The following is a 121,896-nucleotide window of genomic DNA, read 5'->3' as shown; positions in this document are numbered from 1 at the left end:
CTTTGTGAGATGACTTCTCTGAAAGCTTAACAGGTGATGCCTGGGTTTCTTGCGACATCTAGCGATAGGAAAGGCTTTTGGTTCGAGTTTGACATTTGACAGGTTGTTTAATTATTTTTGCAATATTGGTATTTGATTATAGTTATACACAATCTGTTACCAAAAATAATGATTCGTCTACCCTTCCTTTCGGCTTTTAGTGGAGATATTTAATTGTTTTCCTAAAGTATGGTGGCCGAGGAGCTTCGTCGATTTTTAATTGAATGACAGGGATTGTCTTCGCGCTTCTGACGTCACTAAGATAAAGTAAGGCAGTAGAAAGACCGTTCGGAAAAACGTATTTGTCTCCAAAAGTTGGTATTCTTGCAACCCCTCGTTTTCTACGTCCAAAGCCTCCCGCTCCCCGATTCGGTTAGCCCAGACGGCTAGTTCGAATGAAATGCCGTCCTCTTGTTGGGAATCTCCGCTGAGGGTTCGCCTACCCGGCTAATAACACGGCGTTTGCTTTAGCATTAGCCATCGGCTCACCGTTGTTGACATTTCTCCGACATGAGCTGTCGCCGTTTACTTTACTTTTTGCCCAAAAGACGTTTAATGCAACGCGACCATGCAGACCGAGAGGAGCAACTGTAGGCCGGTGGAAAATCGTGAGTAGCTAGCAAACTGACCGCTTTTTTCGCATTAAAATAAAAAATAAAAAACATAATAAGAGGACATTCGGTTATGGTACGTGGTCTGGTTTAACTTGTTTTGTGTGCTAATTGTATAAACGTAGGCCCAGGTTGGACGATGAAGAAACTTTTGTTTACTTTCTAAGGTAGCAAGCTAACTGCTAACGTCAAGCGCGCTCGTGTGGAAGTAAACCAAAACAAAAAGTTGTGTCGGGTATGTAAAATTTAGAAATGTCAGCTGTGAGCCGTCACAGGAAGTTTGAATGATTAGTCCTGTCATGTCAGGAACTTGAAATGGTAGCGTGTTAAAATGGACCGACAGATATAACAATTTAACGATTAAATCCCTCTAGTTGCTTTTATTTCGGCACCAGAATCAGAAAAAAAGTTACTACATGTACGTATATGAAAACCTGCCCTCAAACGTTGACTTGAAGCCAGCTGACAGAGGCTTCAGCTTACCCGTGACCCTTGAGTGTAAGCGTTGACAAAACAATCTATGTATTTATATGTATACTTTTCCAATATTCCCTAACTTAACTTGACATGAATAAATGTCCACCCCATTGCAACGCCAATCGTCTCCACAGTCATGTGTTCACCTATCTACTAATAACCGCTCATTTTGTCTCATTAAAGGCTTCTCCATCACGACAACAATATGATTGACAACGGTGAACCCTCTGTACACTTTCATCCTTAAGGATAAGGCCATGTCAGACGTCACGTCTTCAGGTTCTGTATGGACAAGGGCTTGCGCTGATGACATGAACTTTGAAGCGTCCGAGGACGGCCTCAGCAACTGCGCCTCTGTCGCCCCCGGCGACCACCCAACGACCAGCAATGACGGCATGTCCGACTTCTCCAATAGTGACATTTCACTCCACGAAGTTTGTGTCACCACCAATTTTGAGGAGACCATGACCACTGAGGTCCAGCAAGCCTATAGGATCTTCTCTGGTTTCCTTTTGGACAAGCACAAGGGACTTACCAGCCTGTTCCTCAACGCCGTGGGGCATCAGGAGGCCCAGTGTGGCGTCGGTGGTGTGTGCGCTCCGGGTCAGGCGAGGCTCAAACAGTCCATGTGCCTGCGGAGGATGGAGGAGAAGTTTGACAGCCTGGAGTATCAGAGCATAACGGAGTTTGTGGCTGACTTCAGGCTGATGTTGGAAAACTGCTACCGTTACCATGGCGTGGATCATTGGCTTTCCAAACAGGCTCAAAAGATGGAGATTATGTTAGAGCAGAAGCTTACACTACTGTCCAGGTACATAAATAATTCACTACATTCTCGGTGATTAACAACTCAAGATGATACATAGAAAGGTCAGTATTGTAATTTCTAGTGGAGGGAGTTAACAACTAGCTTCAAATAGTTTAAATTGTACCTTTTTTTTGTGGTGTTTGATTGAATAATTTTACTGAATTAATGCCAGGATTGAAAAGTTACATTCTTAAACCACCCAACCGACGTCGTGGTTCAAAAGAATACAGTAAAGTCTCGTTATATCGATCTCGGATATATCGATAGTCCCGGTTATATTGATACTATTTCTATGCACGCACGGAGAAAATTACATGCAAACAGGGTCGGATATATCGATAGTCCCGGTTATATCGATATTTTTTCGGACTCTCTTGAATAACGAGACTTTACTGTAATTGTCAACGTATCCGTTGATTATTTAAATGTTGTGACTAGTTGTCTAAATGTGATCTCCCTTGTCTCCATTTGTCCAATAAGGACTCTTCGTGAGAAGACCACGTTGGCCGTGACATCCAAGGGGCGCTTTGGCATCGAAGAGGAGCGAGCTCCTGGAGGAACCTCCACCAGGAGACGATTGTCAGCTCGAAGCTTGGCGCCGATCACTGTTAGCGGGCATGAGTCGGTCATGATTCAAGCCCTCAGGATGGAAGAGCAACAGAGGGCAAAGGAGGAAAAGAGGTTCGACACACTTCAGCACTACTTAACTTTTTTTTTTAACTCATTCGCTGCCATTCCCGAATTTATTCAGGAATTGAAAAGTGTGACGTGGAGCGCCATTACTGAATTTCTTTGGGTTTTGTTTTTTATTGCAGAGTGCAGGTCAGACCTCTGGCAATGTTTTTTCCCTTCCACAGCATTTGCCTTTTGTCCATATTAGTGGTTTGTTACAGCTTCAGCTGTTGTTCAAGCTCTATATAAATCAATATGTATGAACTGAATTGTATTTTGTACAGCCGCCCCCATTTCAAGCTCTGATAACTCCAGAACCATATAACTTAGCAATTAACTCTTAGTTTTCCGATTAGCGAAGAGAGTCTAAAGTTTCTAACGCTGTATTATATGCTTATGTCGTCCTAAAACTCAATATTCTGTGTATTTTGAGTGAAAATGACAAAAACCCTGGCACTGGAGTGGACACATTTTTGCACATCATTTGGCAGTGAATGAGTTAATCCGATATGCAAGTCAATTTTTTAAAATGCCTCTGATGTGAAATCATGAGTTTTATGCCTTAAGACTATTTTGGGGATAAAAGCTCTCATTTATTTGAGTTATTCCGGGTTGAGTGAACGCTGGCGTATGTGTCTGCCGCTGCTCACCCACAGAAAAACTCATCCTGTGACTGTAAAAGTGACCTTGAGAGCTTTGAAAGGCGCTTACAAATGAAATTGATTATTATTATTATTATTATTATTATTATTATTATTATTATTATTATTATTTATTCACCCCTTTTTCACTGTACTGGGCTACAAAACAATGCGAAACGTTATTGACATAATAAAGTGATGCATTTATTTTTGGAGTAATTCTTGGTACCTTTTGCCATCTAGTGGAAGAGTTTTTACAAGTTCTGCCTGTCGCTACATACTGTAAAAATCAATCAATAATAATAATAATAATAATAATAATATATTTAATTTCTAAACGCCTTTCAAAACTCTCGAGAACATTTTACAGTCACTGGATTTTTTTTGTACCGTGAGCAGCGGCAGCCATTCGCACCAGCGTTCACTCTACTTGGAAAGGTTATGAAAGGAAGAGGAAAGGAAAGAAAGAAGTAGAAAAACAAAATACACGAGCTGCTGGAAAGCCAGCCACTCTCGCGGCGCGATTAACGATGAGACTCAATGTGTAGTACCTAAATATTTTTTTGGGGGATAATGTCCCGTGGCACTGCAGGTGGTAACTTGCATGTATTTCTTTTTTTTAATGTACGTAGAAGTCAACTAGAGATTTCATATATTTTTTCCAGGCAACGTGAACTGGAGAAAAGAGAAGCGGAAGAAATGTCAGCTAAGGCGGTGGAAGAGTGGGAGCACACTTTGCTTTCGCAGGCATCCCCCAAAACCGTCGACCTCCTGTGGGAGCTCCCCGCCATCGGCCATTTTCTCTGCCTGGCCCAGACGGTGCTCAACCTCCCAGAAATCGTCTTCTTCGAGCTGGAGCGCTGCCTGCTGATGCCCCGATGCAGCAGTCTCCTCTCCAAAATAATGTCATCCCTCCTCTCTCCGTTACAGCGGCGGGCTAACTTGCAACGCCGCCCGGCTCTGCCGTACCGCCGCTGGGAGGCGGAGCTGAGGCTGCGCGTCAAAGCCTGGTACCGCAGCGTCGGGGGTGCCCGTGATCAACCAGCTCGGGTTGAGCAACTTGGACTTTGTCATCAGTTTTTCTCCATCATGGGCGAAACGAGTCCATTGGAGGAGAATCCGTTTCACTTGCTGCCTTTCTACCAGCGAGTGTGGCTTCTTAAGGGTTTGTGTGACCATGTGTACGAGACGCAGAAGAACGTTCAGGATGCTGTGCTGGCCCAGCCCATTCACGAATGCCGGGAGTCAATTTTGGGATACGACAGCAAGGACAACGCCTACATACATTTCCCACATTTCTGCGGGGCGGACTTGAGGATCTACTGCCAAAGCCCCAGCACACCGCCTGTTTTTCCTTTCCCTTCGGCTTTGGTGAGACGGACTTATCTACATGCTGAAGATTCTGACATCCCGAAACACGGGAAGGGGGGTGTTGAAAGCGCAATGAACACTGACATATCTGTGGGTTTGGAGAAGACACTGAAGTATTTTATAAAGGAAAATGGGGACGGACGGGAACATGAAGAATTAGTCAAATTTAAGCCCAAGAGGACAAAAGAAGAGTCAGGGTCATCGGACGGAGACTCCAGTGATGAGTTCAACCGACGTCGTCGCACTAGCCATTTTGTCTCACAAAAAAACACAAAATCAGAAACTGTAAAACCGGTCGATCGATCCGCAACACTCGAAGATAGCCTCTCTTTAGGTTCTGCACGTCCTGTAAAAGAAGATACTCAAAATCCTTGTCTGAATGTAGGGGAACACACCTACACGGGTAGGTCACCAGCTCGCTCTGCGCACGCCACATGTTCACCAAGCAAAGCCTCGGGAATCAAAATGGTGGAAGGAAGCATGAGGACTGGACACCCCCAAATAACCCCCTGTTGGAAATGTCGCAAAACTGTCAAATCGTTACAACGAGGCTGCAGATGCCGGAGCCGCTCCAGCGATGAAGAAGATGTCGATGGCAGAATGTGGTTTAAATTGGAGAAATGCAAGAAAAAGCGAGGAAGGAGGCGGCAGGTGGAAAACGTTGAGGAAGCTGAATCGGCATTACAGGGAGTTACCACAACCATTCAGCGGAAGGATAAAAGGAAAAAAATGATAAAAGGTGAGAACACGATTGTTGTTTAGTTTCTTCGGTTTCATTAAAACCAATGTGGATATTTTTTTTTTTATCAAATGCTTGCTTAGTGTACAAAACCACTGGTACCACAATTCAGTTTCTATTCGCGCCATATCAAAGAATCTGCAGTTTTTTGCCGTAATCATCCGATTTTACTTTTTCAGGAAAAAAGGTTGAATCTGCAAAGAAAATCAACACGCCTTCCGTTGAATCATCATTTAAGGTCGTTCCACACAAGGACTTTTACTGACTGTTACTACTTTACTTTACTACTGATTGTTACTACTTTAGAGGATCAACTGCACTGACATTCATATGGCTGTTATTACAGACGGTCCCCTACTTCCGAACATTCGAGTTACAAACAATGATACAATTGAACATTTTTTGTAGTAACATATGTAGTATTGGATTGGATTTGCCTTTATTAGTCTCTCAGTGGACAAATTTACATTTCACAGCAGCAATATTCTCTCCAGTTGTACACATACATATCTTTATAGAGCATATATTTTATTCAATGTTTATTTTTCAGTACAAACCAATACAGGTTACTTATCCAAACAAGCTTTAAACATACTTATATAACCTTAAAACGTAATGTACTTATATGAACTTTAAACTAGTTTTCTAGCTGGCTACCTAGCTAGCTATCTATTTGCTATATATTAGCTATCTAACTAGCGAGCTAGCTAGCTATCTAACTGGCTAGCTAGCTATTTGCTATCTAACTAGCAAGTTAGCTATACATTGGTTACCTATTAGCTAGCAAGCTAAGTTTCTATCTATAAGTTATTCCGGGTTGAGTGAACGCCGGCGCGCGTGGCTGCCGCTGCTCACCCACAGAAAAAATTATCCTGTGACTGTAAAGTGACCTTGAGTTTTGAAAGGCGCTGAGAAACTAAATGTATTATTATTATTATTATTATTATTATTATATTATTATTATTATTATTATTACATACAAAATATACTGAAGCAACTTACAAACAAATTCAATTTACGAACGACCATTCGGTATCTCGTTTGTAAATTGGGGAGCGTCTGTATTTCTTTCTTTCTTTCTTTCTTTCTTTCTTTCTTTCTTTCTTTCTTTCTTTCTTTCATTCTTTCTTTCTTTCTTTCTTTCTTTCTTTCTTTCTTTCTTTCTTTCTTTATTTATTTATTTTGTCTACTCCTCTTTCCTAATCTTTCCCCGCAGTTGGTTTGCACCAGTCTGCAAGAGTTGCGAGAGCTTATCAGCAAAATAGAGGACGAGCTGGACGATCTGCAGAGTGCAAAAAATAAATTGGTAGTCGACCGAATCCTCTGTTCATGTTTGCTGTGAGGAAAATGATCATATGGATCCAGACATTTATTATAATTTTTGTTTTTTCGCCGTTCGACCGGCAGGATCGATGGTATTTAAGAAAAGAAGCCGTGACAGAACTCCACGGCACTCTAATCAGACTACTGAATGAGCTATCACCCTGGGAACCAAAACTGGTGAAGGCCTACCAAAGAAACCGGTACACTGTAATGAATGGCGTATTACTCAGACGTACAGGTTTGCCTCGAATAAGCAACAAATATCTTATTCCGCATTTTCTTTACCTCCAGGCTCCGACTGAAGAAGGAGTTTGACGATTTCACGAAGCATCCAGAATACAACAACTTTGTACGAGAGGAATGCGCCTCATCATCCTCATCGTCATCTGAGGATGCAGATACTACGCTATTGGATCACCAAATGAAATCCGAAGATGAATTGGAACACGTCATTATTCCAAGAGGTCTTTGGACTGATGGTAATGTCGATATCACTGGAGTTTGGATCTTGAAAATGAACAATCGGAATACAGTAAATATTCTCTCATCAGGAATCTCGTTTGCGGTACCAAAATTTTCCATAACAGAATTTCCTTATGTGAGAATTTACGATAGTGCTTGTGCGGTATGAACGTGTAAATAAATGTGTGGTGTTATGCATGTGCTGTATAATAATAATAATAATACTTTTAGAAACATAAATACCTAATTGACAACAGATTATTTTCTAACAGACAGTGTTTTTTAGGTGTTCAATTCCCTGACATGTTTCGGCGTATACTTCCACCTTCGTCAGAGTGAACTTAACACAACTATGTAAATACCTAATAACTACATAATACAACTGCTACCCTCCACTAAACAACGCACAATTTCGAAAGCAAGCTTATTTGGATAACATGGGGATTTTCCGTCCTACTGTGCATCATCCTCTGCGCAGGTAGCCGTGCAGCTACGTCACCAACTGGTGAAAAATGGCAGAATTTTTTTTTCCGTATATCGAGCATGAAATTACACCATTTTGCAGGAATTTTAATTCTGTGTTCCGGATATCAGAATTTCCGTTGTAGGGAATCCGTTTTTGCTATCATTTCGTGTTGAAAAAAATAATAGATATTTTTGCTTTTTTTCCGGATAAAGGAATTTCCGTTTGGCAGAATTCCGTTGTTGGGAATACTTACTGTATTTAAATAAACCATATTTGTAATTATCTTTTTGATCACTTCCTTTAATTTCTTCATTTATTTCAGCAAGCACCAGGGACTTTGCGACTGAATCTGTCGGCGAGAGCTCACCAACTGTTGTAATCGCCAACCACCAGAAAAAACATCCAGAAACTGTTGATCTACTGTCAAGAGGTCAGGCTGATGGCAATTCAGCTATATTTTCCTCGGACGCTGGTGCTAAGTCAAAATGTGAAATGATTCAGTCCAACTGGGCTGCGGGAAAGACATCCACAATTCAAATTATTAACCCGTCTCCTGGATTACCCAAAGGCTACACGCCCATTCCGACCCTCCTTGCTAAAAGCGTAGGTAACAAAGTGACCTTAATCAAACGACCTTTTGATTACTCAGACGTTGACAATGGCGATAGAAAAAATGAGGGGTGTTCAAGCTCCCCGCCTACGTCTACCGCCACGAGCGCACAAGCGCAAACGACTCAACCCATATCACAAAACAACGCACCGGAAACAGAAGGCCAAGGCGCAATTGGACAGAAGGGAATGGTCAAAGTGGCATCAGTTCTTCTTACAACGGATCGGGTAAAAGGAAGCCAGATTTCAATGCCAAGTCCTCTTCACGATCAATCTGTTGTGAAAACGGAAAGCAATTCAGCGCAGAATATTCCACAGGGAGTGGTGATTGCACCTTCCAAGGAAGTCATTCACCAGTCCAAGGAGCAACCGTCAACGGGACTGACGTTCATATCCACAAATGTGCCTGGCTTTACTATTCCCGACTCTATTCGGCAAGCAACTCCTCAGAAGGGCGCTCAGGCGGTAAAAACTCCTTTTTCTTCCCTGCCTTCCCAAAAACACGTCCTCGGGTTCCAGGTGACAAAACCAAGCACTTTGCAGAACACTCATCCAAATCCTTCATCCGTCATATCGACCTCCATTTTGGCTTCTTCTGTACCGCCGACTGTTCCGGAACATAAACAGGAACTGAAGACAGTCTGCATACGTGACTCGCAATCCATCCTCGTCACCACGAGAGGGGGCAACACGGGCATTGTTAAAGTGCAAACTTCGTCTGCCCACAATGCACGTGATGGTTTATCCGCCAGTCCCGTCATCACCATTTCACCTCAGTTTAAAGCTTTCCTTGTGTCCAAAAGTGCAGAGGCTTCTTCCATCCCCTGTCAGAAGACTTTGTCTCCCACTCAAAACCAGATTTCTTCAGTATTACAGTCCACTCCCATCGCAAATCTGACACACCCAAAAAGTTTGACTTCACTCACGGCCGTTTCCTCCGCGATGGGATCCCACAAATCCGATCCCTCGACCCTTCCAAGACACATTTCCCTCCCCAGCAGTACCGTTGATGCTCCCGCCAAAGCCGATGTAGTTGGTTTGAAGCGGCCCATCGCAGATGATCAACCCAAAGTTACTAAATTCATCCTGGTTAATCCATCTTCTTCCTGTGGCAGTGTTGTACCTGTTCCAAAAGAGACATCTACAAATCCGACTCCTGATTCAAAAATGGTCAACCGATCCCCAGAAACTGCGTCCAACGCTTTAGTGGGAAGTGCCGAAAATCCGGCATCATCGGGTCAATCTCTGAAAATGGGATTCAAGCCAGTTTTGGACTCAAATACACAGTCCAAGGGAAAGAACATCACCCTTCCAACAGGTGAGTTTCACAAACATAGCGCCCGTTGTTGGAATCTGGACAGTAACAGCTTGTGAATTCTGAAGATGAAAACATCGCAGCAGTCTGTATTCGTTAACCTCAATCTTGTGTCTCTGCAGGTCTTCAGATTCAGTTATCGGGAATGACAACTAAAATCGGACAGATTTCACGTGGTACTTCCAAAATAACGGCAGGATCAATCTCTGAACCGAGACATCTGCAGGCAACCACCACTCAATCGTCTGAAGTGCCAAAGTCCAAAACTCTCACGAGTTGTCTTAGCCAGCTGGTTGCTAATGCGACTCTGACCAGAACCTCTCAACCTCAGTCTTTCACAATCGGCTCCCAACTCGGTTCTTTTATTTCTACGACTGTTCCTCATCCTGCAGTGAGTCTACCCTCCGGTTTCTCAACCGTGACATCAACCGCGCAGTGCGCTCCAAACCAACCCTCACATCCGCTAGCTAGCGAAGCTACCCAAATGATTCCGCCTCTTCAAATAGCTCTCACTAATAACCAAACGCTAATTGCTTCAGCGAACGCCAACAGTTCACAATCCGCTAACAATACCCAGCAGAGGATTGTCATCAACACCTCGAAGCCCCTCGCCGCTGGCACACAGATCCTCTTCAACAACACCTATTTTCTCGTCCCTCCGCAAGGCTTAGGTCCAGGTAACCATGTGCTCATCATCTCCAACCCTCCTCCGCAGAAAATTCCTCTTGCCACCATAAGCAGCATTGGATCAACAACACCTTTGCAAGGAGCGAGCAAGGCCCCTCAAGGGCCAGTATTACCACCTGCGCAAACCGGGTTACCTGGTGTTCCTGTTGTGAATTCACCTTTTACGACGTGCACACCTGCCGTTGGTCCAGTTAACGTCCAGGGATCAGCACAATTACCACCTAACGTAAGTCTCCTACCTGCGTCAGGCTCACAGCTTTGTGCCTCTGCGCTAACCAGCCCACCCCCGTTACTCAATCTTGTAGCCCACTTTTCGCCGGTCATAACCGGTGCCGTTAATATTGGTTCTGCTGAATCTTCCACCACCCACGCAGCCACTTTGCCTCGATTGCTTACCCCTTTATCATCTTTCCCGAGCGCCGTGACCACTTCTAAATCCCTCCCGGGCACAACTACAGACCCTCCATCTGGAATTATAGCACCTTCGATGACGCATCAGGGACTTGGCATCTCCTTGGTGTGTAAACAGGCGCCGTCAGTCATTCATAAAATGTTCACGGGCTCGTTCATTCCAACTATCCAGAACCTTCCCAACTCAACGGTTAGACCGCTAGGAAGCACCAGCACCACGGATGCTTTGGAGAGAACATGCACGGTTCCGTTATCTCCATCCGTCGCTACCTTTCAACCAATCACGCTGCTTAGTACAAAGCAGACCATTGGCTTGACCAATCAGGGAGCGGTCCGGCCCTCCCTGGAAAAATAGGTATGGGTAACAATGTTGCATAAACACCTGCTGATCAGTCTGGGATGGTGCCATTTTGAGCTTGGTCCACCACTCATAGTTCCAGCAGAACATGGTGACACCAAGTCAACCATATAACCAAGACCATGTGTTTGAAAGGGTTCTGTGGTTGTTATTCAAACTGCTACGCAGTTGTTTAAAAAAAGTAGGGTCAGACCTTCTGATTAGACTATCATATACTGTTCGAGACAACGATGGTATTTTTGTTTTCTTATTTGATAACTACTGAGTTTAAAGAACGATCTGTGTTTTTGGACTTCGTGGCCAGTAATGAGGGTATAGGGAAAGTTAAATAGATTTCATCTATTATTGTAAATAGTGCTTTAAAAGCCAGCGTTTATGATGAGGTTCATCTGTACAACCTGTTTTCCACTTTAAATGTTTCATAGAACTTAACACTTGTGCCTCTTCATACGAGTTTGAAAAAAACACTGTTTTACATTGTAGGACATGTAAATAGATCTTTTTGGATTTGTACTACGTTTGAGCCCATGTCAAATGTTTTGCAGTCAATTTGTATTTATTTTCTACCGTATCGGTTTTTGAGCAAATCTTTGCCAGGTTCGTGGAACACACACACGGGCTTCAAAGTGTGAAAATAAACAATGCATCTGTGCACTTTTGGGTTTCTGGAGTTATTTGTTCTACAGACACATTGCGATTTTTTTTTAATCCTTTGAAGGCACATTATACATTGTGTAAATGTTAGATGTACAACATTGATCAACAGATGTTTTCACAGCTGGATTGATGGTGACGTCAGCCAACATGTGCTGTGGTATCCTTTATTCTTCAATGGCCGTTTGTCACTTGTTGTCCTGTCTTTAAGGTGAATAGGGAGGAGGTAGCGGCCCCGATGAGATCTTTTCATAAGCTGGAGGAGCATTCGGCATCTGGAGGAATCAACGTCAAGCGACGTGTGATGTATATAAAATTTATCCCACACATTTATGACAGTAGTTAACTAAACTGCCTGACCCTCACCACCGGTCCTAGGCTGCCAAAATCCGTGAGCACCATCTTGTTGTCGGCGGAAGGTTGTGTCTCTGAGTATTGGACTCCCGTATAAGTCAGCGACCCGGATCTTGGGCTCTGTATGAGGAAAGTGTTAAAAGACGCTCACCGTGATACTTGCACACAGGTACACTTGCACTGTTGTGAAACGTTTAACCTACAAAGGAATATTTAAAGGACAATCGACACCATTTTTTTGTTTCCTAACTGACATCAGAAAAACGTTTTAGAACATCTAAAATACCCAAAACACGCGGGCTGATATTTTTAGTCAAACGCAAAACACCAATAAAAATGTGTTCCAAAACTGCCACAAAATGAGCTCAGAACTGGGCAGATTCAGAAAGTCCCGCCCCCTTGTTCATGACATCACGCCAGGATACTCCTTCACAAACTGCCTTGCTCCAGAATCAAAACAATGGCTTCAGAGAGTTCCGATTCGGAGAAGATGCTTTCTTGTTACTCATCCAGTTATGAATATGATTCAAATAGTTCTGAAGAGGAAAGCATAAATGTTTCCAATTGATTAAAGAAGTCCTTCTGTATCAATTCGCGCTGTCTGGACTCCAATGTAGCGCCCAGAAAATGCACAAGATGGCGCACAAGCTCCGTTGGAAATGGGCTGTCACAACGATTGACCATTGTGTTATTTTTGTAGTTTTCCTTCTAATTTTGCGATCAACATGGTATTTTCAGACAAAAAAAAAGTACTCAAAATGCATTGTGTGTCGCTTTCTCGGTTAGGGGCGTTCCCTCCGTGACGTCACTTATGACATCGTCATCAGCTCGAAAACAAGACTTCCTGAATATTCAGCGCGAGTCTTAAAACGTAAAATATAGCTATATGCCGTAGAATCTTTGTAAAATAGGCTCAGTAGAAGTCATTTGAAGTGATTTTACAAATTATGATCGCAACTTGTCCGGCGGTGTCGGTTGTCCTTTAATGCATCTAATGCAAAACCATTGAAAGCACATAAAACCCACAACTGATATTTGAACTTGACCAATTCAAACAACACATTAAGACCACACAAGGTTTTTGATCATCACAATGAAGGCCTCACCCTGATTTTTTTGTAGCCACCCCTCTTCTTAAAGTACCAGCAGCCCACCAGGAAAAGGGCAGCCAGTATAATGACCAGCAGCACAACACCAACCGCCCTGTACAAAGAATAATAATAATATTGAAATACTGCAATACAGTCAGGATTTCTCAGTCTAGAATAAAGGTATTATTTTAAGATTGGATTGAATTAGCCTTTATTAGTCTCGCCATTTCACAACAGCGAAGTTATGGAACAAAGAGGAAAGGAAGGGAAAAAATAGAAAAACAGTACAGGAGCTGCTGGCGCCATCTTGAGGTCCAAAGAAAAAAAATGAAAAATCATTGAGATATTTGATACATACAGTAAAGTCTCGTTATATCGATATCGGATATATCGATAGTCCCGGTTATATCGATACTATTTCTATGCACGCACGGAGAAAATTACATGCAAACAGGGTCGGATATATCGATAGTCCCGGTTATATCGATATTTTTTCGGACTCCCGAGAATATCGATATAACGAGACTTTACTGTATATTGTTTTGAGTTAATTTTGGACCATCCATCCATTTTTCAATTTCCTTTATCTCCACAAAGGTCACAATTTTTGGGTTAGACCCTGAAACGGTTGCCAGCCAATGGCAAAACACAAAGAGATGAGCAACCATCTACGCTCACACCGTGGGACAATTTACAGTGTTCAATGAGCCTGATATGCATGTTTTGGGAATACGGGAAGAAACTAGAGCACCCGGAGAAACCCCACGTGAGTATGTGGAGAACATACAGGGTCAGTTGTGACCAATTTAATGAAATTGCATTATCGTCCACCACACACCTGATGGTCACTTATGGAACACTAATGTGCTCAGTGGTTGGGAATCACTGAACTACAGCATTTAATAATGTAATAGCGGGATATTATGGGTTTTTTTTGGGGGGGGGTGATGGGGGGTTGCAGACTGAAGCAAAAATTCTTGAGTTACGTCGGACATACTCCTCAGCTCTGATAAATCCGCGTCGGCTGCTGGCAAAATAGATGTTGAAGTCTCCTCGGGGCATCCCGCCTGTGTTGTTGCAACGCATAAAGCTGCCATGACAAAGAAGGACACAAGTCACTTCAGCAAACTCGAGTGATTCACTATATTTTTTTTTAAATGAAAGCAAAGTAACACATAGTCGGGTCAGTTATCCCAATGAAACATACGATGACAGTAATTTTACAGATAAAAATGTAAATATCAGCTAAACTACAGTACAGTGAGACCTCAACTTACAAACTTAATTGGTTCCCAGACAGAGTGTGTAAGGCGAAAAGTGTGTATCTCAAAAAAAAAATTCCCATAGGAAACCATTAAAATGGGAATAATCTGTTCCCGGAGTTCCATAAAATATACTTTTCAACTAAATAAGCCTTAAAACTACACACAACATACCTTATTCTATGTATAATAAATGTGCTATTGTATTGTAATGAAAGAAATACACTGCATTGTATCATAAAGTCACTTTATTTACATTTGTGATGGTCATTTATGGCTTGATGGAATGGCGTTGGAGGTCGAAGGTCAAAGGGAATTGCATGAGGACTGTAATTAAAGAAATAAACTGCTGGAAAATAAAGTTTTATTTACCCTTTTGATGGTCGTTGATGGCTTATGGAAGGAGAGTCACCTTCCATAAGGACTGTTGGTGCTGTTCGGTCGTGTGCTTCCGCCGAAGATCACTCGGCCAGCCGTGGTGGGTGTGTATTATGAAAATAGTGCTTATTATAAGGTTTAATTTTCATAAATTTGACGTTTCTAAGACGAAAAGTTTGTAAGTTAAGGTGTTTGTATGTTGAGGTCTCACTGTACTTGATTTTGTTATTTGCAGTGTGCGTGTGTTTACAACCAGTGAATTGTTTTTCTAATTGTATTCAGTTATAATCATCTAAATTAAGATTTAATAACACTTGAACTGTATCAATCTATGTGGAATGACTGTAGGCATGACATATTAATTTTCACTTTTGAATAGTATGACTGAAATATACACACACACAGATAACTTACTCGTCATGGCTGTCACAGTGAATACACAAACACACACACACGCGAAAAAGGAAAATATCCAAACATCATCTTACCAAATTGGATTATTCACTTAAAGACGAAGCGGTTCTCTTCTTGCCTGGCTTACAAAGTCAGTCTGGCGCCTCGCTGTACCCCTGGTCTTATGCTTGTTTCACCCGTCCACATTCCTTTTACCTCCATGAGAAAGAAAAGGGGGGAATAAGGGCTGTAAAATCCTCATGACGGTCACGGGTTAGAGGCTCATGGATAAAGCCATTGAAGCGGCGTAATCACCATGAACCCCCTGCGGACGTGAATGAAACATGATTATCCACTCGTGAGACTGAGCTGGAGTCAGCTGGTGGCATTTTCTCTTGTTTTTGAGTGTTTTTTTCCCGGTCCTCAAACTTTTCACACCAAATTAGTACCTCAAAAAATAGTTAACCGGTCAAATATTACCCTGATAAACAACATTAAAATAGGCTAACATTAACAATGAGCTTACATTTTTGGGGAAAAAATGTATCAAACCTAAATCAAGTTGAATACATATATTAAATAGTTTAAAAAGTAAGTAATTCTTTCGATTAAATGCCAATGTGCTGAACTGTGTTCAATACAGGTGCCCTGCAATTAAGAAGTGGTGATTCATGTACCACTAGAGGGAGCCATTGTAGCACTAACACAATCATCACCATGTTTGGAAGATTGGATTGAATTCGCCTTTATTCGTCTCGCAGTGGATAATTTTAGATTTCACATTAACAAAGTGATGAAAAGGGTTTCTTCAGCCGTCATCTGTACTTCTTTGAAATATATTATTTATTTATATTTCAAAGATGACAGCTGAAGAAACATTTTCATCGATTGACCACGTCTGTACGACTGAGAGCTTACAGAGACGTAACGTGATGAAAGTAAGAAAAAAACAAAAGGAAGAAGTAGAAAAACAAAATACAGGTCCTGCTGTAGAGGCAGACACTCTCGCGACGCCATCTTGAAGTCAAAACAACAATAACTAAACAATGTGACACAACACAAAAAACCAACAGTCATTGAATTTAGATACTCTCTATTTTTCATCTCCTCGTTAGTATAGTGGTGAGTATCCCCGCCTGTCACGCGGGAGACCGGGGTTCGATTCCCCGACGGGGAGAACAACTTTTGCAAATTTCCCCATTGTGGGATTCTTATTTATTTCTTTTTTTTAGCATCCTCTTTGTTGTATAAAGCAGTTCTAAGTGAAAGAGGAAAGGACCAAAGCGTCCTTTTCACCAGTGGATCAGGGACGTCATGGTGAAATATGCATGTCTGCTACAACCTAAATGTTGAAAGAAATTACATAGCATCCATTGACAAAAAGTGATTGTCACACATCTCCTCTCCCATAGAAATCCGCTTCAATTCTAAGCCGCGACAGTTCCATATACGCATTGGCGCTCTGCGCTGACGCTCCTGACATCACGACTTTCCTGACTACTTCTGTGAGATTTAACTCTTAAAACATGCTTGAAAAAATAATATATTGTGATTATTTGTCGTTTTTTTATTGTTATCATATTTTGGCTTTTTTGACTGATATATTTAATGTTCACTATTTATTAGTACAGTAACGGTGAATTATATTTTCAAACATAGTACAGTACTTAGTGTTTTGAGGGAAACGTTTCCTTTTGTAGAATAAGTCATCATATATTTTCCTCCGAATACCTTGAAAAATAACATTTGCAGAGAAACACTAAACAAATTAAAATTAACTGTATGCTGCCTGTGGAAACATTTTATTATTTTATTTATGTTAGATTTCCATTAAAATAAAGATAAGCAGGTCCACTTTACAGATGCAGTTCTGCTTTTATCCAGTAGGAGCTGCTGCTGAAACGAGGCTTAAATGTAAATAAAATCATTAAAACTGAGACATGGCGAACTCGAAACGATCCAAAACGAAATAGTCAAATGATGAAATAAATGTTTCAATAAGGGGGACATTTACAAAAAAAGACTGGGTCTCGCTGTATTGCTCAGGCTGCACTACAGCGTCTATTCACAGGCGCGATCCCACTACTGAGCGGCACGGGGGCTTTGACCTGCTCCGTTTCCGACCTGGGCCGGTGCACCCCTCCTTAGTCGACCTGGTGGTCCCGAGCTCCCCCGGGAGCACCATATCGATACCGAACTTAGTGCGGACACCCGATCGACATAGTCCGCTGCAGCTCAGAGCTCCTGAGCTCAAACGATCCGCCAGCCTTAGCCTCCCAGTAGCTTGGATTACAGGCGCGCGCCACCGCACCCGGCGAGAACTACTTGTTCTCATTGGAGTTTTGTCCTTTACTAAGATGACGTTGTAGTGACGTAGGTCGGCACCCGGAAGGACTCAACAGCCCCACCGAGTGGCGACTGACGGTATACGTTTGCGACAATCGAACTCTGGATGATTGATAAATGTTCATGCCTGTTAACCGACCGTATTCTTTACGATTTTTGTACGGGAAACGCAAAAAATGTTTCATGTCATTGTGAGATATTTTCGATTCCGTTTTCGTCATTAAATATTAGTAGTCATGTCAATGACAACAAATATCGCTACTTGTAAAGAGCGAAGTCGACCACCGAGAAAACAAGTCCGTGCGAAAAGTCTTGAGAAGAAACAAAAGTTCCGAGAAGTAAAGTTCCGACAAGTGGAATTTGAAAATCAGTTAAATTAAAAAAAAATACCGTGTTTTGTCGCCGTAATATCATTCATATTTTTATAAGCATTATCCATCATAAGAACACAAATTTAAATTCTTTTTTTTTGCTGTGGACAAATTCAAAAAGCCACAATGCTTTCAAAAAAGTACATACTTGATTATTGCTAGAAATATGTTGTAACTTTTTAAAAGTATTCATGTTTACACATATTAGACATGTGTATAGTTTGTTTTCCCAGTAAGTCAGGAAAAAATTGAGCCTTTAGTAAGGTCACAGTGTCTCGCAGGTTGTCAGGTATGAATGTTTTCACTAATGAAAAAAAAAAAAAATTATTAGACCACCATTTTGATTTAGTTTCGTGTTGTTTGGAAATGCTTAGTAAGTTCTATTTGTTTGGTCAAATATGAATATAATTACATTTTAGTTCGCTGACGAAGCCTTTTGGATGAGAAGCGAAACGCCCGACACCTTCAAAGAAGTACAGATGACGGCAACCAGCAAATTTTAGTTCGCTGACGAAGCCTCTTGGATGAGAAACGAAACGTCCGACACCTTCAAAGAAGAACAGATGACGGTTGCATAAACCTTTTCATCGATGGACCATTCCTGTACGACTGAGCGCTTACGCATACATTTTGTCTATTTGTCACAACACACACTTTTACTGTGTTTTTTTGGGGGGTTTCTGGAAAGTCAATTATTGTTATTATTATTATAGTATTACCAACAGTGGCAGTCGAGTGATTAGCTGGTTAGCACGACCACCTCACAGTCCAGAGGTTCAGGATACGATCCGAGCTCCGGCCTCCCTGTGTGGAGTTTGCCTGTTCTCCGGGGCCTGTGTGGGTTTTCTCCGGGTACTCCAGTTTCATCCAACATTTCAAACATGCATGGCACGTAATTGGACCACTGTAAATAGTTCATGTATGTGATTGTGAGTGTGTATGGTTGTTTATCAATGTGTTCCCAGCGAGTGGCTTCTAACGAGCTCATAGTGCACCCCGCCTCCTGCTTAATGACAGCTGCGATTGGGATCACCCCCATGACCCCCCACGACCCCAATGAAGATAATCGGATGCGAAAATGATTGGACAAATTGATGGATATAGACACGTATATTCGCCCACTTGTTTTGACTCGTATGTGAACTTGAATGACTTCTCGTTGAATCCATTAGTCTTCACCCTTCAGGGAGATGTTCGGACGGAGAGGGAGTTCGAGTCTCCTCTCCAGCTGCCATCCTACTGCTACCGCTGCTCCTCCCCCTCCACCACCTTCTTCTCCTCCTCCTCCTCCCCCTCTACCAGCGGCTCCACTTCTTTCTCATCACATCCTGGGATAAATACGGCCAGATATAAATCAATACACATACAAGGAGCTCCATCGTCACCCCGCGGAGGCCCCCTCATCATTTACACCAGGCTTCCCTTCGGATGGTCGGTCTCCCACACGGCCAGATTGGGGAACCTCTCGGACGGTCATTTTGTGCTTTTCTACCCCCTTCAACGCTTCCTCCCTAGCGGTCGGGTCGGGGTTACGTTTCCTCCTGTGGCGAGAGACGCCAGGTTTTGTGTGGAGATGGGGATGCGACGTTGAAGGCCAGCGCCAAGCGAGCGAGGTGAAAACCCCAAGACAGCCACCCTAACCCGGCCGAGAAATACGAGGCTAATCCTGCTAGCTGGTTCCGATCCGGTGCTGTGAGGGATGCAATTTACGACTAGACCTAGCCAGTTAGCCTAGCTCCTATTCCAGTATGTTGCTAGCCGGCTAACCCCCCGAGTTACTTTTTTTCGGGCGCCGCTTGTATTATACGTTTAGGACAACGTTTAAGTCATAACAACTAACTTGTTAAACACTGACAAGCGTCGTTAATGTGAGATAATGTATCGATTGTGTGCTCAGAGCGTCCTCCGGAACAAGCCTTAATGTGACGGCGTAACAAAAGGCAGGAATTGAGACATGGTTTGGTGGATTGGCCATCCTTTCTTGTTTTGTTGTTAGCACGGACATGCTAAGCTAACGCGCGTCACCGAGGGAGGATTCCGTTCACTTTTCATTTATTAAAATAACAGACGAGCGTCACTGCGTAGCTATAAGTTTGTATTTGGAGAAAGGCTTCTCAATGGGGCATCCAGGAGGATGAAAACGCTCGTGATAGCAGCACCTTCTGGGCCAGACTTGTAAGTTACCAAGCAGGCTACCCTGAAAGGCCTCCACACACTGTTATAGTGTAGAAATAGCGCTAATCTTAACAATAACAACACTAATAATACTATTCTCATAATATCAGGTGTTTGTAAATGCGTATCACGATTTTTAGAACACTTCTATCAATATCGAATACATAGTACAGTATGTACATCCTGAATCACATTACACACTGTATTACATTCAGTATCCTTAAGAGACTAGACTTTTTCAATCTGCTTAAGTTTATATTAAGGATAATATTACAAAGTGCGTTTTCTAAAAATGCTTTTGAAAAAAAATGACATAACTTTCTTATTCTCCCCAGCATTCTGGAGATGTGAGGAACAGGACGCCCATTGCTGATATCGAGCAGCATTTTGACCTCATCTTCAGTATGAATGGGGATATGCCTCATGTTCCCATCACTACTCTCGCCGGAATCGCAAGCCTCACGGACCGTAAGTGTGCTTTTGTTTCTTACTAAAGTGCCATTCAATGATGGTCTGTGGTGTTTTTGTCCCACTGTACAGTGAAACCTCGCATGTTAAAAATCAGCATTATCATACCACTTCCTTTGCATCTCCCTCTTACACAGTGTTAAACCAACTTCCACTGCCGTCACCTCTCCCCGCTACCACCGCCAAGAGTCTGCTTTACAATGGACGAATCTCCGAAGAGGTCAGCAGCCTTTTGGTGTGTCGTGACGACAACCTGGTAACTCAGCTGGCTCACGGCCTCAACCAGGTGTCAACAGAACACATGTGAGTATCTGCTGTCGTTGGAGGCGGGCTGGTATTACTGGTTTATGTGGGGGGGGGGGGTATCAAATGTCAAATGGAACCGGGATGAAGCTGCTGTTGTACTTCCAGGGCAGAACACAAACATTCCCTGGTCTGAATTATATCTGGGATTACAGTCGACCACCATACTACTTCCTGTTCATTATTTACAATACAATACAATTCATATTCATTTATATAGCGCTTTAACAACAGCTGAAGCTGTAACAAAGCGCTTAACATGGAGAACTATCATATGCATGAAAAAAAGCAGTCACAAAGATAGTAATGCTTACAGATGTGTTTTTTATTTTTGGAGTGGGGACAAATGGGGCCGTTCAAGTTGTTATCTTCCCCTCTACGATTCAATTGAAAATGTATCTATTTTTAGAAAAAAAATGTTTTTGGGTTTAGAATGTGTGTATATTTTGTTTGACTGTTATGTTCTTTTTGTGTGATTCACAGAGACCTGAAGGACAATTTGGGGAATGATGAGCCCGAGGGTGACATGCCTGTGCTCCTGCAAAGTCTGCTGTCCAGAAATCCCAAAATCTTCCGGGACAAAAGTACGACCTTACAGTTGACAGTTATAAAATGTAGTGCGAAGTGTAACTTTGAATTGTTGTTTGTCTATGCTGGTGATAATAATGGCTGGCAACTTCTCTTGCCAAAGTCTGTGACTTTCATTTTTCTTTTTCTTTCATTTTTGCTATGTAAATTGCTGAAGCATTGGCATCACGAATATATTGTCACCGATTATTTTATCTCCTATTTCCCTTAGGTGTGATCCAGCAACCAGCGGTACAACAGTACAAGATTTCTCCAAACCAGGTACACAGGAGTCCAGCATCAAATTATCAGCAGTCCCCAGTCTCTCAAAGGACGTCTGGGTAAGCTAGCGAGAAAGTAAATATGCAGTGAATATATTATGTCTTTTTTTTTTTCTTCTTCCTAAAATGAGATTTCTTCACTGCACAGATGCTTCAACTCGCCGCAGTCCGGGCCTGGAGCTCGGTTCATATCGCAGCAGCAACATTCAAACAGTCCCATCCCCAGTCCTTATACTCCTCAGAGTCCTGCCGATTACATGCAATACAGTCCGCCCAGTTACTCTCAACACCAGCAGACGCAGCAAGGTGGCTTTTCCTCTTTCCTCGTGAGAGAAAATGGAGCGTATCGGTTATTACTCACCGGAAACGGTATTCACTTTATGTTTCAGTTGGCGGTATTAGTAGGAATCACCACAACAAGGTGTCAGGACAGCTATCGAGTAATGCATCCAATCATCACACGAAACCAGGCTCGGATGGCGACTACGTCACCATCGCGCACAGACTTGGAAATGAGGTACAACAAAAAACTGCACCACACGCTGACATTGAAGCCACCGGTGAATAAAATTACGCAACTTTAATCTTCATAGCGGTGCTTAACTCATTCACTGCCATTTCAAAATGTATTCGGGAATTAAAAAGCATGACGTGGAGCGCCATTCCCGAATTTGTTTGGGTTTCTTTGCTGGGTGCCGATAAAGCACTGGTCAGACCTCTGGTAATTGTTTTCCCTTTTCCACGAGAGTGCAGCATTTATCTTTTGTCCATGTTAGCGCTTTGTTACAGCTTCAGCTGTTGTTAAAGCGCTACATAAATCAATATGTATTGTATTGTGTAATGCTGCCCTCATTTCAAGCTCAGATAACTCCAGACCCATATAACTTAGGAATTAACTCTTTTTCTTCTGATGAAAGAAGAGAGTCTAAGGTTTCTTACGCTGTATTGAATGTTTATGTAGTCCTAAAACTCAATATTCCGTAGGTGCTGCAATTTGAGTGACAATGACAAAAACCCTGGCAATGGAGTGGACGTATTTTTGCACATGCTTAATTTAATTAATTCCAATAAATGTTTTTTGTTTTATAGGAAAATGAGCACTCCATGATGGCTGCCTTGTTTCCGGTCAAGTCACCGCAGTCTGTTTGTTCCCCGGATGAGAGCGAAGACGCTTCGAAATGTACGTCATCCGCAATAGATGAACTACAATGAAACCTTTGACCTCCCAACTGGCTTCCTTCCTCAGCGAATGATTTTATTATTTCATTCTCATCTTTCGAAATTATAAATGAAACGTAAAGTAAAGCGGAAAGTATTATGACTTTTTCTAACTGTCGTTAAAGTGGGAGGAAAAAATGACCTCAATTACGATGCTTGGGAAAAAAAAAATCCAAAATGTACTTTAGAGGTTCCACTGCATCCTTTCACCAAAATATTTATGTGCCGCAGTTCTGTCTGTGTTCGGAATTGTATTAATAATAATAATGCATTTAATTTCAAAGCGGCTTTCAAAACTCTCAAGGTCACTTTACAGTCACAGGATAAGTTTTCTGTGGGTGAGCAGTGGCAGCCACATACGCCAGCGTTCACGCAACCCGGAAGTAAATAGATCGAAAGCTCGCTAACCAGCTCGTAGATAGCTAATAGATAGCTAGCAACCTAGATAGTTATGTAGCTAATAGATAGTTAGCTAATACACTGAATGTATTGTATTGTAACGTATTTCCTGTGTGTCGATAGGGTCCAGACCTCTTCTCATCATGCAGTCACCTCCTTCCGACATCCCTCCTAGCGCAGCTCCCAACATGCTGCTGTCTTCCAACGAGCGAAAAAAGAAGCCGAGGCAAAGGAACAAGGCTGCCGGTGATCACGTGGAGAAAAACGCATTATATGACATCGTCAGCTCTCCAGTGAAAGACTCCGCCAGGCTGACCTTGAAACTATCCAGAGTGAAGACCGTCGACAAAGAAGAGTACGAAGAGCATTCTCCCAGGATTGACGTGGAGCAGCAAACGCGCCTGACGAACAGTAAAAACCCCTTATCGAACTCTAACCGGGATTCGCCTTGCAAGTTTGTTGCCGCGGAGGAGTCACCTAACTGTCAACGGGCGCCGTTCCAACCAAACGAGGCATCTGCTCTCTCAACGGTGGTGCTGCTGGATGACACCGAGGCAGACATCGATGCCATGGCGGAGATTGAGAGCACAGAGCGTGAGTCTGTCAGTGAGAGAGAGCGATGGTCCAAGGAAGTCCAGGATAAAGGTATCAGAATTTCCATCCCAGGAGTGTTTCCCAACTTTTTTTTTGCACAAATTAAGAATCTCACTTACCGTATTTATTCGAGGATAATGCGCACACGTGTATAAAGCGCACGCCTAATTTTCAATTAAAAATCAGTGTAAAATGTTGTTTCACTTTTTCTTGGCTCACACCAAGCATTGTGATAAAAATCATTTAATGACAATGTAAACACTGAATAATAATAATAATCCATTTCATTTATAAGCGCCTTTCAAAACTCTAAAGGTCACTTTATAGTCACAGGATAAGTTTTTCAGTGGGTGAGCAGCGGCAGCCACACGCGCCAGCCTTCACTCAACCTGGAAGTAACTCAAACAGATAGAAAGCCAGCTAGCTAGCTAATAGCTCTCGATGATCCAAAACAAACAATGGGAACCGATTTTTGGACTGATTATGTTCAGGGATGACGAATTTTACTCAAAGGGTGAAATTGACGATCTGTTCCAATGACAATGTAAACACTGAATCGAAACTAGGGATATTGGTAATTGTGCAAAACAGCAATGCTTAACTCACGTTTCAGTGTGGGCGAGGAAAGGATATGAAGCGTAGCTAAATAAATGGTAATCAACAATCATATAATTGAAATGCGAGTGATCCAGGTCTTTCCGAGAATCGAAACGGAAGGGTGAGAATAGCCATGGAAATGCTCCTGATCCTGGAAGGGATAAAGCATTAAATATACAGTAAAGTCTCGTTATATCGATATCAGATATATCGATAGTCCCGGTTATATCGATACTATTTCTATGCACTCACGGAGAAAATTACATGCAAACAGGCTTGGATATATCGATAGTCCCGGTTATATCGATATTTTTTTCGGACTCCCTTGAATATCGATATAACAAGACTTTACTGTATATGAATTTTTTTTCCCAAGCCTCGTTTATAACGCGCACCCAAACTTTGAGTTCTTTTTAGGTTGAAAATTTTGTGCGTTATACTCAAATAAATACGGTAAATTTTGCCAAAGTTTGATGATAGGACCCATTGACAGGTGATATCATAGGACCATTTGTCATTACTTGTGAGACACATAACAAACTACCTTTGACCAACCAGTGGAGAACTTCAAAAAGTTTTATCCAAGGGTCTTCGTTTGATAAAATTCTCTACTGTCTTGTCATTTTACAGACAAACCTCTGAAGAAACGCAAACAAGACTCATACCCTCAGGAACTGGGAGTCGACACAAATGACGCTTTCACCGTACAAGGTGGCAATGCCGGTAACCAGATGACACCCAAGAAGAAGAACGCGGCGAGTAACGGTTCCGGTCGACCCGCTCTGATGGTCAGCATCGATCTACAACAGGCAGGTCGAAGTTTACGGCAGCCCCTTGTGGTGCTGGAGTCCAAGCAAATCTGCGACGAGCCCGTCATGCAATTCCCATCCGAGACGGAAGCAGAGAAAAATGATGTCTGCGAATTGACTGATACCAAACAGCAGGTCGACGACTCTTGGAAGTTCAACTTGGATATCTGTCCAAAGGAGAAGAAAGAAAGCATAAGGGAGTCCAAACACAGACCTGACGTGGGAAAGTCGGACGCCAAGTGCGCAGACTCGCCGAAGCTGAAGCAGAATCGGGATCGGGAGTCTTGCCACAGGGAAGAAATGAATGACAACGGTCACTGTCAACCGGAGACTCTAAAAATCTCGAACAAAACAGAACGGATTGCTTTTTGTCATAACGAAGATAAAACCAGGGAGAAGAAGAAGACGAAAGATCACAACACAGAAAAAGATAGAAGTCGGGAAAAAGACGGGGAGAAAGATCAAGACGTTGATAAAGAAAAACAAAGAGACAAGGATAAGATAAGAGATAAAAACAAAATGTGGCAAAAGGGTACAGACAGGAATAGGGACAGAGACAAAGAGGAGGTAGGAATGGATCGAGTCAAAAATAGGGAAAAGGAGAAGGAGAGAGATGTGGACAGAGTTAAAGATCGAGTTGGCGTTAAGGATCTCACCAAAGATCGAGTTAAAGAAAAATTCAAAGCTAAAGAGAAAAACAGGGAAAAAGTTCGACCTAAGGAGAAAGAGCGTGATAAGGAGCTAGCTACGACTGATGATCGAGTCAAAGAGAAAGAGCGAATTAAAGAACCGGATAAGGAAAAAGATCGATTCAAGGAAAAAGCCCGAGTCAAGGAGCAAGATAGGGAAAAAGATCGATTCAAGGAGAAAGAGCTCGATAAGCAGAAAGATCGATTTAAGGTAAAAGAGCGAAATATGGAGTCGGATCGGGAGAAGGAAAAAGATCGATTCAAGGAGAAAGAGCCGGACCGAGAAAAAGAGCGAAACAAGGAGGCGGAAAAGGAGAAAAACAGATTAAAAGAAAAAGAACGGGATAAGGAGAGAATGGTGGAGAAGGAGCGATATCGAGATAAAACCCGAGAACGAGAAATAATTGAAGGTAAAGAGAAAGCCAAAGAAGAGAAGGCTAAGAAACACAAAACGTCAACGGGTAACGGCAACCAGTCTTTGGATGGGACCTCCCAAACGGAGAAGGATCCCAAAATCCGACAAGATGGCAATAAACACTCCAGTGACTTCAGCGGCCGCGAGAGGACAGAAAAATCCAATTTTCCCACCACGCATCATAAAAAAGACAAAAAAGGCACGGAAGAAAATAACAAGAACAAAATTAGCGAATTTCCATCATACCTGCTAGGAGGAAACTCGGGAGCACTGAAGAACTTTGTGATACCCAAAGTGAAACGAGACTCGGTGGAGAAATTTCCCAGCGTCTCGAGTCATTTGGTTGACGTCTGGAAAGAACCTCGCGTTCTGCTGGAGAGGAGGTCACTGATCGAAACCCTCAGCAGAGGCCCCAAACCCTTTGTGGCCATGCGGCGACTGAGCATTGATGACATACGAAGCATCAAGACAGAACTCAGTGAAACGTCGAGGAAGGGGACTTCTGGCCACAAATCGAGAGGTATGCAAGATCCGGGGATCCATTTGGGCCGCGCCCTTGCGCCATCTACGCATTTTCACAGCCGCTGGCGCAATTTTGTAACTCCACTGCACCAGCACCGGCGAACATCTATTACGATTACCGCATATTGCTTCATGATCTGCGCCACACATGACATACTTCTGTTTATAGCTAAAGAAACACATTTAGTTAAAGGACAACCGACACCATTTTTTTTGTTTCCTAACTGACATCAGAAAAACATTTTATCGCATCTAAAATACGCAAAACACGCAGGTTGATATTTTTAGTCAAATGCAAAATACCAATAAAAATGACTTAAAGTGTCACAAAACTGCCACAAAATCAGCTCGGAACTGGGCAGATTCCGAAAGTCCCGCCCCCTTGTTCGTGACATCACTATTGGTCACACACTGCCTTGCTCCAGAATCAAAACAAAGGTTCTGAAAGTTCAGATTCAGAGAAGATGTTTTCTTGTTACTCATCCAGTTATGAATATGATTCAAATAGTTCTGAAGAGGAAAGCATACATGTTTGCAATCGATTAAAGAAGTCCTTCCGTATCAATTCTAGACATCTGGACTCCAACGTAGCGCCCAGAAAATGCACAAGATGGCGCACAAGCTCAGTTGGAAATGGGCTGATTTGTCCGCTGGGAATTTGTGTAAACTTAGACCTTCGTTATGCGTGTTACAGCAATTTGCTGCGACAGACAACGATTCACCATCGCTTTATTTATGTAGTTTTCCTTCTAATTTCGCGATCAACACTGTGTTTTCAGACGAAAAAAAGTACCCCAAATCCATTGTGTGTCGCTTTGTCGGTCAGGGGCGTTCCCTCCGTGACGTCACTTTGGGCATCGTCATCAACTCGAAAACAAGACTTCCTGAATATTCAGTGTGAGTCTTAAAACATAAACTATAGCTATATGCGGGGGAATCTTCGTAAACTGCGATCAGTAGAAGTCATTTGAAGTGATTTTACAAATTATGGCCGCAACTTGTCCGGAAGTGTCGGTTGTCCTTTAAACAACAATTGAAAACCGTTTTCTTTCAGAGGTTTTAACTTTCGTCGTGATCTGCCCCACACTGACGAAAGAGATCATTGAATATTACATTTCCTCACGGGTGCGTTGCAGTACAGTGATACCTCAGCTTACAAACTTAATTTCCCAGAAAGTGTGTTTAGGGCGAAAACTTCATCTGCCAAACATTTATTTCCCATAAAAAGCCATTAAAATGAGAATAATCCGTTCCCAGGTCCCCATAAAACATAATTTTCTGGTAAATAAGCCTTAAGACTACACAAAAATACATTGTTTTATGTTTAATAAATGTGCTATTGTATTGTAATTAAAGAAATAAACTAGATTGTTATTATGGAATTTTTTTTCTGGGGGGATAAAATCTGCTATTTTTGTTGGGTTGCAACATATTAGCTTTTTTTTGTCCTTACAGACTCATCATTTAGTGCTAAGCGGACGCACAGTATGATCAGTAAAACAAGCAAGTACATTGCTGACTTTGATGATGAAGAGGAGCAGAGAACCGATGATAACGATGACGACAGTGACAACTCTGATAATGAGGGTAATCTTTTTCTTTGCCATATTTGCATATATAGTTTTACGCTATATTTACACTGCTGGGTGTGATGGCCAATTTGTATTTTTTTGTGAAGTCCTTTTTTGTTTTTTTATTGAATTTTAATTTTGTTATTTAATTTATCGACGTTGCAAAAACACACCTTACTAAGTATTTGAAAAAGTTAGAATTTGTCATGCATGAAAAAGAGATAGCTCATAGTGCTTCACATAGTATCAAAGGTTTGAATGTTAGTATGGGTTAAATCACAACACAGCCATATTGCCTGTTCTAAGAGGGTGTGTACACTTATGCAAACACACATTCCCACTTTTTTAATTTTAGTTTTCACATTTTTTTCTTTTGAATTGTACAAGTTATAGACAACATTGACATTGATGGTGAAAAAAAAAAAAGAGTTATGTTGGTCTCGTTTTTAACACATTCACTGCCAGACCATGTGCAAAAGTGTCCACTCCGGTGCCAGGGTTTTTGTCATTTTCACTCAAAACGCTGCACCCACTGAATATTGAGTTTTACGACTGCATAAGCATTCAATTCAGCCATAAAAAACCTCACACTCTTTTCTTTCGTCAGAAAAAAAGAGTTAATTCCTAAGTTATATGGGTGTGGAGTTATCTGTGCTTGAAATGGGGGCGGATGTACAAAATACAATGCTTATTGATTTATATAGCGCTTTAACAACAGCTGAAGCTGTAACAATGCGCTAACATGGACCTTGTGGAAGGGAAAAATGTTGCGAGAGGTCTGACTAGTGCTTTATCTGCATCTCTGCAAGAAAAAAACGAATTTGGGAATGGCGACGAATGAGTTAAAAAGGCAAGATTCAAAGCCATTTATGTTTAAAATAATTTCACAGATTTTAAAGTAACATGGAGCGCAGAAGGTAAAAATGTTAACCTGCGCATTCACTAAAACTCACTGCAGCTCTGCTTACCTTTTAGCTTTGTTGAAGCCTTTTACTCTTGTGTCCAGACTGCAAATGAATGGCAAAATAAATGAAGGAAAAAAAACACAATTTGCAATATCATGTAATTATTTTCTTATTGTTGTATAAAAGACATTTTTTCCCTCTGTTTTAGTGATGAAGAAAAGGCGAAGAAAAGGTCAAGACAAGTCATGGAAGTGCGAGTTTAAAAAAGGACGTCAACGTCAGGACTGGAACTTAGACGAAAGCATCAGTGGTCCACCTCCAAATTTAAGTGATGGTGAGTCACTTGTGAATGCTAAAATATTTTGTTGATTTTGGTTTATTGTTTATGCTAAATGTATTCTTGTGGCTCTTGTTTTATTCAGTGGCCAGAAAATTGAAGAAAAAACATAAAGAGAAAAAGGCGTATGAAAAGATGCGACCTGAGGGTATTTCTTTTTTTTTTTTTTAACAATCTTTACTGGATTTTGTTTGTTATTATTATGATTATTATTGTTCTTTCTTCTTCTTCCTATTATTTTAAGTATTTTTATGGTTTTCAAATCTTATTTTGGGTGGACTCAGAATTCCTAAAAAAAATGTGCGAATCCTGGTTGAAGTAGATTTCCTGGGGGTGGGGAAGATAACCTACAACATTAGTTTGACCAATAGAGATTTAATTAAATAAACTTTTCTTATATACCAGAAAACACAAAAAAAAGGTCTCATGGACCAAACCCAAATTTGGTAGTTTGTGTTTGAGAGGAAAACTTCCATTCATTGCTACTTGCAACTTCGATTACCATTGCTTTTGAATGCTGGGAAAAATGTATATTTACAAATAATATTCTTGTGAGACCGCTTTGGAACATTTATCTCACAGATTTAATGGACACGTCCACCTTCAAGAGATTCGCAGCTAGCGTGGACAACATCTTGGAGAGTCTGGAGGATGTGGACCTTCCTGCCGCAGGTAAACCAACTCTGTTTTATGGTGGACCGTGAAACACTCCTCTAAACATGATTATGCTGTATTAATACTTTAAACTACAAAAAAAATGTATCTCAAAATATAAATTACACTTTTGAGAGTGTATTTAGTCCTAGTTTGACAACATTTTTGAGCCAAAATTGTTGTCGTCATCATTATCTGTCCACCGCTGGGTGACCAAATAAGTTAAAGTGAGCTACTTAAGCATCATTTGGACAAACGACTGTCATGTCGAATAGAAAAGTAGTGCTTTGGCGCCATTTTGTGGCAGTGCTAGACAATTTGAAACCTTGGATGTACAGTAAAGTCTCGTTATATCGATATTTTAGGGAGTCCGAAAAATATCGATATAACCGGGACTATCGATATATCCGACCCTGCGCGCATGTAATTTTCTCCGTGCGTGCAGAGAAATAGTATCGTAATAAGCGGGACTATCAATATAACCGATATCGATATAACGAGACTTTACTGTATATATTTTTAATTTTTGTACTCCCAGATGACGACGGCGATGACGAAATACCGCAGGAGCTGTTACTCGGAAAGCATCAGCTGAGTGAACTCGGCAACGATTCGGCCAAGATTAAAGAAATGGGCATCTTTTATAAGGTAGGTGGAATATGTCTTGAAATGTGTGAAGACAACAATTCATTCAAGACAACATTTTATTCCTGTTTGCAGTTTTCATCTAAGAAATTGGTGAAATTCATGAACATCCTGGAGAAGAACATTCAGGACAGTGTGAAACTCTCCACATTGATGAACCATGTAAGTTGTCAGGCTGATTTTAATTTGTGTCTAATAAACTCTGCAGGGCTGAAAATGTTCCGCCGATCGGCTGATTTACGGCTTTGTCAGACCAAAATGACCAGATAAGACGAAATATGTATTCTCGCTGTTCATTTCCTATCTCGGCTTGTGTTGTCGGACAGCGCAATTTTGATTGGATGATACTGACGCTGGTTGGCGGAAAGCACCATTTTGATTGGATGATCTTGACTTAGGTGCTGTTGATGTCGAAACAGAATAAGCGGACGAGTAAAAAAAAAAATCAGGTTGAATGGACCGAAGAATTCGCCTTTGTGGAGAGAACAGGTTCTAATTTGATAGATTCGAATTTGCAATGAAACAATACCCCCTAAAAAAGTGCTGATTTAAATCATTTCTGTGTATTTGCTATATATTAGCTATCTAACTAGCTTGATAGCTATCGATTAGTTGTCTATCAGCTAGCTCGCTAGCTAACTTTCTATAAAAAGACCCCCCTGGCTCCTCCCACCTCCTAAAAAAGTGCTTATTTAAATCATTTCTGTGTATTTGATATATATTAGCTATCTAGCTTGCGATTAGTTATCTATTAGCTAGCTAGCTAACTTTCTATAAAAAGACCCCCCCTGGCTACTCCCGCCCCCTAAAAAAGTGTTAAGTGGGAGGAGCCAGGGGGGGTTATATTAAGTTAGCTAGCTAGCTAATAGATCACTAATCGATAGCTAGCTAGGTAGTTAGATAGCTAATATAACGTTGCTGCTGTGTTACTTCCGGGTAGAGTGAACGCTGGCGCGAATGGCAGCCGCTGCTCACTCGCACACAAAAAAATTACGTGACTGTAAAGTGTCCTTGAGAGTTTTGAAAGGCGCTTATAAATGAAATGTATTATTATTATTATAATACCATCGATGAAACAGTCGAATGTCAGTGGCACTATGACAAGCCTTATGCTAACGTTAGCATCAATATACTCATGTGACAGGCAGCAGAAAGCAAACGTGCAAGCTAATGAGCAGTGTGCCGGCTAGCTAGCAGTAACCTTGCGTACGTACCCGGCAACTTGACTTGTATTCCGATAGTTTGGCTGCATTTTTACCAATTATGAGGAACAGAAAACCATTCATATCGATGGTGAGTATTATCACAAAGTTATTTTAAATAATACATTCTGCCATTTTGTTGAAAAACATACGTGTAAAGTAAATTCAGTATTCTAAATTGATGTGAATGTGTGAATTGATCTGGTGGTGGTTTGTCTAAATGCGCCCTGCAGTTGGCCAACAACCAATCCGCCGTATGCCCTGCCAAAGAGATAAATTCGAGTGACCTTATTAAATAAAAGAAAATGGATGAATGAATCACATTAACAATATGACTACTGTATTTTGTAACGACTTGTATTGAAGGGTAACGACTCCATGGATGAGGAACGGCTTTGGCGTGACCTCATCTTGGAGCGGGTGACAAAGTCAGCCGATGCCTGTCTGACGGCGCTCAACATCATGACTTCGCCACGCGTGCCCAAAGTGGTTTTCATCGAAGACGTCATCGAGCGGGTTTTACAGTACACTAAATTCCACATGCAGAACTCCTTGTACCCCCAGTACGACCCCACCTACAGGGTGGATTCCCACGGAGGTCAGTGATATCCATCATCGACACCGTGATCAGCCACATGGCTGTTTTTTACCAAAGCAATTAAACTGATTTATTGTGCATTTCCTTCCCCAAGGCGCAGCGCATAATTCCAAAAGCAAGAGAGCCAAAACCTCAAGCCATAAACAAAAAACAGTGCTACAGCTCTATGGTAAAGTCTGTGACATCATCAGCGGTCTTTCCGAGCTGGTGGAGATCCAGCTGCTTACAGACAACACCATCCTGCAGGTGCGATTCTCCATCCATCCATTTTTTTTTTTTTTGGCACTACAAAATTGTCAGCTTCTCAATGTCATCTGATTCCCACCTTTCCCATGTTAGGTGTCCACTCTCGGGATCACGCCATTTTTTGTGGAGAACGTCAATGAACTGCAGTTGTGCGCCATCGCGTTGGTGACTGCGGTAAGTCTTAGTCTAGTTGCGGGTTTTGGGAGGAGCTTAAAAAAATGGTTTAATTCATTCAATGCCATTCCCGAAAATATTTGGGAATTGAAAAGAATGACGTGGAGCGCCATTCCCGAATTTGTTGGGGGGGTGCCGATAAAGCGCTGGTCAGTCCTCTGGCAATGTTTTTTCCCTTCCACAAGGGGGCAGCATTTGCCTTTTGTATATTTCAAGCTCAGATAACTCCAGACTCATATAATTTAGGAATTTACTATTTTTTTTCTGCTTAAAGAAGAGAGTCTAAGGTTTTTTTACGCCGCGTTGAATGTTTATGCAGTCCTAAAACTCAATATTCTATGGGTCCTGCAATTTGAGTGAAAATGACCCTGGCACTGGATTGGACACATTTTTCTAAATCTTCTGGCAGTGAATGAGTTAACATTTGAAAAATTCTTATGCTTGTAACGTACCGTGTCTTTATTACTGTGAAATGCTTTCATAATTAATTTCTCACATTTTTTGAGCACTCCAGACACAAGTTATTTTAAAATACAAGTCATTAAAAAGTGAGACGTAATATATCCTTGAGAGTGTATGTATTATTATTATTATTATTATTATTATTTCTCTTATTTTTATTATATGTATTTTTTTAACTATTATTTTTATTATTATTATTATATCACTTTGGCTGGCGTGCAGGTGTTCTCCCGCTACAGGAAGCACAGGCAGCTCATTCTTGAAGAGATCTTCAACTCAATGGCCAGGCTGCCATCCAATAAACGCAACCTGAGGAACTTCAGGTGCACCACAGAATGAAGAAGACTCGATGGAGTCGTCGGCGCTCCATCTAAATGACTCTTAATGCTTCTTACAGGTTAAACAGCAGCAATCACGGAGATAGCAAGCATATCCAGATGGTCACTGCCTTGGTTCTTCAGCTCATCCAGTGTGTGGTGCAGCTCCCGTCGACAAAGGATGGAGAAGATGAGCACAATAGGAAGGTCGGCAGGAAGAATCATCTGAAATGTTATAAAACGATCTCAAATCGTTTTGTATATTTCCCGCTGTATTTGTGTCTCGCAGGTGGACAAAGATGTTCTCATCACCAATTCCTATGAGACGGCCATGAGGACTGCTCAGAACTTCCTGTCGGTGTTTCTCAAGAAGTGAGTCCATGTCATACAAGTGTAAAAAGAAGTTAGCAACCCTTGCTAAGCATTGATTAGTCTCCGTGTCTAATTCCAACACACTCCATTAACATTTTTACCTGACCACTGGATGTTTTTCTACCAGATGCGGCAGTAAACAGGGAGAGGACGACTATAGACCTCTATTTGAGAACTTTGTCCATGACCTTCTTTCCACTGTCAACAAACCTGAGTGGCCCGCTGCTGAACTGCTGCTCAGTTTGCTCGGTCGACTCTTGGTAAGCGTTGTCATCTCCGCTATTTGTATTATGAAGGTCTTTTTAGGATTTTTGCTCACGGTTGTATAAAATGTGCTACATTAAAAACTTAATAAATTGCTTGACTGTATTTTTCATTTTCACCTCATCCAGGTGCACCAGTTTAGCAACAAGCAGACGGAGATGGCGCTCCGGGTGGCATCGCTGGATTACCTTGGCACCGTCGCTTCTTGCCTGCGGAAAGATACCGTTAATTTCAAGATGGACCAAAAAGCCATTGAGCGCATTCTAAAAGAGGTACTAAATAAACGGAGCTGCATATTTATTTATTTATTGTTTCTTTGTTTATTTATTTTTAATAATAATAATAATTCATTTTATTTATAAGCGCCTTTCAAAACTCAAGGTCACATTACAGTCACAACATACGTTTTTCTGTGGGTGAACAGCGGCAGCCACATGCGCCAGCATTCACTCAACCCGGAAGTAACTTATATAAATAGAAAGGTAATAGATAGCCAACAGCTAGCTAGATAGCTAGATAGCCAGATGACCATATACAGTAAAGTCTCGTTATATCGATATTCAAGGGAGTCCGAAAAAATATCGATATAACCGGGACTATCGATATATCCGACCCTGTTTGCATGTAATTTTCTCCGTGCGTGCATAGAAATAGTATCGATATAACCGGGACTATCGATATATCCGATATCGATATAACGAGACTTTACTGTAGTTAATAGCTAGCCAGCCAGCCAGCTAATAGATAGCTACCTAGATAGCCAGCCAATAGCCAATACATAGCAAATAGATAGCTGCCTATTTCTATGTGTCTGTTATTTATTTTTATGTGTCTATTATTTATGTATTTATTTATTAGGGCTGAAAATTATGAAATCTGCATCCTTAAGTAATTTTTGATATCAAAATTATAAATGCACAAGCGCAATTTATTTGCAGTCCATGCAGTCCAGACAATATCTGCAAGGGAATTTAACATTGGAAAAAGTCAGCCCCCCAGAAAAAAAAATGTTTTTTTAATTTTTAAAAAAGACGGTCGAGTGTCTTAGTATGTTCCATGTAAGCGGCAACTAAACAAGCAAGCAAAAAGGAAAAAAATAATAATAAACTAATCATTCCGGTATTAACTCATTCACTGCCGTTCCCGAATTTATTCGAGAATTGAAAATATGACATGGAGCGCTGTTCCCGAATTTGTTCGGGTTTTGATTTTTCTTGTGTGGGGGGGGTGCCAATAAAGTGCTGGTCAGAGCTCTGGTAATGTTTTTTTGCACAGCCGCCCCCATTTCAAGCTCAGATAACTCCAGACCCATATAACTTAGGAATTAACTCTTTTTTTCCTAATGAAAGAAGAGAGTCTAAGGTTTCTTACACTGCATTGAATGTTTATGTAGTGCTAAAACTCAATATTCTGTAGGTCCTGGAATTTGATTAAAATGACAAAAACCCTGGCACTGGAGTGAACACATTTTTTGGCATTGAATGGCAGTGAACATTGTCTGGCAGTGAATGAGTTACATAGTATTCCTAAGCATTTAAATGTTATCATAATTACTGGGTAAACTTTCATTTTATTCTCATCTTTGTAGTGTCCCGGAAATGATGAGACGCAGCAACTCCAGAGGGCCTTATTGTGCTACATCGAGGAAAGCAGTGAAATTGATCCCGCTCTCGCTGTGAGCATGTGTAATTTCTCCCCCGCCCCCATCCCCATTCAACTTCAACTCAATTAACCAAACACTCATCACTGCCAATGTGCTTCACACACAGTTTGCCAAGAATTTCTACATTGCACAGTGGTACCGGGACATTACGAGCGAAGTGGACAAAGCAATGAAGTTACACGATGACGACGATGACCCGAAAGCTTCATATGCTGCCATCAACGTTGATTCCACTGAGGAAATTGTACAGAGAGCCGAATCCCGGAAAAAGTTTTTGCGCAAGGTTATCCGTAATTCCTACACCAGGTAAAAAAAAAAACTATATTTTTTGTGGTAGCCATCCTAAACAGTATTCCTATCTTAAAACATTCTCCTATTTATTTCAGGATCAGCTCTGACGCGATCGACTACAAGGACTCCTGTCTGATTGTCCGATACTTAGCCTCTATGAGGCCCTTCTCACAGAGTTTTGATATTTATTTATCACAGGTAAAATAAGATAAGAGAAGAATTATTCGCATGAGTAGTATTATTAACAAAAAAAAAGTATCATATTTCATTGTAAACACATCTGTTAAGAGCTACTTACTTAGCATTCGCCTCAAATAAGAATTTGCCATTGTAAATATTGATCCAGTTTAACATTTACAATTGCTAGCTAACTAGCATTTTATTTATTTGTGTTATTCCGGGTTGAGTGAACGATGGCGCGTGTGGCTGCCGCTGCTCACCCACCGAAAAACTGATCCAGTGACTGTAAAGTGACCTTGAGAGTTTTGAAAGGCGCTTACAAATGAAATGTATTATTATTATTATTATTATTATTATTATTATTATTGGCCTGACTTTTCAGACTAGCTAGCTAGGTCTGTCTGTGTAAGCTCTCAGTCATACAGGAGTGGTCCATCGATGTAGCTAATAGCTAGGTAGCCACCTAGCTATTAGCTACACTATACCCTGTATAGGTATGTAGCTAGCTATGTAGCTAGCTAGCTATTAGCTATATAGCTATCTAGCTCGCTCGCTAGCTATCTCGCCAACTATCTATGTACTATCTATTAGCTAGCTCGCTTTCTATCTATTCGAGTTACTTCCGGGTTGAGTAAACACTGGCACGTGTCGCTGCTCGCCCACCGAAAAACTGATCCAGTGACTGTAAAGTCACCTTGAGAGTTTTAACAGGCGCTTAGAAATGAAATGTATTGTTATTATTTTCAAGAAAATATTAAAATTCGGTCCAATTGCCGTTTTGTGTTGTCCACTGTAGCCAAAATTATGTTAGCTTGTCGCTAACTGTTTCTGTCATGTAGATCCTGAGAGTACTTGGTGAGAGCGCCATTGCAGTCAGAACAAAAGCCATGAAATGTCTCTCCGAGGTTGTAGCTGTGGACCCGAGCATTCTAGCAAGGGTAAGACATTCCCATAATCTTGTTTTGCATATTCATCACATCTGACATGTGAACTGACAAATGGTTTCCATTTACTTGTCACTTCAGTCCGACATGCAGCGTGGTGTTCACGGCCGCCTTATGGACAACTCCACCAGTGTCCGTGAGGCCGCCGTGGAGCTCGTCGGACGCTTTGTGCTCAGTCGACCTGAGCTCATCGAGCAGTACTACGACATGCTCATCGAGAGAATATTGGTAATTTGTGTCATTTTTTGTTGTTGTTGTTGTTGTTGTTGTCTTTTTTTAATTTCTGTTTAGAGAGGATATCATTCCGGGATCATACATAAAATTAGCTCTGTTTTTATCTGATGCATATTTAGCTCACCACTTGTTTTTAACAAATCCACAAATACAACCTATGTGTTCCCCAAAAGGACACGGGTATCAGCGTGAGGAAAAGAGTCATCAAGATCTTAAGGGATATTTGTCTAGAGTTGCCCGACTTCCACAAGATCACCGAAATGTGTGTCAAGATGATTCGAAGAGTCAATGATGAGGAAGGCATTAAGGTTTGTTTTGGTTCAAATGTTCCTCCAGGAACTTTATTTTTTTTTAATCCATTTCCATGTGTTTATTTGATCCTGCAGAAACTGGTGAATGAGACCTTCCAGAAAATTTGGTTCACACCGACACCCAGTCACGACAAAGATGCCATGATCAGAAAAATCCTAAACATCACAGATGTGGTGTGTACTTGATTTACCTGAGGAGGTACGATTCTGTATGTACAGTATATGGATAATCTTATACTTTCTTTTCATCCCAGGTGCTTGCGTGTAAAGATTCCGGCTACGATTGGTTTGAGCAGCTCCTCCAAAATGTAATCTTTTAAATTGAATATGAGTATTATTTATATCTATGATTTATGGTTACTTCTTTTTTAAATCGATTGTCCTTTTCTTTTAGCTCCTTAAATCAGAAGAAGCTGCTACGTACAAACCGGCCAAGAAGGCTTGCAGTCAACTGGTGGACAATCTGGTGGAGCACATGGTGAAATATGAGGAATCCATTGCAGGTGAACAGAAACGTTTTGTGTTTGCTTCAAAAAATTAGGAGTCCCCAGCCAATTTCACGTTAACCATAAAAACTAATTTGTATAATTGCGTGCGTTCGCCATGTAGTGGGTCGTAAGTCAAAATGATCGTAAATCGAAATCCATTCAAAATGTTGACTAGAGACTCGGAGGCTGAATCGCAAACTCCCCCCATCTGGTGCCATCACATTGCTGTGCGAGAATGAGATGCTGGCTGGCCAAAATTGTTATACGCGTTGCCGGCCTGCTAGCGTGTTGCGGTGCCAGGCGTAGAATAAAAAAAATAAAATAAAATAGGGTCTGGAGGTTGTGGTCGTAAGTACGGGTGGTCGTAAGTCGAGCCGGTCGTACGTCGGATGTTACCTGTATATGGAAAAAGTTTGAAAATACACCATTCGTTGGAGGTACGCCTTATATTCCGATACTGGCGCCTTATACACTAGAAAATATGGTAAATGTACTATATTTTCTGGTGTATAAGGCGCCTTATAATGTGGTGTGCCTTATATTTGGAAAACCATTCTATATTTATAGATTATATTTGGAAAACTCATTTTTTCATTCATTTCTTTTCTTTCTGGAACGGAATCAGGACAGGCTTTTATTTTGAAAGCTGTGCCATTATTTTCGGGTTGAGTGAACGCTCGCACGTGTGACTGCCATTGCTCACCCACAGAAAAACTTATCCTGTGACTGTAAAGTGACCTTGAGAGTTTTGAAAGGCACTTAGAAATGAAATTGATTATTATTATTATTATTATTATTATTATTATTATTATTATTATTATTATTATTATTATTATTACTAAGGGACTCAGTAAGCTGAAGTAATATTAGTCGCTATTCTCATTGTAAAGAATATGGCTTTGAGTCCTGTATTTTGTCTGTCTACGTGTTGCTGCACCAGTTGTTTTCAAAAATACTTAAAGGGTTTTGTTTTCGCAATCGCAGCATTGATTTTTATTTAGTTAGCACTCGTGAGCCTTGTCTTCACCATATCTGTACTTTGCGCCCGTGCTTTAGACTGCGAGGACAAAGGCATCAACTCCGGTCGCCTAGTAGCTTGCGTCACCACGCTGTACCTGTTCAGCAAGATTCGGCCGCAACTGATGGTGAAACACGCCATGACCATGCAGCCTCACTTGACCGCCAAGTGTAACGTGAGGACATATCACTGCTTATTTATTGTAACACGGCGCCCTCTAGTGGAAAGAATAACAAATGGCTCCCTACTGTTTCAGAATCAGAATGATCTCATCGTGATTTGCAACGTGGCCAAGATCCTGGAACTTGTGGTACCTCTGATGGAGAATCCTAGCGAGAATTTTCTCAACACCATAGAAGAAGACCTCATGAAGCTCATCATCAAACATGGAATGATGGTTTGTCTCATGCGTGGCATTCTCGGTCTGGGGAAAAAGCTGGTCGTTAGTCAATTGTGGTTTGCTTCTAAGGTTGTGCAGCACTGCGTAAGCTGTCTCGGCGCCGTGGTAAACAAGGTCACGCACAACTACAAGTTTGTTTGGGCTTCTTTCAATCGTTTCTATGGTAAGACGATGACCTGTAGCTTTAAAGGACAACCGACGTCTCCGGACAAGTTGTGTCCATAATTTGTAAAATGGCTTCAAATGACTTCTACTGAGCGTATTTTACAAAGACTCCACCGCATATAGCTATATTTTACGTTTTAAGACTTGCGCTGAATATTCAGGAAGTCTTGTTTTTGAGTTGGTAACGAGTCCGTACGTGACGTCACTAAAGGACCGCCCCTGACCGTAAAAAAGACGCATTGTAGCGGTCCTTCCATCACGTCAATGTATTTTGCTGTACTTGTTTGGTCTGGGCACCTCGTGTTGCACCCAAAAGCCGCCAGAAGGCCAGAAGAGGGCGTCCAAGCGCCATATAAGGAATTTATCAGCCTGTGGAAATGGAGGTGGCCACAGGAGGTCGCCATTTTGTGCCTCTAACACATAAACAACTCGATGGTGAACGTTGTGTGTTGCACCAAGACTACTAGTTGACACAAATTCCCAACAGACAAATTAGCCCATTTCCAACGGAATTTGGGCGCCATCTTGTGCATTTTCTGGGACGCTACATTGGAGTCCAGACGCCTCAAAATGACACGGAATAAATTCTTTAATCGATTGCAAACATTTATGCTTTCCTCTTTAGAACTATTTGAATCATATTCATAACTGGATGAGTAACAAGAAAGCATCTTCTCCGAATCTGAAGCCATTGTTTTGATTCTAGAGCAAGGCGAAGACGTCCTGGCGTGATGTCACGAAAAAGAGGGCAGGACCTTCTGAAACTCGTCATTTTGAAGTAGTTTTGGGACACTTTAAGTCATTTTTATTGGTGTTTTGCATTTGACTAAAAATATCAGCCTACGTGCTTTGGGTATTTTAGATGCTATAAAATGTATTTCTGATGTCAGTTAGGAAACAAAAAATGGTGTCGGTTGTCCTTTAAAGTAAATCAAAATGTGGCAACTGCGCTCATTCAGGTGTCATGGCTGCTTTGTTTTTTTTTTAAGATCTTGCTTTGTTATTAAATATACTTGTTGTTTTTCCCATCTTGGTATTGTAGGTGCTTTGGCCAAACTCAAAACCCAGCACCAGGAGGATCCCAACAGTCCCTCCTTGGTGACAAACAAGCCCACGCTGCTGCGTTCGCTGTTCACAGTTGGTGCTTTGTGTCGCCATTTTGATTTTGACCAAGAAGAGTTCAAGGGTGCCAGCAAGGTAGGATTCATTCTTCACCACATGAATTTTTCAGGGTTTGTTTTTGGGCCAACACAAGAGTTTTTTTTATCGTTATTTACTCATTAGATACCCAGTGGTGCACATATAATGATGAGTAACATTTTTACAACAACTATTGTGTGTTCTAGCTCATCATTAAGGACAAAGTCTTGGAGCTTCTTTTGTATTTTACTGCTCACAAAGATGAAGAGGTCCAAATCAAGGCTTTGATTGGTTTAGGTATCATCAGCACAGTTTAACACATTCCTGTCTATTTGTTTTTCCCTGCGTATTCACATAATTTCTATCGTTTGTAGGCTTTCAGTTTATCATGCATCCTGAGTTGATGTTCGTGCAGGATGTGAAGATTCTCTACAACGCCACCCTGTCCGATGAACACAGTCTGGTCGGTCTAAAGATCCAAGTGCTTAAAAACATGCAAACGTATCTGCAAGAGGAGGACTCGCGAATGCAGGAAGCCGACCGTGACTGTGAGTTCAATCCACCCATCGCCGATGTACTGCTTTCCGTTCCGTTGTCTCATCATGTTGACGTCTATCAGAGATGTTTGGTCAGACACTGTGAACAAAGGCTCGAATACGGGAAGATAGTCTTTTACTGCCGGCAGGGGACGTAGCCATTCATGACCGACGCCCAACTTCTGAAGCCCTCTGCCAAGCTATTTATTGAAAGTATATGCAAATTGAAGTGATACATTAGTAAAACATAGTCTTCTCCATTTGAATACCACACTCCTGGACATCCCAACCACCAACAACTATAAAACAACAGAACATAGACATTTTAATTGGTTGTCCTTTCCATGAACTGATTGATTTGTAACCTGGTTTAAGACCTCTTCCCGTGAAGGAGTTTACCAAGTCGTGAATTAGTCCAACGCCAGCTCTTCTACATGAAGATGACAGTTTAACAGGCTGTGTCTGTTCACTCCAGATTCACCCCAGATTTTCTGTGCTTCCATTGTGGGCCTTCTAAGCATGAAACTTTTAAATATGATCACGTTTTTATTTGTTTGATGTTTGACTCAGGGAAGGAAAAGGCTAAACAGGAGGATCTTAAAGAGATGGGGGATATCTCATCGGGTATGAGCAGCTCCATTATTCAGATCTACCTGAAACACGTGCTGGATTCCTTCCTGCACACGCAGTCTCCCGTGCGCCACTTTGCTTTGAGCGTCATCACGCTGACACTCAGTCAGGGGCTAATCCACCCTGTGCAGGTACTCCCTTATTGGTATTATTATCCCTATTATGAATGCGGCTATGATTTTCTATTTTGACCCTATTGACGTGAAAAGAAATCACCATGCGCTTTGACATTCTTACTAAACAATTTTTATTTGTATTTATGTATTTTTTTATTTCTATATAGCTATCTAGCTAGCTTATCGACTTGACTTAATTCAGTCGGGATACATTTTCAGACGTCTGAAATTCACATTATGATAGCTGGCTATCAAGCTAGGTATCTAGCCAGCGATCTATTAGCTATTTAGCTATATAGCTAGCTAGCTATTAGCTATTTAGCTATCTCAATAGCTATCTATTAACTAGCTAGCTAGCTTTTTACCTATTTGAGTTACTTCCGGGTTGAGTGAATGCTAGTGCATGTGGCTGCCGCTGCTCACCCGCAGAAAAATGTATCCTGTGACTGTCAAGTGACCTTGAGTTTTTTGAAAGGCACTTATAAATGACATTTATTTTTATGATTATTATTTAGTGTGTGCCCTACCTGATCGCCATGGGAACCGACCCTGAGCCAACCATGAAGAACAAGGCCGATCAACAACTTGTGGATATTGACAAGAAATATTCAGGCTTCATTCACGTGAGTTGGCTCCATGTAGTTTTTAAGCAATTGGAGTTGGTTAGTCACGCCACTGGCAATGATGCCCGAGTCAATATTCCAGCTCATAAACTCTTAACTGTAAGGCAAATATACAAAGCGTGTGTTCCTTCACTAACGGTGATTGTTTAAATCGACAGATGAAAGCCGTAGCTGGGCTAAAATTGTCCTATCAGATCCAACGGGCCATCGCCGGATCCGCAGTCATCATTCTCCGAGGATTCCGTCAACACGACACCGACGTGGCCATGTGTTCTCATCTCTACACTTTAGTCCGGGGGAACCGGCAACATCGACGAGCTTTCCTTATTTCTCTGCTCAATATGTTTGACGACAGCTCTGTAAGTAGTATAGAGGAATCATGTTTTTTTTTTTATGATACGTGTGGAACACAGGAAGATTGTCTTTTACTGCCGGCAGGGGAGGTAGCTATTCATGACCAGCGTCGAACTTCTGCAGCCCTCTGCAAAGCTATTTATTGAGAGTATATGCTAATTTAAGTGATGCATTCATAAAACATAGTTTTCTTGATTTGAATACCACATCCCTGGACGTCCCAAGCACCTACAACTATAAAACAACAGAACATAGACATTTTAATTGGTTGTCCTTTCCATGAACTGATAGATTTGTAACCAGCCCAATGACCTCTTCCTGTGAAGGAGTTTACCAAGTCGTAAATTAGTCCAAGGCCAGATTTCTTTCCTACATCAAGATGACAGTTGAAAAGGCTGTCTGTTTACCTCAGATTGACCCCAGATTTTTCTGTGCTTCCATTGTGGGCCTTCTAAGTATGAAGCTTTTAATTATGATAACTTCTATTCTTTTTATTCTCTATCAGCTGAATACAAAGTGCTGCTTTGAAACTAAATTAACTTTTTTCATTGAACATATAAACAAAATCCCACATTCAGTCTGCATATTTTGGCCAATGAAAATAAGAACATGTAAAACACTGGTGTCAAAGTCAAGGCACGCGGGCCAAATCCGGCCCGCCACATCATTTTTTTTCGGCCTGCGAAAGCAAATCAAACTTGTTAAATTCCATGATGATTGCTGAAATCTGAGCCAAAATTTCATATTTTTTGGATGTCAACCACAATAAAAGTCATTATTCTTGACTTCAGATTTGAAAACGAGTTATTCATTAATTTGCTGTGTGCTCTATATGTAATATTTGAAAGGATTTAGACATTCTAATAGCTTCCCCAAATTCATAACGGCCCTCGAGAGGAAACCATAACTACAATGTGGCCCGCGGCAAAAAATGACTTTGACACCCCTGATGTAAAATGTTCAAGTTAACCCCCAAAAGCAGCACATGGATTGTTTTTCCAGCATCGGCTAACCCCCACCCCAAAAAAAAAAACACTCCTAATTAATCAAATAATTTTCCAGTGCAATGAATGGATGTTTTCTTTGGCCTCAGAAAACCGAGGTGAACTTGCTTCTGTTTGTGGCGGACAACTTGGCCTGCTTCCCATACCAGACGCAAGATGAGCCTCTTTTCATCATGCACCACGTGGACATCACTCTGTCAGTCTCTGGGAGCAACTTGCTGCAGTCTTTTAAAGAGGTCAGAAGACGTTTGTCCAGTTCAGTGCATAGCCTCTGACTGTAATTCATCAAAAATAAATCAATAAATAAAATACAGTAAAGTCTCGTTATATCGATATCGGATATATCGATAGTCCTGGTTATATCGATACTATTTCTATGCACGCACGGACAAAATTACATGCAAACAGGGTCGGATATATCGATAGTCCCGGTTATATCGATATTTTTTCGGACTCCCTTGAATATCGATATAACGAGACTTTACTGTACATTCAATCTAACAGCCACATATTATGAGATGAAAACAGGATATTTTTACAATATAGCTGTGCAGAAATCACCTTAACGTTTTGTAGGTAAACCGATTAATCCCTATTTTGATCCTTCTATATAGTCATTAAGAAAAGGACCGATTCCACGACCGAAGAAGATCAAAAAGAAGAAGAAAAAGAAGAAGAAGAAGAAGACAAAACCTCGGAAGATCCGTGACAGCTCTGACGACAGTGAAGGAAGCAACAGCCAATCCAGTAGCACCAGTAGCACCAGTAGTAGCAGTAGCAGCAGCAGCAGCAGCAGCAGCAGCGGAGAGGAGGAAAAAGTGCACGGGCAATCTGATTCTGACATGGATGACGAAGATGTGGTGTTGGCCCGGCTCCCCGAGGACCCAAAGCCTTTGCTGGACTTTTCCTTGGCTTCGCAGGGAATTTTATTGCTGCTCATGCTCAAACAACACCTCAAGAATCTGTACGGCTTCTCAGACAGGTAGGCCAGTATTGTAATAACTGTGGTAGGCAGGTTTGTAATGGTTTGATTTAAATAAATTAAATTAAAAAAAATACAAATCCAGATTTAGATTTTACACCCCAAAATTGATTATTTTAGCAAAATCAAAAAAAAAAAGGAATTTCCGTTATGACAGAAGACTTATGACAGTCTAGCTAGCTAGCAAATTAGCTACCTAACTATCTATTTGCTATCTATTAGCTATCTAATAGCTGTCTAGCTGGCTCGCTAGCCATCGTTTAGCTGTCTAGCTATCTAGCTGGCTAGGTAGCTATCTATTAGCGACTTTATCCTGTGACTGTAAAGTGACCTTGAGAGTTTTGAACGGTTCTTATAAATAAAATGTATTATTCTGTATTATTTTTACCTATTTGAGTTATTCAACTATCCAGCTAACTATCTGAGTTATCTATTAGCTATCTAGCTAGCTATCTATTAGCTAGCTAACTAACTTTCTACCTATTTGAGTTATTCAACTATCTAGATTACTATCTATGAGTTATCTATTGGCTAGCCAGTTAGCTTTCTATCTATTTGAGTTACTTCCGGGTTGAGTGAACACTGGCGCGTGTGGCTGCCGCTGCTCACCCACCGAAAAATTTATCCTGTGACTGTAAAGTGACCTTGAGAGTTTTGAAAGGTGCTTATATATTAAATGTATTATTATTATTATTATTATTGTTATAAAAATAACTAAAAATGTTATCTATTTGAGTGACTTCCGGCTTGGGTGAACACTGGCGCGTGTGGCTACCGCTGCTCACCCACAGAAAAACTTTATCCTGTGACTGTAAAGTGACCTTGAGAGTTTTGAAAGGCACTTATAAATGAAATGCATTATTATTATTATTATTATTATTATTATTATTATTATTATTATTATTATTAGTAGTAGTAGTAGTAGTAGTAGTATTATAACTAAAAAAGTTACAAAAAATCAACTCAAATCACTAAAAACATGATGACAATTATTTTTTTATATTAATTTAATTCAAAAAATAGTTATTTGTCAACCACTTAATGTTTTGTTTATGAAAAGCTGAAAATTTTCTTTTTTTAAAATCTGTCAGCAAAATACAGAAATACTCACCAACGGAATCGGCCAAGGTGTACGACAAGACGGTGAACAGGAAATCCAAGGTGCACTTCAACCCCCGCCAAACTCTCGACTTTCTGAAAGTCGGTCTTTCCAGCTCAGACATCAGTCACGAGACCAGAAAGGCTATCGTCAAACAATACTTACACGTAAGAATTTCTTGACGAGAATTCATTCTCTCCTTTGTCATTAAATCTACATTGACAGATTATTCCAGAGGCTAATCCCAAAATAATTTATCTCACCGCATTCTCATCACAGTTCAAAGTACTTATGGAGCACCTGGACCGCGAGGAAGACGAAGAAGAGGGCGAGGCCAGCGCCAACGCCAGAAACAAAGCAATTACCTCACTGCTTCAGGGCACCAAAATCCGAAACCACAATCACAACAATCACACGGCGGCAATCGAGTCCGAGGATGAGGAGAGTGAGGATGAAGACCCCCCACCGGTAAGGAAATATATTTTATATCCTGTATTACCAGATGCCTTATATACTGATACAGTGATACCTCAGCTTATGAACTTAATTGATTCCCAGAAAGTGTGTGTAAAGCGAAAAGTGTGTATCGCAAACATTAATTGCTCATAGGAAACCATTAAAATGATTATAATCCGTTCCCAGGTCCCCATAAAACATACTTTTCTGCTAAATAAGCCTTAAAACTATACAAAATGTACCTTATTTTATGTTTTTTTTAATGTATAATATATGTGCTATTGTATTGTAATTAAAGAAATAAACTGTACAATATAATAAAGTCGTTTTATTTACCTTTGTGATGGTCGTTGATGGCTTGATGGAATGGAGTGGCCAGTTTCATCAGCATTAAACACTTGATGAGGAACGTAGCCTTCTTCTTTCACCATCTTGAGGAATGATCCCTTGTAGGTGCGATAATTTTATCTAGTTCCTCATCAATTGTGTTCTGTTTAGCTGGGTTGATAGCTTTTCGTATCAAGTGTACAGATGGCTTGTGTGGGTTGTTTGTGGAGCCTGATTGATGGGATATTTTAACCTTGCAGCCTACACTCAAATTTGAAACTCTCTCAGTCGTCTGCCTCTCTTTAATGTTTAACCCCCTCCCCCTCACTGCTGCGTTCTTGACCAATCACGTAGCTTGAACCGAAAACTTGGGGCGGGGAATAGAGGACAAAAACAGTCAGCTGCCATTTTGTTGTTAGAACGGGCTCGTTCGCGAACGACGCATCACTCATTGTGGCAGCTCCGTGTGTATCCCGAAAAATAGTTCGTATGCCAAGGTAAAATTTTCATAAATGTAACGTTCGTAAACCGAAGTTCGTAAGCCAAGGGGTTCGTAAACCGAGTTATCACTGTATATTGAAAATATACACAATCACTTCATTGCCTACAAAAAGCCAAACCGCAGTCAACAGCTTCCTTTTTTTCCCCACAGCAGAAGTCCCGACGAGGCGATGACTCGGCGGAGGATTCCGGCCACAAGAACGAGAGCGTGGACGTGACGGACGTGGTCGCCATCTGCTGTCCCAAATACAAAGACAGGCCGCAGATCGCCAGGGTGGTACAGAAGACGAAAAGCGGCTACAGCGTTCACTGGATGTCCGGGTCTTACTCTGGACCCTGGGCCGTAGCCAAGAAACGGGACGGTCGCAAAAAGGTGCCTTGGTTGGACAACATCAAGGAGTCGGATATTATTTATAAGAAAATCTCCTTAACGAGTGGACACAAGCTGACAAACAAAGTGGCACAGACGTTACGAGCGCTATACGCCGCCAAGGACGGGACGAAGCATTAGGCAACACTCTGGAAAACCCACATGGAACCCAGTATGTTACAGAGAACCATTCAAAGCTCTTTCTATTTAAGGACCTAATAGACCAAGTTGAAGATAATAAGACCAGAAGGAAATGTTTCGAAAAAAACATTGGGTGGGAGCTCCTTCGCTGTTGTGCAGCAACCCGATTCATTTTTACTCCCGCTGACTGTATTATAATTGAACTAAAAAAAATGTTTATATCTGAAAATAATTCTGTAAAAAAAAGGAAGGAAAAAAAAGAAAAAAAGAAAGTAAATGTTGGAAATTAGTGTATTGACGTTCTTAATAAAGTGGTTTTTGGACTTAATGTAGCATTGAAGCGGATTTATTCAGCTTGTTTAAAATGAAAGATGGCGAATATAGAACACACTATTTTCACATTATTCAGCATTGTCCTCAATGAACACCTCAAATAAGAGCCGATTTTGCACCTCATAGCTCACTATCCTACAGATGATCATGTATTAAAAACAGTTTCTTACATAAAAATTTAAATCAAAATACAGTATTCGTCCTGTAATTATATTACGTGATTATAGCTCCTCCTTTTCCAATCGCGTTTGGTTATTTGGCCCTCTCGACCGCCGTAGGATTTATTGTATTAAACAGCATAAGTATATTTTTAATAAAACAGTTCGAACGACTACATAACAGTTAAAATCATTTGTAAAACATTAAAAAAGCAAACAATAACAAAAACATTAATTTTCCACACCGGATTTTTTTTTTAACCGGAAGTAAACCTTTGACCTCGACAGTCGCGCATGAGGTTGGCGGGCAGTTTAGTGTTTGTTGCGTTTTTTTAAATCACTTCTCTGTCTTTCTTCACGTTGTTTAAAAAACTAACTGGCGTTTGGGGAATAATTCACCAAATTGGGGAAATCTTCCCTTTCCGGGTAAGACGACGAGCTCAATTATTATGGCGTACATTTACGCTTAAGCAATGCTAGCTTTTAGCCTCCAAGCTACTACTGATTCTAAAAATCCTAGAAATCAGTGAACGACTCATCAACTTGCTCTAGTTTTACGTCACTCACGTAGACTTAAATCTAAACACAAAGTGACGTGTATCAACGCAGTGTGTATTGTTCCATATCCTAGTTTGAACACTTTTATCCTGATAGTTTCGTCGGTCGGTGGTCAGTGAAGTCATGCCGTCCACCGCGGGACCCGGCAGCCCATCCGCTGCTCTTGCCGATGCACTCGACAGCTCGGCCCGGCTTGTCGACCAACACCTGCAGGATGACCGCTGCTTCCCGGACCTGTCGGAGCTCCTCAGTGTGCCCTCACATAGTAAGTCACGGCCAAGTGCAAGCCAGAAACACAAATGTTAATTTCTCCACTGCGAGACTAATAAAGGAAAATCCAATCCAAGGAGTAAAAAGTAGATATATCGCTTGTTCATAACTATTTTGTAAGCCACGTTTTTAATTGGCCGAGGTGCTAATATGTATACACTACTAGCACCAATATGTAGGTGTATGTGACAACATTTTTCAATAATAATTCATCACACATTTTCTAATACCATATTAACGTGCGTTTAAATAGCTTTCAAATGATGTATAGATTATTGTTCTATGACAAATAATAAGGGAATAATGGAATTTTTAATTTTCGAAATATGAGGGGATTTTCTGCCTGTAATTACACAGTTAAAAAATGAACATCTGTGACCGAGTTCTTTATTACAGTTTAAACTATCATAACTTTTTAATTTTAGCAGATCTTACCGACCATTGGAAAGGTTTTGAAATTCTAAACAAGAATAGAAAACACAAGAAAATATTTGAAATATAAATTAGCAAATATCAACGGTCGAATGCAGCCAGATGTTCGTCAGAAATCAAAAATGGCTGTCACTGAATACTAGGAAAGAAAATTGCGAGCTCTAGAAATATATATGCTCATGCTTCTTTTTGCTTGAAACTTGGCAGTTATGAACAAAAACATATATTCTACCGCTTCTATGAGTTATAAAAATACAACTTACTCACCTTTATAAACTGTCGTGTTCGCAAAAAGAGCGTAAACTTCAATCAATTTTTTTCCCCCCGTTTCTCGTTGTCGTATTCGGAAATTTCAAGAACCAGCATGGAGGGAAACGTGTAATACATCATCTTAAGCTGCATAGCTTGGAAAATCCCACGCAAAACGATTACGTACTTCACAAAAATGCAATGATATACGATTGCGAGTACAGAGTGCGCTCGGTTCACTGGACAGAAACAATCCCGGTGGAATATAGGTCACTGTAGCGTACCTACGATATGAATGCACAACTTAATTTACAAGTGAAGTTCAAGAATGGTGGCAGGTCAAACACATACAATCTACATGATACCCATTAAATGTGTATGGATGAATGCGTTTTAATACAATGAATATTGTTGCTTCGTTTTCTCCCAAATGTTAACATGATGTCTGTGCTATTAGATATACCGTCCCTCTCTGGAGTATCCGACATGGACTATCCCCTCCAAGGCCCTGGTTTACTCAGCGTGCCCAACCTTCCAGAGCTTAGCGCAGTACGCAGAGTCCCCCTGCCTCCAGAGCTGGTAGAGCAATTCAGTCGTATCCTTTGATCGATAAATGACAAGTTAATATGCAAAAAAAAAAACTTGGTTTACGAACCCCTTGGCTTAAGAACTTTTCGGTTTACGAACGGTTTATTTATGACAAATTTTACCTTGGCATACGAACTATTTTTCGGGATACACACAGAGCTGCCACAATGAGTGATGTGTCGTTCGCGAACAGAGCTTGAAACAAAAAAAACAAAAGTGAAAAAAAAAACAAGTAAAATGGTGAGAAAATGGATAGAAAACAGTGAAGATGGTGAAAGAAGCCTATGTTCCTCATCAAGTGTTTAATGCTGAGGAAACCCGACACTCCATTACATCAAGCCATTAACGACCATCACAAAGGTAAATAAAATGACTCTATTGTACAGTACAGTTTATTTCTTTAATCATAATACTATATCACATTTATTATGCACAAAATAAGGTATATTTTGTGTAGTTTTAAGGCTTACAAAGTAGAAAATTATGTTTTATGGGGACCTGGGAACGGATTATTTTCATTTTAATGGTTTCCTATGGGAAATTAATTTTTGGAATACACACTTTTCGCCTTACACACTTTGTCTGGGAACCAATTAAGTTCGTAAGCCAAGGTCCCACTGTACTTGGAATAGCAAATAAAAAGTTGCAGATTTTTTTTCTGGTAAATATTTTAATGGAGACATCAGTTTTTCCCCTAAACATAAATTGCAGATATGCAGTTCAACTGCATGATGGGTGTTTTTCCCGAGATTTCTCGAGCATGGCTCACGATCGACAACGACATCTTCTTGTGGAATTATGAAGACGGGTTAGCAAAATCGCTTTAAATCAAGCGACTGAGAGGTACAGTCGCTTTGTGATTATTTGTTCTAATATGCTTCGCAGGGGAGACGTCGCCTATTTCGATGGCCTCATCGAAACCATTTTGGCTGTCGGGTTGGTGAAACCAAAACAAGGTTTGTGTGAATGATAAATGTATCCCTTTTTTCATTGCCGTGACTAATATTTGTGTTTATTTTCCCAGGGATTTTGCAGCCTCACATACATTACCTGCTGGTATTGGCTACATCAGTGGATGTTGTCATCCTGGGACTGAGCTTCCCAAAGGGGAATACTGGTGAGTTTGGACTGGACTGCGTATGTTTTTTTTTTTTTTATCAGGAGCAAAGCTTTTATTTATTTCAAGTCTCCTGTCCGTGGTTATCAGAATCACAGGTGTATTTTTGGGGATATTTTGAGTCACTTCAACTTGAAAATACAGTGATACCTCGGTTTACGAACCCCTTGGCTTATTAACTTTTCGGTTTACGAATGTTACATTTATGAAAATTTTACCTTGGCATACAAACTTTTTTCGGGATACATACAGAGCTGCCTCAATGAGTGATTGTAGTTCGCGAACGAGCCCGTTCTCCAAAAAGAAAATGGCTTCCGACTTTTTTTGTCCTCTATTCCCCACCCCCAGTCTTCGGTTAAAGCCACGTGATTGGTCAAGAACGCAGCAGTGAGGGAGGTGCTTTAAACATGAAAGAGACAGGCAGATGACAGTGAGAGAGTTTCAACTTTGACACTTCAAAGGCAGAGTGTAGACTGCAAGGTTAAAATTCCCATCAATCAGTTTTCACAAATAACCCGCACAAGCCATCTGTACACTTGTTGCAAAAAGCTATCAACCCAGCTAAACAACACAATTGATGAGGAACTAGATACAATTATAACAGAGAAAGCACCTACAAGGGATCATTCCTCAAGATGGTGAAAGAAGAAGGTTACGTTCCTCATCAAGTGTTTCATGCTGAGGAAACCCGCCACTCCATTCCATCAAGCCATCAACGACCATCACAAAGGTAAATAAAACAACTTTATTATATAGTACAGTTTATTTCTTTAATTATAATACCATAGCACATTTATTATACATAAAATAAGGTATATTTTGTGTAGTTTTAAGTCTTAGAAAAGTAGAAAATCATGTTTTATGGGGACCTGGAAACGGATTATTCTCATTTTAATGGTTTCCTATGGGAAATTAATTTTTGGGATACACACTTTTCGCCTTACACACTGTCTGGGAACCAATTAAGTTCGTAAGCGAAGGTATCACCGTATACAATATTTTTTGAAGGGTTTTCAAAAGTCTTGTTCCAACCAGGCTCCACTGTTCTCAGGGTTGAACGACAGCATGTCGGGCGGCTTGCAGCTCCTGCTGGATCCTCTCTTCTCCATCCCCACCGATAACACCTACATCCTCTCGATCACCTCCACCGACCTGGGTCGCATTTTCATGGCGGGCAAGGACGGCTGCCTGTATGAAATCGCCTACCAGGCGGAGGCGGGCTGGCTAAGTCAGCGCTGCCGTAAGATCAACCACTCGAAGAGCTCCCTTTCTTTCCTCGTGCCCTCCGTGCTTCAGTTCTCTTTCTCCGAGGATGGTAAAGAATAAGTGATTCCTATTCCGAGGAAATAAGTTAGATGAGTATTCATGAAACCTTTTTTTTTTTTTTTTTCCTACGTTCCAGACCCAATTGTGCAGATTGCTGTGGATAATTCCCGTAACACACTCTTTACACGCTCTGAGAAAGGAGTTCTGCAGGTATTGGTTTTGCTATTTGTGTTTTTTACTTTAAATGTGAGTGTTAGACATGTTTGTTTGCAGTATTGCGTCTATAGCAGCATTTATTTCTTTTCGAAGTCAAAGTCAGCTTTATTGTCAAATATGCTAATATGTATGACATACAGCACTTCCTTTCATAACTTTGCTGCTATGTTACTTCTGGGTAGAGTGGCTGCCGCTGCTCACCCGCACAAAAAAATCCTGTGATTGTAAAGTGTCATTGAGAGTTTTGAAAGGCGCTTAGAAATTAAATTTATTATTATTATTGGTGTAATTCTACTATGTATATGCGGTGTGTACTGTTATTTACTGACTATAGGTAACATCCGACTTACGACCGAGTTCCGTTCCGAGCAAACGGTCGTAAGTCAAAATGGTCGTAGGTTGAAATCCATTCAAAATGTTGAATCGAGACTGAGTCTAAATGACTCGCAACCCCGTTACTGTTTAGAGAGTTAATGGCGACAACAGAAGAAGCTGTTTAAACATCCGCCGGATTTAGTGCGCATGGATTGGTTGCGCCTGCCTGAGAGGAGTCGCTGGAAAAGGTGGTGGGCAGGGTGCGGAGGGGCCAGTAAGATTTTCCGCGCCCCTGTTTGTATTCTTGCAGTGTGCAAGTCCTCGAGAGTAGGTAGGGCGGTGCCAATTTTTTTTTTTCCGCCGTCCTAACTGTCCGTTGAAGTCTCGGCTTCTTTAGTAGCCTCAGGAAGTACTTCCTCTGTTGGGTCTGTCTCAGGAAGACTGAATTGAATGCCAGAGAACCAGCTGTTGTGTATATGTTATTTGTTTTTGTAAGCGTCCTGAATTAAATTGCTCTTTTCCATCGGGCAGGTGTACGACCTTGGTGCTGACGGACAATGTATGAGTCGCGTGGCCACCATGTCTCAAAACAGCATCGTCACAGCCGCCGGAAACATCGCCAGGTCTCGCCACGATAAATCAGAGTTCATTTTTTTTTTTACTCTTTTCCTGTCTGCTCACGAGAATTGACGTTGTTTTGTAAACCGTTCTTCTACAGGACGATCGATCGATCTGTTTTCAAGCCCATCGTCCAGATCTCCGTGATAAGTAGATCGGAGTCGTCGGACTGCCACTTGCTCGCGGTGACCCATGCAGGTAAAGCGAGGGAGGCAAAACAACATACAGAGATACCTCGGTTTACGAACACCTTAGCTTACGAACTTTTCGGTTTACGAACGTTACATTGTTGAAAATGTTACCTTGGCATACGAACTATTTTTCGGGATACACACAGAGCTGCCACAATGAGTGATGTGTCGTTCGCGAACGAGCCTGTTCTCTGAACAAGAAAATGGCAGCCGGTTTGTTTTGGTCATCTATTCCCTGCCCCCATTCCTCTGTTAAAGCCACGTGATTGGTCAAGAACACAGCAGTGAGGGGGTGTTTACAGACAGAGAGAGTGAAGCCTTTCTCCAAAAAAAAAAAATGGGAGCCAACATTTTTTTTTGTCCTCTATTCCCCGCCCCCAGTCTTTGGTTAAAGCTACGTGATTGGTCAAGAACGCAGCAGTGACGGGAGTTGGTTTAAACATTAAAGAGACGGGCAGATGACAGTGAGAGAGTTTCAACTTTGACACTTCAAAGGCAGAGTGTAGACTGCAAGGTTAAAATTCCCATCAATCAGTTTTCACAAATAACCCGCACAAGCCATCTGTACACTTGATACAAAAAGCTATCAACCCAGCTAAACAGAAAGTGACAAAATGGGTATCAAACTGAAATTTGGACTCGTTTCAACTTTGATAGTTCAAAGGCAGAGTGTCGATTGCAAGGTTAAAATTCCTATCAATCAGGCTCCACAAATAACCCGCACAAGCCATCTGTACACGGTATATTTTGTGTAGTTTTAAGGCTTAGAAAGTAGAAAATTATGTTTGATGGGGACCTGGGATTATTTTCATTTTAATGGTTTCCTATGGGAAATGAATTTTTGGGTTACACACTTTTCGCCTAACACACTCTTTCTGGGAACCAATTACGTTTGTAAGTCAAGGTATCACTGTATCACACAAGGAAAGTGTTTAAACGTCTGGTGTTTTCTCTTCAGGTGTGCGTCTCTACTTCAGCACCACACCGTTCGTACCACCGCAACAACGGCACACTCCAATACGACCCAGCCTGCTCTCGCTGGTTCACGTCCGCCTACCACCGGGCTTCTCCGCATCATCCATGCTACAGAAACCCGCCAAGGTCCACAAGGCGTTGCACAGTCAAGGTAAAGCCCGACCCATATGATGGGCATTTCTTCATCGAGAGTTTGTGATTACGATCGGATGTTCTCCCGCAGGTATTTTGCTGATGGCGGCTTCTGAGACAGAGGACAACGACGTCCTGTGGTGCATCAACCATGACTCTTTTCCTTTCAAGAAGCCGTTGATGGAGACTCAGGTAGGACCAGGGAAGCCTTTTTACACTCAAACCTGATAGTCTAACATAGCAATGAAAGGTTCTCCCTCTGTACGTCAGATATTTTTTTTCATAATAACCACGCAGATCCTTTTCCATGCAGATGATGTCGAATATTGACGGACACACATGGGCTATAAGCGTCATCGACGAGGAAAGACCAGCCAGGATTTGCACTCCCGTGAACAAAGACCTGATCCCGCTCACCGACTCCCCCGTGGTGGTCCTGCAGCACAACACCCCGCCACAGAAATTTGTCCTTCTTTCAGCAAAGGTTGAACGCCTCTTTCCGAATGAGACACTGTCGAAAGATGTTCACTCGGATACTTTGAAGAAAGGATCGAACACGGGAAGATTGTCTTTTACTGCCGGCAGGGGGCGTAGTTTTCATGAAGCCACTTCGTTCGTGTGTGCTTGTCAACCAACACCTGAACTCAGCAACCTCTGCCAAGCATTTTATTGAGAGCACATGCAAATTCAAGTGATAATTTAGTAAAACATTCCCTTCTTGATTTGAATACCACACCCCTGGATGTCCCATGGACACCCTTCCATTTTGTCCCGAGGTACAAGCACCAACATCCAGAAACCAACAGAACGTAGCCATTTTAATGAGTGGCTTATCATTATCATTTGTAACCTGGCTAATGATATCTTATTGTGCCGGAGTATACCAAATACTCCCTTTCGCCCTGGTTTAGATAGATCTCTGACTCACGGATGACAGTTTAACAGGCTGTGTTTGTTCACCTCAAATTGATCCTAGATTCTCTGCTTCAATGTGTATACTGGCCTTGTAGTCACACGTATTCAGCCAACGAAGCATCCAACAGGATTAAACTTTTCAACATGATAACATCAATTCTGTCTATTCCCCATTTGGGAATGCTAACGGAAAGATTTTAACTCTTCTGTAGGGAAGTCACATTTTCCAAAAGCTCCGTCCCGTCGATCAGCTCCGTCACTTACTGGTCAGCTGCGCGGGAGGAGAAAGCGAGGAGATAGAGCGCTTCTTCAAGCTTCACCGGGTAAATTCATTCTTTGGCTATTACACTATCAAATTATGATTACTAATGTTTACCTCTGGTTTGTTCAGGAGGAGCAGGCCTGCGCCACAGCTTTGATTCTGGCTTGTTCCAACGTCGCTTGTGACCGGGAGGTCTCGCAATGGGCCACCAGAGCCTTCTTCAGGTCTGATAACGCTAAAAGACGCATTTCCGTTCTGGCCCGCACCACACAGGCCTCGCTTAGCACCTTTAAATGTATATACAGGTAACATCTGAGTTATGACCGGATTCCGTTCCGACAAAACGGTTGTAAGTCAAACGGTCGTAAGTTGAAATCCATTGAAAATGGCAGACATGACTTTTACACGACAGGATAGTATATAATGTCAATCTGTTGTTTTTAAGCAACATTTTCTATTGAATACTATTATATACCAAACTGTTTACAGTTTATTTTTCAATTTTATAACTTTTAGTGTCATTTTTATCATTTTATATTTTGTGTTATCGATTTTGATTACTGTATAACTACCTGTAATGTATAAATAACTGTTTACTGTACAGTTCCTTTATAAATGTTATACTTACCCTTTAGTGTCGTTTTTATCATTTTATATTTCGTATTATCGATTTTGATTACTGTATAACTGTACCTGTAATGTATACAAAACTGTTTATTGTACAGTTCATTTATAAATGTTATCCACTCCCTCGAATGGGGTCGATTTTCTCTTTGGAGCCATGATTACGTGGCGGCGAACATGCATTCTGCTGACCCAAATACGCATGGCTTCCCACACATGCGCGCTGTTGAAAAATCGCTCTCCCTGCTAATGGTCAGAAAAGGTTGCCCGACACACGCTCTGATTCAGGCGGACGGCGAAGGAAAAAAAGCAGTGTACACTACTACAGTAGTGTTGCAGAGACTGTATCTTCACTGTATAACTACTGTATTGAGTGTAATCACGCAGTAGATTGCTGTGCGAGTGTGTGACGTACTGGCTGGCCAAAATTGTAGTCCGCGTTAACGACTGCTTGCGCGTTGTAGTGCGCGTAGAAGTATAAAAAACAAAGCAGTCGTGGTTGTAAGTATGGGTGGTTGTAACTCGGATGTTACCTGTTTATATCATCAGATATGGGGGAGAAGCACAGATGAGGTTTCCCGCCGCCCTGTCACCACCCAGTAATGTCGGACCCATGATGAGCTCTCCAGCACCTGGTAAACGTTTACTGACGTGCACAGGCAACCAACTGCAGTCATATCATATATTCAAGTGCTGTACGATGTGCCCCATCTATCTACCTAGGCATGTTACCCCCTCCCCTGGCCACGCCCTTTGCTCCACTTCACTCGGGGGTCGCCCCCATTACCCCAATGTCGGTTGGCCCAGAGGTGATATACTCCGGGAAGCACAACGGCATCTGTGTCTACTTTGCTCGCGTCCTTGGGTTAGTGTTCAATGACTGGGGTCCTCGTGGCAAAAAAATGGAGGACTCATCTTTCATTCATTTATTTTCCTCCCCTGCCACTTTCCCAGAAACATTTGGGATGGGAGCCTAGCGGTGGAGAAAACCATCAGCAAAGGAAGCCAAAGCGTCGGTATTGTACGTATCATTTTCTAAACTGCCTTCGGGTCACTTTTAAAGGTGATTTTATATCAAAGTCAAAGTGAGCTTTATTGTCAAATATGCTAATATGCATGACATACAGCACAGATGAAATTAATGTGGCTAAAAAAAGACAGACAATTGACAACAGACAATACATGTTATTTCTGAATGTAAAGTGAGGTAGTGTCGTATACAAAGTGAGGTAGTGATGTATGTAAAGTGAGGTAGTGTCATATGTAAAGTGACATAGTGTAGTAATGCAAAAACAAACAAAAAAAGGTTGAAGGTAGGTCTTGCAGAAAAAAATAGAGTTCAGGATGATAGTACAGCGTGTAGCATGTATTCAGAGTTCAGTGATTGTAGCAGTGGGACGGGGCAGGGGGGGCAGGTCTGGGAGGGAGTTGAGTCTCCTGACTGCCTGGTGGCAGAAACTGTCATATTTATTTTATTGTTTCTTAAAATTAATCACACATCCCAAGAGGCGGTCTAATATTCCATCATCACATGCAATGAATGACGAATTACAGCATTTTTAGTGTTTACTTGTGGTTATACAATACATATTGCAGACTGGAAAAATAATACAGTAAAGTCTCGTTATATCGATATTCAAGGGAGTCCGAAAAAATATCGATATAACCGGGACTATCGATATATATGCATGTAATTTTCTCCGTGCGTGCATAGAAATAGTATCGATATAACCGGGACTATCGATATATCCGATATCGATATAACGAGACTTTACTGTATATGCCCCTCACATGTACATTTTATTGTATATAACGCAAGATAAATATTTTCTCCCATCACTCTGATAATGACAGAGGGTTGTGTCAGGAAGGGCATCCCACGTAAAATCGTGGCCAAAACAAGCATGCGAATCAAACCTCTGAAGATGGAGGACACTGATTCTCTGCGGTGACTCCTGAAGCGATAAACCCAAAGTAAAAGAAAATAAGACTGAGGAGCAATTCTAAGAATAATCACTAACTCTCGACCTTAGTTTCACTTTGTACGCACCTTTTCACCAATAATAAATCTGTTTTTGTAACAGTATGTTCCCTTAAAACATTTCTAATCAACGCTTTTAAAAAAAATCTTCCCCAATAACAACAGTTGGAAAGCAGCGTTCCCTCTTTTGACCTGGAGTCGGTCCTTCTGGAACTTCATAAGTTGAAGGAGTTTTTGGATAAAAACTCCCAGTTCAGTCCATCCTCTCTTAGCGGCGCAGGGTAAGACATGATAGTCAACAATTACTGACATGAACCATAAAGAGAAACTACCAAAAAAAAAACATGTCTTCTAATTGGGATTCCTTTATAGCTTCAGTTCCCCCGGCAACCTTCAGCAAAGACTGCTGGGATTTATGCGTCCGGATGGCGCCAGCTCTCAGCAGGTCCAGCAAGAGATTCAAAGGAAGTATCACAGTGAGTTTTAGGAATGTTATGCTGTCATTTAGCTCTATCACTGCAAAATATATTTAAAAAAATCTTATGACAATTTATAATTCTTGTTTTCAGCCAAGGCTCAGCTGTACGAGAAAGTGTCCCTGCAGAGTATCCAAGCGCTCGTACATCGTTCCTATCAGACGCTGGCTCTCTGGAAGCTTCTTTGCGATCATCAGTTCAGCCTCATCATGTCAGAACTGCCCAAGGTAGCCTTTACAAAAACAGCCCACCTTGTTTTATCCTCTGTTGCTGTCTTAATTTCTCACACGGCCACTTTTTTTTCAGGATTTTCAGGAGCAGATGAAAGGAGCAAGTTTCAAGGATGTGGTGATCCGGGGTAAAGAGCTTTTGGGAGCTCTGGTCACAGCGCTCATCAACGTCTACATCAAAGATAATGCCTCCGTGGACGCCATCAGCAATCATCTGCGGGATGTGTGCCCGCTGCTCTACAGCACAGATGACAGTGTTTGCTCTAAGGTACACGGCAGAGACCGTGGATTGTAAATTTGCTTTGTTTTTTTTTTTTTTTGTATATCACAGGTGTCAAAGTCAAGGCCCGCGGGCCAAATCTGGCCCGCCTTATCATTTTATTCGGCCCTCGAAAGCAAATCAAGCATGTCAATTGGCATGATGCTTGCTACAGTCTCAACCGCAATTCCAAATTGTTGCTTGTAAATGTCAAAGATGTTTGTTGGGACACTGTGAACAAAGGCTCGAACAAAGAAAGATTGTCTTTTACTGCGGGCAGGGGGACGCAGATATTCATGACCGACGTCCAACTTCTGTAGCCGTCTTCCATGCTATTTATTGAGAGTATATGCACATTTAAGTGATACATTCGTAAAACACAGTCTTCTTCATTTGAATACCACGCCCCTGGACGTCCCAAGCACCAACATCCATAAAACAACAGAACAAAGATATTTTAATTGGTTCTCCTTTCCATGAACCAATAGATTTCTAACCTGGCTAATGGGCTCTTCATTTGAAGGAGTTTACCAAATTGTAAATTAGTTCAAGGCCTGATCTCCTACATGAAGATGACAGTTTAACAGGCTGTGTCTGTTCATCTCAGAATGACCCCAGATTTTCTGTGCTTTCATTGTGGGGCCAACTAAGCATATAACAGCATGAAACTTAAATAATGAAACTGGGACTTGTTTTATATGGTTTGAGTTAGTTGTTGGGTGTGATGTAATGGCGACTTCCTCTGGGGTAACACCCCATTTTCTTCTTAACTCCTCTAGTGTAACATTGATGCTGTGATTTTTTTGGTCTATTTCCATATTTTACAAGGCCAAATCCAGCCTTTTAAATCATCAAATAGTCGAACCATCCACATTCTGGAATTTACGTCTGTGTAAGCTCTCAGTCGTACAGGAGTGGTCCATCGATGAGAAGGTTTCTTCAGCCGTCATCTGTACTTTTTTGAAGGTGTCGGACGTTTCGCCTCCTATCCAAGAAGCTTCGTTTAGTTCGCTGACGAAGCCTCTTGGATAGGAGGCGAAACGTCCGATACCTTCAAAAAAGTACAGATGACGGCTGAAGAAACTTTCTCATCGATTCTGGAATTTAAGATCTTTATGTTCTTCCACGAAGGCTAACGAGTTGCTACAGAGCTCCAAGCAGATCCAGAACAAGCTCGATAAGGAGCGAACCCTGAGAGAGTCACTGCGTCTCTACCAGCAGATCAGCCAGCACACCGACCTGCCGCTGGTTTGCTCCCAATACAGACAAGGTAGCTTCGTAAACCACGCCGCTGTTATCAACGTACACTGTATTTAATTGGCACTCTGTCCCCTAGTGCGTTTTTACGAGGGTGTCCTCGAGCTGTGCCTTGCGGCGGCTGATAAGAAGGACCCCCAGAGGCTGGGGCCTCATTTTTACAAAAATGGGGAGCCCGAGGAGGACCATACGGGACAGCTGGCCTTCCAGGAAAGGTAAAAATTGGTCTTTAAATTATTTAATTTTCTTTACCATATTTTCCAGTGTATTAGGTGCACCCAATAGCCTTTATTTTCTTTAAAAGATAACCCTACGCCTTATACGCAGGTGCGCCTTAAATGTGAGTTCATATTGAGCCACAACAGGTCTCGCAATGAGTCTCAACAGCCACTGACTCCATTTTCCCAGAAAAGTAGTGCGTAACCGCACTGTCGTGCCTTACAATGCGGTGTGCCTTAAATATGGAAAACTTTTGTCTATTTATATATTATACAGACACTCCCCAACTTACGAACGAGATAAGGTTCATAAGGTGAATTTGTTCATAAGTTGATTCAGTGCTATATTTTGTATGGGATGTATGTTTATGGCTTATATAATTTGGTTTAAAGTTGATATGTGTGTTTAAGGCTTGTATAAGTATCCTGTATTGGTTTGTACAGAAAAAAAATAAAACATTTAATAAAATACATACTCGATCAAGATATGTACATGTACAACTGGAGAGAATACAACATATGTTACGACAACAATGTACCGTTGTTCGTAACTCAAATGTTTGTAAGTAGGGGAGCGTCTGTATTTGGAAAACTTTTGTCAATCATTGAAGGTGTGCTTTATCATCCCGTGAGCCTTATATGTGGAAATGGTTTGAAAATAATAATAATAATAATAATACATTTCATTTATAAGCAGCTTTCAAAACTCAAGGACACTTTACAGTCACAGGATATTTTTTTTTTGCGGGTGAGCAGCGGCAGCCACACGCGCCAACGTTCACTCAATCCGGAAGTAACATAAAGTAAATTAAAAAAAAAATACAAAATAACAAATAATATGACAACACAAAAACACAGAGAGTCATTCAAATACACCATTAATTGTGAGTGTGCCTTCAACAACAGTGCGCCTTATACACCTGAACATATGGTCGTCCTATTTTTCTTCTCTCTATAAATAATGTATTTTCCCATCCCATACCTGCAGGCTATCATGTTACAAATGTATCACGGACACCATGCAGGAGCTAGTCAACCAAAGCAAAGCAGCCCCTCAATCCCCAAGCGTCCCAAAGCAACCGGGTCCACCCGTGCTCACCTCGGATCCGAACATGCTGAGTAACGAGGAAGCGACGGCCCATGTGAGTGACAAATGCGTGTTTGATTCTATCCATTTTCTGCCATTTTTTTTTGTGAATGAGAACCTCTTTCCCTCTGCAGTTGGAGCAGATCTTCGGTTTGGCTCAGAGATCCCAAGATGAGTTGTTTCACATCGCTCTGTATAACTGGCTCATCCAAGCAGATCTGGCGGACAAGCTGCTCGAGGTACCTTGTGGTTTATTCGGGCTAGAGTACACAGGCAATACTTTCAATATTAGATGATATCTGACTATCTTTTTACCGACATCCAGGTGAGTTCACCCTACCTAGAAGAGCACCTCATGCATATGATCAAACAAGATCAGAGCAAAGTGCACAACATGGACCTGCTGTGGCGCTACTACGAGAAAAACCGCAACTTTGGCAAGGCCGCACACGTTCTAGCCCGCCTGGCCGACATGCACAGGTCCGTGAATCTCTCCTCGGCGACGAGGAATAGGAGAATGTCATCAGTGTACCAAGATAAATGCCTCTCTCATCCCTGCCCACAATACAGCACGGAGATCTCCCTCAAGCAACGTTTAGAGTACTTAGCCCGGGCCATCTTATCTGCGAAGAGCTCCTCTTGCATCTCCGCTCAGGCGGCAGATGGCGAATTCCTCCACGAACTGGAGGAGAAGATGGAGGTACAGTGTTGAGCGTCTTGAATATAAAGTTATAAATTGTGATGTCAGTTCTGTTGCTTTTACATCTTTCCCCAAAAAGATAGAAATAGCTATGTTTGTATACTGGAGTTAAATGAAGTTTATTTACATACATATAAATGAATGAATGAATGAATGAATGAATGAATGAATAAATTGATAAATAAATGGATACATACATACATACATACATACATACATACATACATACATACATACATACATACATACATACATACATACATACATACATACATGCATGCATGCGTACATACATACATGCATGCGTACATGCATGCATACATACATACATACATACATACATACATACATACATACATACATACATACACAAAAACAGATCGATACATACACACATAAATAAATGAATAAACACATTAACAAATGGATACATAAATGAATAAAGGGGTAAAAGCCTGCCCACGCACCTAACGCTGCTCTGCTTTCTTGTCATAGCTGGTGCGCATCCAAGTCCAAATTCAGGAGACGCTCATCCGACAGTATTCTCATCATCCTTCGGTGAAAAATGCCATCTCTCAGTTGGATTCGGATCTCATGGACATCACCAAGGTGACGCGCAACCTTCTTAATTCATTCACAGCCAGACGATGTGCAAATATTTGTCCACTTCAGTGCCAGGGTTTTTGTCATTGTCACTCGAATTGCGGGGGGCGACAGAATATTGAGTTTTAGGACGACATAAACATTCAATGCAATGTAAGAAACCTTAGAAGCTCTTATTTCATCAGAAAAAAAGAGTTAATTCCTAAGTTATATGGGTTTGGAGTTATCTGAGCGTGAAATGGGGGCGGCTGTACAAAATGCAATTGCTGACCCCATGTGGGAAAGGAAAACCATTGGCAGAGTTCTGACCGCAGCCTGATCAGGTCAGAAAAACCCAAACCCGAGCAAATTCGGGAATGGCGTTAATTCATTTTTTTTCAAATGAATGTATTTCCATCTACAACCTCTATAGGTGACAAGCTTCCACTATATCAATGAAAATGAACACAGTTCAGTTGTATTTAACTTTTTTGGGGTCATTTATCATGAATCTGATTTTCTTAGTTGCATTGAACAACATGGCAACTTCTCGACGCACCTTTCTCCATTCATACAGCAGAATAACTTATAATCATCACTGAATTAATTCGTTTTTGTGCCATTTGTGTTTGCTGGCATGCCCTCGTTATTTTTCTCATGTAAAATGTACCACCTAAAAATATCACTTGAGGCAGTGGTAATTATTATGTGTGATGCCACTCCTGCTTGCAGCTATACGGGGAATACGCAGACCTCTTCAAACTGTCCGAGTGCAAGTTGGCCATCATTCACTGCGCGGGACACTCTGATCCCATACTGGTGCATTCGCTTTGGCAGGAAATCATCGAAAAAGGTCATTCATTGTTCTGAAACACACTAAACAAAGTCATATTTTGCTTTCATGGTGTTTTGCTGATGAACTGCCGCCAATTTTGTTTCGCAGAACTGGCCGACACAGTGGCCATGAGTCCTATGGACAGGATGCGATCCCTCAGTTTGAAAATGGTGTCGCTTGGCAGGATATACGCGGGGACACCGCGCTACTTTCCACTAGGTTAGTCGTCATTTCTCATTTTCGTGCACTTGCGGGTCGACGATAAGTACGTTTCTTGTTTTATTCTAGTTGTGATGTTGACGATTTAATTGATAGCGGCATAATTGTCCCTTCTGAGTCGCCAAAGTGTTTATGTCATTACAAGCAGCACGTTCCAACATGTCCTCCCTTTGGAAGTTGAAATGGCGCCCTTTAATGTGGGTTGTATAAATAGCGTTGTGTCACAAGTGTGGGTGTGTGTCAATAGTGTGGATGTAACGTGCGAGGGCGTCACGTGTGTGAAAAGCGTGCTCCAAAATTGCCTGGTGGTTTGATTTTTAACATGCGCAAAGTGCGTTCCCCGTCTATCTATCTGATCCAGAATAGAAGTTATCATTTAAAAGTTTCATGCTTAGAAGGCCCACAACGGAAGCACAGAAAATCTGGGGTCAATCTGAGGTGAACAGACACATCCTGTTAAACCGTCATCTTCATGTAGGAAGGAGTTCTGGCCTTGGACTAATTTACAACTTGGTAAACTCCTTCACAGGAAGAGGTCATTCGTCAGGGTACAAATCTACCAGTTCATGGAAAGGACAACACATTAAAATGTCTAGGTTCTGTTGTTTTATGGTTGTTGGTGCTTGTTATGTCCAGGGACGTGGTATTCAAATCACTTAAAGGACAACCAACACCATTTTTTTGTTTCCTAACTGACATCAGAAAAATGTTTAACAGCATCTAAAATAGCCAAAACACGCAGACTGATGTTTTTAGTCAAATGCAAAACACCAATAAAAATGACTTAAAATGTCTCAAAACTGCCACAAAATGAGCTTGCAACTGGGCAGATTCAAAAAGTCCCGCCCCCTTGTTCGTGACGTCACGCCAGGATACTCCTTCACAAACTACCTTGCTCCAGAATCAAAACAATGGCTTCAGAGAGTTCAGATTCGGAGAAGATACTTTCTTGTTACTCATCCAATGATGAATACGATTCCAATAGTTCTGAAGAGGAAAGCATAAATGTTTGCAATTGATTAAAGAAGTCCTTCCGTATCATTTTGAGGCATCTGGACTCTAATGTAGCGCCCAGAAAATGCACAAGAGGGCGCACAAGCTCCGTTGGAAATGGGCTGATTTGTCCGCTGGAAATTTGTGTCAACTAGTATCAAATAGTAGTCTTGGTGCAACACACAACGATTCACTATCACATTTTTTATGTGTTTTCCTTCTAATTTCGCCATCAACACAGAGTTTTCAGACCAACCAAAGTACCCAAAATGCATTGTGTGTCGCTTTCTCGGTCAGGGGCGTTCCTGATGTGACGTCACGTCAGGAATCGTCACCAACTCGAAAACAAGACTTCCTGAATATTCTCTCTATACCCTCAATAAATAACTTTGTTCACAGTGTCCGGTCGAACATCTCTGACAGTATCAGATGTAACGTGCGTTGTGTGCTCGCAGAATTCCTGGTGAAGTATCTGGAGCAGGAGGTGTGCCGCCTGAACTGGGACGTGGGTTTCGTCACGTCCACCATGCAAGAGATCGGGGTGCAGCTGCCGCGCCTCCTAGAGGTCTACGACCAGCTTTTCAAAACCAGGGTAGCCGCCTCAAATCACATCCACTTCATTTTTTTTACGTATGTAAATTAAGAATAAGTATGCATGAAGATTGTCCGTTGTAGGATCCTTACTGGCAGCGCCTGAAGAAGCCTCTGCACTTGGTGGAGTGCATACACGTGCTTCTGTCGGGTTTCGTGGACGACCCCAGCAGGGTGCCCACGTATGACAGGTAAGTCACTGCACTTGCAGTTCAGATTCTGGCCTCTGGAGGGAGCTTCAGGGTCGGGTGTCTGGCGAATGAATTGGGGCTCAAAACCGGCGCTGGTAATGATTGGATAGCGACAGAACTAGTAAGTCGTTAACTCATTCACTGCCATTTCCGAATTTAGTCGGGAGTTGAAAATATGACGTGAATTCGAATTCGTTAGGGCAATCTAACTGGCTATCTAGCTAGCTATTTGCCATCTATTAGCTATCTAGCGAACTGGCTGGCTATTAGCTATGTAGCTAGCTATCTCGATCGCTATTTATGAGCTAGCTACCTATCTCTTAGCTATATAGCAAGCTATTAGCTATATACCTAGCTATCTCTAACTATTAGCTAGCTAGCTTTCTATCTATTTGAGTTACTTTCGGGTTGAGTGAAAGCTGGCGCCTGTGGCTGCCTCTACTCGGGTTTTGGTTTGTCTTGCGGGGTGACGATAAAGTGCTGGCCAGACCTCTGGCAATGTTTTTTTTCCCCTTCCACGAGGGGGCAGCATTTGCCTTTTGTAAGAATTAATATATATAATACAGTAAAGTCTCGTTATATCGATATCGGTTATATCGATAGTACTGCTTATTACGATACTATTTCTATGAACTCAAGGAGAAAATTTACATGCCGCAGGATCGGATATATCGATAGTCCGGTTATAGCGATATTTTTTCCGACTCCCGAGAATTTCGATATAACGAGACTTTACTGTATTATTATTATTATTATTATTGATAATTAACTTTTTCCCCCTGTAATCTGGCTTCTCTGTTTCCCATTACCGACCAATTCTTTCTCCTCCGCATCAGACGGCGCTTCACCAACGTCTGTCTGGACAACATCTGCGGCTACCTGGTGGAGCTGCAATCCCTCAGCCCCAACGCCGCCCTCCAATACACCATCGGCAACTTCAAGTCACTGCAGGCCAAACTCGATAAACTCCATTGACGTTCGCCGACACAACACCCCTCTCTTGCCTTTCATCGCTTAGCTGATACATCCGAGTCACGTTTGTACGCTGGAGTCAGGTATCAGGAAGCGTTCCGCACTACTCACAAAAAGTGAAGACATTATAGAATAAACCAAAAATGAATGAGTGAGTCGATGGACTTGTGCGTCCAACATTTCGCAAAGCTTACATGAATTTTACCTGGCCTGGTTTTTGGTGCGTATTCGGATCACCCTTAAAGGACAACCGACATCTCCGGACAAGTTGTGTCCATAATTTGTAAAATCACATCAAATGACTTCTACTGAGCGTGTTTTACAAAGATTCCACGGCATATAGCTATATTTTACGTTTTAAGACTCGCACTGAATATTCAGGAAGTCTTGTTTTCGAGTTAATGACGATTCCTGAAGTGACGTCACGGAGGGAACGCCCCTTACCAACAAAGCGACACACAATGCATTTTGGGTACTTTGTTTGGTCTGAAAACATCGTGTTGATCCGTGACGTCACGAACAAGGGGGCGGGACCTTCTGAAACTCGCCATTTCCAGGGTCATTTTGAAGTAGTTTTGGGATACTAACTCATTTTTATTGGTGTTTTGCATTTGACTAAAAATATCAGCCTGCGTGTTTTGCGTATTTTAGATGCTATCAAAAGTTTTTCTGATGTCAGTTAGGAAACAAAAAAATGGTGTCGGTTGTCCTTTAAAGGACAACCGACACCATTTTTTTCACGCCAGCACGTCTTGCCTTGCTCTAGAATTAAGACAATGGCTTCAGATTCGGAGAAGATGCTTTCTTGTTACTCATCCAGTTATGAATATGATTCAAATAGTTCTGAAGAGGAAAGCATAAATGTTTGCAATCGATTAAAGAAGTCCTTCCGTGTAATTTTGAGGCATCTGGATTCCAATGTAGCGTCCCAGAAAATGCTCAAGATGGCGCACAAGCTCCGTTGGAAATGGGCTGATTCGTCTGCTGGGAATTTTTTGTCAACTAGTATCAAATAGTAGTCTTGGTGCAACACGCAACGATTCGTCATCACGTTATTTATGTGTTTTACTTCTAATTTCGTGATCAACACAAACTTTTCAGACCAAACAAAGTACCCAAAATGCATTGTGTGTCGCTTTGTCGGTCAGGGGCGTTCCTTCCGTGACGTCACATTGGTGATCGTCATCAACTCGAAAACAATACTTCCTGAATATTCAGCGCGAGTCTTAAACCGTAAAATATAGCTATATGCCGTGGAATCTTTGTAAAATGCGCTCATTAGAAGTCATTTGAAGTGATTTTACAAATTATGGACACAACTTGTCCGGAGGCGTCGGTTGTCCTTTAAATTTACTGGGAAAGTCCCTAAAAATTCTCACTTTTTCTGAGTAGTGCAGATTCTTATTTTGGAATAAAACGCCCAGTGTGGCTTTTCATTATAGTTCAAGAAAATGACTGTTAAGAGACTGAAAATGCGGGTTTTTATAACTTATTGAATACTTAGTGTCTCAAAACACAACAGTGGAAAGTGTAAATACAGTACAAAAACTCCTATGCGTTTGCAAAGAGGAGGCACACAGACATATCACTGTCTTTTTTTATTGTAATTGACAATGTATATACAGTAAAAAATGCATTATTTTTTAAAAATTCTTTCATTTTTCCACTTTTCACCATAGTTTGCCGCAAGCCTCGCCGTTGCCCAACTCTACGCCTTAAAATGACGTCTCCATTGCTCGTAATGCGACAACCGCTGAGGGACAAGTTTGTGTTTGGGTAATTATGTCAATTAAAAACATTTTAATGCTTCTTCCCGTACAGTCATCGCAAAAGAAAGAAAATGCGCCGTTTTTTTTTTTTTTTTTTCTCTTTCCAATTAGCCGCCTTGCACTGGAGTGTTTGCGCAATCATGTTTATTTTAGCCTGGTGGGAATAAAGACATTTTGATTTTGAAAATTGGATTCAGTTATTATTAGGGTCAGCTCTGACGCAGTCGACTACTAGTACTACTGTCTGGTTGTCCGATACCTCGCCTCTATGAGGCCCTTTTCACATAGTTTTGACATTTTGAAATTCACACTGATAGCTAGCTATCTACCGAGCTATTAGCTATCTAGCGAGCTATCTTGATAGCTATCTATGAGCTAGCTACCTATCTATAAGCTATATAACGAGCTATCTATTAGCTATGTAGCGAGCTATCTATTAGCTGTATAGCGAGCTATCTATTAGCTATATCGCGAGCTATCTCGATAACTATTAGCTAGCTAGCTTTCTATCTATTTGAGTTACTTCCGGGTTGAGTGAACGCTGGCGCGGGTGGCTGCCTCTGCTCGGGTTTTGGTTTATCTTGCGGGGGTGGCGATAAAGCGCTGGTCAGACCTCTGACAATGTGTTTTCCTTCCATGAGGGGGCAGCATTTACCTTTTGTCCTTGTTAGGGCTATCTAACTGGCTAGCTAGCTATTTGCCATCTATTAGCTATCTCGGTAACTGGCTGGCTATCTCGCTAGCTATTAGCTATGTAGCTAGCTATCTATGAACTAGCTACCTATCAATTAGCCATATAGTGAGCTATCTATTAGCTATATAGCTAGCTATCTCAATAACTTAGCTCGCTAGCTACCTTTCTATCTATTTGAGTTACTTCCAGGTTGAGTGAACGCTAGCGCGTGTGGCTACCCCTGCTCACCCACAGAAAAACATCCTGTGACTGTAAAGTGAGCTTGAAAGTTTTGAAAGGCGCTTACAATAAAAAGTATTATTAACAGTTTCCAAAACTTCACTTTCATAGCTTATTTTTCCAACAATAAATGAATATCTTGGAAATGCCGGTATGTAGATTCACTCTGTCGGTATTGCATTTTATTTGACAATGTTTATTATTCGAACAAATAAATCATCCCACAAAATTACACCCAAAAATATATACACTACGTGCACACAAATGTAACCAGATATATGTAGATTTATGATGTATTTATTTATTATTTTTTGGGGGTTCCGATGGAGCGCTGGCCTTGGCCTCTGGCGGTGTTGTTAAAGCGCTATTTGCTATCTAGCTGCCTGGCTAGCTATCTAATAGCTATCTGGCTAGCCATCTTATAGCTGTCTATCTGGCTATCGAATAGCTATATAGATATCTGGCTGGCTGTCTATTGGCTAGCTAGCTAGCTTTCTATTTGAGTTACTTCCGGCTTGAGTGCCCGCAGAAAAACGTATCCTGTGACTGTAAAGTGACCTTGAGAGTTTTGAAAGGCGCTTATAAATGAAATGTATTATTATTATTTGCTGTTGAGATTCACTAACTGATTACACCCCCTCTTCCCAGCCCCCTTTTTATCTTTTGCAAGAGCATGTGAGCTTTTTGACTCCGTGCAGGAAAATGTAGGGTATGATGCAGGTGTAGGAGGCTGCAATGTAGCTGGCCACCTCCACCATCAGTAAGGAGGTGTGGAAGTTGTTGGTGATACGGACCAGCAGATGAGTCAACCAGCACACCAGGAATACGCTAGCAACAGCCACCACGCTTTTAGCCGCCCGGATTTGAGAGCTGGTGTTGGTCTTCCCCAAGATCCCCTTGGGTACTTTGGGTGGAGCTCCGCAGGCGCCGGGACCATCTGGACAGGAAACGGAGCCTATGTAGACGTGGTTCGATAAAGGGTTGGAAGCTGTCCTGATGGATCCATCAAGACCTTCATCCTTATCAAGTTCGGCGTTTCGATTCCGGATCCGTTGCTGGTTCTTCATTAACGTCACCACGATCTGACCGCTAGCAAACAGCAACCCCGCTAAAGGAAGGGCGTTGGCCAGCGTCAGGTAGAAGATCTCATATGTCTGTCTGGAAAAGTCATCCGGAAAGACGTCCACGCAGTCTTCTTCGCTTTCGTTGGTCAACTTGACACGTACGAAAAAAAAGTGCGGTACGCTAAAAGCCAAAGCCGTAACCCAGCTGCCGGCAAGCAGACCCATCACGAGGCCCACGTTGTCCAACTTGACGGGGGCGCCGCCCCGTTTCAAAGAGCCCACCAGCTTCTGGTGCCAAAAGGCGCTAATGAAGAAGGTGGTGAAAATGCTGCTAGTCTCCGATAGATCAGCGCAGAACCGAAAGACGCCGCAGAAATTCTCGCCCAGGAACCAACGACCGGCGAAGTCTGCGATGGTGTCCGGGAGGTCCACCAAGCAGTTGGTGATCAGGTTGGAGACCGCCAGGTTGAAGAAGAGCAAGTCGTTGGTGCACATCCCAGATTTGGAAGGAATGGCGCTAATGGCTAACCAGTTATTGCCGACGATCCCCGCCAGGAACATGAGCGCTCGGATAATGGATTCAACTAACTCCTCGGTGTCCATGGTTGCCAAACAGCTGCTGGCGAACGTCTCGAGAAGGATGGATTTGATCAGGATTCAGACCTTGAGGACTTTTATAGACAAACAGGAGTCACCTCCCCACTAATCACTTCGTAGTGAACACATTACATTAGAACAGCTTTTACCCGAGGGAGCCTCATTGTATGATGGCAGGTGTTGAACTTCATGTCATCTGGTCTCTGAAATTGTTTGTTCCGCCATTTTGTTCCACGTCTCAAGTACGACTACGACTAATAATAATTATTTCATTTCTAAGCGCCTTTCAAAACTCTCAAGGCCACTTTACAGTCACAACATCGGTTTATCTGCAGGTGAGCAGCGGCGGCCACATGCCCCAGCGTTCACTCAACCAGGAAGTAACTCAAATGTATAGTGCGCTAGCTAGCTAACAGATTAATAGATAGCCAGAACAGAACAAATAGATAGCCAGATAGACAGTTAGCTAACTAACTAGATAGCCATATAGCTAATAAATAGCCAGCTACATAGCTAGCTAGCTAGACAGATAGCAAGTAGATAGTAAATGGATAAATAGCCAGCTACATAGCTAGCTAGCTAGACAGGTAGCAAATGGATAAATAGGCAGCTACATAGCTAGCTAGACAGATAGCAAACGGATAAATAGCCAGCTACATAGTTAGCTAGACAGATAGCAAATGGATAAATAGCCATAGCTAGCTAGCTCATAACTACCTATTCACTAGGTAATAGCTATCTGTTTGCTATCTATTAGCTATCTATATGCTAGCCATTAGCTATATATTTGCTAGCTACTAGCTATCTTTTTACTAGCTATTATCTATCTATTACCTAGCTTGCTATCTATTTGAGTTGCTTCCTGGTTGAGTGAACGCTAGTGCGTGTTGCTGCCGCTGCTCACCCACAGAAAAAAAAACGATCCTGTGACTGTAACTTAAATTGTAGTACAAATACATCCTTCCCCCATTAATTGTCACATGACTGTGAAAACATGTCCACATCCTGCGGATCAATACTTAGAATAGAAAATGTGTTAATGTACCACCCTGAGACTTTTTGTGCTTTTTATTCAGTTATACCCCCACTACTTTGCATTTACTAATCGTGGATTCAGTGTATCACGGAGTGGGGGCGTGTCCCTACCTCGCGGATTTTCACCTATCGCGGGGGTTCTGGCCCCCATTAACCGCGATAAACGGGGGCTTACTGTATTATAGAAGCGGGTTTCTTATGGAGTCATTTTCACAAATAACTACCGTGGTTTTTTAGGTCGATAAAAATACCACGTCGGGGGCTGCCAGAGTCGCGTGGTTGGTTCACTCTCACGTCACCCGCGAGTGAAAGCTCCACCTTCGGGGTAAGCCGGAGGTTGTGTCCGTTCTCCGGTCCGGAGGAGCTCACAGGACGGACGAGCATGAATGTGTGTGGACAGTCATTTATCCTCTCTTCGTTCTTCGCTTTTCACTTCCTTTTTTTTTACCACGTACCCACCGGACCACATTTGAACATGTTTGTGTTATTATTCGAGGGACTTTCTTCCCGCTAATGAGGATTTAAGTGAAACTTGGAAAAGGACACATGGACCGGACGGACACAATGAACGGTAGCGGGTCGGATACGCTTCGAGTTTCCGCTTTCATCCCGGTGTGCACCGCCGCTTGCCTCCTGGTAGGCTCCACTTCGCTCTTCTTCGTTTTCACGTGAGTGACTCCACCTGGTCGACCGGGGTTATTTCTAATTTTACTGTCCATTTTATTCACGTTTATAACTTATTTTTTTGTGGGGCGAACCAATTTCATGTTAGTATTCATACCAAAAATTGGCTTTCATATATGAACTCCATTATATGTGTAAGACATAACTGTACTTTATGAACATCAATATACTTCATTTGTATTAGTTTTCATATTAATATATTATTTCTTATTTTCAACGTGTCACAATGGAAATCAATTAGCATTCACCTTGGCTTTAAAATTAACACATGCAGAGGAGACACCTGCTAGCTTAAAATGTAATGCATTATTATTAGCTTCTCTCATTTCAATTAGAACACAGAACGGAGCACCAAGTCACTTTTCAAATGTGCAAATATATTGTAACATGTGACCAATAATAATAATAATCCATTTCATTTATAAGCACATTTCAAAACTTTCAAGGTCACTTTACAGTCACAGGATAAGTTTTTCTGTGGGTGAGCAGCGGCAGCCACACACGCCAGCGTTCACTCAACCCAGAATACTGTAACTCAAAAAGATAGAAAGCAAACCAGTTAGCTAATAGATAGCTAGACAGCTAATATATTGCTTGCTAGCTAGATAGCTAATATGTTTCTTGACTCAAATAGCTAGGTAGATAGCTATTTAGATAATAGATAGCAAGCAAGCTAGATAGCTAATATGAAATATAAAAATACATTGTCCACTCATTTGATGTATGTTTCCACTTCCTCTGGTGTTGGATTGGAGTGACTGCTCAAAAATTAATACAATACATACGTATTGATTTATATTATGTATATATTTATGAATCAGAATCAGAAAGTCTTTAATAGTCCCACAATGGGGACATTTGCAGCACAAGGACCATTGTCCATTGGGCATGAAGACCAGAAATAATAATACTGTATTTCTAAGCACCTTTCAAAACTCTCAAGGACACTTCGGAATTTTTTTTTGTGTGGGTGAGCAGTGGCAGCCATTCGTGCGAGCGTTCACTCGACCCAGAAGTAACATAGATAGCCAGCTAGATAGATAATAGATCACTAATAATAATAATAATAATAATAATAATAATAATAATAATACATTTAATTTATAAGCGCCTTATCAAAACTCAAGGTCACTTTACAGTCACAGGACGAGTTAGATAGCTAGCTACTTAGCTAGATAACATGATAGATATATGACTAATAGCTATAGATAGCCAGCTAGATAGCTAATAGATAGCTAATAATAATAATAATAATAATAATAATAATGCATTTCATTTATAAGCGCCTTTCAAAACTCTCTAGGACACTTCGGAATTTTTTGTGTGCAGGTGAGCAGCGGCAGCCATTCGCACCAGCGTTCACTCTACCCGGAAGCATTTAATTTCTAAGCGCCTTTCAAAACTCTCACGGTCACTTTACAGTCACAGGACACGTTAGATAGCTAGCTACATAGCTAGCTAGTTTGATAGCTATATGGCTAATAGATAGATAGCCAGCTAGATAGCTAATAGAAAGCTGATAATAATAATAATAATAATAATAATAATGCATTTCATTTATAAGCGCCTTTCAAAACTCTCTAGGAGACTTCGGAAATTTTTGTGTGCGGGTGAGCAGCGGCAGCCATTCGCACCAGCGTTCACTCTACCCGGAAGCATTTCATTTCTAAGCGCCTTTCAAAACTCTCACGGTCACTTTACAGTCACAGGACAAGTTAGATAGCTAGCTACATAGCTAGCTAGTTTGATAGCTATATGGCCAATAGATAGATAGCCAGCTAGATAGCTAATAGAAAGCTGATAATAATAATAATAATAATAATAATAATAATAATGCATTTCATTTATAAGCGCCTTTCAAAATTCTCATGGTCACTTTACAGTCACAGGACAAGTTAGACTAGCTAGCTACATAGTTAGCTAGCTATATGACGAATATAGATAGCCGGCTAGATAGCTAATAGATAGCCAATAATAATAAGAATAATTAATGCATTTCATTTTCAAGCACCTTTCAAAACTCTCATGGTCACTTTACAGTCATAAGAACAATATATGTCACTAGGAGAAATATAAACCATTTTGAAGCTGAGAAAATACAAAAAAAATAATAATTATTGATAGCCATACATGCACAAGTCACCCAGCGGTTATTACAGTGGAAAGTTTTCTCAGGTTACGGAGTGCATGAAAGGGTTAACATGTCTAGATATGACTAAACATGAAGATTAATAAACCAAACAGACCGGCGGTCACAGCCCCGACTGGTTTTCTGAATGAATTCTCCCACTTCACCGGCTCAACTCCGCACTCCGCGGTGACCTTTGAACTGCCCCACTTTCTCTTGCATATATGGAGTACATTCAGGCCTTTTTATATAGAAATGTGACAGCGGGTTGGCAATGCGGAGGGGATTAGGATCTCGTCGATGCCATGTGATCCTCCCCATCTGGGAAAACTTGAGTCTGGAGTATATTTTGACTTTGGCGTGGTGCAGATGCAGATATAATTGCTTGTAGATTTTTGTTTTGTTTAATCTGCTCATACTCACGCATTCAAATCCTTCCACCATCTTGTGCGGGGTTCATTTTGGGCTCTTTTGAATCTTCCTTGCCTTTTTCCTTCTGCTTTTGTTCTGCTGTTCTTGATTTTTTTTTTCATTGATAGATTGACTGACTGTCTGCTGTGCCACTAACCCACTGCGGGGATGAGGGTGATGTGAGCAGATTAGACTGCGTGTGTGTGTGTGTGTGTGTGTGTGTGTGTGTGTGTGTGTGTGTGTGTGTGTGTGCGTGTGTGTGTGATTTAATACAGCTCTGCGCCGGCCGGGCTCTTTTCATTAGGTGGCGTTTGTCTTGTTGGGGGGTAATGAAGTGTCGTCCACGGTCCAGATGGTCTCCGGGTGGGTCCAGCGGCGTCTGTCCGTCCTCATTCCAATCTGGCCCTCAAGAAATCACTTCAATGATTTGTCACGTGGACGCGACAAGATCCAATTAGGTGATCGTAGAGTACAAGGTCGCAATACAAGTGATTGGGATCGCTCCGTCCCTGTTTCTGCTTTCTAATATTGATGACTGCAGTGTCGTAACTATGAAATATTTTCTATCTCGTATCGTCATTTGATCTATTTTCAGTCACAATCGCTTATATACAATTTCACACCTAGCATTGTTCAAAATGAATATCTTGATTTATTTTTAGCTACTTCGTATTTTACTGTATTGCGTCTGGCTAGCGAGCTAGCTACCTAGCTAACAATGTTGCCGTGTACCTAGCTAGCATTACAAAACAGTCTTTTTCTACAAATCTTTCATGAATAACCTTATAACGGAATGTAATAATTATCTATATTATTTATTCTGATGATTTAATGAACAAATGCCTTCCCAGACGTTTAATAACGTGTATCGTGTACACACATGTTAAATCTCACAATTTGGTCGGGAGACTCTCAATTTTGAACACATTACTCACAATACAGTGATACCTTGGCTTACGAACTTAATTGGTTCCCAGACAGAGTGTGTAAAGCGAAAAGTGTGTATCCCAAAAATTAATTTCCCATAGGAAACCATTAAAATGAGAATAATCCGTTCCCAGGTCCCCCTAAAACATTATTATCTACTTTCTAATTTTCTAAGCCTTAAAACTACACAAAATATACCTTATTTTATGTATAATAAATGTGCTATGTTATTATAATTAAAGACAATAAACTGTACCGTATAATAAAGTCATTTTATTTACCTTTGTGATGGTCGATGGCTTGATGGAATGGAGTGGCCGCTTTCATCAGCATTAACTATGAACTATCAAAGTTTAAACTCTTTCACTGTCTGCCTGTCGCTTTAATGTTTAAACCACCTCCCCTCACTGCTGCGTTCTTGACCAATGGTGTGGCTTTAAGCGAAGACTGGGGGCGGGGAATAGAGGACAAAAACAGTCGGCTGCCATTTTGTTGTTAGAAGAACGGACTCATTCGCGAACGACACATCACTCTTTGAGGCAGCTCCGTGTACGAAAAAAGTTCATATGCCAAGTAAAGTTCGTATGTCAAGGTAAAATTTTTCATAAATGTAACATTCGTAAACCGAAAAGTTCGTAAGCCAAGGGGTTCGTAAACCGAGGTATCACTGAACTCACTTTATAAAGCAACTATTGACATAATCCATACAGTTCATTTGTAAAGTGAAACAAAAGAAAATGTAAACAAAAATACATTTTTATACTAATTGAATGTAGAAATAAACATTTTTTTTTTACTTCTAATTTTGTAACGCTCACATTATTTTAACATGCACCACACATTTATGATTACAAAAATCTCCCTATTTATGATTTATGAAACTCAACATGTATGGTATCGTGTATATCACAGGTGTCAAAGTCAAGGCCCGCGGGCCAAATCCGGCCCGCCACATCATTTTTTTCGGCCCGCGAAAGCAAATCAAACTTGTTAAATTCCATGATGATTGCTAAAATCTGAGCCAAAATTTCATATTTTTGGATGTCAACCACAATAAAAGTCATTATTCTTGACTTGAGATTTGAAAACGAGTTATTCATTAATTTGCTGTGTGCTCTATATGTAATATTTGAAGGGATTTAAACATTCTAATGGCTTCCCCAAATTCATAACGGCCCTCGAGAGGAAACCATAACTACAATGTGGCCCGCGGCAAAAAATGACTTTGACACCCCTGGTGTATATGTTGCAATGTATGATACAGTATATCCGGCGGTTCTGGCTATCAACTGTGAGAATTCCACAATTGCCTGTCAGGAAGGGGGCTGTAATCCAGAGTTGATAATCCGGTGGGGATGGGGTGAGGTGGTGGGGGGGGGGGATTAGTGGGTTTGCATCTGGCATGGCATCAGCAATGGGGGAACCCTCCCCCCACTGCTTTACCCCACCATTATTCACTCTCCTCCTCATACATCACCCATGTACGTGTACTCGGTAGACAGCTACTCATTAATCTCTATGGTAATTTATATTAATGTGCACTACTTGTCGTGTTGACCATTTTTTGACAACTTTATTCATTTCAATCGACATGATGACTATTCCCGGAGGTCCTTTCGTAGTACTCCCATTGTGTAACCTGATTACTCAGATCGGCCATCTAATCTGACGCTGCGGTGACATCATCAAAGCACCGTCTACATTTATGTCGCAGATGCAATAATAAGACAGCAGGCAATACGTGACACTGTTTTCCTTATTTTTAATTTGAATAACCATTTTAAGACATCAAAATGCCGTGATAAGCAATTAGCATATAATCTCCAGTGAACATAATTGTGTCGCAGCACCCGCAAGGGACCCCCCTCTGTCGCTTGCTAATCCTCCTGATGTGGGAGCAGTGATGAACACGCACTAATACACGCTTATCTTTCACTGTAAACAATTACTTTTGGAATCCGCCGCTGCTGCCGTGGGAATAAACGAGATGAAGATTATCCTCCCTTTAAAGTCTTTGTTGTTTGTGGACCTGATTTGCGTTAACCTCAACGTGAGCCGGGGTGGTCGGATGTCTTGAAAAATTTGGACAACGTCTGCCCAATGTTACTTTTTCAAGGGTGTACCGGATATTAAAAAAAAAACTCAAAAGATCACCAATTTTTGCTTGTGTTATGGTGAACATTGTACAGTATAATTAATACAGTAAAGTCTCGTTATATCGATATTCAAGGGAGTCCGAAAAAACATCGATATAACCGGGACTATCGATATATCCGACCCTGTTTGCATGTAATTTTCTCCGTGCGTGCATAGAAACAGTATCGATATAACCGGGACTATCGATATATCCGATATCGATATAACGAGACTTTACTGTATCTATCTATCTATCTATCTATCTATCTATCTATCTATCTATCTATCTATCTATCTATCTATCTATCTATCTATCTCTAGATAGATCTCTAGATAGATCTCTAGATAGATAGATAGATAGATAGATAGATAGATATTAGCTCGTGAGCTAGCTATCAATTTGAGTTACTTCCGGGTTGAGTGAACGCTGGCGCGTGTGGCTGCTGCTGCTCACCCACAGAAAAATGTATCCTGTGACTGTAAAGTGACCTTAGTTTTGAAAGGCGCTTAGAAATGAAATGTATTATATTATATTAATTATTAATTATTAATTATTAATTATTATTATTATTATTATTATTATTATTATTATTATGTGGAAAAGCCAAAACTAAAAGAAGATATGTATATATACTGTATATATAATATAAAGTGTCCTTGAGAGCTTTGAAAGGCGCTTAAAATAAAATTTATTATTATTATATTTATAATATTTATATTATATATATATTTTTATATGTCAGATAGTTTTACATTTATTTATATACACAGTATATATTTTTTTTTAAATCAGTGAAAAGAAAATCACATCTAACTTTGATAAATTGCAATGTAAAAATGTGAAAATGTAAAAATAAAGAAAGAAAGAAGTAGGCAAATAATTGTTAATTTTTATGTGAATTTGCAGATGCCCGTGGCTGGCAGTGTTCATCTGTCCTGCCGTGCCGCCGTTCTGCGCCCTCCTTTTCCTTTTTGTTTTGGCCAACTTCACCATGGCGACGTTTATGGATGCTGGCGTCCTCCCGACGGGTGAGTAAACAAATCCGATAGAAATTCCAACTGTGACGTCGTATGATATACCCCACTCTCCATCTTTTATTTATTTCTTTTTGTTCGAACCTGCAGCCAGCGAGGATGAAGACAAGGACGACGAATTCCGCGCGCCCCTCTACAAGAACGTGGACGTGAGAGGCATCCAAGTGCGGATGAAGTGGTGTGCTTCCTGTCACTTCTACAGGCCGCCGCGATGCTCGCACTGCAGCGTGTGCGATCGCTGCGTGGAGGTTGGTCAAGTCGTGTGTTGATTCTTTCATGTATTATATAATGGCACACTTTACAAGGTGTTATTTTATTTTTTCTTTGTGCCGCAAACCATCACCTTTTACCATATGTAGTATCAGATCATTAAACATACTTTCCGATCACTTCCGATCACAAAATGGATAATATATATATATATATATATATATATATATATATATATATATATATATATATATATATATATATATATATATATATATATATATATATATATATGAATATATCCCAGTTTGTTGACATTAGGTTACTCACTTGAGATATGTCGCTATCAAGCTGGCTATCTAGCTAGCTACCTAGCTGGTTATCTATTTTCTATCTATTAGCTAGCTAGCTCGCTATCTAGCTAGCTATCTATTTAATGTCTATTTGCTGCTAACTAGTTATCTAGCTGACTACCCAGCTAGCTACCTATTTGATATGCATATATATATATATATATATATATATATATATATATACGTGTGTATATATGTGTGTATATATATACGTGTGTATATATGTGTGTATATATGTATGTGTATATATGTGTGTATATATGTGTGTATAAATGTGTGTATATATGTATGTGTATATATGTGTGTACATATATATATATGTGGATGTGTATATATGTATGTGTATATACGTGTGTATATATGTGTGTATAAATGTGTGTATATATGTATGTGTATATATGTGTGTACATATATATATGTGGATGTGTATATATGTATGTGTATATACATGTGTATATATGTGTGTATAAATGTGTGTATATATGTATGTGTATATATGTGTGTACATATATATATATATATATATATATATATATATATATATATATATATATATATATATATATATATATATATATATATATATATATATATAGTTTAACAAACTGTGTCTGTTGACCTCAGATTGACCCCAGGTTGCCTGTGCTTCAAATATGCTTCAAATATGTATTCGAGTCACACATGTTGACTAAGCATATAACAGCACGAAACTTTTAACTATGATGACTTCTTATTCTCCATTATTGTAATGTGTAAACCGTAACGTCAATGTGGCCCGTGGCAAAAACCAAGTTTGACACCCCAGGTGTACACCATTCAAAAATGCATGTATTTTTTTATTTTTTATATTGTGCAACTCCCCCGCAGGATTTCGACCACCACTGTCCGTGGGTGAACAACTGCATCGGGCGGCGCAACTATCGCTACTTCTTCCTCTTCCTGTTGTCCCTCACCGGTCACATGGTTTGCGTGTTCAGTCTCGGGCTCATATTTGTGCTTCACCACATGGACCAGTTGTGGAAGCTGCATTGTACCGTCACGTATCCTTCCCTCATGGAGACAAAGTCACAAGTTATTCCTCAGCTCATTTTAAACTTCTTTTTGGATCCTTAACAAGGTTGCAAACAGTTTGGTCGTGATCAGCATATCGGGATTGTTTCTGCTTCCCGTTTTGGGCCTGACGGGTTTCCATCTTTTCCTGGTGTCACGAGGACGCACCACGAATGAACAAGTCAAGTATTGATCTATATAGCGCTTTAACAACAGCTGAAGCGGTAACAAAGCGCTAATATGGATAAAAGGGCAAATGCTGCCCCCTCGTGGAATGGAAGTACATTGCCAGAGGTCTGACCAGCGCTTTATCAGCACCCCCCCGCAAGAAAAACCAAAACTCAAACAAATTCTTGAATGGCGATCCACGTCATGCCTTTCAATTCCGAAATAAATTCGGCAATGGCTGTGAATGAGTTACATTTCGGGTACAATTGACATTGAAAGAGGCCAAATGAGGTGGCTCGGGCATGTGATGTTTTTTTTTTTTTGTGTGTTTGTGACGATCCCTCAGGTCACGGGCAAATTTCAGGGGGGAGCCAATCCATTCACTCGAGGTTGCTGTAACAATTTGGAGTACCTGGTGTGCAGTCCCATCTCTCCAAGGTAAGACACAGCACCGTTATTTTTTTTAGGGCCCATAGGAATTCAGGTAGACCGTTTTTTTAGGCTTTCACCAATTCTGAATCTGCCTGTTTTTTTACATTTTATTCTATTTTATTTGTTTCTCATGCATTAGGTTTTCGTAATACAGTGATACCTCAACTTACGAACTTAATTGGTTCCCAGAAAGAGTGTGTAAGACAAAAAGTTTGTCTGCCGAACATTTATTTCCCATAAGAAACCATTAAAATGAGAATAATCCGTTTCCAGGTCCCCATATAACATAATTTTCTACTAAATATGCCTTGAAACTACACAAAATATACCTCATTTTATGTATAATAAATGTGCTATTGTATTGTAATAAAAGAAATAAAACTGTACTGTATAATAAAGTCATTTTATTTACCTTTGTGATGGTCGTTAATGTAGTTGCCTCTTGATGATATCCGAGTGAGGTTGCCGTGCTTTCTCGGCAATAATACCCTCACACACTGTCCCCTGCTAGCTGCTTTTCGTTAATCCAAATCAACAGAAGTTTTTCAACCTCTTCTATTGCTTGAGACCGTTGCTTAGACAACACAGAAACACCCTTAGCCACACGTAGCAATGGTTGATTTAGCATACTGCTCTGGGATGCTAAATCACACAAACGCACACCTTGTTCGTGTTTTTTGATGATCTCCTTTTTCTGCTCGACCGTAATTTTGTTTTGTCTCCTATTCGGCTGAACACTAGCCTGTGGTGGGGTCTTTTTCAATCCCGTAATAGCAAAAGTACTCCACACGATAACAAACCACGTCTGCACTCAAACAGAGGGGGGTGTGGAAAACTAGTCCGTGTGGTTTGGTTCGTCCGCCGAAAACTAGTTCGTATGACAAGATTATATGCTCGCAAATTTAATGTTCGTCAGGCGAAAAGTTCGTTAGCTAAAGCATTCATAAGCCGAGGTATCACTGTCATAATTAAAAAGTAAAATGGTGACCCACCTGCGGATTATGGTCCCTTGAGATTATTTTTGTTGATCCCCAAGGTACTCAGCCAAGCGTCGAATGAAGTCTGTGATCCACATTCAGCCACCCTTCCTAAAACCAGAGCTTGATAGGCAGCTGTCCGTCAAAGTGAACGACAACGGCAAACACAACAAAACCCCTGCCGGACCAGATCCTCAGAAAAGTCCACCGCCGTTGCCGCCCAAACCAGAACATGGGCTGCTGAAAAGTCACCTAGCCGCCATGGAAGGTAGAAGATTTTTTTGACACCCCTTATGTGACATGGAAGGAAATAAAATATTGCAGTCGCTATACAGTACATTATTTGATATTTATTGGATTGGATTAGCCTTTATTAGTCTCACGGTGGAGACATTTACATTTCACAGAAACAAAGTGATGGAAGGAAAGGAAGAAGTAGAAAAACAAAATACAGGTGCTGCTGTAAAGGCAGCCACTCTCGCTGCGCCATCTTGAAGTCAAAACAACAAAAAGCTAGTTAGCTTTCTATCTATTTGAGTTATTCCGGGTTGAGCGAACGCTGGCGCGTGTGGCTGCCACTGCTCACCCACAGAAAAACATATCCGGTGACTGTAAAGTGACCTTGAGCGTTTTGAAAGGCACTTATAAATGAAATATTATTATTATTATCAATAAATAACAAATAATGTGACATAACACAAAAACACAGACAGCCATTCAATCTGAAGCACTTTCTGCACTCTCTTTGTTGTATGAAGCAGTTCTAGATGAAAGAGGAGTGGTTAAAAGCGTCCTTTTCACCAGTGGATCACAGACGTCATGGTGAAATGTGCATGTCTACTACAAGCTAAATGTTGATAGCAAACACGACACTGTAGCATCCCTTGACGAAAACAGAACTGTCTCACTTCTCCTGTCCCACGTAATTCCGCTTCAATTCCAAGCCGCATCATACGAATATTAGCATATCCACATACGGATATGCTAACGCTCCTTTCTTCTCATCGTGGGCTCCTCAGGCCATGCATCCATCCAACCGCAGACTTTCCAACAGCACCAAACTCTGCTGAACAAAGCGGGCCTGTGAAAATCCTACATTATTATTTCCATTTTTTTTTCAGAAATCGGTCACCACACCAAATCTATCATCCCTGTCTCCATTCCCACTGTGCCTCAGCTGCGACCGGTCCTGGAGGCGATATCCCGAGGATCGTCGCCCATTCCTCCAGAACAGGTTCTGTCCATTTTCGAGACATCATTTGTCCTAATTTGTGTTTTTGATGACTTTGGTGCAATCAAAATTAATATTATTTATGTAACATGTAGCTACTCAAGACCTCAGTGCCAACAGGAGACCCCAACGGAAGCCCCCTGAGGGGACCCCTGCCCCCTTCCCTGCCTCCCTTGCAAACCGCAACCCTCTCCGGGACCGTGACGCTCAGCTCGCGTTCGCTCAGCCTCAAACACGCCGGCCGCCACGTGATCACCAAGTCGCAAGCTAACCCCAGCAGCTCTTACGACAACCTGGTCCCCACCGCGGACCCCCACGGTCACCCCCACAGAGGACCGCCGGCAGTGGGCTATTTCATGAGCCTGGGTCCGGATGTCAGCGCGGTGCAGCGTGGCCCTCACGCTTACAGCCCGGTTTTTGTGGCCGTGTCCCGACGGTCTCCTCAGAATAGAGAGTTGTCGCCTTCTCTGCAGGCTCTCTCATCCCGAGACCCTTCCCCTTCATTCCCGGGGTTCATTCAAAGAGAGCCGTCAACCGCTTTCCAGGGTCTCATGTCCAGAGATCTTAGCCCAGCAAATCTGCCCATGAAGACGCAAAGTCTTCGAGACAGCCTTCGGGATGTGAGTTTGACTCCTCAGAAATCTTCTTCGCCCGCCACGTCGTCGCGTTTCGATGGGCTCTCCAAAGCCCATCAGCGAGAAATCGACGAGAGGCTGCGCTTTCACGTTCCATCCCAAGCCCTGTTCGGACCCGACGCTTGCGTTTACGACATTCCCTGCCGCCGCAGTCTCCCGCCGGACTCCGGACGACCGCAGGGTACCCGGGGAGCCACCCCGCCGGCGTACGGCTCCCGGGAGTTCCTGATGAGCACCGGCGTCCTGGGTTACGGCTCCAGATCATCGCCCCTCTCTGGTTCGTCCACGTCATCCCTCGCCCGGGGACCCAAATTGCATTTGTCCTCCTCGCCGGGTTACTGTCCCTCCGAAAGACCGCCCGTTTCTTCCGCCGCATACACGCTACCTCGTTTACCCTCCACCGCTCCGTATGCACCCTATGGGACGGCGAAACGTCCCTCGCTCACCACCTCCAACGATGGGAAGGATTCGTGAGTAGTCGGTCTTCTCGCCCTGCGAGCTGTAAAGTACAATATTAACTGAATTTGCAAGTTTATTTCATTTTTATTATGACATAATATCGACATTCGTACCTCGGTGTAATGTTGTAGGAACACATTACACCTGTACTTACCATTGGGCAATCTGTAAAAATCGTGATTCACTGGACATACACACATAAAAAAATGTTTGTTCGCAAAGAAAAAAAATGTCTTTTGATATTTGCTTTTTATGTTATTGTCTCCCAATCCATAGATTTTGATATTTGTTTATATGAATAAAACACATTTTGTCATCATTACATATGCTAAAACGTGTTTACAGTCACACTCAACCCGGTAATAACTCAAATAGATAGAAAGCTAGCTAGATAGCTAATAGATAGCTAGATAGCTAATTGGTAGGGAGCTAGCTAGATAGCTCATAGGTAGGTAGCTAGCTAGATAGCTAATAAATAATAAAGCATTTTCTGTGTAGCTCTCTCTTGTTTTTATTTATATCTGTATTTTATTTATTGTATTTTATTTATTATAGTACCTATGCTTGTCAATTATGGCTCAAGTTATTTATATTATATGCTTGTTTGTGACTGTAAAGTCACCTTGAGAGCTTTGAAAAGCACTTAAAATGAAATTTATTATTATTATTATTATTATGTTTCCTGACTCAAATAGCTAGATAGCTAATAGCTATGCAGCTAGATAGCTAATATCTAGCTAGCTAGATAGCTAATAGCTAGCCAGCTTGATAGCTAAAATGGTCATTATTATATTTGCAAAAGCAGAGTTGATGATTCATATATCTATTTTGATATCAGGTCTACCCGTATTGTAGTGATAATTCAATTCATGGATTATTAAGTTCCAAATATATGTTAATATTTTTGGCATTTGTTTTATGATCGAGGGATGATTTCACCAACACAATTACATGTACGTATATGCAAGATGATAATTGTAGTGTTTTAAAAAATTGGTATTTGGCTCCCCCTCGTGGAAATTTGAGGGAATGTCTTGCGGTGTTCATACAGCCATAAAATGTGCCACTGGGAACAAAAAACGATTATTACTGCAGGTTTCTGAGTTATCTATGGTAGTTTTGATAGTATTCTACGTTTGTCTGTATTGTACCACCAATGGTAGCAAATTGAACACACCGGAAGTGGCAATGAATTCATCCATCATGCAAAAAAAATATAGCATTGCTTACATTTTAGCAATTATGATACAATACAGCACAGGATAAGATTTTACCCGATCCCCCCCCCCAAAAAAAAAAAAAAAAAAAAACCGTTCGTAGATGCCTCCTGGTGACCTAGATTTAGCCGGCTGACTTCTTTGCTCAGGGCTCATTGATATGCCTGATTGTCACCGCAACTGCTCATCTCCCCACCAAATCAAACCAAACAAGACTCGTTTAGATGCTACATTGCCTTTTAAATCAGAGTAATTAACAAAAAAAGATCCATCACGTTTATCGGGGTCAATAAGCAAGCCGTTTGGTGCATTCAAGGCCAATCGTGACCTTCTGCAGTGTTAGTAAATATGCAGCGGTGGCCTCAGATGAAAGTGCACACTCACTGATTGTTTGTGTGTGTCTATGTGTGCGCGTGTCTATACGTTTTATGTGTCTTTGTGTGTCTGTGTGTGTCTGTGTGTGCGCGCTTACTGGAGTCAGGCTCAGTTCTTCATGCAAGCCTGAACACAGCAGAGCGGGGGCACTTTGTGTCTTTGTGTGTGTTAGTTTAATTAGGACAAAATCTGCACTGAGGACAGAAAAGAATGAGAGTCTGTATGGATGTTTTCATCGCCATTCAGCTGATGAGATGCACTTTGCTTTTAGTTATTCACTGGCAGGATTTTATTATGATTCACCCAATACGATAGACACATTCTGAGACGATATGATACTAAATGGATGCCGTGGCTGTGATTGGTAAATCCGGTGACAAATCGATAGATGTAAGACACATATTGTACATAAGTTATAATTAGGAGTCCAATGCGACATTAGATACAATTGATACTAAGTAACCTTCGATACAATACTAAATAGATAAGAAAGGTTGGATACGAAACAGAAAAAGAACGACAGCAAGCTAGCTAGCTAACTAGCTCGGTAGCTAACAATCTCGATAGTTTGGATTTTCATTAGTCTTTTGTCTTTCTTTCACAGCATGTGTCGTAGTTTGCTGTGTGGCTTCTTGTTGATCCTAAATTGTTTTTTGGTTAATTTATTATTATTTTGGGGGGGCAACAAAAGTGATTTTTCTTTAACATTCACAGCGAAGTGACGTCACGCTTTCGCCGCCCTCTCATTGGTTCAGGTAAATCTTTTGCTATGTTTACCTTTGCTTGGTTTAGTTAAACGTGTACGCAAAATGTTTATTTTCAGAGTTTGGAAGATTCAAAAATGTGTTCCTTTCAAGAAAATCTGCTCTTTGTGAGGCTAACGTTGTTGCTGACTAGACTGTTTCAACCCTGCGTTTTGATTTTTAGGGGCAATTTATTTACAGCAGGTATGTGGGCTACCGCTGATTTACGCAGACAGGGAGGATTAAAAACACGAATTATCAGCATCTCTGGTAAGTACACGATGTTTTGTCATTATTGTTTTATTGTTATTTTTACAAATATTGATTGTCTTCTGTTGTGTAGTATGGTCTTTTTATGCTATTTTGCGACGTGCCAGGGTTATGAGGGGATATGCTTTTTATTCTTTTTTTATATTTATATCAAAAGGATTTGTTTTGATGGGCCAAATGATCAGGTTGAGTAGTCCAGAGCGGGCAAAAGGAAAACCACAGCCAATTACCTGCGTTTTGTCATTCTAGGGAAAGAAGAAGAAGCACAAAATGTCAAAGAGCATTTGTTCATGTACACAAGAGGTCTATTTGGCTCTGAATTACAGATAACTCCTGTTTTTTTAATATGGAGAAAAAAAGATAGGATACTGGATGCCCTCTGTCGTATTGTACTGTAAAAAAAATATAGAGGTACAGTGATACCTTGGCTTACGAACTTAATTGGTTCCCAGACAGAGTGTGTAAGGCGAAAAGTGTGTATTCCAAAAATTAATTTCCCATAGGAGACCATTAAAATAAGAATAATCCGTTCCCAGGTCCCCATAAAACATAATTTTCTACTTTCTAATTTTCTAAGCCTTAAAACTACACAAAATTCACCTTATTTTATGTATAATAAATGTGATATGGTATTATAATTACATAAATAAACTTTACTGTATAATAAAGTCATTTTATTTACCTTTGTGATGGGCATTGATGGCTTGATGGAACGGAGTGACCGTTTTCATCAGAATTAAACACTTGATGAGGAACATAGCCTTCTTCTTTCACCATCTTGAGGAATGATCCCTTGCAGGTGCTTTCTCTGCGATAATTTTATCTAATTCTTCATCCATTGTGTTCTGTTTAGCTGGGTTGATAGCTTTTTGCATCAAGTGTGCAGATAGATGGCCTGTGCGGGTTATTTGTGGAGCCTGATGGATGGGATATTTTAACCTTGCAGTCTACACTCTTCCTCTGAACTATCAAAGTTGAAACTCTCTCGCTGTCGTCTGCCTGTCTCTTTAATGTTTCAACAACCTCCCCTCACTGCTGCATTCTTGACCAATCACGTGGCTTTACCTGAAGACTCGGGGCGGGGAATAGAGGACAAAAACAGTCGGCTGCCATTTTGTTGTAACGGATTGTTTAAAAAAAAACAGTTCTACATTTTAATTTAATTCCGCAATCTGTTGCACTTTCTGGAAACAGTATAATACAGTCACAAAGAGACAAAAAAAAAAAATACTTCTAATACTATGAGAAAAAGCGACTTAGATGCTTTGATAGGCATTTCATGTACAGGTATAGGCATTCAATACATGTATTGTATTGAATTGTATATCCCACAGAGGATAAAGAATACACGCCCGTTTTATCATTTGTATTCAGATTTGTATTACTTCTAAAACCACGACTTTCGATTCTAACCAACAGCATATTAGTGATGTTTCCGTTATACGTTGGTATTAAGCTAGCGGACCATTCTGAAGGCCATCAACAACAATGGTTGACAGTGGTTTGGATGAGGCAAGAAACACCACATAATCGGGGATTTTTTTTTATTCAGCGAATAACTTAACGATAAATTGTATTAAAAAAAGCAAAGAGGTACATTTCTGATTTCTGATCTTTCTTCTCCGTGGATACGAGTTGCTATCCTTCATCCTCGCTGCCTCGCAACCAAACTAGAGCGGGCATCTCCCGGGCGCCAGCTGCATCTGCTTTGGGGGGAGTGTGTGTGTGTGTGTATATAGGTGTGTTTGATTGCTCTCATGTGCGCATGTATGTGTGTGTGTATGCACATTGCACCCCCCCCCCCTTTGCATTTACCCTGAACCATTCCACACTGTGGATTCAGCACCTTGCTAATAGCGCACACATTAACTGCAGCTCACATCAAGGCAGGGGGGGGGTGGTGGTTGTGATCGTGTCGTACAAAATGTGTGCATGCTTTTGCGTCTGCCTGCAAAGTGTGTGTGTGCTGCTGAGGGTGAAAGGAGAGGGAGGGGGGGGGGGGTGTGCGTGTGCGAGCGTGTGTGCCCACTGGATGGCTGGATGATGTTTGAACTGCCTCACATGCTCACAGGCAGGAATAAGGAAGAGGAGTGAAGGAGGAAAAGCAAGGAGGAGGCACCTCATGCATCAATTTGGAGGACGGAGAGGAAGGAGGTTCCACCATGCCTGCACAAGTCAAGGAGGTACGCGCGTGTGTGTGTGTGTGTGTGTGTGTGTGTGTGTGTGTGTGTGTGTGTGTGTGTGTGTGTGTGTGTGTGTGTGTGTGTGTGTGTGTCTCCTCCTCTGCAGAGATGGGAGCGCATATTGTGGCGCTGTCATGCAGGAGGCGTCGATTGACTGCTGTTCGGTGCAGTCTCCTTGTGTTGCACGAGGAGGAGAAAAAAAAAGGAGGATGCTTACGTTTTTATCAAACGTGTATCAGCGTTTAAGAATATAGAATGTTGATTTTTTAATTTTATTTTATTTTTTTTTGATTGTGTCATGGGACGTTACCCCAAACGGGGGGCGAGGCCGGGGGGTAAAATAATGCACACATGCTGTGTGGTGAGCGTACTGCCATGATGTATCATTATTAAATGTGACCATGGAGTATTTAACGATTTTTAGGGTAAGTGGCAAATATTGCTTTAACTTTTTTTTTTTTTTTTTTTTTTTTTGGGGGGGGGGGGGGGGGTATTTTGGTTTTGGTTCAAGGTTGGGTAGGAAAAAAGTGGTATTATTAGTGTTGGATCATGAAGTGGGCTGTTTTATAATGAATAATGCTCATATTTACAGACGCTCCCCAACTTGTGAGCGAGATATACATTCCAAATGGTCGTTTGTAAGGTGAATTTGTTCGTAAGTTGCTTTAGTGCTACATTTTGTATGGGATGTATGTTTCAGGCTTATCTAAATACAGTAAAGTCTCGTTATATCGATATCGGATATATCGATAGTCCCGGTTATATCGATGCTATTTCTATGCACGCACAGAGAAAATTACATGCAAACAGGGTCGGATATATCGATAGTCCCGGTTATATCGATATTTTTTCGGACTCCCTTGAATATCGATATAACGAGACTTTACTGTATGTCTAAGGTTAATAATGCTCATATTTACAGACGCTCCCTAACTTACGAACAAGATACATTCCCATTGGTCGTCCGTAAGGTGAATTTGTTCGTAAGTTGCTTTAGTGCTACATTTTGTATGGGATGTATGTTTCAGGCTTATCTAAATATGTCTAAGGTTAATAATGCTCATATTTACAGACGCTCCCTAACTTACGAACAAGATACATTCCCATTGGTCGTCCGTAAGGTGAATTTGTTCGTAAGTTGCTTTAGTGCTACATTTTGTATGGAATGTATGTTAAGGCTTAAGGTTAATAATGCTCATATTTACAGACGCTCCCTAACTTACGAACAAGATACATTCCCATTGGTCGTTCGTAAGTTGCTTTAGTGCTACATTTTGTATGGAATGTATGTTTTAGGCTTATATAAGTATGTCTAAGGTTAATAATGCTCATATTTACAGACGCTCCCTCACTTACGAATAAGATATGTTCATAGGGTTGTTCGTAAGATGAATTTGTTTGTAAGTTGCTTTAGTGCTATTTTTTGTATGGAATGTATATTTAAGGCTTATATAAGTATGCGTAAGGTTTATAATGCTCATCTTTACAGACGCTCCCCAACTTCTCAACGAGATGCATTCCAAATGGTCGTTCGTAAGGTGAATTTGTTCGTAAGTTGCTTTTGTGATATATTTTGTATGGAATGTATTTTTAAGGCTTATATAAGAATGTATAAGGTTAATAATACTCATATTTACAGACGCTCCCCAACTTGTGAACGAGATACATTCCGTTTGGTCGTTCGTAAGGTGAATTTGTTCGTAAGGTGAATTTGTTCGTAAGGTGAATTTGTTTGTAAGTTACTTTAGTGCTATTTTTTGTATGGAATGTATGTTTAAGGCTTATATAAGTATGTCTAAGGTTAATAATGCTCATATTTACAGACGCTCCCTCACGTACGAATAAGATACGTTCCAAGGGTTGTCCGTAAGATGAATTTGTTTGTAAGTTGCTTTAGTGCTATTTTTTGTATGGAATGTATATATTGTATGCATATATATTTATATATTGTATGCGTAAGGTTAATAATGCTCATATTTACAGACGCTCCCCAACTTCTCAACGAGATGCATTCCAAATGGTCGTTCGTAAGGTGAATTTGTTCGTAAGTTGCTTTTGTGATATATTTTGTATGGAATGTATTTTTAAGGCTTACATAAGAATGTATAAGGTTAATAATACTCATATTTACAGACACTCCCCAACTTGTGAACGAGATACATTCCGTTCGTAAGGTGAATTTGTTCGTAAGGTGAATTTGTTCGTAAGGTGAATTTGTTCGTAAGGTGAATTTGTTTGTAAGTTACTTTAGTGCTATTTTTTGTATGGAATGTATGTTTAAGGCTTATATAAGTATGTCTAAGGTTAATAATGCTCATATTTACAGACGCTCCCTCACGTACGAATAAGATACGTTCCAAGGGTTGTCCGTAAGATGAATTTGTTTGTAAGTTGCTTTAGTGCTATTTTTTGTATGGAATGTATATATTGTATGCATATATATTTATATATTGTATGCGTAAGGTTAATAATGCTCATATTTACAGACGCTCCCCAACTTCTCAACGAGATGCATTCCAAATGGTCGTTCGTAAGGTGAATTTGTTCGTAAGTTGCTTTTGTGATATATTTTGTATGGAATGTATTTTTAAGGCTTACATAAGAATGTATAAGGTTAATAATACTCATATTTACAGACACTCCCCAACTTGTGAACGAGATACATTCCGTTCGTAAGGTGAATTTGTTCGTAAGGTGAATTTGTTCGTAAGGTGAATTTGTTTGTAAGTTACTTTAGTGCTATTTTTTGTATGGAATGTATGTTTAAGGCTTATATAAGTATGTCTAAGGTTAATAATGCTCATATTTACAGACGCTCCCTCACGTACGAATAAGATACGTTCCAAGGGTTGTCCGTAAGATGAATTTGTTTGTAAGTTGCTTTAGTGCTATTTTTTGTATGGAATGTATATATTGTATGCATATATATTTATATATTGTATGCGTAAGGTTAATAATGCTCATATTTACAGACGCTCCCCAACTTCTCAACGAGATGCATTCCAAATGGTCGTTCGTAAGGTGAATTTGTTCGTAAGTTGCTTTTGTGATATATTTTGTATGGAATGTATTTTTAAGGCTTACATAAGAATGTATAAGGTTAATAATACTCATATTTACAGACACTCCCCAACTTGTGAACGAGATACATTCCGTTCGTAAGGTGAATTTGTTCGTAAGGTGAATTTGTTTGTAAGTTACTTTAGTGCTATTTTTTGTATGGAATGTATGTTTAAGGCTTATATAAGTATGTCTAAGGTTAATAATGCTCATATTTACAGACGCTCCTTAACTTACGAATAAGATACGTTCCAAGGGTTGTTCATAAGGTGAATTTGTTCGTAAGTTGCTTCAGTGCTATATTTTGTATAGAATGTATGTTTAAGGTTTATACAAGTAATTCTAAGGCCTGTATAATTAACCTGTTTTGGTTTGTGATTTATCGGCACCCCTTTGCAAGAAAAACGAAAACCCGAACAAATTCGAGAATGGCGCTCCACGGTATACTTTCAATTCCAGAATAAATTCGGGAATGGCAGTGAAAGAGTTAACTGAATTCATTTCAACTCATTCACTGACATTCACTAATTTATTCAGGAATTGAAAATATGACGTAGAGCGCCATTCCTGAATTAATTCTTTTTTTTTTTGCTTGTTTGGGTCCCGATAAAGCGCTGGCCATAGCCTCTGGATGTTTTTACCTTCCACAAGGAGGCAGAATTTCCCTTTTTTCCATGTTAGCGTTTTGTTCCAGCTTCAGCTGTTGTTGAAGCGCTATCCACATTTTAAAACCGGCTGAGTTAGCTACAGTATCTACAGTATTAAAGACACATTATTATTATTATTATTATTATTATTATTATTATTATTATTATTATTATTAGCTAGATAGATAGCTTACCATCTATTTGAGTTACTTCCGGGTTGAGTAAATGCTGGCGCGTGTGGTTGCCGCTGCTCCCTCACCGAAAAACGATTCCTGTGACTGTAAAGTGACCTTGAGAGTTTTGAAAGGCGCTTATAAATGAAATGTATTATTATTATTGTTATTGTTATATAAACCAGTATGAATGCATTGCATTGTATTTTGGACAGCCGTCCTCATTTCAAGTTCACATAACTCCAGACCCATATAATTTAGTAATTAACTTTTTTTCTGATGAGACAAGAGAGTCTAAGGTTTCTTACACTGCATTGAATGTTTATGTAGTCCTAAAACTCAATATTCAGTGGATCCTGGAATTTGAGTGACAATGACAAAAACCCTGGCACTGGATTGGACACATTTTTGCACGTCTGGCATTGAATGAGTTAAAAGTCGGCAGCAGAAATTAATTAATGACTCACTGCAAAAGCCAATTCTCCAACGATTCTACATTAAATTTAATTGTACGTTTTGCTCACCATATGGCAAAGCTGGAAAGAAAGGATGGCGTCATCACGTTTGAGTGAATTGAACAATGACACGATGACCGCCTGTTCTAGCTAATCTCCGCCATTTTTTTTCTCCTTTCGGATTTACGTCGAGGGGGTTTTATGAGTTAGCCGTGCCCTTGAGCCGGATACTAAAACTTGATTTAATAGCGGTGCAGTTGGTTTCAATACAGATTGTCACCATTTCCCCCCTCCCTCCTTTTCCATCAAAAGGCTGAGATTATCCAATACAGTAAAGTCTCGTTATATCGATATCGGATATATCGATAGTCCCGGTTATATCGATACTATTTCTATGCACGCACGGAGAAAATTACATGAAACAGGGTCGGATATATCGATAGTCCCGGTTATATCGATATTTTTTCGGACTCCCTTGAATATCGAATCATCCAGTTTAATGTTCACAATTTGCGTCTCTTCCCCACTTGTTGTTTGATCCCAACTTCCATCAGCGAGCGATCATCTCGACCCATTTGGCCCGGGCGAGTGCCCTTTTTAGTGACGCTGCAGTGACTTATTTGAATAAGCTTTGACTCAGAGCTGGCCCGGCATCCCCTGTGGAGTTTGACTCATCAGACTAAGGGAACGACAACAAACGGGGGCCTTGTCTGTGCAGACGCTATCACCCCGCCAGTCCTTCATCAAGCTCGCCTACGCAGCTAGTTTTTTTTCTATAGTGATACCTCAGTTTACGAACCCCTTTGCTTATGAACTTTTCGCTTTACAAATGTTAAATTTATGAACATTTTACCTTGGCATACAAACTTTTTTTTGGGATACACACGGAGCTGCTACAATGAGTGATGTGTCGTTCGCGAACGAGTCCGTTCTTCTCACAACAAAATGGCAGACGACTGTTTTTGCCCCCAGTCTTCGGTTAAATCCACATGTGACTGGTCAATAAATCAGCAGTGAGACGGAGGTGGGGTTTACAGATACAGAGAGAGTGAAACCGTTCTCCAAAAAGAAAATGGCTGCCGACTTTTTTTTGTCCTCTATTCCCCGCCCCCAGTCTTCGGCTACGTGATTGGTCAAGAACGCAGCAGTGAGGGGATGTGGTTTAAACATTAAAGAGACGACAGTGAGAGAGTTTCAACTTTGGTTCAAAGGCAGTTTACACTGCAAGGTTAAAATATCCCACAAACAACCCGCATAAGCCATCTGTACACTTGATGAGAAAAGCTATCAACCCAGCTAAACACAACACAATTGATGAGGAACTAGGTAAAATTATCGCACCTCCAAGGGATCATTCCTCAAGATGGTGAAAGTAGAATGCTACGTTCCTCATCAAGTGTTTAATGCTGATGAAAGCGGCCACTCCATTCCATCAAGCCATCAACGACCATCACAAAGGTAAATAAGACAACTTTATTATACAGTGCAGATTATTTCTTTCATTATCATACCATATCACATTTATTATACATAAAATAATGTGTATTTTGTGTAGTTTTAAGGCTTATAAAATTAGAAAGTAGAAAATTATGCTTTATGGGGACCTGGGAACGGATTATTCTCATTTTAATGGTTTCATATGGGAAATACACTTTTGGGATACACACTTTTCACCTTACACACTCTGTTTGGGAACCAATTAAGTTCGTAAGCCAAGGTATTACTGTATTCTCCCCGGTGGTGTTTGTACGGGCCTTCCGTGTCCACATTTGGGGAGATGAGAGATTCTTGTGTCAGAAAAAGCTAGGGTTCTTTTTTGTTGTCACGCAAAAGAGTGGAGGCACTTGAAAGCCACAGCACGAGAAAGAAAATCAGAGAGAGAAAGCACAATTGGTGGAGGTGATTATCTTTTCATTTATCCAATGAGATTTGTTTTTTCATTTTTTATTTCTATGACCAGCTCCAGTCCGCCATTTTCTCTGGCAGTAAACCTCACACAGAACAAAACACAGTCTCACGATCAAGCTTCATATCTTGCCCATCCGTTTTCGATAGCTCGGGCCCACTAGGGGAGGGCCGCCATGCTGGAGCCAGTTCCAAACTGTCTTCTGGCCAATTACCGGACGCATGCGAGGAGGGTCCATCAGATTAATTGGCCGACGTTAGCTCATCCAAAAATGGCTTTTTTTTTCAACCATTTTTTTCCCTCCAATGCTATTGAGAAGTGTTCAAATGTTTATTTTATTTTAAAAAGGAGCCGAGAAAAAAAACGTGTTTAAAGGTTGTGACAAACAATATTGTTGTGTGTGTATATATATATATATATATATATATATATATATATATATATATATATATAGTTGTTTTATTCTTTATCTAGCTAGATAGCTAGATAGTTAGCTAGCCTGTGAAAGCGTGAATTGTGTGTGGGAACTGACTTTTTAACCAACCAAAAAAGAAAAAAAAATCAAAGTAAAAAAATAAACTAACAAACCCAAGATAAATACATTGATAAATAAATTTAAAAAAGAGATAGATAAATTGATAGCTAGCAAGTTAGATAGATGCATAACTAGGTGTATAGCTAGCTAAATAAATTAAATTAAATAGATCGATAAATAAATTGACAGCTAGCTAGCTAGATACACAGATAGCTAGATGGATAGCGAGCTGAAATCACTCGCGAGACATCTAGATGGATAGCGAGCTGAAATCGCTAGCTAGGCAGATAGCTAGATGGATAGCGAGCTGAAATCGCTAGCTAGGCAGATCGCTAGATGGATAGCGAGCTGAAATCGCTAGCTAGGCAGATAGCTAGATGGATAGCGAGCTGAAATCGCTAGCTAGGCAGATAGCTAGATGGATAGCGAGCTGAAATCACTAGCTCGATAGCTAGCTAGCTATCCAGCTCTCCAGCTAGCTGTCCACCAAAGTCAAAGTTGACACACATAATTCGCTTTCACGGGCCGCAATGAATGATGTGGTGGACCGGAATTGGCCCCCAAGCAGCAGGTTTGACACCCATGCTTTCATCTCATCATCAATTAAACAGCCCGAGGTGAGACAAGTGGGTTATACCTGCCTTGGTCATCAACCAATCACAACAAATGTAGAGACAAACAAGCAGGAGAAATGGCAGTCAAACAGGCCAAAAGACACAATACCAGGAATGTGCTCATGGAGCACTTTTCTACGTGTCCGTCTGTATTAAATATAAAATCCATATTAAAACAAATGAGAACGTCCAGTTGTTTTTTTTCAACCATCGCTCCATCTACTGGATAGATTGCACTCACCCCCCCTAACATAAAATCAATGCTGCATATTTCATACGGAGCTGTCAGATGTCATTTCTTTTCATATTCGTCTGGTAAAGGATGTCTTATACTTCATGTTTACTACATTTAATCATACGCACGTAATGGTGTCATAGATCACTTGTCTTGGATTTTCAATAGATGCAATCAAAAGGCTGTCAGGAAGGAGATGAGTGGAACAGACAGTCAGTTACGGATTAACTCGCCCATGCGCTAAAGAAATTCCTGGAACTAAGTGACGACCAATGACATTTAATTGAACAGGATTTTCAAAACTATACTGTAGAAAATTTTTATTATCATGAAGTTTACATGCCCTGATGTTGACCCTCGGTGAGTGATGACAAAATATCAGTAAAAAAAAGCGTATGGAGAAGTGCCAACCTGGGATGTGAGATTTGCGGAATAATTTTGAACATAAATAACAACAGTTTTATGTATTTTATTTTAGTTATTATTTGAATAATAATTATTATGATTATTTACTTATATTTGTTTGAATTTATGAGTTGATAAAGATTCCAATCAATTCACTTTTCCCCGGGATGAGTCAGTTAAGGATAAACAGAAGCGAATGTTATTTATTTAGCCGTTTTATATAACGTATTTTCTGGAATATAAGGCGCACCTCCAATGAATGACATATTTTAAAACATTTTCCCATACATAAGGTGCACTGCATTATAAGGGGAACCTTCAATGAATGACATATTTTAAAACGTTTTCCATAAATAATTATGAAGATTATGAGGCGCATGGTCAGCTTTTGAAAAAAAAACTTTTCTTTTAGGTGCGCCTTATGTGTGTATATATATATATATATATATATATATATATATATATATATATATATATATATATATGTGTGTGTATGTATATATATATATATATATATATATATATATATATATATATATATATATATATATATATATATATATATATATATAAAACTAGCTATCTCGCTAAGTATCTAGCTATCTTTCTGTATCTATATCTATCTATCCAGCCATCTAGCTAGCTGGCTACCTACCTACCTACCTACCTACCTACCTACCTAGCTTGCTACCTTCCCAGCTAGCTAGATAACTAGCTAGCTACCTATCTGTATATATATATATATATATATGTATCTCTCTTTCTCTCTCTCTCTCTCTCTCTCTCTCTCTCTCTCTCTCTCTCTCTCTCTCTCTCTCTCTCTCTCTCTCTCTCTCTCTCTCTCTCTCTCTCTCTCTCTCTCTCTCTCTCTCTATATATATATGTGTGTGTGTGTGTGTGTGTGTGTGTGTGTGTGTGTGTGTGTGTGTGTATATATGTATATGTGTGTATATATATATGTGTATGTGTATATATATATATATATATATATATATATATATATATATATGTGTGTGTGTGTATATATATATATATATATATATATATATATATATATATATATATATATATATATGTGTGTGTGTGTGTGTATATGTGTGTGTATATATATATATATATATATATATATATATATATATATATATATATATATATATATATATAGCCCTGCAAGATGTTCGCTGTCATTTTGAGTCTATCTAAAAAAGAAAACTGTACTCAGAAGAATCGTTGTGCAAAGTTTGGCAAAAGTGCAGCAAAAGGACACGTTTTATGCATCCCTGTATGAACCTTCGATGATGGCTTGTTCTACTTTTTTCACACTTTTTTTTTCTCACACTGTTTATTCGTCCAATTTCAAAAGTATGTTTGTGCTGATGCTTCAAATGCTGCTGAGCTGTCATCCCTCAATTGTGCGTGTTATGTGTGTTGTTTAGGAGAAGAGCTCGGAGGGGCCTCCTGCTTTGTCGCCCTCCCGCGAGGTAAAACACGTGGCGCCGGATCCGCCATCCGCAAACATCAACGACGAAGTGGATACGTCCGTCACTTCCGCCATGACGTCCGCTAACGATAGCTCCACCGAGGCTGACACACCTCTGCAGACCGACACGGAGGTACGCCTGACCATCTGATAGACAGGCAGACTGACTCAGGATGACCCGAGAGTTCCCTGAATGCCCTTTGAAAACAAAAAAAAAAGTTTTTTTCAGTTTTTACAATACAATACAATACAATACAATACATATCAATTTCTATCGCGCTTTAACAACAGCTGAAGCTGGAACAAAGCGCTCAACATGGACAACTGGATGAGTAACAAGAAAGCATCTTCTCCAAATCTGAACTCTCGAAGCCATTATTTTTATTCTGGAGCAAGGCAGTGTGTGACCAATAGTGACGTCACGAACAACGGGGGCGGGACTTTCTGAAGCTGCCCAGTTCCGAGCTCATTTTGTGGCAGTTTTGGGACACTAAGTCATTTTTATCGGTGTTTTGCATTTGACTAAAAATATCAGCCTGTGTGTTTTGGCTCTTTTAGATGCTAGAAAACGTTTTTCTGATGTCAGTTAGGAAACAAAAAATGGTGTAGGTTGTCCTTTAAACATTTCATGATTTGGCGACCACTAGAACCAAGTCATCCAAATTTGAAAACCAAATCCGACTGTCCATTTTGATCATCTCCGCAACATTGGCTGGACCTTGACATTCTCATTAGACTGAAACATAAACTAATTTTCAATTAAGATGGGGGGGGTCATAACTCCTTGGCAGCGTTGAGGGTCTCGTTAATTAATGGCAGCACTCATTAAGCGAAGGGAAGATGATGAGATGTGATCGGCGCGACGGGAAATAAGCAGGAGCTTCTGGTACAATGTGCAATTCAAAGTTCCTGTGTTGCTTGAAAAAGTTTCACTGTCAAACTAAACATCAAACAAAGATGATCTGTGGTGACTAAAGAATCGGGACACCTGCCGACTTTTAACTCATTCACTGCCATTCCCGAATGTATTCAGGAATTGAAAAGTGTGACGTGGAGCGCTATTCCCGAATTTCTTTGGGTTTTGGTTTTTCATGCAGGGGTGCCGATAAAGCGCTGGTCAGACCTCTGGCAATGTATTTCCCTTCCACGAGGTGGCAGTATTTGCCTTATGTCCATGTTTGCGCTTTGTTACACCTTCAGCTGTTGACGAGAAGGTTTCTTCAGCCATCATCTGTACTTCGTTGAAGGTGTCGGACGTTTCACTTTTTATCCAAGAGGCTTCGTCAGCGAACAAAAAATTGCTGGTAGTTTTGGCCCTATATTTTAGTTCGCTGACGTAGCGAAACAACCGACACCTTCAAAGAAGTACAGATGACGGCTGAAGAAACCTTCTCATCGATGGAACACTCAATATGGATGTATTGTATTTTGTACATCCGCCCCCATTTCAAGCTCAGATAACTCCAGACCCATATAACTCAGAAATTAACTGTTTTTTTTCTGATGAAAGAAGATAGTTTAAGGTTTCTTACGCTCAATTCAATGTTTATGTTGTCCTAAAACTCAATATTCCGTGGGTCCTGGAATTTGAGTGACAATGACAAAAACCCTGGCACTGGAGTGGACACATTTTTTGCACATCGTCTGGATGTGAACGAGTACATGCATAAGTAATGTTTGTATGTTGCTAGGAGTTGAAAGTTGCGGATCAGGAAGTTGACCAAAGGCCAGTTGAGCTCCATCAGAAGAACTTTCCGTTGAATGTTCGAATAGAAGATAAAACCCAAAAAAGGGAACCGAATCCTGACGTTGAACCTTCTCAGACAGCCACCCCAATAGCACCTCAACTGATTCCTCAGCTTAGCGATCCCCACCAGGCCAACCCGGAGAACCAAAGCAGGGTCTACGCCTTCCCTGATAGTTACAAAGCCCCCGGGGGGATTTACGCACTGGCTACGGCAGCCTGTCCCGTGGCAGCAGCGCCGTCCACGGCTACTGGGGAAACAAAAACTCGCAGCCTGGGGCGCACTTCACGTTGCCCTTCCTGAGGGACAGCTACACTCCGGTGGGATTCGGCGGCCCGACGGGTAACGACGGAGTCGGGGACGAGTTGGACAACCCCGTGGACGTGAGGAATGACCACGCGGCGACAACTTACGCCACCTTGGGGGGGATTCACAACTTGAGGCCCATTACCACCATGGAGCTCCTCAGGGAGCCTTCACGAACCAGGTAAGTAGCCAATACACACAAACACCCAACAACAGACAGTCAAACCTTGGTTTTCAAACAAAAATAGCTGGATTGATAGCTAGCGCGATAGATAGCTACTCAGCTATCTCGCTAGATTGGTAGGTAGGTAGATAGCTAGATTGGTAGATAGCTAGATAGCTAGCTAGATTGGTAGATAGCTAGATAGCTAGCTAGATTGGTAGATTGGTAGATAGCTAGCTAGCTAGCTAGATTGGTAGATAGCTGGATAGCTAGCTAGCTAGATTGGTAGATAGCTGGATAGCTAGCTAGCTAGATTGGTAGATAGCTGGATAGCTAGGTAGGTAGGTAGGTAGCTCGATAGCTAGGTAGCTATCTAGCTAGCCAACACAACGAAACAAAGCATCCTTTTCACCAGTGGATCAGGGACGTCATGGTGGAATGGGCACATCTGCTACAAGCTAAATGTTGAAAGCAAACACGAAGCTGTAGCATCCATTGATGGAAGGACATGGTCTAACATCTCCTGTCCCACGTAAATTCGCTTCAATTCCAAGCCGCGACAGTTTCACATACGCTTTGTGGAACAGATTAAAAAAACCGACATTTGACTGTCTCCATTCTTTGTCTCTCAAGAAGTGGCTACGACGAAGCTTTCATGGCGCAGTTGGAGGGCAACCTGAACCCTTTCCTCAGAGCCATGTGCCGAGCGCAGACCCTTCAGTTCCCCCACAAACGAAGCAGTATGGTCAGCCTGGACAGCATCCGCAGGGACCCCCGCTGGAGGGACCCTAACCTGCATGAGGTCATCGCCATGCTCAGCCACCCAATGGATCCCGTCAAGTCCAACGCCGCGGCTTACCTGCAACATTTGTGCTACGAGAACGACCGCGTCAAACAGGAAGTGCGCCATCTCAACGGGGTACCCGTGCTGGTGGACCTACTGGACCACCCCAAAGCCGAAGTCCACCGTAAGGCCTGCGGAGCCCTGCGGAACATATCTTACGGGAAGGACCACCACAATAAAATGGCCATCAAGAATTGCGACGGCATCCAGGCTTTGGTTCGACTTCTGAGGAAGACAAGCAGCATGGAGGTCAAGGAATTAGTCACAGGTGCAGTTTCAACATCTCCAGAGTCCTGATTAGAAGTCAAATCCAGTAGTTTAGTATCTTCTCCTTGTCCAGGAACTCTCTGGAACCTCTCGTCCCACGAGCCCGTGAAGATGACGGTCATCAACCAAGGTCTACAAACTCTTAATGAAGAAATCATCATCCCCCATTCGGGCTGGAGGAGAGAACCAGGCGACCCGTCTAAGCGCCACAGCGCCGAGTGGACCACCGTCTTCAAGAACACCTCAGGATGTCTGCGGTAATCATGGCCGACCGGCGGGGAATAAAATGATTGGCGGCTGGAAGATTTTTGTGATGGACGAGAACTTAAAAAAAAATAAATGTCGTTGCCGTAGGAACGTCAGCTCGGACGGAGCCGAGGCCCGACAACGGCTGAGGGAGTGCGAAGGGCTCGTGGATGCGCTCCTGCACGCCCTCCACTCGGCGGTGGTCAACAAGGACACGGACAATAAGGTCGGTTTTCAAAAATACGTTCGTTTTTTTTTTGTACCAAGTGTACCGAAACTGGGAGTATTTTGGAAATGTCAATGGATTTCAATAATGGCTAGTCAGGCGACAAGCTAATTCTGTAGAGTTAGCGTTAGCATTCATGCGTAGTGATGCAATAGACAAATATTTGATTTTTTTTTTGCACTTGTTTAATTATATACAGTGATACCTCGGCTTACGAACTTAATTGGTTCCCAGACAGTGTGTAAGGCGAAAAGTGTGTATCCCAAAAAATCATTTCCCATAGAAAACCATTAAAATGAGAATAATCCGTTCCCAGGTCCCCATAAAACATAATTTTCTCATTTATTTATTTATTTATTTATTCACACATGTATTTATTTGTTTATTAACTCATTCACTGCCATTCTTGAATTTTTGGGGGAATTGCAAATATGCAGTGTAGCGCCATTCCTGGATTTGTTCGGGTATTGATTTTTCTTTCGCAGTGGTGTCAAAGCGCTGGTCAGACCTCTAGCAATGTTTTAGAATCAGAAATAATCAGAAAGCCTTTAATAGTCCCACAATGGAGAAATTAGTTTTTTCCCTTCTACAAGGAGGCAGCATTTACCTTTTGTACAGCCGCCCACATTTCAAGCTGCGATAACTCCAGACTCTTATAACTTAAGAATTAATTGTTTTTTGTCTAATGACAGAAGAGAATCTAAGGTTTCTTACGCTGAATTGAATGTTTATGTAGTCCTAAAACTCAATATACTGTAGGTCATGGAATTTGAGTAAAAATGACCAAAACCCTGGCACTGGAGCAGACACATTTTTGCACTTCGTCTGGCAATGAATGAGTTAAATGCGAACATGAGTGTGACCAGTTGTCTATGTGTGTGTTGGGATTGTGAGTTCTCCCTCCGAAAGCTGACCTATGACCCTAATGAGGATGGATTGATGGACGGATGAAGGCCCAAAAATACAAATTAAAAAAGAGACAGTTTTCTTTTTTTGCATACGATGGGTCACCGCCCCAAGTTGCCGCGAGCGTTTCGTTGTTCTGACTCCAGAATAAAGCTTTCCGTATGGACGCTTTAATCCTTGGCTGGCAAATGATGGAACATGGAAGAAGACGCTCCAAAAAGCATGTGTCACATCTCATTGCAGTGATGTTGTTTTGGATGCAGCCATTCGGGAGAGGAGAATACGGGGGCCAAATGTTAAAATCCTATTGGCTCCAAGTCAGGAAGCATGATTTTTTTATGTGTCATTAAAGCGTCACACTCCATCAAGTTAATTGAGACGATGCACCAAAGCTGCCAAATGCAATCGGCTTCCGTTCGCATGCCACCGTATCACCGCGCCGCAAGGAATGCAAATTAACGAGACGTTTCATTGACCTCGGTTATTTCTTCTCGTCTTTTATCTTCCGTTTAGTCGGTGGAAAATTGCGTCTGCATCCTGCGAAATCTTTCCTACCACGTCCACAAGGAGGTGGCGGGTGTGGAGCGCCTGCAAGAACCTCACGTCACGCAGCTCATGAGGTCTGTGACGCCGCACCGGAAGAAGAACAACGACACCGACTGTTTTGGAGGCAAAAGACCCAAAGGTTGGTGCAGGACACTCATGTTTGTTTGTTTGTTTGTTTGTTTGTTTGTTTGTTATTTTTATTTATTTATTCATATATACAGTAAAGTGTAGTTATATCGATATTCTCGGGAATTGGAAAAAATATCGATATAACCGGACTCTCGATATATCCGATCCTGCGGCATGTAAATTTTCTCCTTGCGTTCATAGAAATAGTATCGTAATAAGCAGTACTATCGATATAACCGATATCGATATAACGAGACTTTACTGTGTTTATTTGTATTTATTGGTATCTTTATTCATTAATTTTCTTTATGTAATTTGTTTATTTATTATTTTTTTTTTTAAATTTTATTCATATATTTATATATGTATTTATTTATTTGTATTTATTGATGTATTCATTCATTAATTTTCTTTTTTATGTAATCTATTTATTTATTCATTTGTTCATTTATTTATTTATCTAATCTATGTTTGTATTCATCCAACCATCCATGTATTTATTTATTTATTTATTTATTCGTGTATTTATTTATTTATTTATTTATTTATTTATTGTTTATTTATCTCATCTGTTTATTTATTCATCCAAGAATCAATTTATTTATTGCTCTATTTATTTATTTATTTATATGGTTGTTTATTCATTTAAATATTTATATTTTATTTTTTTAGTATTTTTTGATTTACTATTTAGATTTTTTTTATGGGTAATTAATTCCATAAACTCTATTTTTATTTATTATTAGTATTTTTTGGGATTTTTATTTATTTATTATTATTTATTTATTCATTTATTTGTCCACTTAATTAATTAGTAATTTAATGAAATAATTATTTAATGAATAAAATCAGTTTTGATTTTATTTTTGGGGAATTTTTATTTACTATTTATTATTTATTTTTGGGCGTAATTTATTTGTTTTTTTATTTTTATTTATTTATTTACTCATCCATTCCTGTATTTATTCATTTAAATTTATTTCAAATGATCTTTTTGATTAATACCAGGTTGGGCTTCAAAGTATTTATTCCCACTCAGCCAAATGTTAGCATGTATTCTTTATCCTCCGCAAGGAATGACTAATATCCTGTTGATATTCATGGCAAGAATTGTGGTTAGCGCAGTGCAGCGAGAACGTTGTTTGCTTCAAAACTATTAGTTTTTTGTATACCTTTTTAAGTTTTGGCGACAACTCTTCTGTCAAACGTTAATTCCTTGTTGCAGAATGCGGAACTGGCGTTGAGTTGAAATGCACAACTTGAAATGTTGTTGACATTTGTGACCTTTTGTTTTGAGTCATCCCAACTTTAGTGTAGTCATTTCCTGAATATATGTGTGTGTCCTCTGTTGCGATCGAGGCCAGACAAAATTAGATTTCTTGATGATGGGGCGGAAATGATGACAAAATATATTGTCCATAAACATGGATTTTGAAGCATGCACAAGAACACAAATAATGTCTATGTCGTATATCACGCTTATGTGTTTTCTAACGTTGGATTTTTTTTTTGTCTTTGCTACTCTCCATATTCTTCAGAGGAGTGGTTCAGCCATGGTAAGTAACTGTTTTTTTTTTGTATACAGTGATACCTTGGCTTACGAACTTAAGTGGTTCCCAGACAGTGTGTAAGGCGAAAAGTGTGTATCCCAAAAATTAATTTCCCATAGGAAACGATTAAAATGAGAATAATCCATTCTCAGATCTCTATAAAATATAATTTTCAACTAAATAAGCCGTAAAACTACACACAACATACCTTATTCTATGTATAATAAATGTGCTACAGGTATTTACATTTTTATTTCATCTGAGTTGGGAAATACTGTTTTTTTTTTTTTTTTTTTTTTTTTTTTTTTTTTTGGACAATTCCTCACCACGCGCAAACTAGATGATCATATGAACACCCCCCCCCCCCCTTTCCCATTTTTTTGTACAGTAGATGACGATCAAACATGGCTTTCTTGTTTGCTTTGTATGCATGGAGCTGCAGTGAGCAAGCAAAGAGGGAAACTGGTTGAAATGCAAGACCACGCGTCAGCACCTGCCCCCGCTCGAGGACACATGCATTACTCTAACGGAATGACCCGGCAACTGAAAGACTGCCACTATTCCCCTTAAATATACCGTGATTGCTATTTCCACGTCTGGCTTTATCATTGCAGGTGTCCAAATAGCTTTTTGTTGTGTAGGGCGCAGATACTTAAAACGGTGGCTTGGAAAGTGTGAAGTGCAGATAGTGAGAGGTGCAGATGTTACCATAACACTCAAGGATGTTTGTCCGTTATTTGTGAGCAAAGACTAATCCAATTAAAAAAACATATTAATGGTGGTGAGGATTTTTGGGTGAAAAAAAAGTGCAAATTGAGAAAGATGTTTCTCTAATTGGGGTTCTGCACTCCAATTCGTTTTGGTACTTAACGGAAATACTGTAAGTGCCTCTTCCAAGTAGAATTATCATTTATTAAAAAAGGCAGTTGAGTAAAGTCATTTCATTTGCTGAAGTATGTAAACATTTTCCTTCATTCCCTATTAACTCATTCACTGCCAGACGATGTGCAAAAAATGTCCAGTGCCAGGGTTTTTGTCATTGTCACTTGAATTCCAGTGCCCACCAGTACCCACAGAATATTGAGTTTTATGACTACATAAACATTCAATTCAGCGTAAGAAACTTTAAATTATCTTTTTTTTTATCAGAAGAGAAGTGTTATTTTCTAAATGATATGGGTCTGGAGTTATAGGAGCTTGAAATGAGGGCGGCTGTCCTTGTGGAAAAGAAAAAACATTGCCAGAGGCCATGGCCATTGCTTTATTGGCACCCAAGCATGCAAAAAAAAATCCCACCGTTTGATGGTTATCAAAAGTTTACACACCCTTTTTCAAATGACATTATTTTCCCTTCTATTAAAAAAAAAAAACAAGGCCAACATAATTAATTCCAAAACTTTTTTCCTCAATCTATGTCAACGTTGTCTAACAATTCAAAATGAAAATAAAATGTAAGAAAATAAAATAAAGTGGGAATGTGTGTTTGCATAAGTGTACACACCCTCTTACGCACCCCATACTAATATTCAAACTCTTGATAAATGGCAGTTGCAACCCACCCTAATTTAATGTACCTGCAATTAGTTTCGAAATGAAGTTCTGATGATCTAGTAGGCTTTTCCTGACATTATTTTTTTTTTTCAGCAGTTCCTAGATTTTGTTTTTCTACTTCTTTCTTTCCTTTATTCTTCCTTTCATAACTTTGCTGCTGTCTTACCTCCGGTTAGAATGAACGCTGGCGTGAATGGCTGCCGCTGCTCACCCGCACAAAAAAACAATCCCGTGACTGTAAAGTGTCCTTGAGAGTTTGGAAAGGCGCTTAGAAATTAAATGTATTCTTATTATTTTTAATATCGTTGAATATCTTTTATATCGTCCTGAAATTTGAGTGAAAATTTATTATTATTATTATTTTATTTTTTTTACTTATAAGTTATGTCGGTGGTGGTAAAAAAGACTCCACTCCATTCCATCTAGCCATCAATGACCATCTCAAAGGTAAATAAAACGACTTTATTACACAGTACAGTTTATTTCTTTAATTATAATACCATAGCACATTTATTATACATAAAATAAGGTATATTTTGTGTAGTTTTAACGCTTAGAAAAGTAGAAAATTATGTTTTATGGGGACTTGGGAACGGATTATTCTCATTTTAATGGTTTCCTATGGGAAATTAGTTTTTGGATACTCAATTGGTTGAATGCATGAAATGTAACGTGTGATTTTATTTTCAATTTCTCCATCAAAGGTTTGAAGATGCTGTACCAGCCCGAGGTGGTGAGGCTTTACCTTTCTCTGCTTGGCTGCAGTCACAACGCCAATACCTTGGAGGCAGCCGCCGGAGCCTTACAGAACCTCGCCGCAGGGCACTGGGCCGTGAGTGGACACTCGCTTTTCACTTCACAGACCGGTGATTTTTTTTATTTTTTTCTCACCCGATGCTTATTCTCATAGTGGTCCAGTTATATTCGAGCTACAGTGCGAAAAGAGAAAGGACTACCCGTCCTGGTGGAGCTGCTGCGCTCTGACGTGGATAAAGTGGTGCGAGCGGTGGCCATTGCACTCCGTAACCTGGCTATGGACAGACGGAATAAAGATCTCATCGGTAACTACTGGCAAGTTGTCAGAAATGTTTGGTCGGGCACTGTGAACACAGGCTCGAACACAGGAAGATTTGTCTTTTACTGCCGGCAGGAGATGTAGCCATTCATGACCGACGCCCAACTTCTGCATCCTTCTGCCAAGCTATTTATTGAGAGTATATGCAAATTTAAGTGATACATTAGTCAAACATAGTCTTCTTGATTTGAATACCACAGCCCTGGATGTCCCATGATACAAGCACCAACATCCATAAACCAACAGAACAGAGACATTTTAATGGGTTGTCTTTCCATGAACTGATAGATTTGTAACCTGGCTAATGAGCTCTTCCTGTGAAGGAGTTTACCAAGTCCTAAAGTAGTCCAAGGCCAGATCTCCTACATGACGGTGACAGTTTAACAGGCTGTGTCTGATCACCTCAGATTGACCCCAGATTTTCTGTGCTTCCATTGTGGGCCTTCTGAGCATGAAATTTTTAAATATGATAACTTATTTTCTGTCTATTCTCTATCGCAAGTCTTTTACTGCACGGCTTTGTTTTGGGATTTTCTATGTGTGTCTTCAACATAGATGGCTTAAGTGGACGCAAAAACCCAAATTAACTTTATTTATAAAAACAAATCAGACAAAATCCACTTCGGTACAGTATCAAAGTATTTGAACATCATGGCTACTCACCGCCGGTCTACAGGCAGCTATGCGCTAAGGGACCTGGTAGGCAACCTGCCATGCGGCCAGCAGCGACCGGCCAAAAATCTGGAAGGGGACACGGTGGTATCGCTCCTCAACACCATTCACGAGATCATCAGCGACAGCCAGGAGAACGCCAAGACGCTCATCCACGGCCACGCCGTCCAGAAATTGGTAGCCATCAGCAGGTCAAGGTGAAATTCAAACTTCCATTTTTTTCAAGCCTCTGTTTTGGATCATAAGATATTCTTATTCTTATTCTTATGATTATTCTTATTCTTATTCTTATTCTTATTCTGATGATGATGGTCGTTGTTATTGTTATATTTTTTTTATTCAGCCAATCAACACGCGAAACCAGGGCCGCCTCCCACGTGCTTCAGACCATCTGGGCCTACAAGGACCTGAGGAATAGCCTCAACAAGGCGGGCTGGAACAAAAGCCACTTTAAGGTATCAAGGATATACAGACACTCCTCTACTTACGAACATTCAAGTTACGAACAACTGTACATATGAACATTTTTTTTCCGGGTATGTCGAAAAATGTTCGGACAGAGATCCTCTAAGTTAGGTTTTGTATTGTGAAGTTAAACTTCATTTTATTTATCTTATTACGTACATGTACATACTGTGTGTGTGTGTGTGTGTGTGTGTGTGTGTGTGTGTGTGTGTGTGTGTGTGTGTGTGTGTGTGTGTGTGTGTGTGTGTGTGTGTGTGTGTGTGTGTGTGTGTGTGTGTGTGTGTGTGTGTGTGTGTGTGTGTGTGTGTGTGTGTGTGTGTGTGTGTGTGTGTGTGTGTGTGTGTGTGTGTGTGTGTGTGTGTGTGTGTGTGTGTCTGTCTCTCTCTCTCTCTGTCTTACATATGTAGTATTCTCTCTAGTTGAACATGTACATATCTTTATTGAGCATATATTTCATTAAATGTTTAATTTTCAGTACAGACCAATACAGATTACTTATACAAGACTTAAACATACTTATATAAACTTTAAACATACTTATATAAACTTTAAACATACTTATATAATCCTTAAACATCCATTACATCCAAAATATAGCATTGAATCAACTTACAAATGAATTCACCTTACGAACGACCGTTCTCAACGTATCCTGTTCGTAAGTTGGGGAGTGTCTATACCATACATAATTCCACAATTTCAAAACCGTTGTTGGTAAGTACTGATTTCATGACAAGCACGAATGGAAAACGAAACAAAAGCCCTAAAAAAGTCTATTTTTCATGACACGGTAAGTCGCCTTTAAGATAAATGTGATCTATTTTTTTTTCAACTGTCACCCAAAGCCGATGACAACCGGAGGGGTGAAAAAATCCAAGAGCGTGAAGCAAAGCGGCGACGACATCACTTTACCTCTCATGGACAAGTCCCAAGGTTAGAACATTTTTCAGGTAGACATCAAATGTTACTTATGCTAATGCTTAATAGCATCAAATGTTATTTGGTGACTACCAAGAGCAGAATAAAAGGTGAGAAAGCTAGCATTTTTTTTGTGTTTGTTATTTAGATGTGTTTTCCAGCAGTATAGAGCCAAACGATAGACCAGAAGATGGAATTGGACCTGTTGTTGAAAGAGACCCTGTCACGGTAAAACCAATCTTTGTCATACTAGATTTACATGTCCAGTGATGCCTTAAAATGTGGGTGACTGCACTTCTGAGTTTTCAGAGAAATGATCTAAAAAATGAGGGGAGTTTTTATTTTCGGGCTTCCGCTGTGAGCAGCATTTGGCAAATAGAAAACAAGTATTTGTATTAAGAGCAACCAAATAGTTGAGTCGGTCAGTCAACTAGCTTAATGCTAATGCTAAATTGCATCGAAGTTAGTTTGCTATGACTTTGCAAGCAACGGATTGAAAACAAATGATACAGAAACACATTATAACAATACACATAACAATATAACAGTACGCACAGTCACTAGGCAAGGCAAGAACCGATTAACAGCCTCTCCATTCATTTCAATAGGGAAAGACGATTTGAGATACTTATTTTTTTTGAGGGTACATCAAAGCACCACCATGTTTTCAATTTTGGATGCTCTTATATATTACTAGTGCAATTGTAGCATTTCGTCTCCAATAACATTTGCATATCTGTCCCTCCCACCCCCGCATAGGCGATCAGCGAGAGGAAACACTTCATCCGAACTGGTAGGCCCGCCGTGGGCCTCATGGATAACAAACCTCCGCCGCTGGACTCGTGGGTGTGAACGCCACAACGCGGCCGTTTAACAGTCCGATATCACGATACGCGGTAGAGACGCTCTCCAATGACCCACATGCACATTTATGCAAATTGATTCGACGTGTAGTATCAAAAACTCTAGTACCTGTAGTTTTTTTTTATCCTAGGAAATGACGTGCCAAATATGTATCACATGCTTATTTGTTCATAGATTTGATGATATTCCTAAATATGCCATATAGGAGGAGGATCGTGTGAAGTAAACTGAAATATGCAAGACGCTGCAGATGTACCACTCCAAAGACAATTGAAACAGCTTCACCATACACGTAAGCCCTTAAACAGATTAAACTGGTCGTTTTGAATCAATTTCCACCTCAACAAAATGTTACAGTGATACCTCGGTTTACGAACCCCTTGGCTTACGAACTTTTCGGTTTACGAACGTTAAATTTATGAACATTTTACCTTGGCATACAAACTATTTTTCGAGATACACACGGAGCTGCCGCAATGTTATCCTAAAAGATAATGGCAGCCGGCTTGTTTTGGTCCTCTATTCCCCGCCCCCAGTCGTCGGTTAAAGCCATGTGATTGGTCAAGAATGCAGCAGTGAGGGGCGCGGGGGTTTTACAGACAGAGAGAGAGTGAAGCCATTCTCCAAAAATGAAAATGGCTGCCGACAATGGCTGCCGACAGGCAGAGGACAGAGAGAGAGTGACAAAATGGATAGAAAACAGTGAATTTTGGACACATTTCAACTTTGATAGTGTAGACTACAAGGTTAAAATATCCCATCAATCAGGCTCCACAAATAACCCGCACAAGCCATCTGTACACTTGATGCAAAAAGCTATCAACCCAGCTAAACAGAACACAATTGATGAGGAACTAGCTAAAATTATCGCAGAGAAAGCACCTACAAGGGGTCATTCCTCAAGATGGTGAAAGAAGAAGGCTACGTTCCTCATCAAGTGTTTAACGCTGATGAAACCGGCCACTCCATTCCATCAAGCCATCAACGAACATCACAAAGGTAAATAAAACGACTTTATTATACGGTACAGTTTATTTCTTTAATTATACTACAATATCACATTTATTATACATGAAATAAGATATATTTGAGTAGTTTGAAGGCTTTGAAAATTTGAAAGTAGAAAATTATGTTTTATGGAGACCTGGGAACGGTTTATTCTCATTTAATGGTTTCCTATGGGAAATTAATTTTTGGGATACACACTTTTCGCCTTACACATTCTGTCTGGGAAGCAATTAAATTCGTAAGCCACGGTATCACTGTAGTTGAAAAATTATAGTCCCAAATAAATTAGATCACCATATCAGCAACATATTTCTACCAAGGCCAGCCTGGTGGTGGTTGTCACTGCCAAAAATGAAGAGATAATCCTTTTCATGGTGGCCAATTATCATTCAAGATGATAATCATACTAATTACTCACAAACTCTGTGTGCCATTTTTCAAAACCTGCCTCCCAAATTGCCTAATCGGTTCCTGAGATGAGATGTGTAAATGTGTAAACAAAAGGACTGTTAATAAGCTAAATGGATGCATTTATATTGTGATATTTATTATCTAATATTAGACACCTTAAGAATCCGACATTTTAGACGTAGTGTCGCAATCCGCGTACGTCAGTGGTCCTTTACGTTCAAACACCATTCTGGTTTGTAGTCGCTCGCGCCCTTTTTTGAATTGCGATGTTGAATGGAAAATAAAGTACGTGTTAGAATTTCTCATTTTTAACCGCCTTATCTTTTCCACCCGAATGGCGGAAAACAAAAGTTCAAAGAGACTTTGAACAGCTTTAATCGTAATTAAAAGCAAAGTGAACGATTTTTGGTTATCATAGCCGCATGTGTTGTTTTTTTTCAAAGCCGCTTATGGTTCTTGGCTGTCACCGGACGGCAACACTTTTGAAAGAGTAAATCTCTTCCTGGCCGCACTCCCAAAAAATTCTCATACTATTAAAAATAATCATCTATATAAAAATATTTTTTTTTTTGCCAGAAAATCGATATGACTGGTCGCATAATAGTATAAATCTATATTCCCATAAATTACCTAAAAAAATATTATCCATTTTTGGTTACATTTTTGTTTTTGGTTTTACATTTTTGAGGTATTTTTTTTTTCATTTTTGTGGAAATGAAATTTTATTCTAAGGAGATGAATAATTATAATAATAATAATAATAATAATAATAATAATAATAATAATAATAATAATACAAGCAAAAGTACTCGTACTAGTACTAATAATATTACTAGTACTAGTAGTAATAATAGTACTTGTACTAGTACTAGTACTTGTACTATTATTACTACTCGTACTAGTACTTGTACTAGTAGTAATAATAGTAGTAATAATAATAATAATAATAATAATAATAATAATAATAATAATAATACATTTCATTTCTAAGCGCCTTTCTCAAGGACACTTTACAGATTTTTTTTGTGCGAGTGAGCAGCGGAAGCCATTCGCGCCAGCATTAGTTTTGTTTATAAAACAAAAACTTTTTTTTTTTCCTAAAAATGATGACTTCATTGACTTTTCTAAAAATCTGATTTCAATGTTATTTTCTTTTAAAGAAAGACTGGGTAAAAAAATCAATGAAAAGGTTTCTTCAGCCGTCATCTGTACTTCGACGAAGGTGTCGGACGTTTCGCTCCTCATCCGAAAAGCTTCGTCAGCGGACTAAAATTGTGCTGGTAATGGACCTAATGGACAGAGGTTAAAAATAATATATATATATTTTTTTAATTTATATATAATTTATTTATTTATTTTATTTATATATAATTTATTTATTTTAATTTATATTTAATTTATTTATTGTGTTTTTTCTCCCACTAAACCTCTTTTTATTCTAAATAGTACAGCAATGATTTAGTCTCGCCCGGCATTTGCATAATTAATCAGAAAAAGTCCTTTTATTATCCATTCTAATTTAAAAAAATGGCATGATTAATCGCTTTTAATGGTGACAGATTAGCGTGGTTCCCCCCCTGTTTGCAAAACCCATAATTGAGCTCATTGAATTAATTTGCCTTGAATTAAGTTGACAAACTGCAGCAGCCTTCCCGAATCCTCTCAGGGTATTAAAATAGAGCAACAGAAATCTTGATCATACAATAAAATTGAAGTTAGCGCAGCTCAGTGTGTGTTAGCGAAAATCCCCCTGGCGCGCTCTTCTTGTTTGCCTAAGAATGACTTATTATTCTTGTTCTTTGGTTCTCCTAAAAGCGGGGCTTATAGGACAAACAAACCCTGGAGTCATTAATCTCCAAATATGAAGAAGACTCATTTTGCGAAGAGACAAAGCGTATACTTGTTGTAAACGGCAATATTTTCCTTGGGGGAGTTTAATGACTTTGCCACTAAAGGCATTTACAATTGCGTTGATTCAGCAATGACTCAGTAGCAGATTATGTCGGAATTGTCATTGGCGAAACTGCTCATAGTTAAAAAAAAACAAACACTGAAAAACAGAAGATATTAAGGACCATAATTTTTATAGATTTGCCGCATAGAAACACAAAAAAATGAACATAATCAAATGAGCTCCAATACCAGAAGCACATCCGAAAATCTTTATTAAAAACTTAATAACGAAGCTTTGCAACTGCGCAAATCATGATGCAACCTGAATTTATCCGCAATTTAGCAACCTGAATTTATCCGCAAATTAGAACACATTTTAATCCGTCACTAACGGATTAAACTATTCGGAGAGGTTTGCCGGAATACGTATTCAACGGAATTGTGACGAGGGTCAAAACAAGACGGTGAGAGGTGGTAGGCGAGAGTGCGGCACAGTCAAGGGGTGGGTTTGGGTGTTTTAGAGGAGGGCCCGAGCAGGACCCTGATGACATCTCCAAACATGTCAGCAACACACATTGGACAACACAGCCCTGCCCTCAGAAACAAAGCACACCATCGACAAGGGCAAAGCTGTTTTTTCTTGGCCTCTACCACCAACCCATTGTACGGCGTCCCCCTTGGTTGAATCCATCCACTCATATTTTGTCAACCGCTACTTTTTGGGAGAACCTAACACCATGACCCTCGAGTCAACAATCCGCTTCTCGAGTGTCTTCTTCGTCACGCTGATCGCCTTGATCTCGAGCAGTCCCGTCAGGCCACCGGAGAGTCATCCCCGCAGGCCGACTTCCGGTTCGAGACGGACGTGACAATACGCTGCTTGACACTCAAGACTTTCTCAGCCACTTTCTGTCCACGTTGAACTTGACCGGGCAGAGGCAACTGGAACGGAGGCCCTTGGCTTCACCGAAGGAGCCACCAGAGTACATGCTGGAACTCTTTGAGCAATTTGCCAATCGCCGGACGACCGTGCCTTCTGCGCCTTCCGCCAACATTGTCCGCAGTTTCAATAACGAAGGTACACACTCGTCGGAAAAGATTGTAATGCTGTACAATTTGCTTTTTAGAACGGAGGATAATGTTTAAGTACCTCCAGGTAATGATCGGATTATGACTCGGTTCTGGAGCAACCCTCCAGAACCTAGTCATTTATTTAAAATCTAATCGTTGAGGATACAAAACTAGAGCCTCAAGGGCAACAACATCCCATGTAGTCATTGCGACCCCTTTCTCTGATATAAAACATCATGAATGAAGTCATCGCTCCAATGATGGTTGGCCCGGTTTACTTCATACTTGAGCTTTCACGGTTCACTTGATTCTCTGAAATATCAACCAAGGATGAAGTATTCCCGTTTTCTCGCAATGCTACTCACTGTCATTTAGGGGTTAGGTTTTAGAGATGTAAGATTCAAGAGTCAAGTGTACCAGAGCTGTTCGTTTGAGAGGAGGACTACTTTTTTCCTGATCAACTAGATTGCTACTTTGACGGTAGTACCGAATAGGACTACAGTAAAGTCTCGTTATATCGATATTCAAGGGAGTCCGAAAAAATATCGATATAACCGGGACTATCGATATATCCGACCCTGTTTGCATGTAATTTTCTCCGTGCGTGCATAGAAATAGTATCGATATAACCGGGACTATCGATATATCCAATATCGATATAACGAGACTTTACTGTAATTAATCAATCGAAATGAATGTACCCCATTAAGTGACCTTGTATGAAATTTGAGAGGTAAATAATGATGCCTTACCTTGCATTGCCTTGCTAGTTATGTTAGATATCAGGTTTGCTTAGGGGGTACTACACTAGATTTTCCGATAGCAGGTGTTGCCCGATTTTTAAAACTCAAGAGTACTTAAGCAGGTGCTTTGTGGATCACGACCCGATGAGAAGTTCATTTTCAAAGTTTTATCTGGTATCCTCAATTATTGTTTGACATCATTCCAATGGACAAGTCTTTGTACTCCTATGGGCACATCGAACGCTAGAGTCGAGGGTTCGATGTGTCCATAGGACCTGGACCTCTGTCTCGGGCCTCGACCTAGGAAATCCAGGTCCAGGAAGTAAAAACCTTGTAACCCCCTTGATTTGTAAAACTGCACTGACCAAAAGGGACAATAAGAAAAACTTGTTGATATTTTCAGATTCATCCCCTTTCGGAGTGACCGGTAGTGGGGTAAGGACATACCCTTTGCTCTTCAACATCTCAGTACCCCCAGACGAGTACATCACCAGAGCCGAGCTTCGCCTATTCACCCTCGTCCGCAGAGCCCAAAGACCCTTTGGCGGTCTTGAGTGCAAGGTGACCATTTACAAAGTGCTCAATGGCGTAGTTTGGACTAAGGAGATCGGGAATGTGGTGAGAAGGCGGGATCAAGAGGAGTCTAAAGATCTGGAGGAACTTGTGACAAAGAACTTCCATGCCAAAGATAAAAGCTGGGTTTTCTTGGACGTAACTCATGCGGTTGCACTGTGGCGCAAGTACGGCGGAGTGACCCACAAGCTGGAGGTCCACGTCACCATCTTAGATCCCGAGGAGGCGGTCACCTGGGGCGAAAGTGAAGTTTTTGTCGACATTGAGCGAAACGTGGAGGAGAACCACAACGCGGTGATCATCGTTTTCTCCGACGAGCCCAACAAACGCGGTCAAGCGCGTGAGAGGGACCGTCCCGAAAACACAGATCAGATTATATTCCGACCGTTTGTTAGCCATAACCGGGATGAGCGCAAGCGTATCTACGAAACCCCTGCTCGGGTCCGCCGCAACGTCAAGAGTGAAACCTGCAGGAGAACTCCGCTCTTTGTGGATTTTAAAGACATTGGCTGGGATGCATGGGTCATCCAACCAGTGGGTTACGAGGCCTACATGTGCAACGGAGTGTGCGGCCCGCCCATGACCTCGGAGGTCTTGCCTACCAAACATGCCATCGTGCAATCACTGCTCAGTGTTAAGAGTCCGGAGAGGGCATCGCGTGCCTGCTGTGTACCCACTAAGCTGGAGCCCATTTCGCTCCTTTATTACGATAACGGGGTGATCACCTTCAACCACAAGTACGAGGGCATGGTAGTAGCAGAGTGTGGCTGTAGATAGTGACGCACACGCATAGCAACACACTCACACCGAGGTAGAGACTGTGCACTGATGGATGCTAGCCTGAGCTTTTTGTCCCTACACATCGTCACACTTTAACAATAACACTACGTGGTGTAAAAATAATATTGTGTAAATGCAATTCTCCAGTTCTTATACTGCTATTTAAAGTTATTTAAATGTTATGTACAGCACGTCGCTTTGTTTGTTGGATGCCATGTGATTCCCGTGTGTCTTGAGAGATTATTCGGTAACTATCCACTATTGTGTCCATGATCATAACACCATATTATTATTATTATTATTATTATTATTGTTGTTATTGATATTGATATTATTATTAGCATTATTATTATTAGCATTACTATTATTAGCATTACCATTATTATTATTAGCATTACCATTATTATTATTATTATTAGCATTATTAATATTATTAGCATTAGCATAATAATACTAATAATATCAATACTACTATGAATAATAATACGAAAAATAATAATAATGATACAATGATACATACAAATGATACATTTAAATTCTAACCGCCTTTCAAAACTCACAAGGACACTTTACAGTCACTGGATAAGATTTTATTTTTTTTTGTGCGGGTGAGCAGCGGCAGTCATTCGCGCCAGCGTTCACTCTATCCGGAAGTAACACAGCAGCAAAGTTATGAAAGGAAGAGGAAAGGAAAGGAAAGGAAAGAAGTAGAAAAACCAAATACAGGAGCTGCTGGAAAGGCAGCCACTCTCGCGCTTTAGCATTATTATTATTATTATTATTATTAGCATGATTAACATCATATAATTAGCATTATTGTTATTATTAATATTACATCAATGGGTGGTGTCAGGCCAAAACTTGTCCAAATTTGTCAATTATTTATACATATATTTCACAAATTGAGTATCCAAAAACTAATTTCCCATAGGAAACCATTAAAATGAGAATAATCCGTTCCCAAGTCCCCATAAAACATAATTTTCTACTTTTCTAATCGTTAAAACTACACAAAATATACCTTATTTTATGTATAATAAATGTTCTATGGTATTATAATTAAAGAAATAAACTGTACTGTATCATAAAGTGGTTTTATTGACCTTTGTGATGGTCATTGATGGCTTGATGGAATGGAGTGGCCAGGTGTGAGTTTGAACCAGAATGTTATGAGATCAAAATGGCATTTCAATCGTCGTTCATCTATTGATTTCCATTTCCATACCTGTGCAATTATACATCTGGAAAATAAACACATACTGTGAATAGATTTGATAGAAATGATCTATTGATTGCCGTTTGCTTGACAACCTCAATCCCTCTCATCCCTTCTTGCATCACATGCCTGGCGGGCCTCTCTGCCCGCTGCCATGCCACGGCGATAACAAGGTGTCAGAGCCTGGAGTCTTGTGGACCGTCACTCAGGCCGGGACGCCGCTCCAAGTGGCGATGTTTGTGAGAGGGTGGTGTCAGATTCCTGGTCCCCAACGCCAGCGTTCTTTCGCCGACCCCGCCGTCGGGTTGACCTCGGAGCCCTTCCGCTTACTTTTTCTTACTCGGCGTCGCATGCCACCCCAACCTTATCGAGGCCCCCGGCAACCAAACAAATGGAAACATAAATATGTGGCACATCATCACTTAACTGGTGCTGTTAACAGTCGGAAGTAGATAACAACAACGGTGGAATAACACAGTGGAAACTATCAAGGATCTACTGTACTTCCAGTGGGCCAAGTGGATGTCAACTATATTTGATATCAATCCTAATAGCACCCTGATTTATGACCTATCATTATTATTAGTAGTATTATTATTTGTTAGGGTCATTATTAATGAAGCAGGAATCAAAAGTAAAAACAAAAAGATTCTTTTATCTTTGGGACGGCACAAAATGTAACTGCCTACCCCGAGGGGCAGGCAGCCCAAAGAAGAGCAGCTGTTTGTGAGACATTTTGTAATACAGGATGTGACGTCATGACAGGAAGTCCGAGAAAATAAAATGTTGTGTAAGGAAATAGAAAACATGT

General features: G+C 40.7%; 8 protein-coding genes and 2 non-coding genes across 14 annotated transcripts; 7 read left to right on the top strand and 3 right to left on the bottom strand.

Annotated features, from left to right (window-relative positions):
• The first annotated feature begins 297 nt into the window (after positions 1 to 297).
• Positions 298 to 11,472, top strand: brd10 (bromodomain containing 10). 2 transcript variants are annotated; one of them, XM_089021181.1, is made up of 10 exons: positions 298 to 647; positions 1,311 to 1,938; positions 2,416 to 2,616; positions 3,914 to 5,358; positions 5,538 to 5,596; positions 6,575 to 6,664; positions 6,766 to 6,881; positions 6,973 to 7,160; positions 7,932 to 9,536; positions 9,656 to 11,472. In XM_089021181.1, the coding sequence occupies exons 2-10, from the start codon at positions 1,385 to 1,387 to the stop codon at positions 10,984 to 10,986; spliced, it is 5,589 nt and encodes a 1,862-aa protein (XP_088877307.1). In that variant the 5' UTR covers positions 298 to 647; positions 1,311 to 1,384; the 3' UTR covers positions 10,987 to 11,472. The 2 variants fall into 2 exon arrangements, with proteins under 2 accessions (XP_088877307.1, XP_088877308.1); XM_089021182.1 differs by lacking the exon at positions 9,656 to 11,472 and having other exon boundaries at positions 7,932 to 8,683; positions 9,334 to 9,530.
• Positions 11,473 to 11,618: 146 nt separating this feature from the next.
• Positions 11,619 to 15,373, bottom strand: mlana (melan-A). 2 transcript variants are annotated; one of them, XM_089021187.1, is made up of 5 exons: positions 15,217 to 15,373; positions 14,086 to 14,178; positions 13,104 to 13,200; positions 12,004 to 12,117; positions 11,619 to 11,918 (listed from the first exon to the last, which is right to left on the bottom strand). In XM_089021187.1, exons 2-5 carry the CDS (start codon positions 14,172 to 14,174, stop codon positions 11,850 to 11,852), a joined length of 369 nt encoding a protein of 122 aa, XP_088877313.1. In that variant the 5' UTR covers positions 14,175 to 14,178; positions 15,217 to 15,373; the 3' UTR covers positions 11,619 to 11,849. The 2 variants fall into 2 exon arrangements, with proteins under 2 accessions (XP_088877313.1, XP_088877314.1); XM_089021188.1 differs by having other exon boundaries at positions 12,010 to 12,117.
• Positions 15,374 to 16,226: 853 nt separating this feature from the next.
• Positions 16,227 to 16,298, top strand: trnad-guc (transfer RNA aspartic acid (anticodon GUC)). The gene has a single exon. It is a non-coding gene; the product is annotated as a tRNA-Asp (tRNA).
• An 840-nt stretch (positions 16,299 to 17,138) lies between these two features.
• LOC148884675 (signal recognition particle RNA) lies at positions 17,139 to 17,437 on the bottom strand. Its single transcript, XR_016118368.1, has one exon.
• Positions 17,438 to 19,109: 1,672 nt separating this feature from the next.
• Positions 19,110 to 48,923, top strand: LOC148884674 (nipped-B-like protein B). Of its 2 annotated transcripts, none has more exons than XM_089020358.1 (47): positions 19,110 to 19,451; positions 20,349 to 20,481; positions 20,619 to 20,784; positions 21,268 to 21,368; positions 21,584 to 21,692; positions 21,781 to 21,938; positions 22,022 to 22,149; positions 22,722 to 22,812; positions 23,373 to 23,894; positions 25,071 to 26,873; positions 28,331 to 28,462; positions 29,560 to 29,685; positions 29,774 to 29,836; positions 30,271 to 30,360; positions 30,881 to 30,990; positions 31,063 to 31,149; positions 32,556 to 32,787; positions 32,882 to 33,033; positions 33,127 to 33,207; positions 33,892 to 33,992; positions 34,067 to 34,193; positions 34,276 to 34,358; positions 34,486 to 34,618; positions 34,751 to 34,894; positions 36,211 to 36,297; positions 36,392 to 36,591; positions 36,672 to 36,774; positions 37,596 to 37,694; positions 37,782 to 37,928; positions 38,108 to 38,242; positions 38,321 to 38,419; positions 38,500 to 38,553; positions 38,640 to 38,748; positions 39,790 to 39,926; positions 40,008 to 40,148; positions 40,221 to 40,314; positions 41,359 to 41,513; positions 41,663 to 41,753; positions 41,831 to 42,004; positions 42,563 to 42,753; positions 43,254 to 43,361; positions 43,520 to 43,720; positions 44,809 to 44,955; positions 45,334 to 45,701; positions 46,793 to 46,967; positions 47,080 to 47,268; positions 48,239 to 48,923. In XM_089020358.1, exons 2-47 carry the CDS (start codon positions 20,418 to 20,420, stop codon positions 48,593 to 48,595), a joined length of 8,364 nt encoding a protein of 2,787 aa, XP_088876484.1. In that variant the 5' UTR covers positions 19,110 to 19,451; positions 20,349 to 20,417; the 3' UTR covers positions 48,596 to 48,923. The 2 variants fall into 2 exon arrangements, with proteins under 2 accessions (XP_088876484.1, XP_088876483.1); XM_089020357.1 differs by having other exon boundaries at positions 19,121 to 19,451; positions 48,236 to 48,923.
• Positions 48,924 to 49,365: 442 nt separating this feature from the next.
• nup155 (nucleoporin 155) lies at positions 49,366 to 70,366 on the top strand. The gene is made up of 34 exons (XM_089020844.1): positions 49,366 to 49,512; positions 49,741 to 49,909; positions 51,053 to 51,190; positions 51,895 to 51,991; positions 52,069 to 52,139; positions 52,208 to 52,300; positions 53,352 to 53,615; positions 53,703 to 53,776; positions 54,629 to 54,720; positions 54,816 to 54,913; positions 55,865 to 56,032; positions 56,105 to 56,205; positions 56,327 to 56,497; positions 57,141 to 57,251; positions 57,320 to 57,414; positions 58,364 to 58,449; positions 58,538 to 58,679; positions 58,769 to 58,835; positions 59,961 to 60,076; positions 60,168 to 60,271; positions 60,365 to 60,498; positions 60,578 to 60,769; positions 61,892 to 62,030; positions 62,097 to 62,232; positions 63,224 to 63,377; positions 63,457 to 63,561; positions 63,648 to 63,802; positions 63,893 to 64,022; positions 64,518 to 64,631; positions 65,337 to 65,457; positions 65,548 to 65,658; positions 67,107 to 67,243; positions 67,327 to 67,433; positions 68,270 to 70,366. Exons 2-34 carry the CDS (start codon positions 49,768 to 49,770, stop codon positions 68,406 to 68,408), a joined length of 4,104 nt encoding a protein of 1,367 aa, XP_088876970.1. The 5' UTR covers positions 49,366 to 49,512; positions 49,741 to 49,767; the 3' UTR covers positions 68,409 to 70,366.
• A 1,377-nt stretch (positions 70,367 to 71,743) lies between these two features.
• Positions 71,744 to 72,828, bottom strand: ora5 (olfactory receptor class A related 5). The gene has a single exon (XM_089020592.1). It carries the CDS (start codon positions 72,752 to 72,754, stop codon positions 71,744 to 71,746), a length of 1,011 nt encoding a protein of 336 aa, XP_088876718.1. The 5' UTR covers positions 72,755 to 72,828.
• A 1,095-nt stretch (positions 72,829 to 73,923) lies between these two features.
• zdhhc8a (zDHHC palmitoyltransferase 8a) lies at positions 73,924 to 86,942 on the top strand. 2 transcript variants are annotated; one of them, XM_089020440.1, is made up of 9 exons: positions 73,924 to 74,451; positions 80,977 to 81,098; positions 81,195 to 81,352; positions 82,535 to 82,707; positions 82,796 to 82,898; positions 83,232 to 83,323; positions 84,354 to 84,562; positions 85,416 to 85,528; positions 85,621 to 86,942. In XM_089020440.1, exons 1-9 carry the CDS (start codon positions 74,330 to 74,332, stop codon positions 86,632 to 86,634), a joined length of 2,106 nt encoding a protein of 701 aa, XP_088876566.1. In that variant the 5' UTR covers positions 73,924 to 74,329; the 3' UTR covers positions 86,635 to 86,942. The 2 variants fall into 2 exon arrangements, with proteins under 2 accessions (XP_088876566.1, XP_088876568.1); XM_089020442.1 differs by lacking the exon at positions 73,924 to 74,451 and adding an exon at positions 76,893 to 77,464.
• A 4,303-nt stretch (positions 86,943 to 91,245) lies between these two features.
• On the top strand, positions 91,246 to 115,413 carry LOC148884670 (splicing regulator ARVCF-like). The gene is given in 16 exon segments (XM_089020940.1): positions 91,246 to 91,407; positions 100,874 to 101,050; positions 102,609 to 102,849; positions 102,852 to 103,149; positions 103,765 to 104,243; positions 104,316 to 104,499; positions 104,597 to 104,714; positions 106,134 to 106,305; positions 107,834 to 107,851; positions 110,101 to 110,228; positions 110,307 to 110,457; positions 111,148 to 111,340; positions 111,487 to 111,598; positions 112,454 to 112,541; positions 112,675 to 112,754; positions 113,286 to 115,413. Coding segments are annotated over 16 exon segments (2,553 nt in total). The 5' UTR covers positions 91,246 to 91,386; the 3' UTR covers positions 113,379 to 115,413.
• Positions 115,414 to 116,765: 1,352 nt separating this feature from the next.
• bmp10l (bone morphogenetic protein 10, like) lies at positions 116,766 to 120,173 on the top strand. Its single transcript, XM_089020395.1, is given in 3 exon segments — positions 116,766 to 117,550; positions 117,552 to 117,780; positions 118,920 to 120,173. Coding segments are annotated over 3 exon segments (1,287 nt in total). The 5' UTR covers positions 116,766 to 117,439; the 3' UTR covers positions 119,867 to 120,173.
• Positions 120,174 to 121,896: the final 1,723 nt, after the last annotated feature.

The sequence above is a fragment of the Hippocampus bargibanti genome, linkage group LG18 (genome assembly GCF_051943395.1).
Source record: "Hippocampus bargibanti isolate YZ-2025 linkage group LG18, ASM5194339v1, whole genome shotgun sequence".
NCBI classification, from domain to species: Eukaryota; Metazoa; Chordata; class Actinopteri; order Syngnathiformes; family Syngnathidae; genus Hippocampus; species Hippocampus bargibanti.
Note: the sequence above shows the minus strand (reverse complement) of the source record. Positions and strands in the feature narration are given on the sequence as shown.

Excerpts from the sequence above, each read along its gene's own strand:
- mlana (XM_089021187.1), bottom strand. The coding sequence starts at position 14,174 with ATGCGTTGCAACAACACAGGCGGGATGCCCCGAGGAGACTTCAACATC. Across the intron at positions 13,201-14,085 it reads GGATTTATCAGAGCTGAGGA|GGCGGTTGGTGTTGTGCTGC; the intron begins GTATGTCCGACG and ends TTCTTTGTACAG. Across the intron at positions 11,919-12,003 it reads GCCTAGGACCGGTGGTGAGG|ATGCCGAATGCTCCTCCAGC; the intron begins GTCAGGCAGTTT and ends TGATTCCTCCAG.
- zdhhc8a (XM_089020440.1), top strand. The coding sequence starts at position 74,330 with ATGGACCGGACGGACACAATGAACGGTAGCGGGTCGGATACGCTTCGA. Across the intron at positions 74,452-80,976 it reads TCGCTCTTCTTCGTTTTCAC|ATGCCCGTGGCTGGCAGTGT; the intron begins GTGAGTGACTCC and ends GTGAATTTGCAG. Across the intron at positions 82,899-83,231 it reads GACGCACCACGAATGAACAA|GTCACGGGCAAATTTCAGGG; the intron begins GTCAAGTATTGA and ends ACGATCCCTCAG.
- ora5 (XM_089020592.1), bottom strand. The coding sequence starts at position 72,754 with ATGGACACCGAGGAGTTAGTTGAATCCATTATCCGAGCGCTCATGTTC.
- brd10 (XM_089021181.1), top strand. The coding sequence starts at position 1,385 with ATGTCAGACGTCACGTCTTCAGGTTCTGTATGGACAAGGGCTTGCGCT. Across the intron at positions 6,882-6,972 it reads AAGGCCTACCAAAGAAACCG|GCTCCGACTGAAGAAGGAGT; the intron begins GTACACTGTAAT and ends CTTTACCTCCAG. Across the intron at positions 7,161-7,931 it reads AAGAGGTCTTTGGACTGATG|CAAGCACCAGGGACTTTGCG; the intron begins GTAATGTCGATA and ends CATTTATTTCAG.
- nup155 (XM_089020844.1), top strand. The coding sequence starts at position 49,768 with ATGCCGTCCACCGCGGGACCCGGCAGCCCATCCGCTGCTCTTGCCGAT. Across the intron at positions 49,910-51,052 it reads CCTCAGTGTGCCCTCACATA|ATATACCGTCCCTCTCTGGA; the intron begins GTAAGTCACGGC and ends CTGTGCTATTAG. Across the intron at positions 64,632-65,336 it reads ATCTCATGGACATCACCAAG|CTATACGGGGAATACGCAGA; the intron begins GTGACGCGCAAC and ends TCCTGCTTGCAG.
- LOC148884674 (XM_089020357.1), top strand. The coding sequence starts at position 20,418 with ATGAATGGGGATATGCCTCATGTTCCCATCACTACTCTCGCCGGAATC. Across the intron at positions 21,939-22,021 it reads ACACCAGCAGACGCAGCAAG|TTGGCGGTATTAGTAGGAAT; the intron begins GTGGCTTTTCCT and ends TTTATGTTTCAG. Across the intron at positions 30,991-31,062 it reads AAATGGGCATCTTTTATAAG|TTTTCATCTAAGAAATTGGT; the intron begins GTAGGTGGAATA and ends TCCTGTTTGCAG.